This window comes from Puma concolor, chromosome E1 (genome assembly GCF_028749965.1).
Source record: "Puma concolor isolate L17-30 chromosome E1, mPumCon1.1.hap2, whole genome shotgun sequence".
Classification (NCBI taxonomy): domain Eukaryota; kingdom Metazoa; phylum Chordata; class Mammalia; order Carnivora; family Felidae; genus Puma; species Puma concolor.
Genome location: NC_141680.1, coordinates 52,717,085 through 52,861,263, shown reverse-complemented (window position 1 = coordinate 52,861,263; position 144,179 = coordinate 52,717,085). Strand labels below are relative to the sequence as shown.

Below are 144,179 nucleotides of genomic sequence, written 5' to 3'. Positions count from 1 at the left end.
ATTTCTCTGAATATTCAATTTCAGCTTGATGGTAATTTTTTTTTCAGCACTTTAAAATGTAATCTGTCGTCTCCCTTTTCCATTGTTCTGGTTGCAGAGATAACTGTTGGTTTTCCTATTTCTCTGTTGTTGGTAGATACTGTTACCCTGGCTGTTTTTAAAGATCTGTTTCTAGGGGCGCCTGGGTGGCTCAGTAGATTGAGCTCAGGTCACGATCTCGCAGTTGGCGGGTTTGAGCCACACATTGGGCTCGCTGCTGTCAACACAGAACCCACTTTGGATCTTCGGTCCCCCTCTCTCTGCCCCTGCCCCTGCCCCACTTGCGCTCTCTCTCGCTCTCTCTCTCTCTCTCTGTCAAAAAATAAACATGAAAAAAAACCTTAAAGATCTGTTTTTGGTTTTCAGCAGTTTTACTGCCACATGCCTCGGTGGTGTTTGTTTTACATTTATTCCACTTTGGTTTTACAAGTGCTTCTTGAATCTGTGGCTTGATGTCTTTCTTCTGTTTTAAATTTTTTTCAGCCATTTCTTTTCCAGTACTTTCCAGTATTGCTTCTGTCCTATTTTCTCATCCTTTAGTCTATTATTATTACATGTTACAACTTTTCATTTCATCCCATTTATTTTTTATGCTCTTTTCTGAATTTTTCATTGTTTTTTTCTCTCTCTGTGCTTCAGTCTAGATATTTTCTTACGACTTTTCTTGTCATTTACTAATTTTCTGTAGTTGGGCCTAATGTGATTAAACAATCCTATTGAAATATTTTTCACTTAACTTTTCCAGTTTTTGTCTTTCCACTTGGTTCTTTTGTATGGTTTTTAGTTCTTTGTCAGCATTGTCTTAGCAGCAGGATAGCATGGTTGTTTTACAATCTTCTCTTATGGTGTCAATATCTGTATGTCCTCCAGGTCCATTTCTGTCACCTGTCATTTCTGTTGGGTTTTTATCTTCTCTTGCTATTTCCTGTCTGGTTGTTTTTGACTGAGTGCTGTGTATTGCATATGAAAATTGTAGAGATTATTTGATGCTCTGGATGATGTGATCTTCCTCCAGAGAAGGTTTATTTTTGCTTCTGGCCTGCAGATCCTTCATCAGGTCAGGGTCTGCAGTGATTCAAAGCTGGGTTTTCAGATCCCTGTCTTTTGTCCTCCTTCAATCATTGCCACATCCTCTCTTGATACTTCTTCATTCCATTTTTCTTTTATTTAAAAAAATTTGTTAACGTTTATTTATTATTGGGAGACAGAGAGAAACAGAGCATGAGCATGGGAAGGGCAGAGAGAAGGGAAGACACAGAATCTGAGGCAGGCTCCAGGCTCCAAGCTGTCAGCACAGAGCCCTTCGTGGTGCTTGAACTCACAAAGCACAAGATCATGATCTGAGCCGAAGTCGGATGCTTAACCGACTGAGCCACCCAGGCGCCCCAATTTTTCTTTTATTTAAATTGAATTTCTCAAGTATTTAGTTAACCACTCCCATGCTGTTGGTTAGTTTCTAGGTTTTTGCTAATATTTTTACCATAGGAACCTTGTTAATACCCTTGGGAACAAATTTTTGTTTGTCTCTGTGTTTCAGTTACCTTAGAAAGTCCCAAAAGTGGGTCCACAGAAACCCTCCCCATAGAAAGTCCCAAAAGTGGGTCCACAGAAACCCTCCCCATAGAAAGTCCCAAAAGTGGGTCCACAGAAACCCTCCCAATGTTTTGTATATTCTTGAAATCTGTTAATATAGTTTTATTTTTATTACTTTTCTTGTAGCTCAAACAGTTGACTATAATAAGGAATTATTATCATATAACATTAAGCATTATGCTGTTAAATATGCTAATAACTTTAAATCTGCCATTAAACATTGATTTGTTTCAAGACTGCTCAAGTATTATGTATTATTTTGTATAGCTTAACAGAAATAAAAATCACATTTGAGTCTTCGTTTCTGAACTAGATTTGTCATTCGACATATATGAAGGTCAGATTACTGCATTACTTGGTCACAGTGGAACAGGAAAGAGTACTTTGATGAATATTCTTTGTGGACTATGCCCGCCTTCTGATGGTGAGAGTTTTCTGACTTAAAAAAACAACAATTCTTCCGTTTATTAGTGTTATTAACCAAGGTATCACAGTATAGTTATTTATCCTTGAAACATGTACCGATTGAATTTTTTTTTTTAATGATTTGGGACCAATCTCAGTATAAAGGTGCTTTACTATTACTTTTTGATTACACATTTTTTTCAATAGAAACTAAAAATGATTCAGTCATGTTTAATAAAAGTGATCTGATTTTGTACTCATAAGATATTTCATGTGTATTTTTCATTTTCAAGGAAGAATAAATCAGTAATTGAAAATTAAATGAGACCTACAGACATTTTAGATTATAGATATAGATATCTAAATGTGCAACAGTAATTCAAAAGGAAAGAATGATAGATGTCAAAACCATCTCCTAAAATACAATTATAAGAACAATACCTTAAACGTATAATTGTGACATGTGATTGCCCTATAGGTGAGAATTTAATATGGCAGCTCCATATTTCCACAATAACCAAATCTAGTGGCAATATAATAAATATTTTGCTTTAAGAAAGGCTGACTTTCCATGTATGGAATCTGCATTTTTTAAAATGTAGTTTAACTTTTGAAATTGGTTTAATTTTGTTGCTTATCCCTAATCGTGTCACTTTCTGATGACAGTAGTGATATCTCACATTTAATAAAAACTTACGATTTTTCTTCTAATTCTCCATGCATTATCACGGTGATTTAATAGTTCTGAAATTAAGTGGGATATATTGGTATTTAATTTATACAAGAGAAAAGCTGGAATTCAGATTGATTTTCTCAAGACCACACATCTAGTTAGGGGAACATTTTTAGTTTCTTTGTTCTCTCCTCTATTGATTAATGCCTGGAAATGAAGGAAAATTGCTCCTGGAATAGAAATATAAAAAATGCACCAGTATACCCCTGTTCAGCGTTAAGCTCTGGTTCCTTGCTCTTTTCACTATGTAATATCAACTGGAAATGAAGGAAAATGAGGTTAGAATATAAGGTGGAAGCAGGCCACCAATGGAATGGAAATGAAGGTGTGTTATGCCTTCCGAGTTTATATTAATTCATACCTTACATATTTATTACGTACAAGTAACTAAGTTGTTAGTATACATTAAAGCATATATACTTCTGAATACTTAATGTAGTTAGTATAAATTTAAATATATATTTTGCTTTTAGGATTTGCATCTATATATGGACACAGAGTCTCAGAAATAGACGAAATGTTTGAAGCAAGAAAAATGATTGGCATTTGTCCACAGTTAGATATACACTTTGATGTGTTGACAGTAGAAGAAAACTTATCCATTTTGGCTTCAATCAAAGGAATCCCAGCCAATAATGTAATACAAGAAGTATGTCATTCATATAGAAATTTTTACTTTATTCCTTGTAAATTAATAACCTTCTGTAATAACTGGTATAAAAAATGCTTGAAAATCTAAATAAAAACCTGTTCTGAGCCCATAAACAGAAATTCATTACAAAAAATTAGATGGAATTTGGAATAAATATTTTATTTTAGCACATGTAAAATGTCCTTGTTTCATTGAGAGGACACCAGCCTCTCAATATAGGTTTTTCTTTTCTTCCATCCTTTCCTTTCACACCTGCCTTTCTTCTTCCACCACACACACACACACACACACACACACACACACACACACACAGCCTTCAAACTGATCCTTGTACCACTACCCAGGTAGTCACAAAAGTAAAACAGACCTTTCAACCAGGAATCATTGTATATGAATACATGTCAAAATTAAATTCTGTACTAAAAGAACATTTTTAAACTTGATATTAAAATTGGGACATTTAAAAATTAATATTGATAATTATGTAAATGGTATAATTTTAAAAGTAACATTGTTCTCCCTTTATAGGTGCAGAAAGTTCTACTGGATTTAGACATGCAGGCTATCAAAGATAACCAAGCTAAAAAGTTAAGTGGTGGTCAGAAAAGAAAACTGTCTTTAGGAATTGCTGTTCTTGGGAATCCAAAGGTAGATAAGTATTAATGTATTGTACACAAATATAATGTATTGCATGTTTATATATAATAACATGTGTAAAGTGTCAGCGTACATGAAATATTATACATTATTATACATATAATTATAGTAATAAGGTTGTGAAACCAGAGTCATAAAGATAAAACATATTTACTACCGCGGTTACTTGTAGGAAGGGGAATGGAAAGGATGAACTATATGCAATGTTTTGTGTTTTTTAAAAAAGATCCGTAGAGGGGTGCCTGGATGGCTCAGTGGGTTAAGCATCCAACTTCAGCTCAGGTCATAATCTCACAGTCCGTGGATTTGAGCCCCGCATTGGGCTCTGTGCTGACAGTTCAGAGCCTATAGTCTGCTTCGGGTTCTGTATCGTCTTCTCTCTCTGCCCCTCCCCTGCTCACGCTGTATCTGTCTCTCTCTCAAAAATAAATAAATGTTAAAAAGAAAAAACTAGAAAATACGGCCAAAAAAATGACATTGATTAAATTTCACTGGTGGCTATATAACAGTATTGTTCTAATACTCTTTATAGTTTTCTATATGTTTATAACAGTTCATAATAAAAATTTAAAAGTAGAATAAAACCAAAGGAATTGTTCAGTTTTTCACTGTCCTGCTGATTTTATTTTTGTATATGTCTGTTCTTGTGCTGTTCTCTGTCCTGTAGAAATACAGTGCTTTGCACAGCTTTGCAAGCTGCAGCCAGGAGCCCCATTGGTCCCCACTATCCTGCCACATTTCCCCTTGCTGCTCTATAGCTTGGGAATGACTCTGGGTTCTGGTTTTATGTTAATTTATCTTTCTCCCAACCCCTCACCAATGTTTTGTTTTTTAGTTTATTTATCTCGTTGTTATTACACTTACGTCTTGTATCTTACTGATATTAGTTTTTTATATTGAAACAAGGAAAATATTCACTTGCCAAACTAATAATTTAAAAATTTATGCTAACTCATATATGAATGAAAAACCCAGATCTACTATACTTCTGATTGGAAATAATAATTTGAAATGGGAAAGCTTCTCAATGTCCACATAAATTTATATATTTTAGTTTTTCTGAGGATTCTCTGCCATTCCCCACTCTTTGTCGTACAGATACTATTGCTAGATGAACCAACAGCTGGAATGGATCCCTGTTCTCGTCATATTGTTTGGAATCTCCTGAAATACAGAAAATTTAATCGGGTGACAGTGTTTAGTACCCATTTCATGGATGAAGCTGACATTCTTGCTGGTGAGATTTTTACTTTATTTTTGTAGGATAAGGTCATGGGGCCAAAATAGGAGATGGACACAGAGATACAGAATCCTGAGGAATAAATAAAGAAGCTGTGTGTTCTTCGTAGCTGTGTGTTTTAAACTTTTTAAGAATTACATATTTTTATGCTGGAGAGTCCTGCAGATCATCTGAGATTCAGTAATTTGCTAGAAGAACTAATGGGACTCAGCATATAGTTATACTTATGAGTTATCACCCCAAAACTTACAGGATACAGAACAAAATCAGCAAAGTGAAAATGCACATGGGACAAGGAGGAAGCCAGACACAAGCTTCCAAAAATCCTTTCCCGGTGGAGTCACACAGAATATGCTTAATTTCTCTAGCAATGAGTTGTTAACAATTGATGTGAAATGTTGTCTACTAGGAAAGCTCATTAGAGACTCAGTGCCCAAGGTTTCTACTGGGTGCTGGTCATAGAGACCCCCTCCAAAATTCCAGTCTCCCAGAAGGAAGCAGACTGTCCAGCACAGTCTACATTGTAGATTTATTTTTTCACTATTATCTTTGTTTTTTCAAAAATGTTAAAAAACGATCCAACATAGTGACATTTTGTTTTTGTGGTTTTTACATTTGATTGTAAAGGAATTATGAACACACTTGCAATAGTAAGCCTCTTAGGAAGAGTCTGAGGTGTTTGGAGCAGTTTGAGGAAAGAGTCAGAACTGCCCGGATACAGTTTCTGGCTTTGTCACCTACTGGCTCTGTGAAACATGAACAAACTATGTATTTTCTCACTGCCTCAGTGTTCTCATTTGAAAACCAGGTAATGATAATCTGGTACCTTTCTAATAAGGTTGTTGTGATTATTTAATGATACTTAATGATCTTATTGGTGTCTCATGGTAATTCACAAAATATAAATGCCAATTATTAATGCTGTTACCGACTTAAAATTGAAATGCAGATTTCTGTTTGCAGACAGGAAAGCTGTCATATCACAAGGAATGTTGAAATGTGTTGGTTCTTCGATTTTTCTCAAAAGTAAATGGGGGATTGGCTACCGCCTAAGGTATCATTTATTCTTTATTGACTGTTTTCTATAATATTCTTGATCTACTGTTAATTTATTTCAGGTTTGCCATACTATTAATACTTTAGCCATTTTTTATGGCACTAGCTTTACTTAAAGCATTCAGAATTTACTTTTGGTTGTTTACTGAGTAATTATTTAGAAAAATTACGATTTTTGGTTTTTTCTAGCATGTACATAGACAGATATTGTGCCACAGAATCTCTTTCATCCCTGGTTAAACAACATATACCTGGAGCTACTTTATTACAACAGAATGATCAACAACTTGTGTATAGCTTGCCTTTTAAGGACATGGACAAATTTGCAGGTATTACTTTCAGTTTCCTGGTTGTTGAACCAGGATCTTGCATTGGGAACTGATTTTCTTGATTTACTTTGTTGTATACTTTTCTGTTTAATAATATTTACATGTTCCCAGGTAACTGAAGTTAATATACCATTTCTGCTTTACTTTGCTTTTGAAAATGAGAAACTACAAGCTAACATGGGATGTTTTTTCATTCTTTGGTTTTTTTTGAACAAACATCATGCGAGAAACTGTAACTAATATGTTAAGTAAATGTATTTGCTTTGTTGTCAAGAAACAGATCGCTCCATTTGCTTAGAGGCAAATGATGTAATTTGGGAATATGTAATTATGTAATTATACACAAACATACATGATTGTTTATATGTGTTCTCAAGTCCTTTTCCAGTTTTATGATTCCATAATGAATTACATGATAACATGGTAAAACCTTGAATTATTTTGATTGTGGCATTATTTTTCCGCTTTATAATGAGGAGCTCCAAACTCAATTTCCTTTATCTGTTTAGGATCTCTTAGTAACTAAAAGGATGTTACTGATGCAGATATGTTGTGCAGAATTCCCAAAACATTTACCTCATTTAGACAGAAATTTTCTGTATTAGTTTAGTTTTCTATATTATATTAACTAGAATAAAGTACATATTGCCGACTTAATGTACCCTGCCTATCATTCTGCCTGTGAAATATTTCTTACTAGATATATCTCTATATAAACAAACATTCCTTGGGGTCCTTAGCAATTTTTAACAACGTTAATGGAGTTCTGAGACCAAAAAGTTTGAGAACCACTATGCTAGTAAATTTAGTCATATCCCATTTTAAAAGGGATATCCTTTTAGGATATCCTTTTAGGATATCCTTTTAGGATATTTTAGAATAATTCATGATGATATGCTTAACTTCATAACGTTCTTTCTTTCTTTTTTTTTTTTAGGTTTATTTTCTGCTCTAGACACTCACTCAAATTTGGGTGTTATTTCTTATGGTGTCTCCATGACAACTTTGGAAGATGTGTTCTTAAAGCTAGAAGTTGAAGCAGAAATTGACCAAGCAGGTAGAAACAAAACTATAACAAAAAATTTTTGGCAGTGAACCAGGCAGATGGTGAACAAGACAAATAATCATATAAGCATGTGAAATATGTATTTGGGGGAAGAAAGAATAGATAAATAAGGTACATGAATAAGTAACAGATATTTACTGATAGTAATCAGAGTTATGAAAGAAATAATTGGGTGGTCTTGGGAGGCAGGTAGCTTAGATCGTATCTTCAGGGAGGACTGTGTCGAGATGATAAACTAAGACTTGGATGGCGAGAAAAACCCAAGTACATTTTATTGCAGAGCTTTCCAGGTAAAGGGAACCGCTACCACAGACTGTTAAGGAATGAGTTGGATGATTTTGATGACAGAGGAAAGGCCACTGTGGATGGAGTTTAGAGAGCCAAGCAGATTATAGGGGAGGGCCAGGAGCCAGATCATGTTTAGTCTTTGAATCTTTGAGTATCTGGAAAAGAAATTGGTTTGTTTCCTTAGTGTGGTGTGAAGCTATCGAGAGTTTTAAAGCAAAGGAGTGCTTTAAACATCTGGTTTGCATATTTAAAAATGCATTTTTTTTTTTAATTTTTTTTTTCAACATTTATTTATTTTAGGGACAGAGAGAGACAGAGCATGAACAGGGGAGGAGCAGAGAGAGAGGGAGACACAGAATTGGAAACAGGCTCCAGGCTCTGAGCCATCAGCCCAGAGCCTGATGCGGGGCTCGAACCCACTGACCGCGAGATCGTGACCTGGCTGAAGTCGGAGGCTTAACCGACTGCGCCACCCAGGCGCCCCTAAAAATGCATTTTAAGTTATAAATGATGAGTAGAAGCAGGAGGACCAGTTAGGAAACCGTTGTCTTCGTTGAAGTAGGATGGTCATGAAAACAGGGAAGCGCGGATAGACATGGGTCACATTCGTGGTGCTGGTGAGGTCTTGCTGATGGGCTAAGTGTCAGGTGTTGGGGAGAGGGAGGGATCAAGAATAATTGCTAAGCTGTTTGTTTGACAACTGGGAATGGAATTGCCATTTCCTGAGAGTGGGGGAGGAGCAGGTTTGTAGAAAGGAGAAATTTCGGCCTGGATTTTGGTTATATTATTAGACATCCAAGTGGAGGTGTAGAGCGGGCAGTTGGATTAACACATTTGGAGCTGAGTGAAGATGCTGGGGCTAAAGATGTAAATTCTGGAGTTAGAAGTAGATAGTGCCATAGGTTTTGCTGAAGTCACCCCGGGAGAGAGTGCAGACAAAAAGTGGAAGGGGGGGCCCTGAGGTTGGGCAGTGAAGGGCCAAAAAGAGCTGATGAAGAAGGACCCATCCTTGCTGTTCCTCTCTTCACAAAAGGAGACGTTAAAGCCCAGACAAAAATCACAAGGAAGTGATCACTTATTTATTGATTGCTGTGAAGAATAAGATGAGAACAGAAAAGATGGTTTTGGTAACAGAGAAGACAGTGAAGGATTTGATAGTATGGAAGCCAGTGGTGACCTTGACTGTGCCATTTCAGTGGTGGTAAAAGTCAAAGCTCGTTCTTTGCAGTTAAGGGTGAGGGTGTGAATTGAGGAAACTTTCTTACAATTGAAAATTAGCAAGGTGGTTGTGGTAGGTCGGGAGGGTGAAGGAAACGGGATGTTTCTCTTACATGTGGAGAAAGGAGAAAAGGCAGGTTTATGATGGGGACATGATATCAGATTGTAGCCAGAGAGAAAAAGTTCACATAGAAGTTTTAGATCTTATGTAGTTGGGGAAAGAACAAGGTCTCAAATTTGGGCATGCGTCCAGTTTGTTGAAATTGAGTAGAGATAAAGGTATGGGAATAGAAGAAATAGAGGAAGTCAGTGATCAGAATATAGAATGCATTATCAGTGAGTATGTTTGTAATACCTTGGATAATGGAAGAGAATTAGATGGAGAAGACACTTACAGCTGTGGGGCTAAATACTTTGAGGTATAGGAGGTAGTGGGTAGAAATGTTTGGGTAGCGGGAATAGAGATGAGAAGGCTGTATGCTGTGTAGGTGTTATTTAGCCTTATTCTGTAGCACTTTTAAGTCCATCATGCAGAATAAATTTACTTCTAATATCGACTTGCATTCAGTTTGGCCAATTTTAATGGTTTTATTTTTTAAAAGGTTAAAAATGCCAAATTCTGGGGGTGCCTGGGTGGTTCATTTGGTTAAGTGTCCAACTCTTGGTTTAGGCTCAGGCATGATCTTTTGGCTTTGTGGGTTTGAGCCCCTACATCGGGCTCTGTACTGGTAGTGGGGAGCCTGCTTGGAATTCTCTCTCTCCCTGTCTCTGCCCCTCCCCCACTCACACTAGGTCTCTCTCTCTCTCAAATAAACTTTTAATTAATTTATTTGTTTTCATTTTTAAAGTTTATTTATTTTGAGAGAGAGAGAGTACAAGCGGGGGAGGGCCAGAGAGAGAGGGAGAGAGAGAGAATCCCAAGATTCTCTGACAGCACAGAGCCCTATGTGGGGCTTGAACTCGCAAACGATGAGACCCTGACCTGAGCTGAAACCAAGAGTCGGACGCTTAACTGATTGAGCCACCCAGGGGCCCCTATTTTTATTATTATTTTTTTAATGTTTATTTATGTTTGAGAGACAGAGCACAAGTGGGAGAGGGGCAGAGAGAGAGGGAGATACAGAATCTGAAGCAGGTTTCAGGCTCTGAGCTGTCAGCAAGAACCTGATGTGGGGCTGGAAACCACAAACTGTGAGATCATGACCTGAGCCAAAGTCGGATGCTCAACCAACCGAACCTTCCAGGGCACCCCAAGATAAATAAACAAACTTAAAAAATATATGTAGCAAATTCTAGGGGTGCCTGGGTGGCTCAGTTGCTTGATTGTCCAACTTCAGCTTAGGTCCTGATCTCACGGTTCATGAATTTGAGCCCTGTGTCAGACTCTGCTGACAGCTCAGAGCCTGGAGCCTGCTTCAGATTCTCTTTCTCTCTCTGTCTATTCCTCCCCTGCTTGTGCACTCTCTCAAAAGTAAATAAATAACCAGAAAAATTTTTTTTAAAAATACATGTATCAAATTCTGTAGAAGGTAAATTGGTGCTTGCTGAATACCACAATTGTGATGTACAATATTTTAGCCCCAATTTTTAGTTTGATTTAGTCCATTGTATCAGTGAAAGAGAGGGATTAAACTGGGTTATCTTACTAAGTTATTCATCTAAACTGTTGAGTTGCTAAGGTCCCAGGATAACCAGGCTTGGTTCAATATTACTTTATGCATTATTCCATTCCACTCATAAAGTTTTTAATGTTTACTCATTTTTTATTTTTTAACATAAATCAAATAAATCCTTCCTTGTGGTTCTCATAATACTGAAACCAATTTTCACATCTTCATTTTTTATTTTTTGAAAATTGCATCACTTATATTTTTCCTGTTCTCGTTGATTATTTTTGTCTGTGTTTTGTCTCATGGAATCAGTTATATAGTATGTCTCTTTTGTGTCTGGCCTCTTTTACCTAAATTATGTTTGTAGGGTTTAAACTATTGTAGGTATATAATAGTTTATTCAGTTTCATTGTTTTTAGACTATTCTATTACAAGAATATTTCACAACTTATGTATTCATTCTCCTGTTGATAGACATTTGGGTTTTTCCCAGTTTATGACTATTCTGGATAGGTTGCTAGCTAAGAATATTCTTTTTTTTTTTTTTTTTTTTTGGTTTATTTATTTTGAGAGAGAGTGTGTACATGTGCATACCACATGCAGGCAGGGGAGGGGCAGAGAGAGAGAAAGGGAGAGAGAGAATCCCAGGCAGGCTCCACACTGTCAGCGTGGAGTCTGATGCGGGGCTTGAACTCACAAACCATGAGATCATGACCTGAGCTAGGATCAAGAGTTGGATGCTTAGTTGACTGAGCCACCCAGGTGCCCTGGTAAGAATATTCTTGTACATGTGTTTTGGTGGACCTTTGTACATATCTTTGTTGCATTTCTACCTAGTAGAGAATTTTCTGGGTCATAGTTTATGTGTGTGTTCAGCTTTTTTTTTTTTTTTTATTACGTTTCTTTATTTTTGAGAGGCAGAGAGAGAGCATGAGTGGGGGAGGGGCAGAGAGCAATGGAGACATGGAATCCGAAGCAGGCTCCAGGCTCTGAGCTGTCAGCCCAGAGCCTGATGCAAGGCTCAAACCCACGAATGGTGAGATCATGACCTGAGCCGAAGTCGGACGCTTAACCGACTGAGCCACCCAGGCACCCTGCCCCGCCCCGTGTGTGTTCAGTTTTAATATTGCCAAAGTATATGAGAGTTCCGTTTGTCTACATCACCACCAGATGTGTGCTTCTTTAAAATTTACATGTCTCTGAAAGATTTTCATCCTTTTAAGGAATATACCATAATTTTCTGGCTTTCTGTTTTGTTTTGGCAAATAGATTATAGTGTATTTACTCAGCAGCCACCAGAGGAGGAAGTGGATTCAAAATCTTTTGACGAAATGGAGCAGAGCTTACTTATTCTTTCCGAAGCGAAGGCTTCTCTAGTGAGCACCAGGAGCCTTTGGAAACAGCAGGTGTACACGGTAGCAAAGTTTCATTTGCTTACTTTGAAACGGGAAAGCAAATCAGCGAGATCAGTGTAAGTGCCATCACTTTTCTGCCTGATGAGTTGTTTTTTTAAGGATGCAAATTCCATTTGTCGTCTTCATTCTCTAAATGTAGATGTAGGTAAATCTATGTAGCTTCAAAGATTAAGACTGTAACTTCACAATGTCTGAGAAAAGAATCATGCATTTAGTAATTTGTTTGAATACCATTAGAGCTTTTACCCTTTTTTTAAATTAGCATTTTTGGCTCATCTAAATAATGAGGGACTGACATAATATTCTCTAATTGTGTAAATTTTGAATTGTTGTCACTGTATTTAAGTTTTATTTTGCAATTACATTTTTCACAATTGTTCTGTGTCTGTTACTACTATTTATAGCCGCTTTTTATAAACAACAGAAAGAGTAATTTTTATCTCTGTTTATGGGATGAAGAAACAAATATAAAGAAGGCTTTATAGCTTGTAGAACTGTGATCAAAACTTTTCAATTTTGCTTCACCTCTCTCAGGTTCCCATGGGTGCTAGACTTTCAATTATTGGGACATAAATTCAACACTTTCGTAGAATACACACCTATCTTGTTAGATCCGAAACAGCAGTAGAAGTATAATAAGCAAGAATAGAGTGTTATGTGCTTGAGATATGGTGAATTCATTTGCTTTCTTGACCTGATTTATTCCGTATCAAAGAAACGTCAGTCAAGTGTTTCATTTATTCCAGCCTCAGCGTTACTGAAAGAAAAATACTTATTTAAATCAGCATATTTCAGTTTATTTCACTGAACACTACCCACCTAAGATACTCCCTGAAAAACAGTAAAAGTCTTAGTTCAGACTGCCATAACAAAATCATATAGACTAGGTTGCTTCAACAACAGAAATTTATTTTGTCATGGTTTTAGAATGTGGAAATCAGATTGGGATACCAAACTGGTCCTGAGGGCACTCTTCCTGGTTTGCAGAGATGAGCCATTATCTTGCTCTGTGCTCACATGACTTTCTTTGTTAAGCACAGGAGAGAGACAGAGCAAGCTCTCTGCTCTTTCTTCCTACAAGGGCACTAATCCTATTTTGAGGGCCTTAGGCCCATGACCTCATCTAATCCTCATTACCTCCCAAAGGCCTTATCTCATCATGTTGGGAGTTAGAGAGTTGGGAGTTAGGAATTTCGGGGGAGGGTGACACAAACATTCAATTCCTAACAAATATGCATTTGACCATCTGTACATTTAGGAAATACTGTATCTTATATTTCCCCCCTTAAAGAGTTATTTATTAGCATATGAAAATGCTGGTATATGAAAAGAGCATATGAAACGAGGTTCCATGGTAAAGAATTGCTTCAGCTTTAGAGTTTCCAAATGCTGTTTAATCCTGATTTTTTTTTTTTTAACTTAAAATACCTATTAAATATTATAGAACTGGGATTCAGTGCAGTATGTTTTTGGAAATGCTGATTTAAGTATACTTACAACAATTTAAGAATGATTTTTTTTTTTTAATGTTTATTTGAGAGAGAGAGAGAGAGAGAGAGAGAGAGAGAGAGAGACGGAGCTTGAGCAAGGGAGGGGCAGAGAAAGAGGGAGACACAGAATCTGAAGTAGGCTCCAGGCTGAGCTGTCAGCACAGAGCCCAACGTGGGGCTTGAACTCATGAACTGCAAGATCATCGCCTGAGCTGAAGTTGGACTCTTAACTGACTGAGCCACCCAAGCACCCCAAAGAATGATTTTTTTTAAAAAATTACAGGTTTTCTAACGTACCTGGGTGGCTCAGTTGGTTAAGTGTCTGACTCCTGATTTCTGCTCAGGTCACCATCTCACAGCTCTGTAAGTTTGAGTCCCACACTGGGCTTTGTGCTGACAGTGTGAGGAGCGTGCTTGGGATTCTCTCTCCCTCTATGTCTGCTCCTCCCCTGCTTGCTCTCTCTGTCTTAGAAATAAATAAACATTAAAACAATAGGGCTTCTGAAAATTATAAACTGCTAAAATGTGATAGTTTAAGCAGTCTCTGCCCACTTGCTGTGACACCTATCACATATAATGTAGCAACATTTTGCAGGATAAGACAGAAGGATATCTGTTTTCCACATAGAAGGTCATTCTGAATAGGGTATAGAATTATGTACTTGACCAATAGCAAATAATGATCCTTATAACTGTATGGAGTATATCTTGTTTTGCCTGTAGAGGAACGGTGGGAGTTAATGTGGTATAGACGACATTTCAAAGATGGCAGTCATTCAAAGTTTCACTGTATTTTTGTTTCCTTCCCTGTATCTAAAATATTTTTGTATCGGGGCGCCTGGGTGGCTCAGTCGGTTGACCTGACTTCAGCTCAGGTCATGATCTCACAGTTCTTGAGTTCAAGCCCCGCGTCCGGCTCTGTGCTGACAGCTCAGAGCCTGGAGCCTGCTTCAGATTCTGTGTCTCCCTCTCTCTCTGCCCCTCCCCACTCATGCTCTGTCTCTCTCTGTCTCTGAAAAATGAATAAACCTTAAAATAAAAATAAAAATAAAATATTTTTGTATCATGTTTTCTAAAACATGTGGAGGGTAAATAGTTCAGATGTAGGGCAGGAGCTGTGATAGTCCCTTCAAGACAACAGAGATGTAATTGTGGCATAATGTTGGGTTCTTAAAAGTTAGAAGCACAAGTTTACATACCCTAGAAAAATTTCAGGATGGCTACGATGTTAGTTTTATAAGTTTTAATTTTGTCATTGAATATTGGCTTTCCATCCAGTATTGTCATGAGATCGTTTTGGAGAGTAGAATTCTCCTGAGTGCTATTTCTTTCAAGTTTTTTCTTTAATTTTCTTTTTTTTTTTTTTTTTAACATGAGTACTTTTAACTGTCATTTGAAGGAAGAGTTTTTTAAAATAGATTTCTATATTAATGTGCCCTGTGCTTGTTTTGTCTTTGTGCCTTTCAGGTTGCTTCTGCTTTTAATTTTTTTTGCAGTTCAGATTTTTATGTTTTTGGTGCATCGCTCTTTTAAAAATGCTGTGGTTCCCATCAAACTTGTTCCAGACCTATATTTCCTAAAACCTGGAGATAAACCTCATAAATACAAAACAGCTCTGCTTCTTCAAAATTCTACTGGTGAGAGTGTGTGAAGGTCTGTGAATGTGTGTTGGCTGGGGCCTGGGGTGGTGGGATATAGGTCAGAGATTGGGATTTTAGCAATAGATGTAAGGTAAAGGCATGGCCTGTCTTAAAACTGAACTAAAAGAAAAAAATCACTGATGCTGAGTAATACATTACAGAAGTGAAATTTTGGTTTAAATGTAGATTACGGTTTTTAAAACTAACCTTGTACTGTTTATGATAGTAAAATTTCATTTTTTAATGGTAGCTGCATATTCTCGAACAGTGTGTTTCCTATCATAGTTTATGACCAGCAAAATAAACTTCAGGAATTGAAACATCCTTTTTAGAAAGAGTTAACATTTATGCAGTTCTATATCTAAATAGAAATGTTTAAGCAGTTTTTCAAGGACTATCTGAAAAATCAGTTAGAATTAAGAAAAATTGCCTTAGATACAAATATTTATAATCAAATATATTAAATTGGTTGTGAGTATTTTTGGATTTGCTGATTATTCTTAATTACCTAGTTGTCAAATATGAAAAAACTAAAGAACCATGGCCTTGAGCAAGGCTCAATTCTGCTTTTTCAAAATGTTAAAACCTAGTACAAAATTTCATTCCTACATGATCAGTTGTTCCTACAAAATCTCCCATCTGCATGGGTCGTTTTTAGTCCCAAGGTTCTTGAAGAGTAAATCAAGGTTAGCTAACTGGCAGATTGACAGCAGAATAGGAGGCAGCTTTATTTGCTTACCTTGCTGAAATATGTGAGAAAGTTGCATTTGATGCGATCATTTACATAACTCACAAACTCTTTGGGGTTTAATATTTTCCAACACTTCACCTATATTCTAGTATCTCTCCTTTCTGATTCACTATTAATGGAAGAGCTTTGACCGTGTTAAGATAATCATCATAGTTAGGGATGACTATGAATTACTCTTAAAATCATCACTTTTAAAATGTGGCTCTCTTTTTATTATGTAATCTTTATTCCTTTGGAGGAAGAATGACAGAAAACTACTCTTGAATAGAAAATGTGATGTTACTTCTTTCATTAGAAGTTTTGTTTTGATTTTAATCTACATTTCATGATGTTAAAGTATAGTACTGCATGGAGCCTTATACTCTGATACACATTTTTTGTGTGTTTGGGAAATTGTGTATTTCAAATTTTTCTGCCTTGTGTTCATTCTCGATCTATAGAAATTCTAGTATTTTCAAAGTTTTGTCCCTTTTGTTATTTTCTAGTATTTCTAGAGTTGCATACATATGTACCCTATATTTTCCTAGGCTTTGTTGGTCCTAAACAAAGCCATGTTTCCTTTAGGAATCACTGGTGTCTGTGTCTATATTGGCTTGTATCCATGCTCCTTGCGAAGCTTTTTATATCACAGGTGATACAGTTCCTTCAGTTATAATGTAGCTCTCTTCTCAAGAGTATAGAGCCACAGAGGCAAACTGGAGATGAGAGGTCATTTAAGGCACTAGATAAAGCGTAAATGTTGTATCTTAAAAAGCTCCAATGAAAGCACTAAGAGCACCATTTTCTCTGACACTCAAGTTTGGTGCTGAGTCTGATCCACCTGCCATACTGTTTTCAGTTACTGATAGTGTTTTCCTTTGTTTGGTTTTGATTTCCCTCAAAGCCTCATTTGTCCTTTCTGGCTTTTGTGAAGATGTAGAGGAAACTGTTTCCATTCATCAGACCTGTTGGTGTAGATTTAAACCTCAGACAGGATTCACAGTCTTTCCCTTGGCTCCAGGCAATTTAAAGAATATAGATGGTGACCTGATTATGTGTTTTAATATTTTAAGACAGTTAAGGCATGTAAGACATGTATAAGGTGTGTCAGCTCAGAGCAGACAGAAATCCTCTAAAGAGTGATCTTACCTTACTCCATACCCTGCCTGTCTCTATCTTTCTGAGCCCAGTAGGTTATCTTGTTACATAAGATTGCCAGATAGATTTTAATTCTCAAAACGTAACCACATTTCATGTATTCTAGATACATTTTCAACGTTAATAGTAGCAGCTTCAGCTAAAATTTGTGCAGTTGCTGTGTGCCAGGTTCTGTTTTTAAGGCCTGTGTATATTGGTTTGGATTTGAATCCGGGCTGACTGGCTCCAGAGCCATTGTTCTTAATCATGCTTTATCTAATGAAGATGATTTTTTTTTTCAAAAAAGCTCTTTCCAATGTTATTAAAAGTCTGTGTCTGTTTCTCATTTAAACTGATTCTTTGTTATTTGCTTATTTTCTAACACCAGACTCCGATATCAGCGATGTTATTAGCTTTTTCACAAACCAGAACATAATGGTGACAATGTTTAATGACAGTGACTATGTGTCCGCTGCTCCCCATAGTGCAGCTTTAAATGTGATGTATTCAGAACAGGTAAGAGGAATGTGTGTGAATGAATACCTATTTGAAAGTTATAAAACATTAAGATATTTTCTCTAAAATTAATCATTTGCTTGGGGTGCCTGGGTGGCTCAGTCAGTTAAGTGTCTGACTTCAGCTCAGGTCATGATCTCACAGTTAACGAGTTCAAGCCCCATATTGGGCTCTGTGCTGACTGCTCAGAGCCTGGAGCCTGCTTTGGATTCTGTGTCTCCCTCTCTCTCTGCCCCTTCCCCGCTCATACTCTGTCTCTTTCTCAAAAATAAATAAAACATTAAGAAAAATTTTTTTAAATTAATCATTTGGTGGCTTGACCTCATTAGTTAGAAATTAGAATTTACTTTTGGAAATAGCTAGCTGTGTTTATCATGTGTTTATGACCTGCTGAATGACCAATTTATAAAACTACAAGTAATTTAATTTGTTTAAAACATCAAAATATTTATAGATTCCAAGCCAGGTTATCTTTATCTCTCTGTCTTTATTGAATATGATTTCTATAATTTGTTGGATCAACTTTAGTTAGTGAGGATTAGCTTAGTCTGTGAGAAAAGCTTGGTAGCAATATGTTTCATATAAAGTATGTCATAACTCTCTTTTTTTTTAATTTTAGGACTATGTTTTTACAGCTGTTTTCAACAGTACTATGGTTTGTTCTTTACCTGTATTGATGAATATTATTAGTAATTATTATCTTTACCATTTAAATGTGACTGAAAGCATCCAGGTTTGGAATACTCCATTCTTTCAAGTAAGCAAACTTAAAAAATTTGTGTGTGTGTGTGTGTGTGTAGTAAAAGCCAAGTGTTAATACAAATGAAATCTGTAGATGTTCATCATATGACAGTTCTTAGTCTTATTGAAACTTGGGGATGGTTTACATCTGGGTTTAGGACTGCCCAGTATTGGTTTGCTTCAGGCAAGGAAATTCTGTCTTGGTACTGATATTTTGTAAAGCATACGTATTTTTTGTATTCATCGTCGAAGAAAAATTAAGATAATTTACAAATGAACATTGTTCATCTAAAATCTCCTCCTGGGGTACTGAAAGAACCTTGAGAAGCCATCCATACAGTCATTTTCCCTCTGGATAGGACTGTTGGGTTATGAAAGTGAAAATTAACTTAAGTTTTCAGAAGAATAGTCAACATTGTTCTCTCGCCATTATGTTTTATTTTTCACATATTGAAAAATAAATGGACAAATACCTTTCTGTAATGCTTTCTGTAATGGCAGGTGTTTTTTTTTGTTTTTTTTTTTTTTTGCTTTCTATTGCTATACTTTTTTAAAGTAGCTTTATTGAGATATACTTCATATACTATGAATTAACTCATTTAAGTGTACAATTAAGTGGTTTTTATTATGTTCATAGAGTTCTGCACCCATCACCATGCCAGTTCTAGGTTTTATCTTCCTCCCGGCCCCCCAGGAAACCCTTGTTCCTGTTAGTTAATCACCCCCTTTCCCCCCCCCCGCCCATCCCTACTCCCAGCCAGCCACTAATCTACCTTGTGTTTCTGTGGCTGTATAATCTACACCTAAAACTTGTTTAGTTTGCTGTAATGTTTTGCCGTCTTGAAATCGAGATCACATTGAAGGTGAGTACCCTTCTTGGTATAGTTTTACTTAAACATCAGATTTGCATTTTTAGAAGATCACTGGCACCAGGGTGGAGAGCAGTTTCTCTGGGGTGAATGGTGGTGGCAAAAGGAAGGAAACTTAGATTTGATCAGAGATTGTTTTACTAAATAGTTCAGGTGAGAGGAGATGATGAGTGACTGAGTTAATGCAGTGGCTTAACAATAGCGATAGAATCAAAAAGATGTTAAAAGATCTGTCAAACTTCATCATTGTTGCGTTTGTGAGGTGAGGAAAAGAAGAGTCGTGTGTCTTACGGTTTTGGGTAATGTGGTGCATGGTGGTACTGTTCACCAGTTTTGAGAATACAGGCAGGAGAGAGTTTGGTTTTGTTTGGTGAACGGAGACGCCCATGTCAGTCTTGAGCGTACGGAGTTATTGGTGATCCTTGTGGCATTTGCCTGATGGGACATGTAGGAGGCATCTGGATGAATTAACCTGGAGAAATTTCTGGACCGGAAATAAATATTGGGAGTCACCAGTACATAGGTGATACTGAAATCACCAATTATGGATCATCCTCCGTGATTTTCTTTAATGTGAAATATTCCAGACCTGCAGAAAATAGGCATGTATCTACTACTCAAATGTTCCAAATGTTAATGCCTTGTTACACTTTTTTTAATTTAATAAAATTTTAAAGATACAATTGAAACTTCCAGTGTGCTCCTCCCTAATCTTGTTTCCTTCTCTTCTCCGTGAAGTAACCACAGCTCAAAATTTATAATTCCCGTGTATGTTTTTATGATGTTACTACATTGGTATGTATCCATGACTATTAAAAAAGATCTTGCAACTTATATTTTTCATCAAACACGGACATATAACCATACTGGTTTTTTTTGTTGTTTGTTTTTTTTGTTTGTTTTTTTTTTAAATTTTTTTTTTCAACATTTATTTATTTTTGGGACAGAGAGAGAGCATGAACGGGGGAGGGGCAGAGAGAGAGGGAGACACAGAATCGGAAGCAGGCTCCAGGCTCTGAGCCATCAGCCCAGGGCCCGACGCGGGGCTCGAACCCACGGACCGCGAGATCGTGACCTGGCTGAAGTCGGACGCTTAACCAACTGCGCCACCCAGGCGCCCCATCCATACTGTTTTTTAAAACCAGAAGGAAAGAACTGAGACTTTTAAAAAGCTCAGTTCATAGACAATAGTCTTGCTAGTGTTCCACATTTTTTCCCTTCCTTTGTCAGATTCTGTATGATTGAATACAAGTATATTCTTACTAATCTCCACTTACTGTACCATCTAGTTTATATATTTATTGGTTCCGTCTGGGTCTTCCACTATAAATTACCATAGTTTGGGACAAATTCTACAATGTCATATGACATGAATGAAAGAATTGGCTTTATTGCTAAAAACTGAGAAGGCCAGTGTTGACAAGATGCCTTCCGTTTCCACATCGTCCTGTAGGGAGGTGTGCCAGGGCCGGGGTGACTATTAGACGTAGTGTGGGTTCTCTCCTAGTGCAGAGGACCTTCCCTGTGCCACAGGTGTATCTTTCACAGAATACGGGTAAGAAAATGGCCTTGTGGAGGGCAGGGTGATACAGTAACTTGGTTCTGGGTGACTTACATTTGGGGCCCCAGCTGTCTACGTAGGTTGTCCGGAGAGGTTTGCCTTCCGTACTTGGCTCTTAGCTAGGAAGCATCGCGGCCTGTGGGAATTCTAGTCCTCCCTGCTGGGGAGAAGAAACTCCTGTTTCCAGGAGGCTGAGCTGGTTCCAAAGTACAGCTTTTTCCAACGGAAGAGGGCCCCGAGATCCCAGATGGCTCAGTCCTCACAACCAGTGAGTGCATCAGAAATCATTCTGACGTGGTCCTGTTCATTGCATAGGACTGCTGGTGGACATGTAAACTGCTCTTTCATGCACATTATGATTTTTAATTAAATGGGGAAGCTTAATTTAAATGCTGCATTATTCCCTGTTACAGATAAGAAAATGGAAGTACCATAATTTGCTCAGGATTCTATAGCTGCTTCCTAAGTAGCAAAGTTGGTCCTGTAAGTCGCTGCCTGTTAATAACTGCCACTCATTCCCTCACATAGGCTATGCCTAGCGTAGATATCCTAGTGTGTTTCTTCAGAGGGTTTGATAGTTTTTTAGAAAGTACTAAGATGACGTGAAGTAACTCTCACTTTCATTTCTTGTTCTGTGGTTGTCTTTCAGGAAATTACAGACATCGTTTTTAAAATCGAGCTGTATTTCCAAGCAGCTTTGCTTGGAATCATTGTGACTGCAATGCCACCTTACTTTGCCATGGAAAATGCAGAGAATCATAAGGTAATGATTGAGTTAAAATTACAGGTACAGTTTGTTAATAAGAAATCTCATATAAGAAAAATAACCTATTTTGCATGAGTGCAAGACCTCGTATTTCAGGAATAAGTAGATGGAGCGTCAACATCTTTGCTACAGTGATAGCAATAACAATCACTTATTACTTGAGTCCTTGTCACATGCTTCAAAAGTTACATCCGTTAATCCTTGCAACATTGTGATGTAAGTTTTATGTGTACCGGCCTTTTGTAAGTCAGGAAGTGATGGGAGTCATGTGCCATGTTCCGTGTTGCCTCATCTCCTCTTAGCAGTGGGTCCTTATGTTCTTATTAGTTCACTAAACGCCCTCTCCCCCCTTAACCTTTAATGGAATGTACTGAATGTCCAAGATACTTAACTTCGGTTAAATGAAAACAGTAAGTAGTGATTGTGATCACCAGAGCCTGGGGAGGATTGCTGTGTGTACCGAGGTGGTGTGGTACCCTTTCCTTTTCTCTCCTGTCCTCAGGCAAGTGGTGCCCTGTGCAGTCTCTATCCTTGCACCCTCCCAAGGTTGTCCCTCTTACCCCCGTAATCAAAATTCTCGTTCTCTCCATGTCTGCTCTTAGTTCGGTGGAGACGGGTTTGTCTTAATTTACCCAGTGTGACAAGTAATGAAGTTAAGCCTCATAGCACACAGTTCCATCTTTTAATAATTTTCTGTAAGGAAAAGTAATACATGAGTCTCAGGAGATATTTTAAAAACATATTCATTTTTTCTGTTATATATATTCATTGTGCTAATTTAGAAAATGTAGGAAGGTATAAGAAAATTTAAAAAATCCATAACCCCACACCACCCACATACAAAATTTCCTAGACAATTGCATTTTTCTCTTTTTTGTTTCAACTTAAAATGTTTTTTCTAATGCAAGTATTTATTTAGAGGTAATCGTCGATTCATATTAGGTGGTAAGAAATAATAAAACGAGATCCTGTGTACCCTACTCTCTTCACCTCAGTAATAGCATCTTGTCAGACTGTCGTATAACGGTAAGATCCCAGGACGTTGACACTGATACGGTCACGGTACAGAACAGTGCTGTCACCACAGAGATCCCTCCTATTGCCCTTTTCAAGCCCCCACACCCACCCCTTCCCTGACCTCTGGCAGCCACCAGTCTGTTCTCCCTTTCTGTAATTTCAGTATTTCAAGAATGTATATGTAGAATCACAACATGTTTTTGGGAGGGACTGGCCTTTTGACTCAGCATGATTCCTTGAAGATTTACTCAGTTTGTATGTACCACCAGTCCATTCTTTTTTATTTTTTGGTAGTATTCCATGGTGTGAATCTGAATTGTTTCCAGTTCTTTCCTATGGTGAATAAAACCGCTGTGAACATTTACATACAGGTTTTTGTGTGGATGTGAGTTTTCATTTCTCTGGGGTAAATGCCCTAGAGTGTCATACGGTGATTTCGTTTTCAGTTTTATAAGAAATTGCCAAACTGTTTTCCAGAGGGGATATACTGTTTTACATTCCCACCTGCATTATTTGAATGACAAAAAGCATGGATCATCCAAATAACTCTATTGGACTTGTTTATGTTTTCATACTTATTTTGGAGTTTATATTTTTGTTCTTATAATTCATTGAACACAAAAGTTGTCCATTTGTTTTTATCATTCCTCCTCTTCGTCTTTTTTTTTTTTTTTATGTTTATTTATTTTAAGAGAGAGAGAAAGAGAGAGCACGAGCAGGGGAGGGGTAAAGAGAGAGGGAGAGAGAGTCCCAAGCAGGCTCTGCACTCATACTCACAAATCATGAGATCATGACCTGAGCCGAAGGTAAGAGTCGGACGCTCAACCACCTGAGCCACCCAGGTGCCCCGGTTCCTCCTCTCCGTCTTAACTAAACTTTATATTCCGTGCTTCTGTTATCTCTAAGACCAGCCCTTTCATATAATACATTGTTATGAGTGTAAGGATTTACAGATGTCAAAAATTAACTGAATAAAATTGTTAGGTATTTGGATTTATAAAAGGTTTTCAAAATTTCAAATTAAATAATGAGAGGATGAGAGAGTTAGGGAAACTCAAATCATTTAAGTTTACTGTTTGTATATGTGAAAATGTAGTAATAACACCTTACTTTTTGCACTACATGGGAGTTTATAAAAGGCTTAAGTGCATTATCAATACAAAGCTTCCCACTAAAGCTGAAAGCCTTCTTTAAATCCAGAAGACACTTGGCAGTTTATTAGTGTTATCATGAAAGGTAATATTAGAAAATGAGAATCTGGGGCACCTGGGTGACTGAGTCGGTTAAGCGTCTGACTTCAGCTCAGGTCGTGATCTCATGGTTCGTGGGTTCAAGCCCCGGGTCGGGCTCTCTGTTGTCAGCATGGAGCCTGCTTTGGATCCTCTGTCTGTATCCCTCTCTTCCCCTGCCCTGCTTGTGCTCTCTGTCTCTCTCAAAATAAACAAATCAACTTAAAAAAAATTTTAAAAAGTAAATAATGAGAATCCATTTTCTGTTTAAACATATCTTTCCATCTATTTCCACAGATTTTTAAAAGCAACAGTGTTTTGGCTACTTACTGTTTGCGCAGCTATAATCCCCATGACATCATTTGCTTTATTTTGGTTTTGTGTTACTGGATTCTGATTCTGAAAACTGTTGTCGAAATTGCTACATCTGAGAAATAATGGGCCAGATTAAAGACTATAAAGGAATTTATATTTAGTTGTAGGAAGGCTTTTATTACCTAGAGACCTGGAATGTGACTTGTTTTGTTGATGTAAAATTAAGAGTTCTACAATAATTTGTTAGAGTTTTTTGTTTGTAACATGTTTGTAATTATAATCAGTTTTCCCTCTCCCCTCTTTTTTTTTTTGTAGATCAAAGCTTATACTCAACTTAAACTTTCAGGGCTTTTACCGTCTGCATATTGGATTGGACAAGCTATTGTTGATATCCCCATATTTTTTCTTGTTCTTATTTTGATGCTAGGAAGTTTATTTGCATTTCATTATGGATTATATTTTTATGCTATAAAGTTCCTATCTGTGGTAAGTTAACATCAGTTATACTCATGCTATTAATAAATGAAATGTTATTTTAAGAAACTTAAGTCTTTATAAACATGACAGGTGGTTAGTTGAGTAATTTGGATATTAATTTTGTTCATAGAAAATAGAACCAGTATTTGTTTTAATTATTGTGTATGATACTGATGATGCAATTTATATTACTATAAGTGATTTTTGAAAACCACAGCTTACTATTATTATAAAATAATTCCTTGAAACTAAGGTGGTCTTTTCTCTAGACTCCCTGCTAGGTGTGTAATCAGGAATAGTTAAACGGTCCCTCTTTCAAATGCCCTCCTTGTCTCTCTGCTTGAATATAATTTCACAAAGAAACTCTTTTATTCCACAATTTAAAATTCAGCTTAGGGGCGCCTGGGTGGCTCAGTTGGTTGAGCATCCGACTTCGGCTCAGGTCATGATCTCACAGTTCATGAGTTTGAGCCTCACATTGGGCTCTGTGCTGACAGCTCGGAGCCTGGAATCTGCTTCAGATTCTGTGTCTGCCTCTCTCTGCCGCCCTTCCTCCCCCCCCCCCCCCCCCCCCCCCGCTCAAGCTCTGTCTCTCTCTCACTCAAAAATAAATAAAACATTAAAAAAAAATTTTTTTTTAACTATTTGATATGACTGGTGTTTGAGATCATATGCACTGTTAGCTTTTCATATGTTTACATAAAAATACACATTTCTGTTTTACAGGTTTTTTGCCTTATTGGTTATGTTCCATCAGTCATTCTGTTTACCTATGTGACTTCTTTCACTTTCAAAAAAATTTTGAATACCAAAGAGTTTTGGTCATTTATTTATTCTGTGGTAAGTCATGTTTTGTATTATTTCACTTATTTGTATGACTGCACTTGTTTGAAAGTTGTGAACTGTTTCAAGATTTTACTCATAATGTTGCTGTGTCAGAATTTCCTGAGTACGGACTTAGCTAGCTAGCCTCCGGCATCTTTTCGCATATTTGTCTTGTGCGTCATCCATTCCACGAAGGGACGCGACCGAAAGCATGTAAGAGCTGTGTGGCAAGGATCCCAGCTGCACAGAGCTGGTCCCTGTGTACTGACGCCTCCTGGCCAAGTATCCTCTCAGGTTCCGTGTCTTATTAGAGGATTAAAGACATAGTAAATGCCGAGGCACACGCTTCCAAGTGAGTTTGTATGAAATTGCTAAACATTTTTTCACTTGTGTTCTCATTGTCTTTCTTTAGACAGCATTGGCTTGCATTGCAGTCACCGAAATCACGTTCTTTATGGGATACACAGTTACGGCTGTTCTCCATTACACCTTTTGTATGGCCATTCCAATCTATCCACTTCTAGGTTGTCTGATTTGTTTCATAAAGGTAGGTCTGTTAGGTGTTTTAATAATTGAAAAGCATAAATACTGCTTAATCTTTGAGATCTTAGTTCTTGTGCTGAATATAGTAAAAAAAAAAAAACAGTTTAGCTGCTATTTACTTGATTTGAATATTATTAAGCAGCAGTTTAAGTTTACTGTGAAATCTTTTCAAGCATGTCTTTAAGCTGTAAGTCTCAAAGGACAAGGAGTATGGTGTCCATTCCCTGTTCTTTGATTCCCAAAAAGATGGACATAAATTCTAAGTATGACCTGACTTCAGTCAGTATGTTTTGGGGGAGTTTGTCAAGGATTAAATAATGTATTGTACTATAAAGGGGTGAGAGAAAATAAAGTGTAAGAGACTTTTCTTTCAAAGAAAAAAATAAAAATTACTTTTATTAAACCTGGATAATTGGAAAAATTCCATGTGATTAGAAAAAAATTGGCAAATTACTGATTTAGGGATGATTGCTGACTAATTCTACTCACTAACCCCCCCCCCACTTTCTTTTTTGCTTCAGTGTAATATGTTTAATTTATACATCCCCAGATAGAAATATTTTTGGCATGGGGAGGATTGTAATCTAAGTAGAAAGCATAGCTGTTAATACTAATAGCTAACATAGAGAATACACGTCACCGAACAAAACGCATTTTAATCTAAATATTCCTACATGTTGCAGCTAAAAGAAAACTTACAACACTTCTAATGCCAAATGCGTGAGTTTTTCCCACATAAAGCAGTTCTAACACTTAACCACCTGGAGCTAATGCAGACTCGGGGCTGTGTTCAGGGTTAAGGACTCAGCCCCACAAGCTTGCCCCCCGTTTTTCAGATGCCAGATCCGAGTAGTGGGTCTGCAGGTTCTGATGTGGCTGCAAATCCAATGTTCCTGTGACCCCTTCACAGGTTCAGTAATTTGCCATAGTGGTTTATAGAAGTTAGGGAAACACTTTCTGTACTATTATCAGTTTATTATGGTGAATATACAAATGAATAATTAAGAGGTATGGGGGGTATAGTCCAGAAGGGTCCCAAGTACTGAAGCTTTAGTCCCCATGGAGTTTGGAGCTTGCCACCCTCCGAGGGTGTGGATGCATTCACCAGTCTGGAAGCTCTCCCAGCCCTGTGTTTATGGAGATTTTTATGGAGGTTTCATTACTGAGGCACAGTGAGTTGATCAGTCTTCAAGCCCCTCTCCCCTTGTGATCAGTGGATGAGTCTGAAAGTTCCCACCTTGTAATCACTTGGTTGGTTTCCCTGGAAACCAGCACCATCCTCCAAGTCACCTGAGTAGCAGAGACTCAGCTTGGGTTGAAAGGGGCTTATTTTAGATAACAAAAGATGTTCCCTTCACCTCTGTAAACCAGAAAATTCCCAGGGGGTTAAAAGCTCTGTCCTGGAACCAGGTCAAAGACCAAATACCATTATATCATCCTATCACAGCAGCACAAAAATTTTCAAAACTTTTTGTCTTAGATTTCTTGGAAGAATATTCGAAAAAATGAGGACACGTATAATCCATGGGATAGACTTTTGGTGGCAGTTATATCGGTAAGAAATACCAAAAATGTTGGGTTAACATGTTACCTTAAGAGCAGTTTGGTTGTATGTGTGTAACTCTCTTTTTAGTTTCTATCCCTTTGCATAACAGTGAAGGTACATCAGAGAGTCAACTGTGTCAGTTAACGGTAGTCAACGTACATTTCAGTGGTAATAGATTTACTGACTATGTCCATTTTAGTTTTTTGAATGTTTATTTATTTTTGAGAGAGAGAGCGCGCGCGCGCGAGCGTGAGTGGGGGCGGGGCAGAGAGACAGAGGGAGATGCAGAATCCGAAGCAGGCTCCAGGCTCCGAGCCGTCAGCACAGAGTCCGACGCGGGGCTCCAGGCCGTGGACCACGAGACCGTGACCTGAGCCAAAGTCGGACGCTTAACCGACTGAGCCACCCAGGCGCCCCTGAAAGTGTCCGTTGTAATATACTTGTCTCTTTCATGTTATTAATTTTATTTAATTATAATTCTGGCTTCTTCAGAAATGCAACCAACCTCTTTTCCTTTGATTATATTTTATGAAGCTGACAGCCAGTGAACTTTACAGAGGCAGAAAAATATGTGAAGGATTATTTTGCTAAAACTCTACCTTGAAATCTTAAAGTTTATTCTTAACTCATATGACGTGTGATTAATTATTGTGGTGATGGTAAGGAACCTGATGTGTGTGGTCTTGTTCTGTTGATCCAGGGAAACAAAAAGATTCAGTCACGAGCTGTTTTATGTTCTCCTTTCAGCCTTACCTGCAGTGCGTACTGTGGCTTTTCCTCTTACAGTACTACGAGAAAAAATACGGAGGCAGGTCGATACGAAAGGATCCCTTTTTCAGGTCAGTGATTTTTTTTTTTTAAGTTTTAATGTTTTTAGGGTATTTACATAGTGTATGATCTAGTTTTAGGTAATTTCCTTCACTCCCCCCAGAATCCTTATAGTCCTCACTGGCCCGTCTCCCACATGCCACCCAGCCACGTATAACCACAGTCCACTAATCTAGTTGTTGCAGATTTGCCAGTGCTCAGCGCTCGTATGAATGGAATTGTATGGGATCGTCTTTTCGTCTGGCTTTTTTTACTCCTACCGTAATGTTTTGAAGGTTCATCCAAGTTGAAGCGTGTAGCGGTACTTTGTTACAGTTTTCTTTTCTTAGTATTACGTTGTATGGAGATACCGCTCTTTACTTCTCTGTTCGTCAGTTGATGGACGTTTAAGTCGTTTCCACCTCTTGGCCATCATGAACAGTGCTGCTGTGAATGTCCTTGTTAACCACTGGCTACTCCCCACATCCACTGAGGACTTAGCATCTGGCTCTCCTTTCTCTTTATTCTTACTCCTTCTGTCGTCTCGGGGGAGAATCAGCGTCCGCAGAGAGAACCTTTGTAACATCCTCAGTTTCTGACTTTCTCCATGGGTCGGAGCCCTGCCATCACCGCGCTTCACCTCCTCTGTGTCCCATGCTCCCAGGAACACTTCATCTTCCCGGCCTTTTTGTTTTGTTAGGCTCACTGAACTTTTCTGCTGTGGTCTCTGCCCCTGAGTTTTTTCTGTTCCTCAGATGTTTCCGCTAATCGCCTTTTTCGCCTTTTCTCTGTTCGGCTTCATCCCTCTCACCCTCTTTCACCCTTTTTCAGCACCCTGTATTCCACTTCTGTATCTCTTTCACCCGTCCGCGAAAAATCATAACTTTTGGTAAGTCTAATTACAGGCTGGAGAAAATTGACATAAAAGTGCAGCTTGCTGACACCACGTTTATCCCATGTAGACTCAGCTTTGTTGTAACACGAGCTATCCCATTTTCTTCCTACCACTTTTCGATTGTTAGCCCAAGCCTTCTTTGCAGTCCTCAAATTCTCCAGTCCTTCTCACTTCATTTTCCACTTCTCAGTGGATGATCTTGCCGTCTCACTTAATTATAAATTATAAATTTTTACACACTTACATCACCTTTGCCTTTTCCTGGTCCCAGAGAGAGAAGTACCTCTCCTGTTATTCATGCCTTTGTTATTGTGTGTCCTTAAAGATGTTGCTCTGTCCAATTTATTTCCTCTTTCTGTGTCTTTCCCTTTTGGATCTAAATAGGGTTTTTGGGGGGAGGGGGCCAGTCACCTTTCTCCCATAAAACAAAGTAATAGAAATCAGAACTCACAAATCTCATTTAAACCTGTATCCCTCTAGCTCTTGTCCCCTGTCTGTTAACTTTCATAGCTGAGAAACTTCCACCTCCAGCTCCTCACCTCCCTTTCACTTCTTAACTCCTGTAATCTGGTTCTGTGCTTGATCCTCTGCTGATTCTGTTTTCAGCAAGGTAACTAATGACTTCCTCCGTGTATCATCAAGTAGGCTCCACTTACTCAGCTAATCTGCTGCTTTAGTATGATTGACTTCTTCCTCCTTTTGCTTTTCTCTTGTTCCTCTGTTTTCCATAATGCTAACTCCTGTTTCCCTCTTTACCTCTCTTATTCTTCAAAACTTCCTTGGAAGCACTTTTTTCCCTGCCTACCTTTCTGATGTTTCTATGAGTTCTGAATTCAGCCCTCCACGTCTGCTCTGCCCGGGTCATGTCATTTACAGCCAGGCTGTAAAATCTTCGAGGGATGGATACATCCTTTTTTTAGTTTCTTTATCTTTGTGTGAAATAGTGCCTGACACATACTGATCATAAATAATATTGTTGAAGAAATGAATGAGTGTAGACGACATCATCCAGACAGTTTCAGTGAGTGAAACTAGTTCTGTGACTTCACCTTTCAGAGAGAACCACTCATCTCATGTTGGTATATTTTTTCAGTCTTTTCTCCATGGAGTGCTGGAATGTCTTGCTATTTTAATTATTTGAAAAACCACTGTCTGTATGTGTTTAGGACCCTTTCAACAAAGTCCAAAAATAGGAAGTCTCCAGAACCACCAAACAATGAGGATGAAGATGAAGATGTCAAAGCTGAAAGACTGAAGGTCAAAGAGCTGATGAGTTGCCAGTGTTGTGAGGAGGTAATTCAGTCTGTATCGCCAAGTCTTACTAAATGTGCAGTGATCAGTTTCTCTTGTGTAGGAATTAACCTGAAGAATACTTTTCATATGAATCTATATGAAAAAAAGTCTTTGCTTTGAAAAAATACTTTTGTCTACTTACTTTTGAATAAGTCCATATTTTAGTCACAAATGGGTATTTACTTATATAATGCCCCTTATTAGCAACTATAGTTCTTATGATACGTGGACATGAATTGTGGACAGCTTGTCATTTCTTGATAAGTATCTGATACGTTATTCTTTTTTTAAATCCTATTTCCCTTATTAGAAACCAGCCATTATGGTCAGCTGTTTGCATAAAGAATATGACGACAAGAAAGATTTTCTTCTTACAAGAAAAGTAAAGAAAGTAGCAACTAAATATGTCTCTTTCTGTGTGAAAAAAGGTTGGTATTTGTTTTTTCTTTAGTAATTTTTCCAGAAGAGTAATTTCGATTTTTAGTCTGACTTACACGTAATGATTTTTCTTTCAATTTTTTTAGGAGAGATCTTGGGGCTACTGGGTCCAAACGGTGCGGGCAAAAGCACAATTATCAATATTCTGGTTGGTGACATTGAACCAACTTCAGGCCAGGTACGGTATATGAGGGTGTGGGAGATGCTGTGATTTACGTTTTTAATTACAGTAAGTTTCTTAATGACAGACTAGGATCTAATGTTTTCAGTAGTAATTTTTTAATATAACTTGATCAAATTATAATATTTTTGGTTATCTTTGAAAATAACGTAAAATTTTCACACATGCAGATACACGCACAGACGTTATTTTTGCTTTTATGATTATTACTTGCGTGGGGGATTTGTCCACCAATTTAGTGGAAGGCCATCTTACTAACTTCAGGAGATTTAGGAGCTAATATTGACCCTGCCATCAGTTAGCCTTTGATTGTAGCCTGTCACCACTTTGTGGAAACCACAACACTGTCTGATCCTGTCTTCTGCTCTGGCCCACTGATTTCCTGGAAAATGCCAGGCATACCCTTTTCTTTGGGTTTTTGCTCTAGCGGTTCCTTATATTGGGTATTCCTTACCCAGAAGAAATCCAAACAGTGAAATTTGCTTACCTCCATGGCTCAGAGGTCACCTTCCAGTGAGGTCCCTTGATCATCCTAGTTACAGTTGGAGTTTACCTTTTCAATCAAGCCGCATTCCTGCTTCTTTTTAATTTTTTTTTTACATTTATTTATTTTTGAGAGACAGAGACAGAGCACAAGTGGGGGAGGGTCAGAGAGAAAAGGAGACATAGAATCTGAAGCAGGCTCCAGGCTCTGAGCTCTCAGCACAGAGCCTGATGCGGAGCTCGAAGTCACAAACTGAAATCATGACCTGAGCTGAAGTCGGACGCATAACTGACTGAGTCACCCAGGGTACCCCATCAGTCAAGCTAATCGCCCCATTGGGCCCTGTCAGTGAACTCTGACTTAGCTATGTATGTCCTTTCGCCATCGGAAGGAATAAAAATTTGACTTACTATTACCTTGATTCTAGGAAGGAGTTTGAATTAATTTCACCTACCAATTCCTTTACAATGTAAATTAAGCAAAAAGTTATTTAAAATTGGTTTGTATTTCTGTAGGTATTTCTAGGAGATTATTCTTCAGACCCAACTGAAGATGATGATTCCATTAAGTATATGGGATACTGTCCTCAGATAAACCCACTGTGGCCAGACATTACATTGCAGGAACATTTTGAAATTTACGGAGCTGTAAAAGGAATGAGCACGAGTGACGTGAAAGAAATCATAAATCGGTAAAATCGGAAACTTTTTATTACCCAGAGAAAGGTGTACAGTTCACATTTTAAAAGTTTAATTTTTAAAGACATTTTTGTGGATCATACTTTTCATTGAAAATGGTCATTACTTTTTCATATATTCTTTACAGAATTATGATAGTTATGAAAATAAAAAGGTAATTTTTCTGTTTCTCATTACAGAATGAATGTGCCTATAAATGTCATGAAACTTATTTTAATTAGATTTTTCTTAATTTTTTTTTTTTCAACGTTTATTTATTTTTGGGACAGAGAGAGACAGAGCATGAACGGGGGAGGGGCAGAGAGAGAGGGAGACACAGAATCAGAAACAGGCTCCAGGCTCCGAGCCATCAGCCCAGAGCCTGACGCGAGCCTGACGTGGGGCTCGAACTCACGGACCGCGAGATCGTGACCTGGCTGAAGTCAGACGCTTAACCAACTGCGCCACCCAGGCGCCCCGATTTTTTTAATGTTTATTTTGAGAGAAAGCACATTCGTGCACAAATGGGGGAAGGCAGAGAGAGGGGGACAGAGGATCCAAGCGGGCTCAGTGCTGATAGCAGAGAGCTTGATGTGGGGCTTAAATTCACGAACTGTGAGATCGTGACCTGAGCCAAAGTTAGATGTTTAAGCAACTGAGCTACCTAGATGCCCCAAAACTTATTTTAAAGTGAACCTTTTTGTCAAGATAGTAATTTGTTTAAAATGATGTAAATTAGAGGTCTAATTATATAGTAAGCTTCAGCTGAGTGTTCTTTTTGTTTGTTTTTAATGTTTATCTGTGTTTGAGAGAGAGAACACGTGTGTGTGTGCATGCACATGAGTGGGGGAGGGCCAGAGAGCTAGGGAGAGAAAGAATCCCAAGCAGAGCCGGATGTGGGGCTTGATCCCACAAACTGTGAAATCATCACTTGAATCAAGAGCCAGATGCTCAACCTCCTGAGCCACTCAGGCACCCCTTCAACTGAGTGTTCTAGAAAAAAGACTGTGAATGATCACAAACAATGACTGATAATACACTCATTTTGTATTACCTATTTTGCAGGATAACGAATGCACTTGATTTAAAAGAACATCTTCAGAAAACTGTAAAGAAACTACCTGCAGGAATCAAGCGAAAGGTACTTTTATTGAACAACAGATATGTGTATGTTTTATTGATCAGTTTAGAGCCTGATACTGTCTTGATCAAATTTCTTATGTGAAGGCTTATTAGTCCTCCTCCCCCTCTTTCCTTTCTATCTAGTTGTGTTTTGCCCTGAGTATGCTGGGGAACCCTCCCATTACTCTGCTAGATGAACCATCTACGGGTATGGACCCTAAAGCCAAACAGCACATGTGGTGAGTATGACATTAGAGACACTCGGGACAGGGGCGTCTGGGTGGCTCGGTTGGTTGAGCATCCGACTTCAGCTCAGGTCATGATCTCACAGTTTGTGAGTTTGGCCCTGCGTTGGGCTCTGTGCTCAGAGCCTGGAGGCTGCTTCGGATTCTGTGTCTCCCTCTCTCTCTGCCCCTCCCCCATTCACGCTCTGTCTCTCTCTCTGCCTCTCAAAAATAAAGAAAACTAATAAAGACACTGGGGACGCATTATACTGTATCATACTTTGGAGTAAAAGAATATTATAATTAATGGTTTTGTGTTATTTATGTATACATATTCACACTGAGTTAAAATCCTATGCAAATGGCAAAATGATAATTAAAAATTGAATATTTTGATTTCTGGAGAATCCCATGAACTTTTAAACTTTATCATACTTCATACTTTCATGAAATGTTAGTAATATTTTATTTATTCCAGAACAAAAATGAATATATGGGTAATTATTCAAATAAAGAGTACTGCTTTCTGAATAGCCTTTAAAAGATTTTTTCCCTAGTCATTTAACATATAAATTATAATTCTCATAATAACATTGGCTTGAATTTATGTTGGAACTCTTAGGAATTCATGGTGCTAATTAGTTGGCCAACTTTTTGAGCCTAGATTTCCATGTCTATAAAATGTGAGGTTTGGTGTAGAGATGCATATTAAGTTTTCCCTATGATTCTATGACAATTTTTGTTAAAATGTGAAAAAGCATCAAATTTTATAATTTATTTTTTAATGCAGAGAAATATTTGAAATTATGGAGTTTCTGTTTATTTGTCAAACTTTCCAAAATAAAGGAAAATAAATTAGAAGAATCATAGTTGGGCAGTGTATATTAACTGCAGCAGTTGATGTTTGATAAATTCTAATTAACCAGAGAGTTGGATTTTCATTAGCATTCAGTTGCTTTTCTCTGTTTATTTTACTTATGTTTTATAGGCGAGCAATTCGAACTGCATTTAAAAACAAAAAGCGGGCTGCTATTCTGACCACTCATTATATGGAGGAAGCAGAGGCTGTCTGTGACCGAGTAGCTATCATGGTATCTGGGCAGTTACGGTAAATGTCTGAAGCGCATGCCATTTGGGTGGGGGGTAGATTTTGACTGTTTCAGAAACTTACAATAATAAATTTAAATGCCAAAAAAAGTATCCTTATTTGAGTTTTTGAATCAGTTAGCTTTCTATAGAATTACTTGAAAATATGTTGGTTTATTTCCAAAAAATGACTACTTTGCATATGTAATTGGCTTAATGATTCAGCAACTTGGAGTGTTATTTTTCATGCATGATATCTGTTATTTTAAAAGATTGCTAGGCATTGTATTGGGTTGTAACCCAAAGTATAAATAAATACACTTATAAAATATATTAAATAAATAAATACATTTATAATTCATGTTGATACTCCTATAAATAAGTGGCTGAATAAATGAATTAATGTGGGAGGAGAGCAAATTTTCCTTACAAAAAGATTCTAAACAGTATATGGAGATACTGCCCCCTCCAGGAAGCGGATCTCAGTCTTCCACCTCCCAAGAGTAACCAGTCTCTTCTAACGTACGGGAAGGGGATGGTGGTAACCACACAGTAGAGCAGTGTCGCGTGGCAATCATATACCCCTGATATGATGTGGTAAGAAAGGTACTCCTGCTCCTCGGCATTTTCTCCAAAAACCCATAACTCCTGTCTAATTCTGAGAAAAATAATCAGACTATTCCCAGTTGAGAGGCATTCTACCAAAACACCTGACCAATCTCAAAACTGTCAAAGGTGAAAAAGAAGGAAAGATTAAGAAAGTCACAGACCAGTGGGGTCTAAGAAGACATGATAACTAAGTGCAGTGTGTGTCCTGGATAGATCCTAGAACAGAAAAAAGGAGATGAGTGGAAAAACGGGTGAAATCCAAATAAAATCAAATATAAAGTTAATAGTAATATTAACCAATATTGGTTTCTTAATTTTGACAAATGTGCCATGGTAATACAAGATCATAATATTAAGGAAATTGAAACTGGATGAGGGGTGTATGGAGACTGTATTATATTTGCAACTTGTCTATAAATCTAAAAGTATTCCATTATAAACATTTAATTTAAATCATCCTTTAAGTGAGAAATCATACTTTGAAACTGTCAAGTCATCTTAAGTCCGAGTTTTCTTTTAAAAATAACTATAGGTGTATTGGGACCGTCCAGCATCTGAAGAGTAAATTTGGAAAAGGCTACTTTTTGGAAATTAAGTTAAAGGAATGGGTGGAAAACCTAGAAGTAGACCGCCTTCAAAGAGAAATTCAGTATATTTTCCCAAATGCAAGCCGTCAGGAGAGGTAAAGATTTTTAAAATTTGTTTGTTTGTTTTGTAGAGCAATAAATAATCATTAAAACTTGGCTATTGTATTAAGGATTAGGAAAAAAAAAAAGTCTGTTATTATCACCAGTAGTGAATTCATGCAGTGTGATGACTGCAGTTTTATATCTAATTTAGTATTAGATCTTGCAATTTTCAATAATATTTAAACTTTTTGAAGTTCTCATATCAGTGGTAATAAAAGAGTTGTTTTGCATGGAAATATTTTAAGATTTAAAACAGTGTTTATCTAAATATGCATCAAAATAAATCATTGGAGTTTGATTTTGCACTTTAAAGAGCTTGAACTTTAGAACATATTAGTCGTCATTTTTAAATTTTTCTATATTTTATCTGTTTCCAGTTTTTCTTCTATTTTGGCTTATAAGATTCCTAAGGAAGATGTTCCATCCCTTGCACAGTCTTTTTCTAAGCTGGAAGAAGGTAAGATTTGAAAAACATTGCAAGGTAGCTTTCAAATCATAAAAGAATTTTACTTACAAAGTTTGAAAATTGGGACTGCTTATTATAGAAGCCATTGTAAATAAAAAGATAACCCTTTCTTAGTTTAATCTAAGATGTAGGTAAATGCTAACACTGTAGAGGTTTGGTACATCAGCTATATCGTAGTGTAAATCTTTTACTGTTTTAGTCGACATCACTACAGTTTTTCACATTGCATCTGTGAGAAAGTTTAGCTTAATTAGCACTCAGTGGTTCATTCCAGAAGTGGGAGCATGGAGTTCACTGAATTCTCACTTTGTATCAGGCCTTAGAAGTAGCAATGGTAGCAAGGCTTCAGTGGCAACAGGAGACAGGAGAGGAAAATTCATAGCGTAGGAATGTGGACATTCCTAAAAGCTTTAATGAAGCTTGTTGAAACTTCGCATTTTTAAAAATAAGTGGTTGGTAGGAAGAAGCTATCCTGGTAGCAAGTGGAGAGAGGTGAACTCCTGGATGGGGCAGGTATTCGTGTACAGGTTGTTTTATGGAATGTATAAACTATGAAACCACCTCTGTACTGCTTGGGGAGAATTCCACGACAGGAATGAGTAAGAAAACCAGAAAATTTGATAGTAGATCAGATTGCAAGAGGACCTGAAATAACTATTAGAAAGTATATGGACATAGGAACAGTGACCAGAGTCTAGTTCACGAAGTTCAGAACAGGCTGTGATGGAAATTGGGGAACAAAAGGTTCCCAGGGCGCCCAGAGAGCAGGGCTCCAGAGCAGGCCTGAGAAAAGGCATAGTGAGGGAGAAGCCGCTTAGAAGAGGCAGGTGAGCGAGGCAGGTCACCTCGCAGGTGTGGTGCTTCGGGCTGTGGGCCAGCTGGGGGCCTGAGGACACCAGAGAGAAAAGGAACGTATTTTGGCAGCTTCAAATTTAAATGAGTTGATGACAGAAAAAAATTTTTTTAAACGGGTGGTTAACCACTTAGTAGTAACTGCCGTTTTTATTTTAAAATGTTAATCAGTAAAATATTATTTTCATATTTTAATAGCTAAACATACTTTTGCCATTGAAGAATATAGCTTTTCTCAAGCAACACTGGAACAGGTACTATAAAGTTAAATTTTTAAAAATTCTTTTATAGAAGAAAGTGTCTAATATCTAATTGTTTAGATTTATATTGGAGAGGGGGAGGGTACGTGTGAGCCAGAGATAAAATTATTACACGGTAGACCTAAACTGTATAATTTCAAAAAACTCCAGGTTCTCCATCTGCTTATTTTGAACAGCTCAATATTTTTTCTTCAGTGAAGAAAATGAGTGTTGTTGATGGTATTTCCTATATCTATAGTTACATTGCTTAAATATTTATAAATTATTTTTCATGACAGTGCCGTTTCCATATATTAATCAAAAATATCTATTAGTCCTCATAGCATTCATCTCTGTGGGTGATTAATGGAGGTTATTCTGCTTAAGTAATATACCAATATATCTCTTGATCTTGAATGGTTAATGTATTTGCATGTAGCCTTATACTGTTTCTGATTTCATTAAAAAATTCTTTGAGATGATTGTGATACAGAATACCATATTCATTTATTTACTTTCGTTTAGGTTTTTGTAGAACTCACTAAAGAACAAGAGGAAGAAGATAATAGTTGTGGAACTTTAAACAGCACACTGTGGTGGGAAAGAACACAGGAAGACAGAGTAGTATTTTGAACATGTATTGTTCAGTCTGCTTATTGAATTTATTTCTTGTTTACTTTATTCTTAACTTCGGTTTAAAGGTGTATTATTTGAATGGTGACTGAAGAACCATGGGAGCACTTGAGATTTTCCTGAGTTCCTTAATTGAAATGCTGTGGTTGTGTGCTTTGCTTTTCTTCAAATAAAACTTGTGTATAAATTATTGAAACTGCATGTTTGTACACGAAGTCTGTTGAACTGCAGTCTGTATGTGAGGTTGGATATTTACTTTTTTACCTTTCAAAAAACAGTGCTTCTAAATTTATGATTTAAAGAAATAGTGATAGAATAATTTTATTTGTAAGTTATCTTTATTTTTAAATTTATACTCTCTTTTTCTGTAAGTATATAGTATCCCAGTCTAAGTAAAAAACTAATGCATAAATGATTTACAAAAAAGAAGATACAAAGCAGAAGTTCCTTGCTTCTCCTTTTTAATTTCTAAAGAAACTTTGAGTGGAAGTTGGCATCCCAGGAAGCTAAGTAAACATTAGGCAGTCTCCACGCAGATAGAGGGGCCTTCCACTAGGTGGCACTCATCCACCATCTGAAGGAAATGAGACCTCGTTCTTTTAGGTGATGTTAGACATCGGGCTTCAGGTATTTGAATGCTTACAATAAAATTCCCAGTGGTTTTCGTTGTAATTAAAAGAAGGCTGTGTCTAGAATTTTATTATGTAATAGACTGATGCCAGTTAGAAACGACATCATCTGTACAGTTGGAAGAATCAGCCATACCTTTCCCTGCACCGCTCATGGCATATATAAATTTTCTGGTCAGCTTTCTCTCAAAGGGCACATTTTATTTTATTATAGAATAAAGTAATTTGTTGGGTAATCATTTTTGTTGGTAAACTTTATTATTTGAACCTTTATAGAGTTTTAAAGTGTATCTGTATCGATTTATTTAGTACCTCACCTCAGATTCTCCCACTTTGGTGGGAGATAAATAAACTTTGGGGGATTAAGTTAAGGATTAGAAGCAAACTATACATAATTTACTTTAATGAGAAACCAGAATTTCACTCTATCAGTTGAAGTAAGGTTATTGTCAATATAATCTTGGAAATACTTCCTTGTAGAACTCATGTGTGGACTTTAGGTATAATATAGTATAAATAATACTAGCTGATATTCTGTTTCAACCAGATGAATGGAAGTATTAACTTAAATACATTTAAAAAATGTATTGGGAGTATGATTATTGCATTACAGAGAATCTTAAAAATCAACAGCCATGACAGAAGAATTTGGTACTGAGTTACTTTAAATAGCCAGACCCTTTAATGAAATAATATTAATTATTTACTTAGGTAAACTTAATCAACTTTTAACACTCCTGTGTCATAAGACATCTGTGGTTTTAGGCTCTAGCAGCTGATTTAAAATAGTGTTCCTTTCTCAGCACAAGGTGCGTGACTGATACTTTACCTACTGTTTGGCTGTACACATTCCTAAAGATGCCTGCGTTTCAAGCTATCTCTGAGGTCTTGTCGCTGATCTCAATGGGCTGTCTCACGATCTCTGCTTGGATTTTACAACCCACGACGAAGTTATCTCTCCGCGTAAGATTTAGTCGGCACCAGCTTCTAGTGTTCTATCAGGAACTGACAGCCACTTGCCTCATAATACCAAGCGTTTGGATTCTTCACCTGAGGATCTCACTTTTGCATCTTTAGTAAAAGTTGTAACTTTTACTGAACTTTAGTCCTGCATGATGAATACAGCTCAACACACATTGGAAAGAAGATCTTTATTTTTGTGGATAATAAATAGCACGTTTCATTTTCTCAGCAAGTCATCGCTAAATGGTGCCGTAAATTTGGGGAGATACCTTTCGTTTCTAGTGTTGATATAAATACCCAGGGTCTTCTTTATTGGGGGTATGTTTTTGTAGCTACGTGTTGCCTGGAGCACTTCAACTCCATGCAAGAGACAGAACAATCTGCAGTTTGCCAGGACAGTCACTGAAAAGGTAGTTTCTTGGAACCTGACCCTACTGAGGAAAGCGTGTAATTTTAAGGAGTGTGGCCAACATAGAGCATTACCTCCTTCTGCACACTGATTTCGTCATGTTTGCTTCGCATCTGTGAATATGTGACTGATGGAAAGGAAAATGAGAGGTGAGGTTATGCTGAGTAGTTGTAATCAAGTTCTTATCTGTTACGTTTGTTCGGTTACTTTACTGTTGTGCGCTTGTAAGCATTTTCTCGAAAAGACACGAATTAATTTTTTACTTTTTACACAGAGTGAATATATTTTGGTTATGAATTAAATTATTTGTAGGAGTGTTTTCCCTTTTTCACAGTAGTAAAATCTTCCCTATTCAAAAGTATAATTTTTTTAAAGTTTTTATTTAAATTCCAGAAGTAGAATTTAACTAATATTTAGGAAAGCCAGGGCAAGTGGGGTGAAGAAAAGGAGACAGAAAGTTAAATAGGAAGTCTGTTTTTCTTTCTAGTGTACCGTTTGTGTTTTTGAACATTCTTAAATTACTGATCTAAATTTTTTTCCTATACCAATAACACATGCGCATAAATACATACGTTAGGCAAAATTTGGGTAAAACAGCATCACCTAGTTTATACTTTCCATCTACAATAAAATGTTAAAGTAAACCCTGGACTTCACTGAGTGACTCTGTTTACTGACTAATAAGGCAAACCTCTGTGTGCAGCTGTTAGGGACTAAACAGATGGTAGCAGTGAAAACATTACAATGAGTGTATTTTATGTTTCACTTTGTGGGCTCTTGATTTTTTTTTTTCCAGTTTTCAGTAGAGAACAACAAAAGCCGTAGGTTTTCTTTAACATTTTTCTTTTAAATGGGCACAAACTGCCTTAAGTCAGTACTTAAATTTTAATCGTTAAAATATTTTTAGAGTAATTTAATTCGACAGACATTTTAGTGACTGTCTTTCAAGCCAGTGGGTTCTTTGGATACAAGGATGACCATACATTTTGGCCCTGTAAGGTCATACAGTGCAGTAGAGGAAGATCAATACCCATATAATATAATAGCACAAATGCTTTGCTAGTGGTACTAACACTTTCATCGGAGCACAATTAAGTCTACTTAGGGTCAGTGTTGTCCTTGTTTTTATTGTTGTTCTGTTGGTCATACTTTTTATTCTGATTGTACTATGAATTTGATGAAACACTATACTGTATTTTCATATAATACCTAAGTAGGCATTAATTTTTGCAAAATAGGAATGCTTATCTAATGTATTTTTAATGTTGCTAATACCAACTTTTCATTTTCTCTCCTGAAAGAACGTGTTACATACAATGAAAGAATTTATTCTCAGGTGAATAATTTTTATATCAGCTATTCTTATAAGGTAAAAGTTTACTTATTTTTTATTCATGATGTGATATATGTAATTCTCAGTGCTACTCTTTAAGAAAAATAAATACTATCAATAATAAGCTTTAAGAACTGAAAATTTAAGATAACCTTTCATTTTGTATACTAAAATGGATTTTTTGTCATTTAGTGTTGATAAATGAATGAGCGACTCATTAAAAATGAAGGAAAAAAACTGGCACTAAAGTTGTTAGTAATTATTTTTTTAGTATCTGTTGGGAGTTTTCAAGTACAGAAGGAAGATTGACAGTTACTTGTGTTTTAATTCACATGCATATATTTTTTTAATGTTTGAGAGAGAGAGTGTGTATGTGAGCTGGGGAGGGGCAGAGAGAGAGAGAGAGGAAGAGAGAATCCCAAGCAGGCTCTGTGCTGTTAGTACAGAGCCTGACAGGCTCGAACTCACAAAACCTTGAGATCATGACCTGAGCTGAGATTAAGAGTTGGACGCTTAACCAATTGAGCCACCCAGGCGCCTCAGTTCACATTCATATTTTAAGTGTAAACTAGGTATTCTTGTAGATCTTTTTGTCTCAAACCTATTTTGTAAAAATACAAGGCAATCACTTTCACTTACGTTTTATTACATTGAACAGACTGAGTTATTCCCACATACTTGACACTACTTATGTATTTATCAGTTTCCTAAGAATTTTTGAATAACTTTGGTTCTCCCAAACACAGACAAGATTTTAAATGTAATGGACAACTTCTTCCCAAGAACCTAAGCTTGCAAATCGAATTAATCACCTTTTTTAAAATTAAGCAAATAAACTTAATTTCAAGCATCTTAAAAATGGACAATATACACAAAACTACATGATTAGGTTTGTTCCCCCACGTACATAAATAAATGCAGGATTCCAAAAAGTATCAACACAGTAACTTGTAATTTTTTTTTTCACCATCTCTACACATGTCTGCCCAAGGTTACACATTTACCAGTAAAAGGGTTGTCTCAGGGCACCAAAGTTCACCTCTTGATAACTTGAAATTAAGATGTGGATGCTGGTCAGGTTACTCATTTAATGATTGGAACGGATAACGGGCTATCCATTTAGAAGTCAACTAAATGCTGGTATGAGCATAAAATCTGGATCTACCTTCAAAGAGTAAGCCGGCAACTGTCCAGGTGGCCCTTCGTTTATGTTCAAGCTTTGACCTTGAGCTTTCAACTGTGCCCTAAGTTTCAGGTTTTTGCAACCCAATATTTTTCTCTAAGACAAGATGTCACTTAAGTTTTATCGTTAGTTTTCTCTGAAATTCATAATAGGATTTTTCTTTTTTTTTTTTTTTTTTTTAAGAGACTTTTTTTTTTAATTTTTTTTTTCAACGTTTATTTATTTTTGGGACAGAGAGAGACAGAGCATGAACGGGGGAGGGGCAGAGAGAGAGGGAGACACAGAATCGGAAACAGGCTCCAGGCTCTGAGCCATCAGCCCAGAGCCCGACGCGGGGCTCGAACTCACGGACCGCGAGATCGTGACCTGGCTGAAGTCGGACGCTTAACCGACTGCGCCACCCAGGCGCCCCCATAATAGGATTTTTCAAGTTCCATGTTGTGACTGTACTGTGCCCTTCTCAGAGACTAGCTAAATGAATCCCTCACTCAGGTTGCCATTTTATTTTCCCTTTTGGTTTGTAGTTCTTTACTAACAGGATGACATCATTATTTTGGATCCGTTTATCCAATTCTTACCTGTTAATATGAAGTCTTTCACATAGTTGTAAGAGAAGATACTGAATGCTAATTCTCTTGTTTATGTATTGGCTAGTAATGTTTTTTCACCAAACTATTCTTCCTGTGTAATTATTATGTAGTTGATATTTTCTTTTTGTTGACTACAACCGACAAGGTTAAGTCATAAAATTACTTGGCCAGATTGTGCTGGGCTTGCTGAGAGGAGAAAGGGGCAGTGCCACGCGGGAGCCATAGTACTTGGCCACATACACCCACAGGAGCTAGGAGAGAGCGTACATTGGATTGGATTCTGAGGATACTTGATGGAGTGGTGCTGAACGTAAAGTTAGATAAGAAAGACTACTTGGGAGCACTGTTGGGGCATGCAGCGTTTTTGACTCCCTGGCAAGAACCCCAGGAGGGGTGAACATGCTGCTAAGATAGCTCCTAGAAACGTTAAAAAAAAAGCAGTGGCCCATACGATATCACATATAAATGTTAAGAAGCTATGGGACGTGATGAAAAAGGAGTGAAAAGATTCAGAAAACTGGGCATGCTTGAGTAGGTTTACGAGACTGAAGAACATGGTAGAGGGTGAAACTGAAAGCAACAGGGAATGTGCTGGTGAGGGGCACACCAACGTTGTTCTGAAGTTAGTGGAGGCTGTCCTGGGAGCTGATGGTCGGCCAGCAGTCACGACACTACTGGGCACCCAGGTGGCAATATCATGGCAAGTGTACATGGTATCTATCCCCCTAGATCTCCAGAGGGATCTGTGGCCATTAATCCAGGTAACTACACTGGAAAAGGGGGAGTGCTCAAATATTTTAAGGTGTATTGGCCACAGGATAGAAGTTGACACAGGCCCAAAGCATCACGGCACCTGTGGCATAGTTGGGAGGCACTGGAGGGCCAAGTAATCAATAAAATCCTGGCCTAGATCCAGTTCATAGTCTCCTAATCTGTAGGTCCGTCTGGTGTTGATGTCTCTAGTCTCTGAATATATAATTGGAATAGGAGAGCTGGCATAACTCACACATTTCCTTGGCTTGGATAAGAACTATTCTAATGCGTAGTGTTTGTTTCCTAAGGCTACCATGACAAAGTGCCACAAATTGAGATGTTTAAAACAACGGAAATTTATTCTCAACAGTTCTGGAGGCCAGAAGTCCACATTCAAGGTGTTGGTGGGGTTGATTCTCACTCTCCCTCTCTCTCTGCCCCTCGCTCACTCGCACTCTCTCTCAAAAATAAGTAAAAAGTGAAATAAGCATTCAGAATTTGATACACTATCTGCAGACTTACTCTTAAGGTCTTTGTGCATATATGAAGTTTTCACTCCATGCTATTTTGAGTTAATCTTTGATTTTGATTATTTTGTGATTTTTCTTAGTACGTGTTAAGGTGTTTATCTGCTATTCTTAGCCTACTTCTTAATAAGTTCCCAGTTTAGGACTTTATTTTCGGGGGCCATCCCTATTTTCAGGCCTACATTATGAATATTAGGTGAACATAGAAATCTGTGAAGACAGAATGGCAGATCCTCATGTCAGTATAGCTTTGCTTACATTTTGAACTACAAGGTTAGAACTGTTAAAGTTCTATTTGACTTATGGCCATTAGAATCATATATATTGTTATATGTTGTATATATAAGATGCAAACCCAGGGTCTGGTCTTGACCCTCGTGCAGTTGAAGATAAAAAGCCTATCCAGCAGACCACTGAGAGAAAAAAGATGAGAACTGAGTTGTGTAAAAAGCCACCGAAAGTTTCTTGGTCATTTTAGTCTAACGGAAAGTGAATTTAGGTAACAATTTACAATTTAAACGCAGAGCTCTGAGCTGGGGAAGAATGAATCTCACGTTGGAAATGTGGCAATGCTGAGGGTTTTTTTAATTCAAAACCATTTTATCTCAAACTTTACAATTCAGGTCCAGTCCCCCACCCCCACCCCCATCCACTCCCTCCCTCCAGAGGCCATGAAACACAGTTTCTAATCCCGCCAGGTGTGCCTGCTGAGAGCAGCACAAAACAAGCTGCGAAATCCTGAACTGCTGAACCCCTCTGGCCGCCAGATGGCAGCAGGGGGCTGTGCCGAAGGGGAGTTTCCCCAGACCCAGTGCAATGGCCAAAGGACAGTCCAAGTTGGAGCCAGCAAGGCACTGGGAAGTCTGAGGCTGAACTCTACTGAGGCCAGTGGTCATCCCTGTGCTGGTTCCTTTGCAAAATAGTGAGGAGACCGCAGGACTCAAGATGTCTGAACAAAGAACAAGAAGTGAAAGGTGAGCTAGAGGACAGTCCTGGCCATTCGTCAAATGGAAGAAGGCAGAGCAGCCAAGGTTAGAAAGGACAGGAAGTGTGTGCTAGACAGAGACTGAGGCTGGATTGTAAAATCCCTCCTTTTGTTCCTTTTAAGGAGCCACAAAATACGAAGTTTTTCAGGTACTCTCCAGAAGGTGGACAAGGAATCCTATGTTCTCTCTTCTCTTGGAAGTAGATGTTATGGATAATTGGGAGGGAGATGGGCAGAGATGGTAAAAAGAAACTGCCAGAAAAGGTGTTTGGGGGTGTCATTGTTAATAAAGATACCCAGCCTCTAATCTGATTTTTACCTCTTATTTTGTTTCAAATAGTAAAATTCACGATAGTCACCTATTTGAAAAAATTAAGCTTATTTTTCCCCTCATATAAACAATTAAGAATTTCAATGATGATTCTCAGGTGGGAGAAAGCATCAGCATGAGTCAAAACTAAAGTGTCATATTATAGGAGAATTTTAAAAGTCAAACAACTCCTAGGGCATCTGGGTGGCTCAGTCGGTTAAGCGTCTGACTCTTGATTTCGGCTCAGGTCATGATCTCACGGTTCGTGGGTTCCAGCCCCACATCAGTCTCTGTGCTGGTGGCAGATCCTGCTTGGGATTCTCTCCCTCCCTCTCTCTCTACCCCTCCCCCACTCATGTTCTCTCTCTCTCTCTCTCTCTCTCTCTCTCTCTCTCTCTCTCTCCCCCCCCCCCCAGGATAAATAAATAAGCTTTAAAAAAAAAGCAAAACAACTCCTGCTGTTAGAAGAGACTTGATAGGTTAAGAACTAAGCTTTAGAATTACTAATTGCTAACATGTATTGTGGGCTTACTGTGCAGGGCACCATTCGGTTGTTCTGTGCATTTTTTGTATAGACCACTGGTTTTCTGCTCAGCCATGCCAGAATGTGCTGGGCAGTGCAAATTCTCAGGTCATCCTGGATCTACCGAATCAGAAACTCCAAGAGTGGGGTCCAGCCATCTGTGCAATTAAGCAAACTCTCCAGGTGATCCTGACACTTGCACAAGTTTGAGTGTGTATTCACGGGTATTGGATATTGTATTTAATCCTTGCAGCAACCCTAAGAAATAAGGATCTTTATTTTCACCCTCCCCTTTATAGCTGGAGAATCTGAGGCCAGAGGTGTTAAATGATTTTCCCAACAACACTGACTTTCTAAGTAGCACAGATGGGATTTGAATCCGGGCCGTGTGACTTCAGAAGTTGTGTTCCTGATGTCTTCCTTTCAGAGAGAATGGCGCTAAGCCTTTTGTAGGATCTGGCTTCTGCTCTAAGGCACTTACATTGAATGCACTGGTTAAAAGCAAGGTCTGAGAGGGACACCTGGATGGCTCAGTTGGTTAAGTGTCGGACACTTGATTTTGGCTCAGGTCACGATCTCATGATCGTGAGATCAAGCCCTGCATCTAGCTCAACACGGGGTGTGGAACCTGCTTGGGATTCTCTTCCTCTCTCTCTCCCTCTCTCTGTCCCTCCCCTGCTTGCCCACTCTCTCTCTCTTTCAAAGTAAAGAAATAAACAAAAATAAGTAAAGGCAATGTGTGTAATAGGTAGATCTCTCTGGATGTGCACACACCCCCCACACGCATGTGAGGGTGTGTGTTGCCAAAGGTGGCCGGTAGTGACTGAAGGTTTATTATTTGTCTTGTCTTCCTGCCAAGTCACTGGAGGATAACCCATCAAAAGTGGTCAGTTGTGAAAAAAGCATCGAGACATGGGATTTTGCCTTAGCTAAACAGTGGTTTTTCAAACTTAAATGGGTATCAGAATCACCTGATTTGAGAAGATCCTGAACTCAGTGAAGCCTGAGGGGTCTGCACAAAAGTTGTGAGTGGTCTAAGGAAGGAGGCAGTTCAGGAACAGACTTTGGAGGGTTGGGCACCTTTTCCTGAGGGGCTTCTGAAAATTAACCCTACCTGATTTCCACTCTAAAGCTATTTAGTCATTTACACTAGAAAAGACAAATCGGTGAAGAGTGCATCATTAGAAGATTGACTTCTTGTGGCAAAGGAGTTTTACATTCTGAGACGTGTCTTATGTTGGGAGAAGGAGGCTGCTACACAGCAGAATGCCCCGGACTGCCCTGATATTCAGCCACACACTTAGTGGTCAGTGATTAAAGTCAACATCTTCATTTCTTTTTAAATTCCTGCGTTGGCCCAAACACTAGGTTAGGAGTGTGGATCCAAGGTAAACAATAAAGTCTTGACTTAAAAGGGATTCTAGTATATTAGAAGATAACAGAGAAATAGATGGGTTGTATTGGTTATCTATTGCCGTGTAACAAATCACCCCAAAACTTAGCATCTTAAAATGTCATACATTCAACGACTCACAGTGTCTGTAGGCCAGGAGTCTGAGTGTAGCTTAGCTGTGTGCTTTTAAAATTAACGGCCAAACAAACAGGACAAAAGGCAATTTGGAGGAAAGGGAGACTGTAGAAGGAAATACGAGCTACAAGACTTAATTCAGCACCAGAAAAAGAAGCAGGGTGCTATAAAAGAGAACAGTCAGAGGATGAGCTTATATTAGAAACAAGTGGGTTTTATGCCAGGAATTCAACTTCAGAGAGTTGTAAAGATGGTTACAAAACCGATATTGTAAAACTCATTAGTAGCAGATAAATGTGTTGTTTAGAAAATTTTTTAAATTTATAGTTAGAATAAATAATAGTTCAGTGAAGTTCAAATTAACATAAAAAATTTATAGTGCTTCTGTACACAAGCAACAATTAAGTAGAAAATATATTTAAAAATAGATCCTATTAAGTTAGTAATGGAAATTCTATGCTATGGCCAAAAAAAAAAAATTTTTACAAAAGACATGAAAAGACATTTAAGGTAAAACATACACGTTTTACTGAAGGATGTAGAAGGGACCCAGATAAACAGTTTCATCATGTTGGGGAGGGGGGAATTCAACATGATGAAGAAGTTCTTTTAAAATTAAGCTGCAAATGCAAAAATCAGATATTCTTGGTGGAGGTGGTCATCGGAAGGATGTGATGACCAGTTGACCTGCTGGCTGGCCTCAGGCAATCAGAGGCTCTGCACACCCTCCTCTGTCCTTTGTATGTTCCTCCCCAAACTTTGTATGTTCCATCAGCTGCCCCCCTGCCCGAGCAGTCTTCAAGGATGCAGCCTTGAGAAAGCTATATGTTGAGACCCTCTGGAGGGTGTCCACATCAGAACCTCGTTAAGGCCTCTATATGAACGTTCAAGATTCTGGTAGCGGGTTCAGAGATCTGGTCTTGAGGCGCCCAGAACAAGCCTGGTAAGTAAGCTCTCTTCTTAATACTGCCTCCTGCCCATCTGGAGTGGCCTGCCTCTGTCTTCAGTCTCTCCTTGCCTTCCTTCTGTCCACCACACCAGTTTCAAATTTCACCTGGGAAGCTCCCAAGTTTGCAAACCAACAATTATTTCACATACGATTTTTCAAAATTTTAATAATTCATCTAGTGGAAGGTGTTTGAGGAGTTAGGGAAATGGGAACTTTCATATGGTGTCGGTTAAAAGCTGTATTTAAAAACTTTTGGATGTCAGGTTGATGATATCAATAAAGATAAAGCTGTACACACGTCATGACCAAGAAATCCCACATCCAGAGCAGTGTTCCTACATCTGAGATTTTACTTCTTTTTTTTTCTTAAGTAGTCCCATGCCCAATGTGGGGCTTGAACTCACAATCCTCGGATCAAGAGTCTGATGCTGTACCAGCTGAAACAGCCAGGTGCCCTCAGGACCTTATACTCTATTAGTAAAATGACTTTGTATCATGCGCTCTTAATGTATGTGTTTCAATTTAATTTTTTAAAGCCTTTTAAAAAAAAGTTTTAAGTTTATTTTTAAGAGAGAGAGAGTGAGTGGGGCAGGGGCAGAGAGAGCAGGGAAAGAGCATCTGAAGCAGGCTCTGTGCTGACAGCAGAGAGCCCGATGTGAGGCTCGAACTCACAAACTGTGAGATGATGACCTGAGCTGAAGGCAGATGCTTAACCGGCGGAGCCACCCAGGCGCTCTGTAAATTTAATTTTTTAAACTATCAACACTGTGTACATGTTTTATTGGGTTAATATTATTAAAATGTTCACAACAATAAACTACAAACTCCATAGGTTTAGATAAAGATGAAATCGTTCTTGTCAATTACGAATATGTGGTCACACTTTTTACCTTGTAATGTGGTATCTAAGAAACTCATACTTGAAGTGCAATGTTCCTATTTTTCACCTGTTTCTGCATTATTAAAAAATTTTGCAATACACGTTTTATGGCTTTTTGTTTTGTTTTTGCAGAAATCCTTTTAAGTCATATTGAGGCTAAACGGAGATAGTATAATGTGTAAAGCTATGTAATCGCCCAACCTTATGTGATTCAAATGCTGAGAAATGAATAGATAAATGGGTCACCATCAACACCTCAGCCTTGTAGGGCTTCCCCTCATATTTCAGAAACTTCGTGTAGGCTCCACGAGACATTTCTGATTTACAGCTATACTGATTAAAAGCACCATTTTCAATCCATATATCAAATATTAGTAAGTCAATATTTTTGGTGAAAAATAAATGCAAACAAGTTCTAATATTTTCTTACTTCACATTAATGCACTCTCTGGGATGTGCTCTCTGTACTCTGTTGACCATCACACAAGGAGGCAGGTGCCAGGAAGTCACAACAGCCTGTTTATAAGAATGAAAAACTATGCAGCCTCAATGACCAACGATAGGTAAGTTTTATTTGAAAAAAATTTTTAATGTTTGTTTATTTTTAAGAGAGTGAGACAGTGAGAAAGAGAGAGCGCACAAGCATGAGTAGGAGGGGCAGAGAGAGAGAGAGAGAGAGAGAGAGACAGAACCCCAAGCAGGCTCTATGCTGTCAGCGCAGAACCTGATGTGGGGCTTTGAACTCACAAACCGTGAGATCATGATCTGAGCTGAAATCAAGAGTCGGATACTTAACCAACTGAGCCACCCAGGTGCCCCACTAGGTAAGTTTTAAATTATTGTATTTTATTCATTTTTTTTTTAATTTAAAAAACTAGATCATCATGGATCAACATGGATATATAAAATAAAAGTAAAATCAAGTAAAAAGGCAAGTTGCAGAATGACGTATACAACATTATATTATTTTTGTAATTTAAAAACCCATAAAATAATGGCATATTCTGTTTAGAAATTCATATATAAGTCATAAAGCAGAAATGAGTGGGAAAAGATGTACTGGGCTGAAGGAACAGATTAAGATTAGGGAGTTTACTTTTTTTTTTTTTACAAAGGATACTTTAAATGTACATGTAATTTTTTTTCTTTAACTTAAACAGTTTTATTTTTTATTTTGTTTTAAAAAATAAATAAATAGGAGCGCCTGGATGGCTTAGTCAGTTAAGTGTCTGCCTCTTGATTTTGGCTCTGGTCGTGATTTCACAGTTCGTGGAACCGGTCCCTTGTTGGACTCTGTACTGACAGCATGGAGCCTGCTTGGGATTGATTCTCTCTCTCTCCATCTCTCTCTGCTCCTCCCCCCTCAAAAATAAATAAATAAACTTAAAAAACAATCAATCAATCAAGTAAACCAAATGTGACAAAATACTAACTTTTTAAGTTTGAGGAACATATATATGTATCTGGGATTTTGTTACATTCTGCTGTGTTATCCTATATGTTTAAGACATTTCATAATAAAGTAGAGGAGATAATAATGATGAAAGTAAAAACAATGAGTGAAAATAAAATAACAGTTTCCATCATTAAAACTAAAGCTGTTCTTTTTGAAAGGATCAAACAAGACGGGGGGGAAGATGGCGGCGTAGGAGGACGCTGGGCTCACGCCGTCCTGCGGGTCACTTGGATTCCACCTACACCTGCCTAAATAACCCAGAAAACCGCCAGAAGACTAGCAGAACGGAGTCTCCGGAGCCAAGCGCAGACGAGAGGCCCACGAAGAGGGTAGGAAGGGCGGAGAGGCGGTGCGCGCTCCACGGACTGGCGGGAGGGAGCCGGGGTGGAGGGGCGGCCCGCTGGCCAAGCAGAGCCCCCGAGTCTGGCTGGCAAAAGCGGAGGGGCCGGATGGAGTGTGTTCTGACAGTGAGTGGGACTTAACATCTGGAAACTTATAAGCTAACAGCTCTGCTCGGAGAACGGGAGGGCTGGAGGACAACGGGAGGGAGAGTTGTTGAGCCCTGGACGACAGAGCGCAGCTTGGTGGGAAACAAAGGCGCTCGCCAGCGCTATCTCCCTCGCCCATCCCCCAGCCAAGATCCCAAAGGAAACCAGTTCCTGCCAGGCAACTTGCTCGCACCCAACGCTGTGCTTCTGCGGATCCATCCCTCCGGCGGCGGGTCTGACTCCCTCCTGGTGCCAGAGGGCCCCTCCCGAAGCGGTTCTCCGAAGGAAAAGCAAGCTGAGCCTGCCCCTCCCGCCCCCGTGCATCTTGCCCATCCACTCCAGCTAATACGCCAGATCCCCAGCACCACAAGCCTGGCAGTGTGCAAGTAGCCCAGATGGGCCACGCCACCCCACAGTGAATCCCGCCCCTAGGAGAGGGGAAGAGAAGGCACACACCAGTGTGACTGTGGCCCCAGCGGTGGGCTGGGGGCAGACATCAGGTCTGACTGCGACCCCGCCCACCAACGCAAGTTATTCAAGACAGCACAGGGGAAGTGCCCTGCAGTTCTGCACCACTCCAGGGACTATCCAAAATGATGAAACAGAAGACTTCCCCTCAAAAAAAACCTCCAGGAAATAACGAAAGCTAACGAACTGATCAAAAACAATTTAAACAATATAACAGAAAGTGAATTTAGAATAATAGTCATAAAATTAATCGCTGGGCTTGAAAACAGTGTAAAGGACAGCAGAGAATCTATTGCTACAGAGATCAAGGGACTAAGGAACAGCCAGGAGGAGCTAAAAAATGCTATTAGTGAGCTGCAAAATAAAATGGAGACAACCACGGCTAGGATTGAAGAGGCAGAGGAGAGAATAGGTGAACTAGAAGATAAAATTATAGAAAAAGAAGAAGCTGAGAAAAAGAGAGATAAAAAAATCCAGGAGTATGAGGGGAAAATTAGAGAACTAAGTGATGCACTAAAGAGAAATAATCTATGCATAATTGGTATTCCAGAGGAGGAAGAGAGAGGGAAAGGTGCTGAAGGTGTACTTGAAGAAATAATAGCTGAGAACTTCCCTGATCTGGGGAAGGAAAAGGCATTGAAATCCAAGAGGCACAGAGAACTCCCTTCAGACATAACTTGAATTGATCTTCTGCACGACATATCATAGTGAAACTGGCAAAATACAAGGATAAAGAGAAAATTCTGAAAGCAGCTAGGGATAAACGTGCTCTAACATATAAAGGGAGACCTATAAGACTCATGACCAATCTCTCTACTGAAACTTGGCAGGCCAGAAAGGAATGGCAGGAGATCTTCAATGTGATGAACAGAAAAAATACGCAGCCGAGAATCCTTTATCCAGCAAGTCTGTCACTTACAATAGAAGTAGAGATAAAGGTCTTCCCAAACAAACAAAAACTGAAGGAATTCGTCACCACTAAACCAGCCCTACAAGAGATCCTAAGGGGGATCCTGTGAGACAAAGTACCAGAGACATCGCTACAAGCATGAAACCTACAGACATCACAATGACTCTAAACCCATATCTTTCTATAATAACACTGAATGTAATGGACTAAATGCGCCAACCAAAAGTCATAGGGTATCAGAATGGATTAAAAAACAAGACCCATCTATTTGCTGTCTACAAGAGACTCATTTTAGACCTGAGGACACCTTCAGATTGAGAGTGAGGGGATGGAGAACTATTTATCATGCCACTGGAAGTCAAAAGAAAGCTGGAGTAGCCATACTTGTATCAGACAAACTAGACTTTAAATTAAAGGCTGTAACAAGAGATGAAGGGCATTATATAATAATCACAGGGTCTATCCATCAGGAAGAGCTAACAATTATAAATGTCTGTGCGCCAAATACAGGAGCCCCCAAATATGTAAAACAATTACTCACAAGCATAAGCAACCTTATTGATAAGAATGTGGTAATTGCAGGGGACTTTAACACTCCACTTACAGAAATGGGTAGATCATCTAGACACACGGTCAATAAAGAAACAAGGGTCCTGAATGATACATTAGATCAGATGGACTTGACAGATATATTTAGAGCTCTGCATCCCAAAGCAACAGAATATACTTTCTTCTCGAGTGCACATGGAACATTCTCCAAGATAGATCACATACTGGGTCACAAAACAGCTCTTCATAAGTATACAAGAATTGAGATCATACCATGCATACTTTCAGACCACAATGCTATGAAGCTTGAAATCAACCACAGGAAAAAGTCTGGAAAACCTCCAAAAGCATGGAGGTTAAAGAACACCCTACTAAAGAATGAGTGGGTCAACCAGGCAATTAGAGAAGAAATTAAAAAATATATGGAAACAAACGAAAATGAAAATACAACAATCCAAACGCTTTGGGATGCAGCAAAGGCAGTCCTGAGAGGAAAATACATTGCAATCCAGACCTATCTCAAGAAACAAGAAAACTCCCAAATACAAAATCTAACAGCACACCTAAAGGAAATAGAAGCAGAACAGCAAAGACAGCCTAAACCCAGCAGAAGAAGAGAAGTAATAAAGATCAGAGCAGAAATAAACAATATAGAATCTAAAAAAAACCATAGAGCAGATCAACAAACCAAGAGTTGGTTTTTTGAAAAAATAAACAAAATTGATAAACCTCTAGCCAGGCTTCTCAAAAAGAAAAGGGAGATGACCCAAATAGATAAAATCATGAATGAAAATGGAATTATTACAACCAATCCCTCGGAGATACAAGCAATTACCAGGGAATACTATGAAAAATTATATGCCAACAAACTGGACAACCTGGAAGAAATGGACAAATTCCTAAACACCCACACTCTTCTAAAACTCAATCAGGAGGAAATAGAAAGCATGAACAGACCCATAACCAGCGAAGAAATTGAATCAGTTATCAAAAATCTCCCAATAAATAAGAGTCCAGGACCAGATGGCTTCCCAGGGGAGTTCTACCAGACGTTTAAAGCAGAGGTAATACCTATCCTTCTCAAGCTATTCCAAGAAATAGAAAGGGAAGGAAAACTTCCAGACTCATTCTATGAAGCCAGTATTACTTTGATTCCTAAACCAGACAGAGACCCAGTAAAAAAAGAGAACTACAGGCCAATATCCCTGATGAATATGGATGCACAAATTCTCAATAAGATACTAGCAAATCGAATTCAACAGCATATAAAAAGAATTATTCACCATGATCAAGTGGGATTCACTCCTGGGATGCAGGGCTGGTTCAACATTCGCAAATCAATCAACGTGATACATCACATTAAGAAAAGAAAAGATAAGAACCATATGATCCTGTCAATTGATGCAGAAAAGGCATTTGACAAAATTCAACAACGTTTTTTAATAAAAACCCTCAAGAAAGTCGGGATAGAAAGAACATACTTAAAGATCATAAAAGCCATTTATGAAAAGCCCACAGCTAACATGATCCTCAATGGGGAAAAACTGAGAGCTTTTTCCCTGAGATCAGGAACACGACAGGGATGTCCACTCTCACCGCTGTTGTTTAACATATGTTGGAATTGCTAGCATCAGCAATCAGACAACAAAAGGAAATCAAAGGCATCAAAATTGGCAAAGATGAAGTTAAGCTTTCGCTTTTTGCAGATGACATGATATTATACATGGAAAATCCAATAGACTCCACCAAAAGTCTGCTAGAACTGATACACGAATTTAGCAAAGTTGCAGGATACAAAATCAATGTACAGAAATCAGTTGAATTCTTATACACTAATAAGCAACAGAAAGACAAATAAAGAAACTGATCCCATTCACAATTGCACCAAGAAGCATAAAATACCTGGGGATAAATCTAACCAAAGATGTAAAAGATCTGTATGCTGAAAACTATAGAAAGCTTATGAAGGAAATTGAAGAAGATATAAAGAAATGGAAAAACATTCCGTGCTCATGGATTGGAAGAATAAATATTGTCAAAATGTCAATACTACCCAAAGCTATCTACACATTCAATGCAATCCCAATCAAAATTGCACCAGCATTCTTCTCGAAACTAGAACAAGCAATCCTAAAATTCATATGGAATTTTGGAAGCATGTGGCCCCGAATAGCCAAAGTAATTTTGAAGAAGAAGACCAAAGTAGAGGCATCACAATCCCAGACTTTAGCCTCTACTACAAAGCTGTAATCATCAAGACAGCATGGTATTGGCACAAAAACAGACACATAGACCAATGGAATAGAATAGAAACCCCAGAACTAGACCCACAAATGTATGGCCAACTAATCTTTGACAAAGCAGGAAAGAACATCCAATGGAAAAAAGACAGTCTCTTTAACAAATGGTGCTGGGAGAACTGGACAGCAACATGCAGAAGATTGAAACTAGACCACTTTCTCACACCATTCACAAAAATAAACTCAAAATGGATAAAGGACCTGAATGTGAGACAGGAAACCATCAAAACCCTAGAGGAGAAAGCAGGAAAAGACCTCTCTGACCTCAGCCGTAGCAATTTCTTACTTGACACATCCCCAAAGGCAGGGGAATTAAAAGCAAAAATGAACTACTGGGACCTTATGAAGAGAAAAAGCTTCTGCACAGCAAAGGAAACAACCAACAAAACTAAAAGGCAACCAACGGAATGGGAAAAGATATTTGCAAATGACATATCGGACAAAGGGCTAGTATCCAAAATCTATAAAGAGCTCACCAAACTCCACACCCGAAAAACAAATAACCCAGTGAAGAAATGGGCAGAAAACATGAATAGACACTTATCTAAAGAAGACATCCGGATGGCCAACAGGCACATGAAAAGATGCTCAATGTCGCTCCTCATCAGGGAAATACAAATCAAAACCACACTCAGATATCACCTCACGCCAGTCAGAGTGGCCAAAATGAACAAATCAGGAGACTATAGATGTGGAGAGGATGTGGAGAAACGGGAACCCTCTTGCACTGTTGGTGGGAATGCAAATTGGTGCAGCCACTCTGGAAAGCAGTGTGGAGGTTCCTCAAAAAATTAAAAATAGATCTACCCTATGACCCAGCAGTAGCACTGCTAGGAATTTACCCAAAGGATACAGGAGTACTGATGCATAGGGGCACTTGTACCCCAATGTTTATAGCAGCACTCTCAACAATAGCCAAATGATGGAAAGAGCCTAAATGTCCATCAACTGATGAATGGATAAAGAAATTGTGGTTTATATACACAATGGAGTACTACGTGGCAATGAGAAAGAATGAAATATGGCCCTTTGTAGCAACGTGGATGGAACTGGAGAGTGTGATGCTAAGTGAAATAAGCCATACAGAGAAAGACAGATACCATATGTTTTCACTCTTATGTGGATCCTGAGAAACTTAACAAAAACCCATGGAGGAGGGGAAGGAAAAAAAAAAAAGAGGTTAGAGTGGGAGAAAGCCAAAGCATAAGAGACTCTTAAAAACTGAGAACAAACTGAGGGTTGATGGGGGTGGGAGGGAGGGGAGGGTGGGTGATGGGTATTGAGGAGGGCACCTTTTGGGATGAGCACTGGGTGTTGTATGGAAACCAATCTGACAATAAATTTCATACATTGAAAAAAAAAAAGAAAAGAAGGAAAAGATCAAACAATAACAAGTCATATAATCCATATTAGGGAACAAGAGAGAAGGGAAATGAATTTTTTAAAGTATAGGTACTTTTCTAAAGAAATTTGAATGACTATTCCTTATGCAAGAAATAACCCTGGGATGCACAATGGAAATTAAAAACCTAAACATTGACCAACCCACAAAAGAAGACAATTCAAGAAGCTAGCTTTTGGTGTAACCATAAAAGATGAATCTGAGAAGACAGCCAGTTCATCTCTCCAGCTCTACAGTTCAGGAAAAGAACTAAATTCAAGACAAAAATAATGCCCTTCTTAGAGATATACATAAGCCCCTAAGTGCCAGTAGGGCTGGGTGATTAAATTGATACTGATGGGGAAGGAGTGAGAGAGATACCACAACAAATGTTAAAATTCTGGACTGTGTATCTAGTGAGAGACGAGAAGATCAAGGGAGCCAAGTATGTTAGGAAGATAAATCATAGACTTGAGTTTCCACGCGTTGAAATGAAATAGATCAAGTACAAGGAGGTCATGGGTAGAAACATAGATCTAAGATAAGGCTGAAAGGGTGGATATGTTTATTAAAGGAAAGGCCAAAACTTGAAGTACAGAGTGCCAAGGGACATAAATATATTGGGGACTGTTGGAAAAAGAGCAGTCAGCGAAGAAAACAGTACATTGTCTCACAGAGTTCCTAGCACAGAATCAACAGAGTCAAATGCTGCAGAAAAGTTAAAAAAAAAAAAACAAAAAAACAATGAGAGATTGTTATTGAATATAATGATGTCAAGATGTCAGAAGCCATTGGCAAGAGCTGATTTGAGAGCTGTTTCGTGGGAATGAATAGATGGCAAGGAAAACCGTAGAATGGCCATGAGAGGTAAACATTGAGGGGCTGTGTATCGCATACGTGGTTGTTATGGGTTAAATTGTATGCCTCCAAAAGATGCATTGAAGTCCCAACCCCTGTGAATATGATTGCATTTGGAAAATAGAGTCTTTGAGGGTGTAATTAATATCATGATGGAGTAGGGTGGGCACTTAATCCAGTATGACCGGACGCCATGTGTAAGAAATGGGGACAAAACAGACACAGGAAACCCCACGCGATAATGGAGGCAGGGAAGGTGTTAAATAGCAAAGCCAAGGGAACCACCAGGAGCTAGGAAGACGACACCTGATTTCAGACGTCCAGACTCTGGAACTGTGAAAGAATAAATTTCTGTTGTTTTAACGCACCCAGTTTGTGATACCTTGTTACAGTGCCCCGAGAAACTAATATCATGGGGATTTGGGCAGTGAATGTGAGATGAGCTAGTTTATGAAGTTTATATGATTAGGTAGCTTAAGAAAGGAGGCAGTGGAAAATATTTCCCTGTATTTAATTATCAGGGGTGTCTTAAAAAAGGAGGGAGGAGAGGGGCGCCTGGGTGTCTCAGTCAGTTAAGTGTCCGACTTCGGCTCAGGTCATGATCTCACGGTCTGTGAGTTCGAGCCCCGCATTGGGCTCTGTGCTGACAGCTCAGAGCGTGGAGCCTGTTTCAGATTCTGTGTCTCCCTCTCTCTCTGCCCCTTCCCTGTTCACGCTCTGTCTCTCTCTGTCTTAAAAATAAATAAACGTTAAAAAAAAAAAAAAAAAGGAGGGAGGAGAGAAGATAACTATGTTAGAAGTCATAAAATAAAGAGGGGGCTGGATTTTAGAGTAGGTTATAAGACTAGGTTGAGAGACTGTGCGGTGGGATTGAGTTTAGCAAAGACTGGCCCACTTTCCTCTGGGGCGTTCACAGGCAGTAGAGACAGTGAGAGGGAAGCTAGTATCCTGTGGTCTCTGAGTTTTCAGCAAAACGGTTAAGTTTACATACTGAAAAGGCTAAAGTGCAGAAGTAGGGCTGAGGACCCCAGGAGAGCAGGAAGACAAAGAAGTAGATGAAAAGATCCGTGAAGTGTGTGAAGAGGGCCGGGTTGATGTGTGGGCGCTTGCAAATCCAAGTTTGGAGGAATTGGGAGCTCAAAGAGGTACTACCCAAGCACGTATCAAGTGCAGAGGTTTGGAACAGAAAAGGTCCAGCCCCCATAATACATGTGGAACAGAGACCCAGGGATTTCATGTCACCTGCCAAGCTGATGAGTGACAGATTTGGAATGTAGGTCTCAGACTCCTAACCTTGTAAACACTTCACTGCACCTTATTTTATTTTATTTTATTTTATTTTATTTTATTTTATTTTATTTTATTTTATTTTATTTTCAAAATATGAAATTTATTGTCAAATTGGTTTCCATACAACACCCAGTGCTCATCCCAAAAGGTGCCCTCCTCAATACCCATCACCCACCCTCCCCTCCCTCCCACCCCCATCAACCCTCAGTTTGTTCTCAGTTTTTAAGAGTCTCTTATGCTTTGGCTGTCTCCCACTCTAACCTCTTTTTTTTTTTTTTTCCTTCCCCTCCTCCATGGGTTTTTGTTAAGTTTCTCAGGATCCACCTAAGAGTGAAAACATACGGTATCTTTCTCTGTATGGCTTATTTCACTTAGCATCACACTCTCCAGTTCCATCCACGTTGCTACAAAGGGCCATATTTCATTCTTTCTCATTGCCACGTAGTACTCCATTGTGTATATAAACCACAATTTCTTTATCCATTCATCAGTTGATGGACATTTAGGCTCTTTCCATCATTTGGCTATTGTTGAGAGTGCTGCTATAAACATTGGGGTACAAGTGCCCCTATGCATCAGCACCCCTGTATCCCTTGGGTAAATTCCTAGCAGTGCTATTGCTGGGTCACAGGGTAGGTCTATTTTTAATTTTCTGAGGAACCTCCACACTGCTTTCCAGAGTGGCTGCACCAATTTGCATTCCCACCAACAGTGCAAGAGGGTTCCCGTTTCTCCACATCCTCTCCACATCTATAGTCTCCTGATTTGTTCATTTTGGCCACTCTGACTGGCGTGAGGTGATATCTGAGTGTGGTTTTGATTTGTATTTCCCTGATGAGGAGCGACATTGAGCATCTTTTCATGTGCCTGTTGGCCATCTGGATGTCTTCTTTAGATAAGTGTCTATTCATGTTTTCTGCCCATTTCTTCACTGGGTTATTTGTTTTTCGGGTGTGGAGTTTGGTGAGCTCTTTATAGATTTTGGATACTAGCCCTTTGTCCGATATGTCATTTGCAAATATCTTTTCCCATTCCGTTGGTTGCCTTTTAGTTTTGTTGGTTGTTTCCTTTGCTGGGCAGAAGCTTTTTATCTTCATGAGGTCCCAGTAGTTCATTTTTGCTTTTAATTCCCTCGCCTTTGGGGATGTGTCAAGTAAGAAATTGCTACGGCTGAGGTCAGAGAGGTCTTTTCCTGCTTTCTCCTCTAGGGTTTTGATGGTTTCCTGTCTCACATTCAGGTCCTTTATCCATTTTGAGTTTATTTTTGTGAATCACTGCACCATATTTTAGATTAAAATCCCTAAAACTGTGGAAATAAATTATCTTTTAAACGGAGTTACTAAGAAGGCGTATGATAGTCTCAGCTTCACTGTTTTCTCTGTCCTTATTTTACATTTTTTTAAATGTTTATTTATTTTTGAGAGAGAGAGAGAGGCACAGTGTGAGTGGGGGAGGGTCAGAGAGGGAGGGAGACACAGAATCCGGAGCAGGCTCCAGGCTCCGAGCTGTCAGCACAGAGCCTGACATGGGGGCCCCAACTCACAAAGTGTGAGATCATGACCTGAGCCGAAGTCAGAGGCTTAACCAAATGAGCCGCCCAGGTGCCCCCTCTGTCCCTGTCTCTCATGAATGGTTATTAACTCCTGTATACATCCCAGGAAATGTATCGGTGACAGTAAAAAAGCATGGAATGAGATTTTCAGGATTGATAAACAAGGATTATTTACAATCTGAGAATGTCCAATTTATGTGCAGCTGGAAAAAAAAAGTAACTCAATCATTCAAGGTCCACCATCTTGCCTAAACTATTAAATTATGAAAACAGGTATTCGCTATCATTTCGATTAGCATAATTTTCGTAGTGGTAGTTGAGAGTGAGGGGCTGGGGTCCAAACCCTGCTGTAGACTCACATGTTGGCTCTGCCTGTATTTGAACATCTGCAAATAACTTCCACCCTTAAGCCCCACTTTTCAAATCTGTAAAATGGTTGTAAATGTAATACTTCATACTTCATAGGTTTACTTTCAATAGTAAATAAGGAAATTTACTATTCACATACTTTCTAGCACATAGGAAACCAGTCAGTGCAAGGGGCCATTTAGCTGAAGTGCAAAAGTTAAGTTTTAGGTGAAGACTCATCATGTGAATTATGCCGATTTCTGAGATGATCATCCCTCGTCTACCCTCCATCTGCCCAACTTCTATTCTTTTTAATCTGCTCTTTTTTTGACTTGGGTGTCTAATTTTCAATCCTTAAAAGCTCATAGAGACTAACTCAGCACCGTGGGCTTTTCTTCCTTTTAGAATCTGATCATTTTTTTTTTTTTTTTGTGAATGCCAGAAAGAACAATAAACAAATACCACGTGCCATGCTTAGCCAACCATCCATAACTACATACTCCCCACTGAGTAATTGGGCAAGAAACACATGGGAGGAAAAAAAAAAAACAACTTATCAAGTAAAAAACATTTGGCAGGATTTTTCCACATAGGCTGTGAACTGTTTTCAGAGGCCAAATGGAATAAAAACAGTTTTAAAACAGGCAAACATTTGCAGAAGAGCTTTTGAAGGATTCTTAGCTGTTCTTCTAGACAAAAAGAGAACAGTGAATCCGAGGTGCTTCTAAGCTCCTCACGCATTGTCCTGACAGTAAGTCAGATTACATTCCACTTTGCATAAGGTAAGTAAGGCGTAAAGTGTACATATAGCCAATGCCAAACATTTTGATTGACATTGTTAAAATTATTTTATTGTTCTGATATTTCTAAATTATTGTATGTTTTATATGGTAGACCTGATGAGTGATTTAATTTTTTAAACTCAGTTATATAGTGTTTTAGTATGATAGTAAAATGGAAGAGAGACTCAGAAGTGTGTACGAATATAATTAATTTTCAGGGGGTCAGCTTCATACGTCTCTGGTTAGCCTTTTGAGAATTTGCTGAGTTTTACTTCTTGGGAGTGTGTTGGCATTAGGACAGGTTATTTTTCCCCGTGGCTTCTTTTTTCTTTTAAAATGTCCTTGTGGGTAGCTTATTGAGCTATTCAAACAGAACCTCGAAGATAAATGTTTTGACTTAGAAACTTTCTCAAGTTAGAATTTATAGATTATTTTGATATTTATAGCTTTACCTTTTCTTTCATCAAAAAAAAAAAAAAAACAGAAACAGAGCAAGTTCTCTGAATGCTGTTATTATGTATAACATCAACATTTATTCAAATTAATTTAAACGACCAGAGTTCTGATACTGGCCAAATTCCAATCTCTGGAATTTCACATTGAAAATACAGAAGGATCCCTATTATACATCATGGTGATTACAAATCAATTACTTCAATAATATCCACTGACATGTTTTTGGTTTCCCTTTGTATTTGTCTTACATTCTTACTACATAAAAGAGGACTCATGAATTTAAGAGGAGAAATTAGCTCTTTGGGTTCTAAGAATGACTATCATTGTTATTCGACTTTGCTTTACTCAGTGGTTACCTAGATATTAAATAAGCATGCAAAAGTGTGCCATTCGATGTGCAGACTGCTGGTGGGCAATTCTCTGACCAAAAAAAAAAGAAAAGAAACGCAACCCCCCCCAAAAAAAAACACCAAAACTGGATATGGTTTTATTTATTCTTTTTTTTCTTTAAGTAAAGAGCAAAGTGTTTTTTGGATTCTAAACATCGCTAACATCCTATTCCCTGATATACTTTAGATTGTTGTAATGTTGAGATTTGGCAGAAAAAAGTTACTTTTGAGACAAGAGAGGAAAGATCTCCTATACTGCCACCATCATCACTCATTGCCATGAGAGCCTGGAGAGAAATACTTAACCGCTGACAAGATAATTTACGTTTGTTAATACTTAATACTTAAAAACAAACCAAAAACCTACTGAATGTTTTTCTGCAGAGCCAAATAAGGCATCAAGTTAATGCACTTGAAGCTATGTTTTCAAAGTGGTCAGAAGCTTTTCTGTAATTGGGGTTATTTGGGTCTTTTTTTTTTCCTTCTAGTTACTGCTGTGCAATATTTACTTCACCCTCTCTTTCCATGAACAGAAGAAAATGATTAAAAAAAAGATAAGCGTGTATCAACAAACTCAGGCCCTTTTATACAAGAATTTCCTTAAAAAATGGAGAATGAAAAAAGAGAGCTTATCGGTATGGGTCACAATGTCTATTTTCCCGTATTTAGTGAATGAAAACCATCATTTAGTATTATGCTGTTTGTGTTGCTTTTTTATGTTCACATTCCACAGGCTAGTTGATTTGGAGTTCTAAATAAAACATTTTACAAATATTGCAGAATAAGATATAAGATATATTACAGAAAAGGATAATACTTATGGTGAATTGATGAGATTTAACTGAAGGACTCAGATGATAGCTCCTGAAAAACAAAGTAACGTTTCATTTACTTTGATTTACTTCATTACTTTGATTTATGTTTCTGATTTACTTTGAGCCAACTTCAGTGTTAGGGGGAAAAAATGAAACAAGTTAGGCAAAATGAGATAGATTTTAAATGAGTAAACCATTGTACTCTACGGGGATGTTTGGATTAAGATTCTATTAATTAGGAGGGCTGAGCGAAAAAAATCTATGAGGAAAAATTAGGGAACTCTTTTGGGATCTTTTCAAGACTATGCTTTTTGTAAACACAGAGTGGTTTCAGGGAGCAGCCAGATCAGTCTCTGACTGTCAGTATCTTTGCATTCTGTTGAGTTCCTCGCATAAGGGCATAGACATTAGGGTGAAGACATTTGCTAAATGTTACCTTGAGATGTATCTGGGGCTGCCTTGGCCACGTTGAGGCTGTATTCTGTTTAAAAATAGCAAATAACATTTCACCGGGAGTTGGCAGAGTTCAGGTTGTTGTTTGCTTTCTCTGTGAGAGCTCTTGAAACAATTCAGTTCTAATATTTCAGCTGCTGTATCGATGAAGGGTACATTTTTGATAATCGCGTCACCAGAATTTTAAAGGCAACTTATCAAAAATGTTTTAAATTTCAAGATGTAGAAATAAAGCCACATCCTATCCTATTGACCCACGACCCAGAGTTGACGAGGGTTGACCTCTTGCCATCTTTGCCTTCTTTGTCTTTGTGTCTCTCCTCTTCAAGATATGGGGCGCCTGGATGGCTCAGTGGTTTGGGCTTCTGACTTCAGCTCAGGTCATATACTCTCACGGTCTGTGAGTTCGGGCCCTGCATTGAGCTCTGTGCTGACAGCTCGGAGCCTGGAGCCTGCTTCCGATTCTGTGTCTCCCTCTCTCTCTGTCCCTCCCCAGCTTGTGCTGTCTCTCTCTCTCTCTCAAAAAATAATAAATAAACATTTAAAAAATACTTCAGCTAGAACCTACAAGAATTAAAAACCTATTCTACATAACCACTAATACACTTCACAAAATTCACCAAAATTGCATATGATCATCTCAAGTTCAATTTTCTAAAATTTCCTGAAAAACTTTTACAGTTGGTTTCGATAAGCCAGGAATCAATAAGACCATCTCATACCTTGTTGAATATTCATGTTCTGCATCTATCTGATTGCTACGCATGCTGTCATTTAATTCATTCCTTTGCCTTCTACGTTTCTTTAAACAGAAAATTAGGTTGAAAGATGGGATTAGCTTCAGGTTGAACATTTTTGGCAGGAATATCTCATATGTGATGCTATGCACTTATATTGCATCACATATGAGGGCATACACTCAATAGTGGCTCACTACTGGGGATGCTGTGTTAGTGGGTTAAGATCAATGGGCGTGTTTGATATGATTTCAAAGTTGTGTATTTTTGAAATTGGTATTTGGAGAAGGCAAAAGTCGGAGAGAGAAATGAAACTCAATGCTCAATGATAGTACTTTCTGTCCTCAAATGTGTTTGCATGTTTCTTGATATCTGGACCACATCATAACTTGACTCGTTTTTTCTTTTGTGTACTGGAGGAATGGACAATAACATTGCTTCTTGGGCTATATTTTTGCATCTTTTCGGGACTCTTCAGAGCGACCCATCTTCCTGAACAGCCTCCTCATGTCCTGGGACGTGTGGATGAATTTAATGACTCTGATCTGGTGGTGGCATATACCCCAGTCACTAACATGACACAGAAGATAATCGATAAGATGTCTTCGGCTTCATTTATGAAAGGTGTGTTGCCCAATGTTTCATTATTATGCAATCTGCACATGTTTAACTTGAAGTTTATTGTGCAAATTGAGTTTATTTGCCTAGCCTATGGGTCAGTATTTCTCAACTGGGGCGAGGACCTTTATTCTATATGCCACGTGGGGGTTGGTGTAGGGTTACAGGTGAGGGTAGGTGGGTGAGAAGTGACATCGGCTTAACCTGGGGTTTTTCAAATCACACACACTCCCTTCAGCCCTCTCATCCTTGAAATCTGTGCTGTTGTGGGTCATCATTAGTATATGTTCTGTACTCCAAAAAGTAAGGTGGGAATAGGAAAACAAGTTTGAACCATATTCTAGATGATTTCGCTTTTTACCCCCGACCACTTTCTTCCGTTTTTTTTGTGATTCTTCATGGTAGCTTCTGGATCTCTGACTTCTGCCTGTCTCCCTTACCCACATCGGCCATGTGCTCTGACTGAACAGGGTCCATTCTACCCTGATCTGGTTTTCCATGTCTCCCCTATTTGGTCATTTACCACATCTCTTTTTAACTTGGGAAGCATTTCCAAAAGCCACAGGGATTAGTCTCCCCGCCTGCACAGTGTAGGCTCTTTGCTGCCTTTTTAAAAAATGTTCATTGACTTATTTTGAGACAGAGTATGTGAGTTGGGAGGGGCAAAGAGAGAGGGAGAGAGAGAGAGAATCCCAAGCAGACTCCCCCACTGTCACTGGGCTCGATCTCACAAGCTGCAAGATCATGACCTGAACCAAAATTCAGAGTCAGGCACTTAACTGACTGAGCCACCCAGGCGCCCAGCTCTCTGCTGCTTTTAGTCCTTGGAGTCTCATGGCCCAGTGGGTCCATCTATCCTTTTCTAATAGAAGCCCCCAATTCAGCTGTCGTGCCAGCCTGTTCCAGTCATAGCTCCTCTCATGACACCTCATTCTACATTTGTCTGACTTGTGCTGTTCAGCCCAAATACTCGTGTTTGGGCCTTGACATTATTTGTATACCTCTAGAGAAAAGCAGTGAAATTAGCATTGTCCTCATAAAAATTCCACAGCCTTGGGGTACCTTCCTGGGTGGCTCAGTCAGTTAAGCGTCCGACCTTGGCTCAGGTCATGATCTCATGGCTCATGAGTTCAAGCCCCGCGTCGGGCTCTGTGCCGACAGCTCAGAGCCTGGAACCTGTTTTGGACTCTGTGTCTCCCTCTCTCTCTGTCCCTCCCCTGCTCTCACTCTGTCTCTCTCTCTCAAAGGTAAATAAACATTAAAAAAAATTTTTTTTTTAATTTCACAGCCTTGCTTCATGTTTGGAAAGATGAGTTTTGAAAGATATAGCTACACTATGAAATTGAGTATGTTCTCCTCTTCATGCAGACATCATCCTGAGTGAGCTCTAAGTACTGTGTTAAAATTAGTAAAAATTTTAGAACATAATACACGAAAGTATAAAAAAGTATTTAAAAAGGAGATCATAAATTGGACATCAGAGGTTTCCAAAGCTTCCACTAGTAATGGATTAATTATCCACTTATTGGATGGATTACTTCTACAGATTATAAACCCATCCCTTATGAACGTTGTGAGCTTAATTTTTAAAAACTGTTCTTGACTCCAAAGAACCTGTAGGTGGACTGTAACTACTGGTTTTTAAAAGACATTATGTCATTTACCTCTTTTCACATATTTACAGAGTGTGAAACAATAGGAAAGACTTTCAGTAGCTACTTTGCACCTACTCAGGGATGGTATGTGACACCTAATAAACAATTACAACTTGGTTTTGTGTTCTCTAGTGACGAGCTGATATGATTCTTTATATTTTTTCATGTGTGGCAGGAAGAAAAACCATTGGGGTTGCTGATAAAGAAATGATGGATACGGTACTTTTAGAAAGCCATCATGAAATGGTGGGAATTGTGTTTAACGATACTTTTTCGTATCAGCTGAAGTTGAATTGGGCATATGGACTCTCAATTGCAGAAGAACACTCTGAATACTCAGGTAACTATAGAAGAATTATACAATCTGTTTTGCAACTTCATCAAATCCCCAGTTGGTAACGAATGATAAAAACATTGATCAAATAAAAAAAAAAAGTAATGTACTTTTTATTCCTGCACTTAGTGATCAGTCTTTCCTGTAGGAGGAGTCCAATGATTGTGGCCACCGTGCCCTAATACGCTTCTTTCTGCCAGTTTTGCAGAAATGCTTTAAACATGCTCTAGACTGTATATCCATGGGCTCTGAGCGGGCCTGTAGATATTTCACTCTAGAGCCAAAGTGAAAGGTCTTAATCCGCATGGATTGATGGCATTGCACAATGACGGCATGTTTTTGTCTTTCCTTCAAGAACACTGTTGGGATATGCATGATGACATTTTTTGTTACGTGACAAGATACTGGCAAAATGGGTTTGTGGCTTTTCAAACTGCGATTAATGCTGCAATTATAGAAGTAAGTGACAAACTTAAGTGATCTGCTTTATGTCTTCGGTATTTTCTATCTGCTTTATATCTTCAGTATATCTTCAGTATTTCCCTATCTTCTTCTGCCTCGCCCCCACACTCTTAGGGGATTGTTCTCTGCTTCTTATTCCCAGAGAAAAAGAAGCTGACGGATGGGAATATCCCCAACTTCCCGACGCAAAGCCTGTTCAACTACAGACCCGCTACTCACGACACCCATCCTTTTCCTTCGACCTCCTCTCTAATGTCTTTCCTCAATTCACAGGCTGAATCCTGTTCCTTCCAACATTATCAGGAAGGTTGCTCAATGGGTTTTCCCTTCTGTCTCCTCTTTCTTCAACTTCCCCCTTTCCTCTAGAGTCTTCTCTTTGGGATCTAAAATTATTAATTTCTCCACGTATTATCGGGACCTTTCCTTATTTCCTCCTCAGGCAAGTACTCTCTAGCTCCCTCCTCTTAACAGCTAAGTTTCTTGAAAGAGTTGTCTTCACATAGGCCCCACTCAACTCAGAATGACTTCTGTCTCACACCATACCACCCGAATGGCATTTTTTTAGGTTGGTAACAACTCCCATGTTGATTAATGGCTGACATTTTTCATCCCTTATCTTAATTGATCTTTTAACTAAATAACATAGCCTTTACCTGGTCTTCGTGTACTTTTCTAGCCCTTCCTTTTCAGTCTTCTTGCCAGTGTATCCAACTTCATACTCAGGCTTCCTTATATCTGTAGTTCCACACGGTTCTAACCTAGGCATCTTTCTCCAACCTCTGTCCTTTCTCTAAACAATGTTATTCATTTCCATAACTTTAATTACAGTTTACAGGCTGATTAAGTCGACTTGCAAACCAACAAACTTGTTCTAAATTTTTTTTAATGTTTATTTATTTTTGAGAGAGAGAGAGAAACACACAGAGAGAGAGAGGGAGACACAGAATCCGAAGCAGGCTCCAGGCTCTGAGCTGTCAGCACAGAGCCCGACGCGGGGCTCAAACCCACGAACCATGAGATCATGACCTGAGCTGAAGTCAGACATTTAACTGACTGAGCCACGCAGGTGCCCCATGAACTTGTTCTGTAAGGGGCCAGATCATAAATACTGTAGGCTCTGGGGCCCAACATTTACTATGGCACGTATTGAACTCGGCTGTTGTAATGTGAAAGCAGCCATAGACAATAGGGAAATGAGCATGGCTCCGTTCCAATAAAACTTTATCTACAAAACAAGTGGTGGACCAGATTTGGTCCACGGACCATAGTTGGCTAACCTCTGCTCTCGTTCTGTGTATCTGCTTACAGAATATCTCTACTTTGATGCTTCCTAAGCAATTCAGACTAGTATGTTCAAAGCTGAATATGAGTATTTTTCTCTTAATGTGGCTGAGCCTTTCAAAAGTCTTCCTATCTCAGTGAATGCCAAAGCTACCCACCTAGGTGACCAACTAGAAACTGGGCAATTATCAGAGACAATCTCCTCTGCCTCACCCATTACATCCAATCTGTCATCTAGCCCTGTTCATTCTAAGCTGAAACCCATGTACTTAACTCCACCACCAGCACTAGTCGAAGCCATTTTTTGGCTTTTGCTGTCTTTTATCTTTTATCACCTTTTGCCTGCCCTATGGGAGTAGTTTATTTCTTTGGCCCCATCTTCTTTCTCTCTCCCTCTTTTTCTCTCTCCCTCCCTCCCTGTCTCTTGCCATCAGCTTTGCTTCAAGGACCTGTCTCCTGTGCCTCCGACATTCTACACTCCTTTCCTTTGCACATGCTGTTTCCTCTGCCCAGATTTTCTTCTCTATCTTCAACTCTCCCCACGCCCCCCAGCTTTATTTAGGTAAGATCATTATATACATAAATGTCATTTGTTCAGGGAAGCCTTGCCTGTGTTTCATCTCACAGCACACTCTGCTTCTCTGTTAAGGCAATTGTTCAATTATCATCAAACAATTGATTGTGCAGTGAGTTATCTGAGATCTCCCCTTCCTTCTCGGCGCCCCCCCCCCCCCCATGAAATATAAAGCTTCATGAGAGTGAGGAGTGTTCCTGTGGATCCCTGCTATCACTCCATCACCGATCATAGTATACTATCATAGCATGATAGACATCCAAGCAACGTCTAAAACAGCTCTTAGAAGTAATGTCAACTAATCCCAAATGTCATCAAGACTGTTCTCATGATATTCATAGTTCACCATATCTTAAACAATGGAAATATGCAAATACTGAAGATGGAAAGAAAGAAAATGTGTATGGTTTTCTAATATATTTTTCTTTTTTGCTAATGTATCTTTCTATAGTTAAGGTAATGCATCTGTTTAACATCCCAATTTAGCTCACGACAAATCATTCTGTGATGGAGACGCTGACATCAGTTACTGGAATAAATATGCGGATGCCATCCTTCATTTCTAAGGGAGAAGTTATAAATACATGGTTTATCTTTATTTGTATAGTTTATTTCTCCCCTTTTGTATACTCTACATCATTAAATGTTACAAAGGAAAGAAAGAAGTGTAAGAAGCTAATGGCAGTGATGGGTCTCCGGGAGTCAGCATTCTGGTGAGTTATGTTGCTTCTTTGCCTGTGTATCACCCCTTAAAAAAAACAGAGAAACCCATTAGGTTATAAAAGAAAGTTAGATGCAGTCAGGAATTTTTCTTGTGTGCATTCAATTAAGTAATTCGCTCAGTTCTATTGCATTTTAAGATGCTGGCAGTTGAAAATAAGTAAGGACTGTGCTTATGTTTCCCAGAGTTGAAGAATAGGAAATAGGGTGCTTGTTAATAATTAGCTATTGCCAGAAAAATGCCGTATAACGAAACACCCTAAGGGGCGCCTGGGTGGCTCAGTCGGTTAAGTGTCCAACTTCAGCTCAGGTCGCGATCTTGCATTTTGTGAGTTCAAGCCCCACGTCAGACTCCATAAGTGCAGAGCCTGCCTGGGATACTCTCTCCTTCTCTCTCTGCCCCTCCCCAGCACAAGCGTGTGCACTCTCTGTCAAAGTAAATACATAAACTAAAAAAAAGCACCCCAAAACCCAGTAACCTCAAACACCAATCATTCATTCCTTTCATTTGTCTGTGGCATGGCTGGAGGCTGGCAGGTCTCGTCTGGGCCTGGCTGGGTGTGGATCCACATTTAGGTCTCACCCAAGTCTGCCCACGTGCCTCTCAACCTCCATGGGTCAGCAGTATAGCGACATACTCTCCTCTAATCGCAAAAGTGCAAGAGAGCAAATCTCACTGCACACGCACATTTCAGGCTCCTGCTCGAGTCATATTTGATAAGATTCCATCCATCAAAGCAAGTCATGTGGACAAATCCAAAGTCAAGAGGCAAAGAAGTATATTCTGCCCACTCCAAAACCAAAACAGGCCAAATAGCCAAGCCCAAGATCAGTGATACAGGTAATTCTATCCCTTCATGGAAGTGAAACAGGGAAGAAGGGAGTGAAAAATTTGAACAGCAAACTAATTTACCACAATGTTATTAAAACCAATTCATATAGGTGGTCAATAAAGATATTCTTTGGGTGGGACAAAGGATTAGATGAGACAATATGTTTAAAGTACTTAGCACAGGAGCACCTGGGTGGCTCAGTCGGTTAAGTGTTCGACTTTGGCTCAGGTAGTGATAGCACAGTTTGTTCGTTCGAGCCCCGTGTCAGGCTCTGTGCTGATAGCTCACAGCCTGGAGCTTCAGATTCTGTGTCTCCCTCTCTCTCTGTCCCTCCCCCCATTCATGCTCTGTCTCTCTCTCTCTCTCTCCCCAAAATAAACATTAGAAAAAAGCTTTAAAAGGGGCGCCTGGGTGGCTCAGTTGGTTGAGCGTCCGACTTTGGCTCAGGTCATGATCTTGCGGTTTGTGAGTTCAAGCCCCACGTCAGGCTCTGTGCTATCAGCACAGAACCTGCTTTGGATCCTCTGTCCCACTCTCTCTCTCTCTCTGCCCCTACCCCACTTGCACTCTCTCTCTGTCTCTCTCCTTCTCAAAAAATGAATAAACATTAAAAAAATTAAAAAAATAATTAAGTACCTAGCACAGACAGTGTTGGCGCTTATAAGGCACAAGGCGCATACTAAAATGACTCTGTCTGTCTCCATTTATCTATTGACCCTTTTCCCATACACTTTGAGATAGCATATAATACAGTCATAGCAGCCAACATTGAACTTAACATATTCCAGGGATCACTCACAGTTCATAGTGCTAAGATCCTTATTCACAAATAAGAAGACCAAGGCACAGAAAGGTAAGATTTTTACCTAAGAAAAATCCCTTCTTTTAACCACTATGCTACATAAGTCAAAAAGATTAATAAAAGGAAATTAGTGACAAGGTGATATTTTTCCCTTGATAGAAAAAGCTGTTAGTGAAATGTGCCAACAGAAATGCATATCATATTGTCTTTAGTGTTTTTGAAAAAAGAAAAAGAAAAACGTTACGTATGGATCCAACTTTCTAAGTGCCTCAAATGGAGAAAAAACACAGCAGAAGGTTTTCCTGATATAGAACTGTCCAGGTTAGCAGGATTTACATTGGCTAGAGATTTTTAAAAATTGGCTACTCTTGTGTGCTATTGGGGAGAATGTTTGTGAATATGCTCTTCACCCTGGTTCTCAAAGACAAGGAAAAGAGATTTTTAAAATGAAATATTATGAATTAAAAAGTATGGCTTTGACAATCTAACTTCCAAGAGAATACCATTACCAAATGCAGGCATCCCAGTTATTGGAGTAAAACTGATTTATTTCTTATAAAGTCCCCACATTCTTGTATATTTTACACTCTTACGTTTTCTCCCTGATTACACACAAAGTTTGCTATAATCTACTTAACCCAAATAAGGCTCAAGAATGCAGATTTTTCAAAATATGTGCAGAAATTTCAAAGGATCTCCAGAGTAATTTCTTCTATAAAACATTGTGAATAGATCATGAGAATTATTTACAGCACTCTCTTTATAACCATACATATCTGTTATATGAAATTCTAGCAATTTCAGTTCTATGAGCCATAATTATCTTAACAATTAAGAGAATTGGTTTAAATAATACATGAATTATGATTAGCTCCTATTGGGACTAATTTTTTTTAAGAGGGTAGAACAGGGAAACAAAGGGATAAAACAAATGATTGAAAACAGAATTTTTTGCTTGATTTTTTTCCTTTATTAGATAATAATTAGCTGTTCCCCTAACATTCTTCAAAGATGACTGATTTTTTAAATACCGTTAAAAACTCATGGATCTGAATATGCCTAATAGGATTCAAGCCACTGTAATTATTATTCTTATTGAACCCTAAATTGTCCCATCTTTGGCCAAAGAGAGTCAAAGGTTAGTTTCAGATTCTTTTTGACAAGATTCCAAATGGATTTTTAAAATAATAAATTTCTTGCTACTTTGTGTGGCAAGATTTCTTTTAGTTGGCAAAAGTATGTCAAGAACATTGCATACTGGGGGCGCCTGGGTGGCTCAGTCAGTTAAGCGGCCGACATCGGTTCAGGTCATGATCTCATGGTCCGTGAGTTCGAGCCCTGCGTCGGGCTCTGTCCTGACAGCTCAGAGCCTGGAGCCTGTTTCAGACTCTGTGTCTCCCTCTCTCTGACCCTCCCCCGTTCATGCTCTGTCTCTCTCTGTCTCAAAAATAAACGTTAAAAAAAAAAAAAAAGAACATTGCATACTAGAAATGTTTTTTGGATATTTATTGGATTGGTCATTGTTTCTAGCCTTTGTCAACAGAAGAGATAGAATAATGATATGTATTCTACATTTTCATATAGAATAACACACACACACAATTAAAGATAAATGTCTTATGAATTCATACTGATAATTACAAGTCAAATATAGTTGAAAAGCATTTACTTAACCTCTCCTGTATTTCTACTAGGTCTCCTTTCCTTTGCACTGAGACATACAGAGAAGGTGAGAATTAGAATATCCCTAATTATTCATTTGTTTTATCCAGAAATATACATATAATGGGTCTAACCATACGAATAGTATTACTTCAATACACTAACTGAAAACAAAGTACTGTTTTCCAACAGTCTCTCCCAATCTCCCCCAATTGTTTATAGTTTATGCATCTATACTGACAGAATACAAAACACACTTTCTCCTTTTAAAACATCGTTTAGGGGTGCCTGGGTGGCTCAGTCGGTTGAGCGTCTGACTTTGGCTCGGGTCATGATCTCGCGGTCTGTGAGTTCGAGCCCCACGTCGGGCTCTGTGCTGACAGCTCAGAGCTTGGAGCCTGCTTCGGATTCTGTGTCTCCCTCTCTCTCTGCCCCTCCCCTGCTCATGCTCTGTCTCTCTCTGTCTCAAAAATAAATAAAAACATTAAAAAATAAATAAAACATCGTGTAGTCTTAGTTCTACAAGTAACTACAATTTTTTCTAATTAAACATTTCATTTGGAGTGGATTCATACTCAGTTTTTTCCAATTTTATTGTAGAGAGAGAGAGAGAGAGAGTGAGCAGGAGAGAGAGAGAGAGAGAGAGAGAGAGAGAGAGAGAGAATCTTAAGCAGTCTCCATGCTCAGCTCGGAGCCTGATGGGAGGCTCAGTCCCATGACCCTGAGATCATGACCTGAGCAGAAATCAAGAGTCAGACACTCAATTGACTGAGTCACCCAGGTGCCCCGATTCATACAAAGTTTTAAAGAAATTTGTAATGTATATTTATTTTTGAGAGAGGGGGAGAGGGGCAGAGAGAGACAGAAACACAGAATCTGAAGCAGGCTCCAGGCTCTGAGCTGTCAGCACAGAGCCCGACACGGGGCTCAAACTCATAAACCGTGAGATCATGACCTGAGCTGAAGTCAGACACTTAACCAACTGAGCCACCCAAGTGCCCCCATACTCAGTTTTAAGAAACACATTGCATGTCCTCTTTACCCAGTTTCCCCTAAGGATAACATCTTGCAAAACTATCGTATCATATCATAATACAGTTAAATTATGGACATTGATATAGTTAAGATACAGAACAGTTCCATTGTTCCATTATTATAGCCACATTCAACTCTCTTCCTTATCCCCCAACCCCTAACCCCTGCTAACCACTAATCTGTTCACCATTTCTATAATTTTGACATTTCAAGAATGCTGCATAAATGGAATCACATGGTTCATCACCTTTTGGGGCTTTTTTTCCACCCACTAAGTCCAATTTCCAAGTCCAATTTCCAAGCACTTCATCCAAGTTTGTATTTATCAATGGTTCGCTCCTTTTTCTTGCCGAGGACTATTCCATTGTAGCAATATCTCTGTTTGGCCATACCTCTGTGTAGCTGTTCAACCTTTGAAAAAGAGAGGAGTTGTTTCTGGTTTGGGAGTATTACAAATAAAGCTGCTATGAACCTTGATGTCCAGCTATTTATATGAACATAAGTTTTCATTTCTCTGAGGTAAATGCCCGGTGGTATGATTTCTGGCTTGCGTGGTAATTTAGTTTTATAAGAAACTGCCAAACTGGTTTCCAGAGTGGATATACCATGTTATATTCCCACTCGTGATTTATAAATGACAAAAGCAAGTATTATAGGAAATAATTGTATTTGAGTTGGTTCATGCTTTTATACATGTATTGGAATTTACATACGTCTAATATTCTTTTTTTTTTTAAATTTTTTTTTTCAACGTTTATTTATTTTTGGGACAGAGAGAGACAGAGCATGAACGGGGGAGGGGCAGAGAGAGAGGGAGACACAGAATCGGAAACAGGCTCCAGGCTCTGAGCCATCAGCCCAGAGCCTGACGCGGGGCTCGAACTCACGGACCGCAAGATCGTGACCTGGCTGAAGTCGGACGCTTAACCGACTGCGCCACCCAGGCGCCCCAACATACGTCTAATATTCTTATTAACTCATTGAACGTAATATTGTCCATTGTCTCTCATTTCTTTTCTTTTTAACTAATCGTCATGTTTCACGTTCTCTTTACCCCAATCTATGACCAGCTCTTTAAAAAAAAAATACTCTTAACTATTAGGAGTAGATGTTTCCATGTATGAAGATTTACCCTGTCTTCAAAACTTAATTGAGTAAGATTGTTAGGTGTTTAGTCTTATAAAAGATTTTTAAAATTTCAAAGCAAGTAACGAGAGCATGAGAGGAAGACTATGATCTTGTTTATTGAGATATAATTGATATTTAATATTATATTAGTTTCATGTGCAAAACATAATGATTCAATGTTTGTATATATTGTGAAATGATCACCACAGTATGTCTAGTTACCATCTATCCCCCACACAGGTTTACAATCTCTTTCTTGTGATGAGAACTTTAAAGATCCACTCACTTAGCAACTTTCAAGTAGATAATAGCATGTTACCAACTATAGTCACTAAGCTGTGTATTACAGTCCCACGACTTACTTTGTAACTTGTCCGTCCTTTTTGGTCACCTTCACCCATCTCGCCTGCTCCCCACCCCCACCTCTGGCAACCACCAATCTGTTCTCTCTGTATCTATGAGTTTGTTTTTTGTTATGTGTGTGTTTTTTCTTTTAGATTCTACATATAAGTGAGACTATGTAAGATTTCTCTTTCTCTGTCTGACTTACTTTACTTAACATAATGCCCTCAAGGTCCATCCATGCTGTCGCAAATGGCAAGATTTCCTTCTTCTTTCTGGCTGAATAATATTCTGTTGTGCGTATCTCTGTATGTCTATATAGATATCTCTCTTATCTATCACATTTTTTTGTCCTTTCATCCATTGATGGACACTTAGGCTTCCGCATCTTGGCTATTGTAAATAATGCTGCAATAAATGGGGGTGCAGATCTCTTTTTGAGTTAGGGTTTTAATTTCCTTCAGATAAGTACCCAGAACTAGAATTGCTAGATCATTTGGTAGTTCTGTTGTTAGTTTTTTGAGGAACTTCCTTGCCGGGAAAGCTATGATCATTTTTTTTCCCTCAGATTGTATTTAATATTAAGTCATGTTCTTTATATGCTTTGGATATTTTTTTAAAATATAAGTTATTATCAAGTTGGCTGACATACAGTATATACAGTGTGCTCTTGGTTTGGGGGGTAGATTCCCATGATTCATCGCTTACATACAACACCCAGTGCTCATCCCAACAAGCACCCTCCTCAATGCCCATCGCCCATTTTCTCCTCTCCCTTACCACCCATCAACCCTTAGTTTGTTCTCTGTATTTAAGAGTCTCTTATGGTTTGCCTTCCTCTCTGTTTGAAGCTATTTTTTTCCCCTTCCCTTTCCCCATGGTCTTCTGTTAAGTTTCTCAAGTTCCACATATGAGTGAAAACATGATATCTGTCTTTCTCTGACTGACATATTTACTCAGCCATAATACCCTCCAGTTCCCTCCACGTTGTTGCAAATGGCAGGATTTCATTCTTTCTCATTGCCAAATAGTATTCCATTGTATACATAAACCACATCTTCTTTATCCATTCATCCGTTGATGGACATTTGAGCTCTTTCCATAATTTGGCTATTGTTGAAAGCGCTGCTATAAACATTGGGGTCCATGTGCCCCCTATGTGCCCGTATGGATTAGCACTCCTGTATCCTTTGGATAAAAGTCTATAATCATTCAAGCTTACCTTTTGTATACATGAAAATGCTATTCACCAGTGATAGTAACAACTTAATTTATGTACTACACAAGATTATAAAAAAGGATTTCAAATACATTATTTATACAAAGTGCTGAAAGGTCTACGTAAATATAAAAGGTACTTGGCAGTTTATTAGTATTTCATGAAAGGTCAGTTTTCAAAAGCAAGAGCTATTTTCGTGTTTAAACATACCTTTCCATTTTTTCCCACAAATTTTCACAAACAACCATGCTTTGGCTACGGTGATATAGGATCACCATTGTACAGCGCTAACGCCCATGAGACCTTTTGCCTTATTTTAGTTCTGTGCTTCCTAGGTGCACTGTGGTCTTCTAATTCGTAAAAGCAATGTGCTGACTGGTTAATGTCAAAAGTCACAGGAGGACAAAAGAAAATGAATAAAAAATGAGCTTTACTTAAATCTGAGAGATTTCGATTAAACATTAAGAAAAGTTTTATACCAAAAGGAAGTTTAGTATAAGGAAGTTTAAATGTGAGATTAATGTATTTCCATTTCATATTTCTTTAGTCACTTGACTGCAAGAATCAGATTATACATCGTTACATGAATGTTTAAATTCGTTCAACAGTTGGGAAGTAATTATAATAACAGCGAAGCTTAAGGGTTCATGCACAGTATCTTGTTTAATCCTCGAACTGCCCTTATGAGGCAGCTTCCATGTTTCACTCCCTTTCATAGATGAGGGTGAGAAAGGAAAAGTCACTTGCCCATAATCACATGGTTAGAGAGTGCACAACCACAGTTTTGGAGTGAATTTGACCTTGGTGTGTTTGCTCTCAGAACTTGAACTCACAACCACTGTGCATGTTCTATTGCCTCTTCAAACATTTGTATGTGCGTGATATTCTGAATTAACAACTTGTTTCTACCGTAGGCTCTCCTGGGGATTAATGTATGCAGGCTTCGTATTTATCCTGTCCATTGCTATGGCTCTGATCATAACACTGAGCAAAACTGTAGTGATTGTTGGCTTCCTGGTGATCGTCACACTCTTTGTCCTATATGGCCTGTCCTTGGTGAGTGGACAACACGTATCTCTTTACCTGCTTCACGTCTCAGATATGTGAACAAATGACGTTTCTTCAGGATGTTGGTATGGCATAGTCACTAATTTGATATCATGTTTTCTATATGTTTTGAGAGAGTTTGTTGACAATGGGAGCAACTGATTAATCGAAATGATTCCCAAAGGGAAAAAAAATACCAATTGGCACTCTTCTTTCTTCCTTCAGATAGCATTGGCTTTCCTCCTGAGCGTGTTGATAAAGAAACCTGTCCTTACCAGTTTGGTCGGGTTTCTCTTCACTACATTTTGGGGATGTCTGGGATTCACTGTATTGTACAGACAACTTCCTTCATCTCTGGGATGGATCTTAAGTCTTTTTAGCCCCTTTGCCTTCACTGCCGGAATGGCTCAGGTAAAGAACACAATGATTTTACGGTTTTACTTATTAGATTTTCAAAATTGAAGAGTTTGGTACTTCATGAAACTTAGTACTTCATGAAACTTCATGAAACTTTGGTACTTCATGAAACTTCTATTTCAAGAAGTTCTGCTGTATTCTGTTGTCAGTTCTCATCAAAGTAATAAACAAGGCACATGGATCATTTGTAAAATCCTAGAAAATATAGAGTAGAAAAATCATTGCCTGGTATCCGACCACGCAGTTTTACTGATTTGTGTCCCCATTTAAATTTTTTTAAATGTTTTTATTTATTTTTGAGAGAGAGAGCTAGTGAGGGAGGGGCAGAGAGAGAGGGAGACAGAGAATCCCAAGCAGGCTCCTCACTGTCAGCACAGAGCCCGTCGCAGGGCTCAAACTCACCAACTGTGAGATCATGACCTGAGCCGAAGTCGGGCGCTCAACTGACTAAGCCACGCAGAGGCCCCTGATTTGTGTGCCCATTTTAAAGAGGCAGTTAAGTGTGGAGGTTATGAGTAATAATGAGTAATAAGTGGAGACCGAGTGCAGGAATCAGGCTCAGCCCTGCCCACGTACCAGCTGGGTAACCTTGCTTTCCGTAGCCTCCCTTTCTTCATCTGTAGAATGAGGATGTGAGTAGAAGTCACCTTTATACATGGGGGTAAATATGAGGGCTGAGCATGCTATTGTACACGCATAATGCTAGAGCAGTCCCTGACACATGCTGTGGGAATGCGAGCTATTATCTTTATTATCTTTAAAATTAGTCTCTTCGAGTCTTCAATACTTATTTGATCCTATAATGTTTCCACAATATCTTATCCTCAGCATTTTTATATTTCCTTTAAATGTCTTCTAATTTCACTGCCCACTCTGAGTTTCTCTTCCTAGAATATGGTGGTTTTGTCCACTTCTCTAAATCTCCTTCTTCAAACCTTCTGTGATAATCAATTAGTCCGTTAAGTTTCTATTCTTCAGTTGCTTTACTTTCTTCTATAGCATTTCCCACTCTTGTGACAATTTTATTTGTAAAAAGCAATACTACTAAAAAGTTCACTGTGCGTGTTTGAAAAAAAAGGCTATTAAGATATGAATTATATTTGTCTAGGAAGCACCATTTAATTAAAAAAACCTCTAGCTTTATGGGTTCATCTAACTGTTATTTTATTCTTTTTAATGTCAGATTTCACGCATGGATTATTACCTGATGGGTGTTACTTTTCCTGATCCCTCTGGAGAGTCACACGTAATGATGGTTACTTTCTTCATTTTGGCACTTGATGCTCTTCTCTATCTGATACTAATGTTATATTTTGAGCGAGCTTTGCCTGGTAAGTAATATTGTGGTTAAAGCTGAATTTAAAGCAATTCTGCTTCTTGTAAGGCAATGTCTTAATATTTGTCTACTTGTAATTTAAGAAGCCTTTCTGATGGCAGAGAAAAGGAAAAAGTTTCAAAAGAATAGCATCTCCTCGTTTTCATCCCACTATTTAATGGTCTGACCAGAATTGCTTGGTTAAAACATTTTGGTTAAAAATAACTTGTATTTGTTTTGGGTTTTATTTTTTATAAAGGTAGGTGTGTGTGTGTGTGTGTGTGTGTGTGTGTGTGTGTGTGTGTGTGTTGTAGGTGGGAAAGAGAAAGAAATAACTATAACAGCTATTGATTATGATGATGCTTTTTAGTGCTTGAATTGAACTAATGGACGATAAGATAGTTCATTAAACAACTCTTGCTAATATTTGGCTCTAGGAAACTTGTTCTTCTGCATCTCAAGAATACGAAGGAAAAAACACAGTTAAATAAAGTTAATGGATGACCTCTTCTTTTCCTTCTTTTTATGACCTTTTTAATGTTTATGTTTAATGTTTCTTTATTCTCGAGAGAAAGACAGAGCACGAGCAGGGGAGAGGCAGAGAGAGAGAGGGAGACACAGAATCTTCAGGCTCCAGGCTCTGAGCTGTCCGCGCAGAGCCTGACATGAGGCTTGAACTCACGAACTATGAGATCATGACCTGAGCCGAAGTCGGACACTTAACCGACTGAGCCACCCAGTCAGTTTGATTTTGTTTTAATGTTTATTTATTTTTGAAAGAGAGAAAGAGAGAGAGAGCATGAGCAGGGGAGGGGCAGAGAAAGAGACACACACAGAATCTGAACAGGCTCCAGGCTCTGAGCTGTCAGCACAGACCCTGATGTGGGGCTTGAACTCACTGAAGCTGGAGATGATGACCAGAGCCGAAATCAGATACTCAACTGACTGAACCACCCAGGGACACCTCTTTTTATGATCTTTTACAATCAGGCTAATGAGAATGCTTTTAATGGTGTTACAAAAATTAGTAAAATAAACTCTACAAATGACTTTTAAATTATTATCAAATTATTACCAAATTCCTACATAGAATGCATATATAATCCCAGGAACTAATATACTTCTATCCCCTTTTGCCCACATAAAATCCACAAACTGTAGTCATCCATAATTCCTTCTCATGTGTCAGAGTATGAATAGGTCTGTCCTTTTCAAACCCTATTATTATTTTTTTTTAAGTTTTTTTATTCATTTATTTAGGGAGAGAGAGAGAGTGCCCAAGCAGGGGAGGGGCAGAGAGAGAGGAAGAGAGAATCCCAAGCAGGCTACACACTGTCAGCGCTGAGCCTGATGTGGGGCTCGAACTCACCAACTGTGAGATCATGAGCTGAGATGAAACCAAGAGCCAGAGCCTTAACTGACTGAGCCACCCAGGTGCCCCTCAAACCCTATTATTTTGGTGTCTTTCTTTCCCTCGTTTCTAATCCAGGTATTCTATTTTTAAAATATTTATAGTTTCCTTTCAGACTTTTGTTTCCTGTTCTTCATCTCTGCTACACTATTATTTTAGGATTTTATCCCCTATGCCTTTTATTCGTGCCATTAGTATAATTTCATTTTAAAATTTCATCATCTATCATTTTGAAACACTGTATTTCTTATGCATTCAGCAAATTGCCTTCGAAATTATTTGGCAAAATTACCCTTGTAAATAAACAAGTTCTTAAAATTAAATGAGATTTCTTCTTTGAACAAAAAGTAGCATATAGTATATGGAACCCCTGAAAACCAAGGTAATATGTGTCCTTGCCTTGTGCAGGTCACAGTCAAAAATTGGCTGCTTCTAGTGTCAGAATAATTGGAAGGGCACCTGGGTGGCTCAGTCGGTTAAGCATCCGACTTCAGCTCTGGTCATGATCTCACGGTTCATGGGTTTGAACCCCACATAGGGGCTCTGTGCTGATAGCTTGGAGCCTGCTTCGATTCTGGGTCTCCCTCTCTCTCTGCCCCTTTCCTGCTCATACTGTCTCTCTCTCAAAAATAAACATTTAAAGAAAAGAGTAATTAGAAAAATTTACTGTCATTTCAAGCCTGCAAAATGGACCTTGAACTCCCAGATCTGCTCTCCTGATGTCTGCACTCATGGCAGTGGTTTTAAAAATTCCTTTTTGCGGAACTCTTCAAAGTGTACCCAGCTAAACTGGGGCTAGGCTCTTCTCCATTTTCTCATCATCTTTTCTCCTTTGGAATTTCTTATTTTCTCCTTTTCCCATTGTTTATCGAGTCAATTTGTGTTTAGCCTGCCAGGCCCAGGAGCCTCATAGATAAAGTCGGAACTCTGTCTTGTGAATCCAGGGAGACATCGTTGTTAATGCTCTGAAGTTAATTATCCCCTGTCACAACTCTGTGCCGTATTACCTATTTGTCCTCAATTTTTGTGTTTTTTCTACATTTAAAATAATTTTGGGGGTGCCTGGGTGGTTCAGTTGGTTAAGCATCTGACTCTTCGGCTCAGGTCAGGATCTCAAGGTTCGTGGGTTCGAGGCCTTCCTAGGGCTCTGTGCTGACAGTGTGGAGCCTGCTTGAGATTCTCTCTCTCCCTCTCTCTCTCTGCCCCTCTCCTGTTCATGCTCTCTCTCTCTGAAAATAAAGAAACTTAAAAAAATACTTTTTTCTCTGATATTTCCATCTAGAATTTAATTTGTATTTTAATAGGTAAATATCTACTTTTTTCTTATTAAGTTCTCTATGCATTCATAATTAGCTTACTTTTCTTTTCAGGCACTCCCCTAGCCTCCATCTTCCACTACGGGAAGGCACAATAAGTAGGATTTATGTCCAGGAAAATGGAATTCAATTTTTTCCCCTTTCCTATGTATTAATATAACCAGAAATTTTTAGCAGTCAGTATTTAGTTCAGCATTTGGAACAGGCCTCACATCTTAGAGAATGCCAGAACAGTGGTCGGGAGAGGTTCTATGACTGGTCCAAGAACAGAGTTAGCAGGACTTGGATTAAAACTTTGAAATTGACTGAACACCCCCCTTTGATTTTTTGGTTTTGCTTGGTGTTTGGTTTTGTTTTACCAAGGATTCAATATTCATTATGTTTATTGTTTACTTCCTGTCTTTTGTGTCTAGAATGTAAATCCTCTGAGGAAAAACAATGTTTGCTTTTCATTACGCTGGTATCTCCAAGCGTCTAGAGTAGTCTTTGTCACATAGTAGGTGCTCAATAAATTTCTGGTGAAATAAATAAATGCATATGTTTGTCTTCCTATTTTAACTTTCTTCAGGATAAACAATGTGTTTTTCCATCTAGAGACCACCTCATGCATAAGAAGTTCTCAATAAACATAAGATGAAGGAATACGGGAATGTCCTCTTTTTTTTTCCCTCAGCTTCAAATGAAAAACCTATTTCCTCTTTTCCTTCTTCTCCTTCTCCCCACCCCCCCCTTCCGCTTCTCCTCAGCCTCTTCCTCTACCTCCTCCTCCTCTTCCTCCTTTTTTTGCCCCATAAATTTGATTCAATCTCACTTCCCTTTGTTTGGGTACTCTATGTTTCCTTTACTCCAAATTTCTATCAACATCTTTCAAACCCACGCTTTGAGAGTAGGTTATATTTAAATGTTTTTACACTTATACTTCTTTTCCTATGCCCAAATTTCCCGTGAAATCGAAACGAATGAGATATCAGGTTTCATCTGTGTACCTGTTTAACACATAACTGCTTATTAAAATTTATGTGGGTCAGCAGTCTTTCACAGTTAGCGCTGGAAACGCTTCTGTAAATTAGTAAGTAAATGTAGCGTAGGAGGCGTGATAGGAGGGGATAACACAAGGTTCTCTGATAGGGTAAGCCCTAAAGTTGGTGGGTCACGAAAAGGTTGGAGGAAAGAATTTCAGTTGCGCTTCAAGGATGAGAAAGTTTACCTGGTGGACAAGAGCGCACAAAATTTTGTGGAGCCTAAAGGAAGAGTATGTGTACCCGGCAATGGGAGACAGCCGTAGCGGAGGGGAAATTAAAAATCGTTAGGTAGAGGGGCGCCTGGGTGGCGCAGTCGGTTAAGCGTCCGACTTCAGCCAGGTCACGATCTCGCGGTCCGTGAGTTCGAGCCCCGCGTCAGGCTCTGGGCTGATGGCTCAGAGCCTGGAGCCTGTTTCCGATTCTGTGTCTCCCTCTCTCTCTGCCCCTCCCCCGTTCATGCTCTGTCTCTCTCTGTCCCCAAAATAAATAAACGTCGAAAAAAAAATTTAAAAAAAAAATAAAAATAAAAAAAAATAAAAATCGTTAGGTAGAGCCAGTGCATAGATTGGCTGTGAGATGTGGTTTTAGGGTAGGGATTAATAACCAGCTAACAAGAAATTGGAAGGGAGATTTTCTCCAAGTACACATGTCTGTGCACAGCTATACACGGGGCAATATGACACGGAAAGATCCCGAAGATGCTGAGGTTAACCTCCGAGGAAGTCCCTCTGTAGGTGTCTGTTCCTGCCACCTCAAGAGGTTCCGTGCAGAATTTGGGATTTGGTTCTCCAGAGCAGTGCCGGTATTGGTGGTCGTGCCTGACCATGTTTTCTCTTGTTTTTGCTGAAATGAGAAATCATGCGAAACTTATTTTTGTCCCTTAATTCTTCCTTTGGAAGTTGTCTTCCACGTGGTGAGATTATAGCCTTTAAATATCCATATTTTTGCAGTGAAAATAGGTTTTTCTCTTTTGCAGTGGCGATCATAGCAAGATAGAAGGTTTGTAACTGTCCTTAATGAATGCAATATATTTACTTAAAAAAATATTGTTTGCCCAGGAAATCCAAGAGCCTTAGAACCTCTGGTGCAGGAAATAGATTGATCTAATTTCTGTAGGACCTTTCACTGATAAGATTTGTGTTTTAGGAAGATCACTCTGGCAGCTGTGTGGAGAATGGGCTCAAAGCACGTGGACATCGTAATAATCTGTGTTAGAGAGAGGGGGGGACCAAAAGGGAGACCAGTGTAATATAGACGGGAGGACAGACTCAGGAGATGCTTAGGAGAGAGAAACAATCTGATGTGGTAGTTAATGCTATATGAGCTGGAGGAAGTGAGAAAGGGAGGAGATCAGGGTGGCTCTTGTTTCTGGTCTTGGCTACTGGGGGAGTGGAGAGAATGCCACTTAACTAGGACAGCAAAGCAGGAGTACACAAAATTCATGCAACTACGGAGGTATTCCTTTTAAATGCCATAATTTCTATGAATAACATGAACTTATTTCTCAGTTTTGGTTCCCCGCATCTTGAAAATGTTTCCTTTGCTTTTCCACAGTATAATTTCCCTTTCTGGCTGCTTCTGCTCTAGATGTTTCTACATATTTTCACTCTTGAGCATTTCTGCTTTCCCACATTATATCTCTAGAACCACAGCACGTGATCCTTTTCATTTCTCTTTTTGAGGACGTTCAAGTTTCTAGAGGTACCTTCCCCATATATTTTTCTGTATGTCTCCAACATTGTCTGTTTTCACACTTCTAGAAGTTGTGTCTTGTATCTGCTCCCCCCTAGCTTTTCTTTCCAGTGGTAGGTGCTCAAGTTTATCCCCTTACATTTGCCTCTAGTAATAGCTTGTCGTGTAACATGATGTGAAGATTCTCTGCTGTTTAAATTATCCTGTAGTCTCTGAGAAATCTATTACATTTCCTCCTTCTATCACGAATAAGTTCCCATTTTGTGGCGACATCATTAAAATGCCATCTCATTTTATTTACTTCGAATCTTTAGATCCAGAGCTGAAATTCGTATTAATTATTGCTCTATTCTCCTTTCTTACCATTAAAATGTAAGTCCATTTGAATGTCCAACAATTTTTAGTCAATTATACATAAAATCCATTTTGCCTTGGAATGATATGAACCGCCTTGATGAAAATCCTTGTGTAATTTCATGAGGCCATTAAAAACTTTAAGGATTCTCTTTCTGGTTGAGAAAAAATTTTTTTTTCTATAAAATAAAATAAATGAAACATTTTGCTTTGTATTTCTTTCATTTTCCTCATAGGTTTTTAATATTTCCCATCTTTCCACTTCTTATCCCTTAATTTTAATTTTCTTCCTCTTTACCATTTTCCTATATGCCAGCAAGCATCCAGCCTTTTGTCTCCCTCTCTGTTCTTTTTTTTTTTTTTAACGTTTTATTTATTTTTGAGACAGAGAGAGACAGAGCATGAACGGGGGAGGGGCAGAGAGAGAGGGAGACACAGAATCGGAAGCAGGCTCCAGGCTCTGAGCCGTCAGCCCAGAGCCCGACGCGGGGCTCGAACTCACGGACCGCGAGATCGTGACCTGAGCCGAAGTCGGACGCTTAACCGACTGAGCCACCGAGGCGCCCCTACCTCTCTGTTCTTAATAACTATTTTTTCTGTTTTGTTTTATTCTTCAGGCTTTGAAAAGATTGGCTTTGGATTTATAGTGACTGATATACTCATTATTTTCAATGTTCATTTTTCTATGTTATAAAAATACTTCTTCATATACTATGGCAGGAATCAGTTTACACAACTTCTCTTTATAAACATCCAAGTGTCTGGAAATCCCGAGAATGAGGAAGTCCTTGATGTTTCATACGATTTCCAACAGCTACCACTTTATCTTCTTTGACAAGCTTTTTTATTTTGATGAACCAGAGCTGAGACTTCATCAAAGGCCAAAACACTGTCGTAACTTAAAATCCTTATAACACTTTAGGGGTGCCTGGGTGGCTCAGTTGGTTAAGCAGCCAACTTCGGCTCAGGTCATGATCTCACTGTTCATGGGTTCGAGCCCCGTGTTGGACTATGTGCTGACAGCCCAGAGCCTGGAGCCTGCTTCGGATTCTGTCTCCCTCTCTCTCTGCCCCTCCTCTGCTTGTGCTCTGTCTCTCTCTGCCTCTCAAAAGTGAATAAATGTTTTTAAAAAAATTTTTTTAAGCCCGGAAAAAATAAATTATTAATGTATAGAAAAAACTGGCATCAGGCTTCACTAGGACAAATGTCTTTCTTTACTGATGTAGATGATTGATTCAGTGTATAACAATATGTGCCTTGATTGATCAGATGAAGGTGGCCACCCGTGTTCACCACTGTTTTTCCTAAAGTCTTCATTTTGGTCCCAACATCGAAACACTCATCATGAAGTCTTTGAGGATGAAATCAATCCCGAGCATTACCCTGATGACTCTTTTGAACCGGTGCCTCTGGAGTTCCATGGAAAAGAAGCCATAAGGTAACTAACCAATTATGTACACTTATAGGTAAAATTGTAATGAACTAAGGTAGAAGGGACCAACCACAGGTCAAATGTTAAAGATGATGTGCTTTTGAAAGTTCCATTCTTTCAGGTATTTCTGCCATCATTCTAAATTTCTTTCATTCATCGTTTTATTTATTTATTTTTTTTTTTTTTAAATTTTTTTTTTTTTTTCAACGTTTATTTATTTTTGGGACAGAGAGAGACAGAGCATGAACGGGGGAGGGGCAGAGAGAGAGGGAGACACAGAATCGGAAACAGGCTCCAGGCTCTGAGCCATCAGCCCAGAGCCCGACGCGGGGCTCGAACTCACGGACCGTGAGATCGTGACCTGGCTGAAGTCGGACGCTTAACCGACTGCGCCACCCAGGCGCCCCTCATTCATCGTTTTAAAAGGAAGTACTGGGGCTCCTGGGTGGCTCAGTTGGCTGAGCGTCTGACTCTTGATTTTAGCTCAGGTCATGATTTCACTGTGGTGAGATCGAGCCCCGTGTCGGGTTCTGCACTGGGCGTGGGGCTGCTTGGGATTTCTCCCTCCCTCTCTCTCTGCCCCCCTCTCTCTCATTCTTTTTCTCTAAATAAATAAATAGTTAAATAAAAATAGAATTTTGCTGCTGATAGTGTCAGCAGCAAAATTCAGCAGCCCTAGTTATTTTCTTATTTTCTGTCTTCTACTTTCTATCCCCACCATTTACAATCTCCTCTCTGCATTGTCTTCTAATACACTCACATTGTGGTAAGTATTTATGCACGTATATAGTGCATATAATACACACATGTTTCAAACTTGGATTATCTGCCTTTAGAGAGTGTACAGATTGTGGTTTTGAAGTCAAAGATTTCTTCATGATTTCGGAGCTTGGTAACTTTTTGCTAAACTATGTGAGATCTCTGAACCTCATTTTCTTCGTTTCTCAGAAAAGTGTAATGTAATTCAGCAGGATAATGACTTCTTCTCGAGGGATTTAAAGAAGCAGTGAGATAATTAAATATGCCTGTTACGTAATAGGAATCGGATACATATTAGTTTTGTATCTTTATCCACATGGGTGCAGTTGATTGAAAGGGCATAGAAATAACAAATGATGCAGAGGGAAACATTAGTAAAGGTTTTCAGGGAAACCCAGGAAGATGCATAGACAATGACTTCCTGATTCCTAATTTCATCATGTTTTAGTGCCTGCTTTTCTAGGTGTTTGCTTCTTTGATTAAAGGAGATTACTGAGAAATACTCCTAAAAAACATTCCATTCTTGTGAGGTTATTTTTTTAAAAGTGTTGGCTGAGAAGAAAATGGAGCATAGTGATTACAACGTGGTCCGTGGATTTAAACCACCCAGTTTGAATCCTGGCTTTGCCGCTTGCTAACTGTGTGATCCCAGCTAAATTACTTAACTGGTCTGTGCCTCAGTTTCTGTATCTTAAAAATGGGCATAACACTGGTAGAAAGTTTGCTATGAAGAGTAAATGAGCTACCATGTGTAAAGATTTTAGAATAGTGCCTGGCCCAAAATAGGCATTCAATGACTGTTTGCTATTAGGAATATCCAAAAGAAATTCAGTCAGATATGCTCGCATCAGTTCACTTATTTTGAAACAGTTAGGTCAACGGTGACTGGCAAATATATATCTTGGAGGAGGGGACATGAACAGGGAGACGACAGAGAAAGGAGAAAACTAAACCTGACATGGAAACATCAGGAAGAAAACCCTCTACTTCCTGGAGCTGGAACATCTCAAATTCTGCCGTTGCTAGTCGTCTTTTCAGCCGGTGCACCTGTGTGAAAACGTATATAGCTATTTCAGGTTATCATGTCCCTTACCATGAGCTTCCAGGAGCTGTGTTGACACCAGAAATTTTACCTGGATTAACAAGTTAAATTAGGGCTGAGTTCCATCAGTCAGGCCAGAAGCTCATCTTTCAGCAACGTGGTTCAGTAAATGCTCAGAACCCTAACCCTGACTTATATTCATCCAGGGAGCAACGGAGACGGGTATGGTTGTGTGGTCATTCACTTCTCCTAAGTGGATGCCGCCAGCAATTCTATCCCGTGGTCTGAGATCCAGTTTGGCATTAATACTCTGACATGAACTGAACTCCCGGGGACATACGAGAGCTCTAGCCTGTCTAAACCTGCACTCTCCTGTCGTCTACCTTGACAGCTCCTCCTTCTATACTTGGTAGCCCAACGTGCCTCAAACCAGCCCCTCTGATCGTTCGGGGTCAGACTGTTTCTGCTGGCAAATTAGTTACTTCATTCATTTACTCATCATCCATTAAGCCCACTGCCAGATCTAGGATTCAAAGAGTAATGACGGCCGTCAACCTCAGGACAGGCAGAGCCCAGGGGAAAGCAGGCAGTTATATAGATAATTAGTAAAAAGAGTAGTAGAGACGACTGCAGAGAATAACCCAGCAGAGAGAAGGATCATTCAGCCCAGCCTAAGGGCGGTGGGAAAGGTCAGAAGGAGATAACTATTGAGGTGAGCCTTAAGGGAAGAAAAGGTCTTGGTCACAGAAATTGTGGTGGGGCATGTGAAGGTTCTTCCAACCAGGGAGTATGATGTGAGCAACATAGCACAGCAAGAAACAATGTGTGTGTGTGTGTGTGTGTGTGTGTGTGTGTGTGTGTGAAGAATGACAAGAAAATGACATTTCAGAGCTCAAAGCACAAGGCTAGAAGAAGGAGAAGTAAATCGTGAGAGGTATGGGCCAAATCAGATCACATAGGGTTTTGTCTGCCAAATTAAGAAGGACAGGCTGTCCTGTATAGTGTGGGGAATCACCAAGTAATTTTAGGGAGGCAAATTGGACAACCGGACCTTTGTTCGACAGCTTTATGGATTGGATTTGAAGGCAACACAGCTGGAGAAGTGGAAACAGGTCAGAGGTTGTCGGTCTGGGGTTGGTCAGGAAAAGGAGTTGCTGGAAATACCGTGTAAGTAAAGGGGTTTGGTATGGGGATGAAGAATTCAAAAAAGTACTAAAGATAGAAGAGGAAGATGCGAGAAAGTTGTAGCCAGAAAGTCAGGGGCATAGCCGCTGAGGACCTTATCCTGATGTGTGGAAATGGGTGGGTTTCGACAAGTTTGCTGGTAAACTGCTGTGAATGGGGGGATTCTCTGGACAAATGCCCACCAGTTTTCTTAACCTGCGGCAGCAAAACGGGGTTTGTCAAGAAGTCTGAGCAGCTGCTACAAATCTGGAGTCTGCCCATATGTCTGCCCCCATGACCTTCAGGGAACAATGGCCTGTCTTCACTTGCCCAAGGTCTCTTAAGTCCAATACAGAGAAGGATTTCTGAGAAATGTAGTCCCTGGTGTGCCCTCTGCATTGGAGACAAAGGTCTAGGCTGAGGCGAATGGATAACTGACCATCAAGTTCGGAGGTCGAGGTGAGAGACGGCAAAAATCTGGACTCGAAGGTCACGGACAAGTGACAAAGGAATAAATTCAAATAAATTCATAAAGTTACATTCATAAATCCATAAGGTTAAATTATAATAATTGTGTGGGCCACAGGTGGAGGTAAGAAAGGTAAAGAAAGAATCATGGACGTTTCTTAGCCATTTAGTTCGTATTCCTGGGTGGATGCTGAAAACACCAAATGACATAGAGAACTGAAGTGGGGGTGGTTTAGAGGGAAAAAATAATATACGCTGTGTGGTTTTGAGGTGAGGAGATACAGCAAAAAGCTGTACCTTTGAGGGGCGCCTGGGTGGCTCAGTCGGTTAAGTGGCCGACTTCGGCTCAGGTCATGATCTCGCGGTCCATGAGTTCGAGCCCCGCTTCGGGCTCTGTGCTGACTGCTCAGAGCCTGGAGCCTGTTTCAGATTCTGTGTCTCCCTCTCTCTCTGCCTGTCCCGTGTTCATGCTCTGTCTCTCTCTGTCTCAGAAATAAATAAGTGTTAAAAAAAATTTTTTTTTAATAAAAAAAAAAAGCTGTACCTTTGAGACTTTGAAGACAGGCATAACGACACAAATCTTGGGATCATTAGAATCTAAGTAAGAGTTGAAGCAGTGAGAGTGGGTAATATTGTATAGCAGAGATTTGAGAATAAGAAAAATAGTGGAATAGTGTGGAATCCAGTTTAAGGAATCCATAAAGTATGCTGAGCAGAAAAGTAAGAGAATGATATGAAAATCAAGAAGGTAGAAGCCAAAGAAATAAAGCCTTGAAAGAAGAAAGGAGAAAGTAGATACTTAATACAGCATCTCTTTTTTTTTAACGTTTATTTTATTTTTGAGCGAGAGCGTGTGAGAGCAGGGTAGGGGCAGAGAGAGGGAGACAGAGGATCCGATCCAAAGCAGGCTCCATGCTGTAGCTCAGAGCCCCACGCGGGGCTCGAACTCATGAACCGTGAGATCATGACCTGAGCCAAAGTCAGACGTTTAATTGACTGAGCCACCCAGGTGCTCCATTAATACAGCATGCATTCAACAATGACTGGAAAATGTCGGTTGGATTCAGTAGAATGTCATTGGTGTCTTTGCTGAGGATAGTTTCAATGGAGTTGTAGGGTCAGAAGCTATGTTGCTTTAGGTTGGGAGTAAATGTGAGATACAGAAATGGAAATAGAGAGTCGAGACTATATTTTGATAAATGTGCCCGTGAAGGAGATGAACAGTTAACTAATAGCTGGAGAGGGGTGCAGGACTGAGGGAAAGTCTCTCCCGCCTCCTCCCTTCCTATCTTATTCCTCTTCTTCTTTCCTTCCTTTCTAACAATAGTGGCTTTTTCTTCATTTGCAAACTGAGGGCAACACCTGGAGTACATGAAATGCCCAGTTTGATAAGGGTATGAGCAGGTCCGGGCAAAGCTTTTGGGGGGCGGTATGAGCTTTTACCACTGCCCTCCTTGGATCCCATTACGAAGGCAACACCCTACCTTGTGAGGTTCAGGTGCAATTGCAAACTATAGTATTGGCAGTTAACATAATCTATGTTATCCAAAAATGTACTTACCTCAAAGTTGCTTAATCTTCTTTCAGAATCAGAAATATTAGAAAAGAATACGATGGAAAGCCTGAAAACGTAGAAGCATTGCAAGGTAAAGAGAAAAACTTCATTATTTTGATGATTTTTTTTTAATTTTTTTTTTTTTTACATTTATTTATTTTTGAGAAACAGAGTGAGACAAAGCGTGAGCGGGGCAGGGGCAGAGAGAGAAAGAGACACAGAATCTGAACCAGGCTCCAGGCTCTGAGCAAGCGGTCAGCACAGAGCCTGATGCGGGGCTCGAACCTGTAGACTGTGAGATCATGACCTGAGCCGAAGTCGGACGCTCAACCGACTGAGCCACCCAGGCGCCCGATGATGTTTTTAATGAAAATAATTTTTTTTTTTTTGCTTCCTGAAAATACAAATAGTCATAGTACAAAATCAGAGGATGAATATAGATAAAAAGAAAAATTTTTAAAAACCACATTTCTGCTATGAGGGATAGTCCTCGATAATATATTTACATATAGTATTTTAAAAAACAGGACTGGGGGCGCCTGGGTGGCGCAGTCGGTTAAGCGTCCGACTTCAGCCAGGTCACGATCTCGCGGTCCATGAGTTCGAGCCCCGCGTCAGGCTCTGGGCTGATGGCTCAGAGCCTGGAGCCTGTTTCCGATTCTGTGTCTCCCTCTCTCTCTGCCCCTCCCCCGTTCATGCTCTGTCTCTCTCTGTCGCAAAAATAATAAATAAACGTTGAAAAAAAAATTAAAAAAAAAAATAAAAAAACAGGACTGTACTAATTATGCTGGATTTTTTTCATTTTATTTAAATTCAAGTTAGTTAACATACAGTGTAATAATGATGTCAGGAGTAGAATTTAGTGGCTCATCAGTTACATATAACACCCTGTGCTCATCCCAACAGGTGCCCTCCTTAATGCCCATCACCCATTTAGCCCATATCCCCAGCCCCCTCCCCTCCAGCAACCCTCACTTTGTTCTCTGTATTTAAGAGTCTCTTACGGTTTGTCTCCCTCTGTTTTTACATTATTTTTCCTGCCCTTCCCCATGTTCATCTGTTTTGTTTCTTAAATTCCACATATGAGTGAAATCATATGATATTTATCTTTCTCTGATTGACTTATTTTGCTTAGCATAATACCCTCCAGTTCCATGCACATAGTTGCAAATGGCAAGATTTCATTCTTTTTGACTGCCGAGTAATACTCCATTGTGTGTGTGTGTGTGTGTGTGTGTGTGTGTGTGTGTGTGTGTGTGTATATATATATATATATATATATATATATATATATATATATACACACCACATCTTTATCCATTCATCCATCGATGGACATTTGGGCTCTTTCCATAATTTGGCTATTGTCGATGGTGCTGCTCTAAACATTGGGGTGCATGTGCCCCTTTGAATCAACATTCTTGCATCCTTTGGATAAATACCTAGTAGTACAATTGCTGGGTCGTAGGGTAGTTCTATTGTTAACTTTTTGAGGAACCTCCACACTGTTCTCGAGCGGCTGCGCCCGTTTGTGTTCCCACCACTTAGGCAAGTTTATAATCTGTGACTTAGATTTGTCAAACAGAGCTTGAAGTATCACCAGCATTGTTTTTACTTTCAGAGAACTTTCCATCATCTGTTTTGGGCAGCGGTTTGCCTGGTTTTTATATTCTCTGACAATAGAATTCCATCTGTTGTCAATCTTTAGAGAATCTCTAAAAGTTCTAGGATGCTAATGGACCTCTATTGTTTCTCCATGGAGTCAGATAATTTTTCAAATATTAAAGAAAAACACGATCAAGTCCTAAGCACTCATATAAAAAAAAAATGCCTGTGACATGTCCTGGGTCCCAGCAGACCCCCTCTAGAGGCCACATCCATACTTTTGTCATACGGAACAGAACAGTGACCAGTGCCTGGGGAAACTTTACAATCCTCTCCTCAACTGGTCCACCCTCCCTCTAAATATCGAATAAATACCCCTTTCCTCTATATCTGGCCCTTCTGTCTCCGCTCTGGGAGCCTCTGTGAGAATGTTCTTCCACACCGCTTTCCTTTACCCAGGAAGCAAATACTCTCTTTACTCTGCTTTATTCCTGGTAGCAAAGGCAATTCTTTAACATCAAATTGATATATTCATTGACACTCAAAGGATTTGGGCAGGGAGAAAGGCAGACATTTATTTCTCAGTCTTGATCCAATTTCTCCAGAGAAATTAAGGTTTTTTTCTTCATAAATAGACACAACTAAATACGTCATCTTACAGGGGGCATCTCCGAATACCAGTGAAATGAAGTGCTAAGATACATTTGACTCTTGTGACTTTTTTAAGGTTCATTCCATCTGAATATGGTCCAAAGGCTACTTTTCACCTTTTATCCTAAAACAGGCATATTTCTTGACATATATGAAGGACAAGTGACCGCAATCCTTGGACATAACGGCTCTGGTAAATCGACACTGCTGAACATTCTTAGTGGGTTGTCTGTTCCTACGAAAGGTAAGGAAATAGTTTCACAAGCGGCTGATTAAGCAGGCTGTTTACACAGTTGCGTAATTTAGAATAGGAAATATTTATTTCATATTTATATAAATTCATGAGAAAGCTTGTATCTCCGCTCTGCTATTGTTTGCTGTTCCCTGTATTCTTGGCATTGCCATAGACCCTGATATTTATGTGGAGAATAATCTGAATTTCTGAAATTAAATAATCTGAAATTAAATGTATTAATTATACAATTATAAAATGTGAGGTTTCTTCAACTAGTATCCCATATTATCACTCTTCACAGAGTTACTATCCTGGTGGTGAATAAAATTTCTAGGGGTGCCTGGGTGGCTCAGTTAAGCATTTGACTTTGGCTCACGTCATGATCTCACGGTTCATGAGTTCGAGCCCCACATCAGGCACTGTGCTGACATCTCAGAGCCTGGAGCCTGCTTCAGATTCTGTGTCTCCCTCTCTCTCTGCCCCGCCCCTGCTCACTCTCTGTCTCTGTCTCTCTCTCTGTCTCTCAAAATAAACATTAAAATAAAATGAAATAAAATAAAATTTCTATTTTAGGATCAGCCACTATTTATAATACCCAACTCTCTGAAATAACGAACATGGAAGAAACTAGAATGAACATTGGATTTTGTCCACAATTCAATATTCAATTTGACTTTCTGACTGTGAGAGAAAACCTCAGGCTATTTGCTAAAATAAAAGGGATTCAGTCCAAGGAAGTGGAACAAGAGGTAGGTGAACATATTCGAATTGGTGGCTTTGAAAATACTTTACTTTGCTCTTGACCATATTTTTAGAATTTTTTTATGTTTATTTATTTTTGAGAGAGACAGAGATAGCACGAGCGGGGTTGGAACAGAGAGAGAGGGAGACACAGAATCCGAAGCAAGCTCCAGGCTCTGAGCCATCAGCACAGAGCCCGACGCGGGGCTTGAACCCACAAACCGTGATATCATGACCTGAGCCAAAGTCGGTCGCCCAACTGGCTGAGCCACCCAGGCGTCCCTCGTGACCATATTTTTTTTAACTATTACTTTATTTTTTCATAAATAAAGTTGATGAAGTTCTTAGAATAGATTTCTCCTAATTATTAGAAAAACTGAAGTAAAATATTTTGTATTATGTAGATGGGTTTTTTTTTTGATAGGTGAAAAGAGTCATAATGGAATTGGACATACAAAACACTCAAGACGTTATTGCTAAAAAATTGACTGGTGGACAAAAGAGAAAACTGACACTTGGGATTGCCCTTTTAGGAGATCCTCAGGTAAGAGGGAAAAAATTTTTTTTGAAATTAATTTGTACTGAAGGATATCAAGCTATCATTAAAGTCTAAACTCTACCAAATATGAGAGGAAATTTGTGATAGGGGGCCATACAAGCCTCTGGGGAATCCCGTGGAAGGCTGTATTTGAATCTAGGAATTATATGGGTTTCCATGCAACTTTCTGAAGGTCCTCACTTGGAACTGAAAGATACTTTCATACTCTTCCTCGTCTGTAGGTTTTGCTGCTGGATGAGCCAACTACTGGACTGGATCCTTTTTCAAAGCACCAAGTTTGGAACCTCCTCAAGGAGCGGAAAACAAACCGTGTGATCCTTTTTAGTACCCAGATTATGGATGAGGCTGACATCTTGGCTGGTGATTCTTGGCTTCTTTCTTCTAACTAGTTATTTAAGGACTTAACATGAGAGATATTGTCTATAGTCTTTTTTTTTTTTTTTAAAGAGAATCTTGCTTAAAGTCCATGTGAGTAATGACATTCTAAAGATGCACTTTGCTTCAGAGGAATGCTGAGCTCCCCATGAGTTCTTAGTATATGTGTTGCTGAAGCAAGCACTCCCCCTGAGTTCTTAGACCCGTGCTTGATGTATCTTCTTGTCTGTACCTTTTTTCACTGTCTACATTAATCACAAGTACATTTAAAATTTTTTGAAACTCCAATATTAACTTTCATAGAGTTTTTTGTTATTGGGTAGAAAAAATTTTCGCTGGGAAAACTTTCTAAATTTACAAGCCTTCGTTGCCTTCTTAAGAGGATCTTTGTTTCACTAATCGAGGGTACGAAGATGCAATATTGGAGAATGTTCTGCCTAGGACATAGTGGCAGGTGGAGGACTAGTTTCAGTGAGCCAGAAAAGGGTATGGAAGAAGAATCTGGAACAAATTAAGTCAGAAACGACACCGTGAAAAGAAGAGAAAGTTTACTGTCTGACGTGCAGTACGATCCTATACTAAGTTTCCTTAAAATATACTTGACTTCCATGTCCACTACTTCCTGCCTCAATAAAGCTATGAAACAAGCCATCCCCAAACTTAGTGTCTTGAGTCAATAAGCATTTATTTAGTGCATAAGTTGGAGAGTTGGCAATTTAGGGTGGGGTCGCTTAGAGAGATTTTCCCATCTGTGACTGGGTTCACTTACTTATGTCTGGTAGTTGAATGGCCATTGGCAAGGCCCGTTGGATAACCTAAGGTGACTTAGGTGACAGCCCCACTCTAGATGTATTTCATCTTCCAGCAGACTACCCCAGGCATTCTCATGGCAGGGACTGAGGCTCTAGAGACCAAGTCCCAGTGCATAAGCCCATTTCAAGCCTCTATTGGCCAAAGTAGGCTAACACGGCATTGGCCAAAGAAAATTGCATGGTGGAGGCAGATATCAAGGGGTAGAGCAGATCTCCTTGATCATGGTGAGAGAACACTGCAAAGTTACATAGTAAAGTATGTGCACGAAGGGAGAGTTGAAGATTGGGCCTCCTTGTAATGTTTTATGCCATTGGATAACCTGTGAGGGACACAGTGAATTTCTGAGTCCTGCTTCAAAGTAGGCATGGGGATGAGAAATGGTGCTGTACCCAGAAGCTCAGTCATATGAGACTACATTCATACTGAAAAACCCATTCAGTGTGTTGGTCTCCAGAGCAGAGAATATACCCATATAAGGAATTCACATAATTTATTCTTTCTTTCTTTCTACTCAGATAGGAAAGTGTTTCTGTCTAATGGGAAGTTGAAATGTGCAGGGTCATCTTTGTTTCTGAAGCAAAAATGGGGTATTGGATATCATTTAAGGTAATGTATTCTGGGAGTAACTTTAAAAAAATTTTTTTTAATGTTTATTTATCTTTGAGCGACAGAGAGACAGAGTACAAGCAGGGGAAGGGCAGAGAGAGAGGGAGACATAGAATCCAAAGCAGGCTCTAGGCTCTGAGCTGTCAGCACAGAGCCTGACGTGGGGCTCCAACTCATGAACCGTGAGATCATGATCTGAGTCAAAGTCGGACACTTAACCGACTGAGTCACCCAGGCGCCCATGGAGTAGCTCTTTAATATGACTGTCGATACAAGGGGTGGCATTTCATATAATCCTCTAGAGGTATAAGAAAACCAACCTAATATTTGGTGGAAATTGATTTACAATAAACAGTACAATGTATCTCCCTGATTGACATGTTCCTTGTTGGTTGTTTCTTGGTTTTAAACATGCAGATTTCCAAATGCTTATATATCTTTCAATAAAACATTTCTTGGCTAATATATAAAAATTTATAATTATGTTTTCAAAAAGCAAGTAATTTAAAAAAATTTTTAGTTTATTTTTTGAGAGAGAGAGAGAGAGAGTGGGAGAGACATAGTGTGGGAGGAGTGGGGGTGGAGGAGGAGGTGTGGAGAGAGAATCCCATACAGGCTCTGCACTCTCAGTGCAAAGCTCTATGTGGGGCTCAAACTCACAAACCATGAGATCATTACCTGAGCGAAAATCAAGAATCAGATGCATAACCAACTGAGCCACCCAGGCGCCGCCCCCCCCACCCCCCCACCGCCCAGAAAAAGCAAGTGATTTTTAATGAAACAATTGGCCCTGAAGGTCTGAAATTGTGTTCCAAGACATCTTTATGAGTCAGAATCAACTTTGATGTCAGAATACCACGTGGGATAATTTAGAAAGCACAGCATATCAACAAGCAAGTTATTAGCATGAATAGAAGCCATTTGCTACAAAAAAAGCAATTATTTATTAAAGACCCTATTAATTTTTTAATGATCCAGAAGTAATGTTTCATGTACTTTACATCCTATCATGATTTTATATTACATATCTCAATATATATTTTATTTATTTATATATAATATGTAAATACATATATATGTGTATATATATATATACACACATATATATATATTTACATATATATATACACACATATGTATTTACATATATATATATATATATATATATATATATATATATATATATACACACACACACATATGTATTTACATACCAGCCTGCTGTCTATCTATCCATATCATATGTATACTGAAATTTCAACTTACTTTGGTTACATTTCAGGAAGTTGGCTGGGGGTTTGGGATTGACATGTAATACCTGTATTTTTTCCCATTTAAAATAATTCCAACAAGGCTACCATTTAGCACTTGGAAGTAGAATATCTGATTTCTGGGAACCTGATTCCTGAAGTTAGCAGGAGACGCCTGTAATATATTCAAATTATTGAATGGAAAACTGTCTTGTGATGAGCCATGGTGTTGGAGAAGAATTCAAAAGACTTCTGCTTCTTTTGTAACCTTAGTTTACGCAGGAATGAAATGTGTAATCTGGAGAGAATCACATCCCTCATCAGGCGGCACGTCCCTGATGCCAAGTTAAGAGCAGAAAGTGAAGAAAAACTTGTGTATCTTTTGCCCTTGGAAAGAACAAACAAGTTTCCAGGTAACTTACTATATGGTCGCAGAGACTACAGCTAAGTGTCCATGCATTCTGTCTCCTGTCAGTTGGATTTGAAAGCTTATACCCATGAAAATATTTATTCCTAAGAGCTCTGCCTCCTGTTTTCAACATAATGAAGTGTGTTATCAGATACATGGTTTTCATGTGAGATCAACTAAAATTTCCATGAATGTATTTCACTGAGAAACCCAGATTTGCTCTCTTTGTCAGCATTCAATGAAGCTTTGAAATATCTCTTTTCTGAAAGAGCAAAAACTTTTCATTTCTGTTAGAGACACAGATTAAATAAGGCCTTACTATTTTTTTTTATTTAAAAAAAATTTTTTAACCTTTATTAATTTTTGGCAGACAAAAAGAGACAGTGTGAGTGGGGGAGAAGCAGAGAGAGAGAGAGGGAGACAGAATCTGAAGCAGGCTCCAGGCTCTGAGCTGTCAGCACAGAGCCCAGCTCGGGGCTTGAACTCACGAATCACGAGATCATGACCTGAGCCAAAGTCAGATGCCTAACCGACGAGGCCACCCCGGAGCCGCTTGATGACTTTTTTTTTTTTTTTTCAATGTTTTTTTTTATTTATTTTTGGGACAGAGAGAGACAGAGCATGAACGGGGGAGGGGCAGAGAGAGAGGGAGACACAGAATCGGAAACAGGCTCCAGGCTCTGAGCCATCAGCCCAGAGCCCGACGCGGGGCTCGAACTCACGGACCGCGAGATCATGACCTGGCCGAAGTCGGACGCTTAACCGACTGCGCCACCCAGGCGCCCCGATGACTTTTTAAGTAGACATACATACTCACACATGGCCATGGTGATACAAGAAATGTTAAAGCTTCTGAAATAAAAAAGAGATTTAAAATAATAAAATTGATTTGAAGGACCAGAGAACATGGGGATGTTCTTATTGGTTTATTGTGGCAGCTTTAATTTGAAAATGCTTTTAGATTTATCTATTCTGAGTGATCTTTAGGATTTCAGTGTATTTATCAGCAATTTTAATTGCATTAATTTATTACTTTCTTCTTTTTAGATCTTTACAGGGATCTTGAAAAGTGTTCTAATCAGGGCATAATGAATTATGATGTTTCCATGACAACTCTGAATGAAGTCTTCTTGAATCTAGAAGGCAAATCAACAATTGATGAGCCAGGTATAATAATGCGTGTCTAGCAGAAAATTAAGAAAGAAAAAAACAGAAAATGACCATGTATTGTCATATTTGTAGATTTTTATGTGGAATTCTGCCTAGAATGTTATTAGGTATAAAATAGAGTTGCCTGCTTTTAAAAGAATCATAGTTATTTTATTTTTATTTAAATTTTTGTAGTGTTTATTTATTTTTGAGACAGAGAGAGAGAGCACATTCGAGCAAGTGGGGGAGGAGCAGAGAGAGAAGGGGACAGAGGATCCAAAGCGGGCTCCACACTGACAGCAGAGAGCCCGATGCAGGGCTCGAACTCATGAACCACGCGATCATGACCTGAGCCAAAGTCAGACGCTTAACTGACTAAGCCACCCAGGCGCCCCTAAAAGTATTGTAATTATTTTATATCTAACATTATCAGACCTGGTGCTGGGTAATTACTTTGTAACATTTGTCTCCCTCTTATGGCAGTAACACTCACATCCCTTTGCAATGCCCACTTGTCCTTTATCATCAATAGCTTCCTACTAATGTCATGAGTCCTGGCTTTGTCTCTTACCTGCCATTCTCTATAAAAATGTACTCTTACTTAGCTCGTAAAGTAATTCTCATTAATGTATTAACAACAGGTAACTTGATAAGATGATATGTTCCCTTAGTTCGGTTTGTAATAATAATCATTAGAGGCATTTCGGGGCTAACTGTGTGCCAGCCATTGTGCTCAGCTGTTGGATTATGTTGTTCCTGATTCCCATCATAACTGTGTTATGCAGGGAGAACACTAAGATTTGGAGAAGTTGAGTGATTAGCCAAGACATAACAGCCGCCACAAGGCATATGTGGGATTTGAACAAGAGGTCTTTCATGGACTTTCTATTCCTTAAAACCAGTATCTTGAAATAGTCACTGGGGTGTCAGTCATCAGTAATTCTGTGGAGGAGCTCCAGATGACAGAGCAGACCTTTTAGAAACTCAGTTACATACATTTATCCTCGTGTTTTCACATAAAAATCGCTCTGCAAAAATCCCTTGGTAATACGCTGCTATTGGTTTGAAAGAATAAATGCTTCCCAAGAAGCCTAACTCAGTCTCAAAAGTTAATATACTCACTCATTGGAATTGGATCTATTATATTTGTCTGAAGGACACATTTTCAATGTAAGAGTTATGGATATCAGTAGCTTAACTTACTAAAAGTACTGTTTCAAAACATTCTGGTGTCGTTTTCAAAGTTTCTAAAGAGAAAGTACAAATAGCGTAGCCCATTATAATGGTTTACTACATGGCTACAGATGTTGGCATTTGGAAACAGGAGAAAGTCAATGAGACAAGGGATTCTGGAACTGAGTCTGAAATGCAACAGGCTCCTTGCTCTCTTCCTGGATTGAGAAAGGCCATCAGTACCAGAACTCTCTGGAGACGACAGGTGTGTGCAATGGCAAGGCTTCGCTTCTTAAAGTTAAGGCATGAGAGGAAACTTCTTTTGTCCTTGTAAGTATCAGATGGCTTTCTTTTTGTTGAGTCTACTTTATTTATTTATTTTGAGAGCGAGAGAGAACAAACGGGAGGGACAGAGACCGAGGCAGAGAGAGAATCCCAAGCAGGCTCTATCTACACTGTTAGCAGAGATCTTGATGCGGGGCTCAAACTCACAAACCGTGAGATCATGACCTGAGCCGAAATCAAGAGTCAGACACCGAACCAACTGAGCTGCCCAGGCGCCCCAGTATCAGACTACTTTAAATCTCTCTAGTGAATATGAGCAGAAAAGTTCAAACATGAAGAAAACAAGTCTATTAATTTCTTCATGTGTTTAATAAATGTTTTTCCAGTGCTTATAGTACTATCCTACAGAAATGAGTACAACTGAAAAGGCCTTTAGACTTATATCATGTGGGGAGGAAAAATACTAACTAAATAATTACACAATAAATATGTTAATCATTTATTATGTCACAAATCCTTATTGAGGCTTGTTATGTGCTAGGCATTGTTTTAGGTGCTATGGTGTTTACCTTCTGGCTGGGAGGAAAAGATAACAAATAACAAATATAGAAACTAAATAAATTATATGGTAGGTGACACAAAATAGAGTAAAGGGATGGGAAGGGCTGGTGGGAGTTAGGGGTTCGTTATAGTTCTAAATAAGGTGATCAGTGTTGGCCTCTTTGAAATGGTCACATTTGAGCCAAGACTGGAAAACGTGAAGGGATTAGTAAATAGGAGGGAGAGAACCCCAGTTTAGAGCAGAAAGCATCAATCGTATTTGGTAAAAAGGGAAGTCATGAAAGGTTTTAAGGCGAGAAGATCTGAAAATAGATAACTCTTTCGAGGTGCTTGGCCATGGAGGGAAGTAGAAAGATAGGTAATAGCTGAAGAGAGATTGAAGTCGGGAAGTTTCTTTTTTTTTTCTTTGTTGTTGCCTCCCCCACCCCCTTAATCAATGGGAGACATTAGAAAATGCTTCAGCCATGGTAAGAATATGCCAATAGGATGAAAACAATGAAAGATGGGCTAACAAAGCAAGGTGTCAGGGCGGGTGGCAAAGGTCTGGGTTCAGAGCAGTATTGAGAAGAACTGAGCTTTGGTTGTGAGCAGAGATAACATCTATTACAGCAGAAGGACAGACTGAGGGGATGGAAATGTTTTCTGTCCTTGGAGGGGAGGTGATAAGATCAGCGAGAGTTTGGACTTCATTTTTCCCCTGTGAAGGGAGAAGGTGGTAGAGCCTGAGGTCTGATGCGAAAGAAGTCGTTGCAAAGAGTGGACTCACCAAGTTTAATTAGAGAAACAAAAGGATTACTTGAGAGATTTCCAACTGGTAGTTTGAGCTGGAAGAATGCATTCTAGGACCTGAAAACTGTGCATTAAATATGGCATCTAGTTTCATGAAAATTAAAGTATACACAAAACAACAGCTGATGCAAGTTAAAATGGTACTTGAAATTGTACACATTGCAAGTTTGAGGGCAGTGTGAAATAAGGCTTCTTTCCCTTTAAAACTATGCAGATAGGCTGTTAGAGGCTCCCGATATCCCATCCAATGTTTTCCCTGTTGTCCTGATCAACCAGCGAACCCACCAGAGGAACCCACTTGGATTTCACCTTCTCTTTTGATGCTCTTATTATCCTTGGAAATCTTGCAGTGTGATGTGATTTATGAAAAATTTTGAGCCCTCTTTCAGATTAACGTCATTGTCATTTTATGTAACTAACCGCCATATTTGTATGTTGAATTTCCAAAAGTTGGCATTTCTATGGCATGTTTTGTGACTTAAATAGTTGGAGGGAAGATGTTTTAGACTTGCATTTTAATTTTCTTTTACTTAGGTTACTATTACTTGGTATTCCTTTAATCCCTACCATTTTTGTGAAGATAGTGGTTGCATTATCTCATTCCACTCATTGTCGGGAGCTCTCATCCAGTATGTATTTTCTTTCTCTGGAACAACCCTCACAGACTCCTCTTACCAGTCTATTGGTCATCAACAATACAGGTGAGAAATAGGGATTAAATCTACTCTTGGTTTGTATCATCAAAGATCTTTTGAAACACAAACCCGAGCAGCAAAAAAGACCTATATTAAAAATAGCTTGAGAGGCACGGGGGAGAAGCGGTGTGTGTGTCCAGAGCTTGCTTTGTTTTCAAATTAAGGAAATTGATAACATGTTTTCAAACCAAGAAAAGTAATGGACATAATGGATAATATCAAATTACCTTCATCTCATGAAGATGTCTTGAACGGGTCCCTCGTACAGTAAATATCACTGCAGAGTTGGCCACATACAACAGGTTAGATAATGAGTAGGACCGATTTGTATCATCAGTAGAACAAGCCTAGCTTAGGAGGTTTGTATTTTGTGTATAGTATTTGTAGCTACAAACATTACAGACATCTGGCAGAGTTTATAAAAATTGCTAATAAAAAGTTTTATTTCTGTGAGAATTGCAAATCTAGCCCTCAGGAATAAATCCTTTTCCCTTCATAAAAGTACAAAATCCGCGAACATATTTCTGAAAGGAGTCTGTTGCACTCAAGACAGTAGACCACATTTCATTGTCCCAGCATCGGAATTAATCTCAGGATATTCTCAGAGAGTGAAGGTCCTTATCATGTTATCCTGGGCATTCCTTAACATGAGGAGACATCTTTGCTATTTTAAAGCTTAGACGTTGGTTTCCTTGATGTTATTCTGCCTTCCTTCGTTGATTACATTAGGATCAAATATTGAAGACTTTATGCAGGCACTGAAGCGTCAGGATATACTTCTGGAAGTAGATGATTTTAGAAATAGAAATGGCTCCGATGATCCTTCCTACAATGGAGCCATCATAGTGTCTGGTGACCGGAAGGTATGTTTGCATCCACGTACTGTTGAATCATGAATGGGGTCTTGCCACCTTCTAATACTTGAGATCTATAGAGAAGCAACTCAACTCTTGAGTCCTTGTTGAGTTAAAGTATGAAATTGTAATCCTTTAAAGAGCACACGTTTCTATCTCTTAAAGGGATCATCTTTTATTCGTGATTTGTTTTTTATTTTTTAAAGTTTATTTATTTTGAGAGGACGGGGGGAGGGCCACAGAGAGGGAGAGCAAGAAAATTCCCAAGTAGTCTCCACATTGTCCGCACAGAGTCCTATGTGGGGCTTGAACTCATTCACTGCGGGATCATGACCTGAGCCAAAACCAAGAGTCAGAAGCTTAACCAGCTGAGCTACCCAGGCACCGTTATTAATGATTTTATTTGTTATAAAAGCAATGCATGTTTTGCAACAGCATGGATAGATCTTGAGGGCATTAGGCTAAGTGAAACAAAACAGATAGAGAAAGGCCAATACTACGTGGTATCACTTATAAGTAGAAAAAAAAAGTCAAACTCCTAGAAGCAGAAAGTAGAAAAGTGGTTGCCAGGGGCTAAGGGTGGGGAAAATAGGGATAGGCTGGTAAAAGCGTATAAGCTTTCAGCTATAAGATAAATAAGTCTTGGGGCGCTTCAGTGGCTCAGTCAGTTGGGCGTCCGACTTCGACTTCCGCTCAGGTCATGATCTCACGTTTCGTGGGTTCCAGCCCCGCGTCAGGCTCTGTGCTGACAGCTCAGAGCCTGGAGCCTGCTTCAGATTCTGTGTCTCCCTCTCTCTCTGCCCCTCTCCCACTTGTACTCTGTCTCTCTCTCTCTCTCAAAAATAAATGAACATAAAAAAAAGATAAATAAGGTTTGAAGACCTAATGTGTAATGTGGAAACTATAGTTGATAACACTGTAAGGTATAATTGTAATTTGCTGAGTGGAACTTAAATGTTCATATATATTATATATAAGTGTTCATACATATAATATATATGCACACACATATACATTTGAGGTGATGGAAATGTTAACTAGATGGGAGGAATCTTTTCACAATATATATGTATGTCAAATCATTATGAACTACGTTTTAAGTAGATTAAAATGTTGTTTGTCAATTACACCTCCATAAAGCAGAAAAAAAGCAACTCAGTTTTAATAGGGAAATTAAAACATTACTGGGATATGTAATGCAGAAGGGAAAATTCTCTAAATAATTTCATTTCTTTATTTTCCCATATTATATTTCTAACTGTTGTTTGGTAAATGTCTTCTACACACTTTTCCTTTATAAAAATACATTATTTTTAGAACAATCTCATATTCTAAGACATATTTCCTAAATTGGAATTGTATTAGAGGGCCCTGAAACTCTTTCTGTCACATAAAATATAAATCGTTGACATCCTTTCATGTTAGTGAATGTTCATCTATTTCATTTACAGAATAAGTCATTTGGATTACCAAAATAATGCATTCTTACAACAATTCAAAAAGATTGAAGTGTCAAAGAAAAACTAATAGTCTCCTTCTCACCCTAATTCCACCCTGGTCCTTTATAAGTTGTACAGAAAGTATGATTGCTTTAAGAATTTAAAACTTATATTTGTGTGTCTTTTTTTTTTTTTTAAGGATTACAGATTTTCAGTTGTGTGTAATACCAAGAGAATGACTTGTTTTCCTGTTCTTATGGGAATTGTTAGCAATGCGCTTCTTGGAATTTTTAACTTTACCGAACTTATTAAAACAGAGAGAAGCACATTTCCTTTTGTAAGTACAGTATTCACTTATACAAGAGACTATTTAATGAGGGATAAAGGGGGAGAACTCTATAGCTTACCACCTGAGTTTGAGTCCTGTTTCTGCTATTTATTAGGAACTTTCTTAGCCATTCCTTGCTTTACTGTCTTCATCTATAAAATGGGGAATATAATTGTATCTACTATATATAGTTATTGTGAGGATTAAATCCGTTTCCTCAGTGCCTAGAACAGAAGCCTGACCTTTTTCATTCATTCTACAAATATTTCTTGAGTGTCTACCTGATACTTAGAGACTCGTTTTATCACTGGCCTCATCCTTCCAGTCTAACATCTTATCTAATCGGGGTGTTTGGGTGGCTCAGGTGTTTGGGTGGCTCAGGTGTTTGAACGTCTGACTCTTGATTTCTGCCCAGGTCATGATCTCATGGTTCGTGGGGTCGAACCTGCATCGTGCTGTCGGCACGGAGCCTGCTTGGGATGCTCTGTCTCCCTCTCTCTCTGCTGCTCCCCTGCTTGCATGAGTGCTCTCTCAAACTAAATAAATGCATTGAAAAAAATAAAATAAAATCTTGTCTATTCAAAATTATCCACAGCTCCCCAAGACATAGAACATTAAAAGAGCCAAGATCCAAAGACACTGAAAACTGTAAAATAATAGAGAAAAATAATAGGTCTGTTAAAGAATCTGTCTTTAATAACTCTTCACACTTAACTAGGTACCTAATACATAGTTTCTAAAATCAGTGAATGAATGGACTTGCTTAGAAATCTAGAACACTTACAAAGCTTCAAATGCAAATCCTTAATCTTACATCACTTCTCCGTAGGGGAGTTTATTGAGTATGTGATATACATTGATTAAAGCAAGTGTAGAAAGTATCCACCACATCCACCCTCAGCCCCCAATCCTGTGGTATCTCACTGGGGTCCAGGCTTCCTCCACCAGGCATGCCTCCTCCTGGGTCCTCCCTCCCCCCAACACCACAGTGCCGCCTCCTAGAATGCTTCCACCTGGGATACCCCCCAGCCATGCCCCCACCACCTGTGCCTCCTGGAGCTGGAGGACTTGGCCCACCATCAGCAGGAACCCCAGGGGCTGGACATCCTGGGCATGGACACTCACGTCCTCACCCATTCCCACCAGGTGGGATGCCCCATCCAAGGGTGTCTCAGATGCAGCCAGCCCACCGTGGTCTTTATGGCTTAGGACACCCCCATGCTGGGCCCCCAGGCTCTGGGGGCGGGGGACAGCCACCATCCCGATGGCCACCTGGAGTGCCTCATCCCGGACCTATTCCAAAGGGCATGCCCCCTCGAGGGCCTCCGTTTGGATCTCCCATGGGTCACCCAGGTCCTATGCCCCCACCTGGGATGCGTGGACCTACTCCAGTGATACCTCCTCGTGGATATACTGAGCCTCCGTAACCCCCACCCAGTGGCTACCAGTGGGGGCCCCTCCCTCCATCCAGACCCACCCCCCGGCCTCCAGTTCCCCCTGGTGGCCCACTTCAAGGCCCTCTTCCTCAGTGATTTCTCATTCTCTTGCCTCCTGTTCTATTTTCCCGATATTTTTTCAATTACTTGGACCAGTCACAGTTGCTGTAGCTCCCTAGAGCTAAGGCACTAATCCCTCTTAGGCCATTTTTTTTTTTAATGTAATTTTTTTTTCACAGGAGGTTTTATTTGTTTTTAAGTGTATTTATTTATTTGTGGGGGGGGGCGGGGAGAGCAAGAACAAGTGGGGGAGGGGCAGAGAGAGAATCCCAAGCAAGCTCCTCGCTGCCAGCACAGAGCCCAGTGTGGGGCTTGAACTCACCAAGCATTGGTCCTAAGTGTTTTGCAAATGCACAGAGAAAATAAAACTAAACTCCTTGTTTAAGGGGGGGAAATGTGGAGAGTAAATAGACGGATAGATCACACTGAAATTTATGAGAATATACAATCCAACTCTAAAATTATGATTATTTAACAGTTCTGTGGTGTTTTCTCTATCATTTTATTTTATTTATTTTTTTTGAAGTTTACTTACTTATTTTAAGAGAGAGAGAGAGCACAAGCATAGCCCATGATTCCTGGCTTGAACTCATGAACCATGAGATCATGACCTGAGCCACATCAAGAGTTGGATGCTCAACTGACTGAGCCACCCAGGCGCCCCATTTTTTCTCTTTCGTTTTAAATTCTGAAGTGTCCTTTTGGGTCTTGGCTCTTTTCTGTTTTGTGTCTTATGAGATACAGTGCAGTTTTTGATTATATACGATTTTAATAACTGTCCTCAGCCTTCAAGTAATTCCTAACAGGTGTGTTTAATTATTGTAGATAAAAAAGGGAAAAATGGTGGAAATTGGGTGAATGTTTACAAGTATATGCATAGTGGTTGTAGAGAATGAAATTTTTATAGTAAGAAATTAATATAATGGCACCTCTAGTTTTTTTTGCCTATGAAATAAGGCCGTTTCTGTACTCTTTTTTTCTTTTTTCCCAGTCCATTGTTATAACAGTAATACATTACCCTGTCTGGAAAACAACTTAGATTTATAGTAAGACCCTTCCATGCCTTAAAGATTAATTTAAATATTTCTAGAGGGGCGCCTGGGTGGCGCAGTCGGTTAAGCGTCCGACTTCAGCCAGGTCACGATCTCGCGGTCCGTGAGTTCGAGCCCCGCGTCGGGCTCTGGGCTGATGGCTCCGAACCTGGAGCCTGTTTCCGATTCTGTGTCTCCCTCTCTCTCTAACCCCTCCCCCGTTCATGCTCTGTCTCTCTCTGTCCCAAAAATAAATAAACGTTGAAAAAATAAATAAATAAATAAATAAATAAATAAATAAATATTTCTAGATGTCCAAAAGTGTTTTACGCAGGAAAGATTTGCCCTCCTCTAATTATATTTCGCAGGTAGGGACAAGAACAGCTTCAAGTTCAAGAGTTTTAGAGGCTATTATCTATAATTCATCTACTTGGAAGTAGGGAACCGGAATAAGCAGTCTCTCTGCTTCAGAGACTATCAGTGCAGCTCCAAAGAGTATATGTCTTTGCTTAACAATTACTAGATGTAAATATGAAAAAGAACCTGCTCACAATCTCTGGATACATGCCTATGAATTCAGATTTTGAATTTCTGTTGATATCGTGCAGTTCCTGGGAATGGAGCCTGCTATTTAGGGTAGCAAAACATGGCCACTTCTGCCTGTGTTTGCTTGTTTTTTTTTTTTTTTTTTTAATGTTTATTTAGTTTTGAGAGAGAGCACGAATGAGGGAGAGGCAGAGAGAGAGGAGGACAGAGGATCGGAAGAAGCGGGCTCTGCGCTGACAGCAGACAGCCCAGCAGTCATAAACTGTGAGATCACGACCCGAGCCAAAGTCAGACACTTAACTGACTGAGCCACCCAGGTACCCCTGTCTGTGTTTGCTTCTTAAATTAGGTATATGCTTCCATTCTGAAGTTCTCACTATGTCATATCTTACGACTATGTTTGATTGCATGATATGTAACAATTTCAATAGCTTACAGGTGTGTTTTGAACTTCCAGAATGGCGTCTTAGTGGAATTTGGTTTTGTGAATGGGCCTTTATTTTTGCTGGTCCTTGCAAACTGCCTTTCTCCTTACATTGGCATGAGCAGCCTCAGCGATCGCAAAGTAAGAGGGGGTGTGGGAGGGGAGGAGGACAAAGATGATTTTCTCTGACTTCAAAAATCAGAATTTCACTGCTGTATACACACAGGATAGTTCTTCAAGAAAAATGTGTCTACACATAAATTATGTCGTTGTTCTAGTCTCATTATAGATTCTGTCAAATGGTTAATCACAATGTCAAAGGAGTCAGAAAATTCACTATTCAACACCATGAAATTGCCTCACCTTTAAGGGAACCCTACTGAATCAACTCTAGAGGTGAAAGTGTGGTGCTTCTTGACTGTGTGTTGTTATTTCACAGTTCCAAAAGGAATGTGTGTGTTTTTTTTAAATAGAGCGTCCAATGTAAGATACACCATGTTTCTGAACTTTTAACAACACTTTTGTAAATCAAGCTTTAAAATTTTATGTTATCATCATTTTCATTTATCTAAGAGTAAATTTATCAAAGAGTAAATCAATTCTACAAATAATCCAGACTTTTCCTGTTGAGCCAATGGCTGTATATTCCCATATTGGACATCAGATACTTAGAGACATGCCCTTCTGCAGTCACAGTGACACGGTGTTTCTCTGGGACGGTATTAGTTGCCTGAGGCCTGATTACCTAGACCTGGGTTAGAAAGTTACTGAAGCTCAGATTCACTATATAAAATAATACAGACAAAAAAAATTACAACATGCTATTTCTAAAATGTATTAAAAGTTTGTATTTTCGCATAAACAAAATACCTTTTCGACCCAACATTTCAAACCCTTCTGTATCCCTTCTGTTTCTTTATCAGCAAAAAACTCAGTCTCAGTTATGGATTTCAGGCCTGTGTCCTTCGGCATACTGGATTGGACAGGCTCTTGTGGACATTCCATTATACTGCTCAATTCTTCTTTCGGTGTATTTAATTAACTGCCTCATGGTTTTGGAAGTCAGATTCCCACTGGTGCTCATGTTTGCTCTTGTAAGTGATCATTTTTTTCACCAGGCCAAAATATAATAGAAACAAACATTCACTTCCATTAGCGTTGTATCGTTAACGAAAGGCGTGTGTGAGAAAATGGCCTTACACAGCCTTATGATCTCATTATCTCCCTGTTCCCCGTCCCATACGTGACCTGCCATCTCTAATCTTGCCACTAAATATATTGTTTGTAGGTGGTTTGCATAGTTGGTTGTGCAGCTTCTCTTATATTCTTCACGTATGTGATTTCATTCATCTTTCTCAAGAGAAGAAAAAATAATGGCCTTTGGTGTCTCGGGTTTCTTATTGTAAGTATCTATGCATACATATGCACATTTATATTAAATTTTTTTAAAGCTTATTTTTAAGAATTCAAAGTTAAGTATAAATACTTAAAAATTTTTAAATGTTTATTTACTTTTGACTGAGAGAGAGAGAGAGAGAATGACTGGGGGAGGGGCAGACAGAGAGGGAGACACAGAATGTGAAGCAGGCTCCAGGCTCTAAGCTGTCAGCACAGAGCCCAATGTGGGGCTCGAAGTCACAAACCATGAGATCATGACCTGAGCCAAAGTGAGGTGCCCAACCAACTGAGCCATGCAGGCACCCCTAAATACATTACTTAGAAGAGAATGGAATCACTTCTTTTGTACCTCCATTACTGTTGGACTGTGTTCATGGTTTCAGTATTTCTTGTTCATTTTCTCTCTCCTATTTCCATCTGTTCTTTGAGGTTTCTCTTTTATATCTCTGTTTCTTTGGAGAGAACCAAAATATCTGTAGAAACCCTGGCAGGGCTCACCTGAAAGACTAGATCACTTGGGACAGTCCCCTCATTTTACTGAGTGGGAAGAACTTAAAAGAATCACACCTGAACCCAAGCCTCTCAACTCAGTGTAGTTTTTCTCCTGAATAATTCTACTTACTAAAAAAAAAAAAAAAAAAAGTGTGATAGGTGACCATATTGACTAGTAATGTAATCAAACAAATAAACATGGAAAAGTTTGATTAATAAATAAAAACATTTATTACATTAGGCACTCTGCTGTATTCCCTTCCCTATGCCTTGTTGACATCTTGAGCAGATATCATAGCTTTCTGACCATTTCAGATAGTAAAATAGCTCATTAAGATTCACTTAAAAGGCCAGCCAAGTCCAAATCATAGCTTTAATCTCAAAAGCTCCATCCCCAACCCCACTTCAGGCATGCCCTTAGTTTGGGGACCAGTGGTGAGAAAGGGAGCAGGGTCTACCCTTTTAATTTTTCTATTTGCTTCTGGGTTTCCCCTTCTCCTGTATGTGGGGACAGGGCAGAGGGTTTAGGGTAAAGAGAGCCAACATCTTACTTCTTTGGGGCTGGTACAGTCACAGTGGCTGGTCTTTGTGGGTAATATCCAAAGGTTTGGATTTAGTGTGGACGGGAATGTCACAAATACAGCCAGTTGGAGAATTCAGTATGCCGGCAGAGATCGTAAAGGCTATTGAATTGCTTCTTAGTCTCTAAGTATCCTCCTTGCAGTACCCAATCATATCATTCATTGGGTCGATTTTATAAGTGCTTGTGCTACAATAGTCAAATGCCGTAACGAGGTAACGCCTCCTTAACTATTGGAATTAGTCCTTGATCTGTTTGGTTTTTCTCCCCTTATTCATCCCAATATAAAGGTAGGGTTGTCTGTTTCATCCTCTCATTTAATCAGTTTTTGCTTTATATATTTTGAGACTACAGGTGACCCTTGAACAACATGGGAGTTAGGGGAACCAGCCCTCTGCATGGTCGCGATTATGCGTGTAACTTTTGACAGTAACTTTTGACTCCCCCCCAGATGTATACTTGTGTGTGTGTGTGTGTGTGTGTGTGTGTCTAAATTTCCTCTTATTAGGACAATAGTTACATTGGATTAGGGCCCACCTCCATGACGTCTTTAATCTTAATGACCTCTTTAAGGACCCCATCTCCAAATACAATCATGTTCTACTGGGCTTAGAACTTCAATATGTGAATTTGAGGGGACAAAACTCAGCCCATAATATCCTTGATTTTCTTTTCCCCATGCCAAACTTAATGGAGCCTAAAGTTAATCAATATCCTAATTACTTCCAACACTGTATTTTGGAGACTTTATGATCAATAATTGCTCACCCTACTTACATGATATTCTCTAGTGTTTGGTTCTCTCATTTTTAATCTCATAAATAAACATCATTATTTTAAGAAGTTAAAAAATATTTGTAGACACTTTTTGTTGACCATTTGTCCACCATTCACACATGTAACTTTGTCTTTTTATTCTCATTAGAGCCATTTTTCACTCTCATTCTTAAAAGTTAATTTTACTGCATATAAACTTCTTGGCTGACAATTATTTTCTCTTATCACCTAAATTCACTAACCTCTTGCTGACCTTTTTGCTATTGAGATGTATTGCTGTCTGCCATTCCTTTGTAGAGGATTCGTCTTCGACTACTTTTAAGGTCTTTGACTTTCGCACCTTTAATTTCATTACATTGTTTCTAGGTGTGGATTTCTTTGTATTTAACATTTTTTTCAAATGAATTTTGCCATCTGAATCTGTGAATTCATTTGTCAGTTCCAGGAATTTCTCTGCCAGCACCTCTTTAAATATTACCTCTCTTAAGAAAGTGCGAATAAAATATTTATTTTTTGCTCCCTGGACTCTACTGAGATAGTATTAGTGTTATTCTCAGTCTGTTCTCCACATCTCTTAGCATTTTGCTCAAACTTTCTATGTCCATGTCCTTGCTGCATTCTGGGAAATGCTTCAGACTCTCCTTCCAATTCACTTATTTTTTGATTCAGCTATTTCTGAGTTACGCTTAATCTTTGATCAACTTATTAAAATTTCAACTTTGTTTTCTAAAACGATTTGGCTCTATTTCAGATATGTCCAGCGGTTTCTCATGATCTCTTGTTACTTGCTTTTGTGTTCTTTATTCCACACTTGATTTACTTATACATTTAATTAAAATAATATTTGTACTTGTTCTTTGACAATGATAACAGTCTTCAAATAGTTATAATCTGTTGTTGGTTGTCCCCCCCCCAAACTCCATCCCCCCCAGCCACTTGTGGCTGGCTGCTTTGTATATTTGAATGTTTATTTATTTATTTATTTATTTATTTATTTATTTATTTATTTTAGCTGGGTGCACATATTTAGTTGACCTTTAAGTATGGAACTCTCAAGATCTTATACTGGGGATATTTTCATCCTAGAAGAATTTTCAATTACTTTTGCAAGAAGTACAGTGTAGAGCCCATGTAGGGCATTCACCATCTTAGAGCGTCATGCCTTAATATGGGGGTTGCAAGGAATACCCCTAAAGAGGGTTATTTATTCTATACTTATTCTATCGAGGGTATTTGGAGGGAAGGACCTCTCAATCCCTGAACTGGAATGCACATTTGTTCCCTGGTCGCTCAGATGTAGTGTTTACTTAATAGTCCAAGTTAGGTTGCAGACTTTGTGTTTCCTGTCAAAGAATTCTCTCGCTTTTTTCCCCGAGACTAGCAGTGTATTTAAAGGACATGTGTTTTAGATGGCACGGGTAAGGTCTTTCAGGATATCTATTCTTCTATATTTCTACAGGTAGAAGTCCACAGCTAACTTTTAAAACTTCAGTTTTTGGGGCGCCTGGGTGGCTCAGTCGGTTAAGTGGCCGACTTCGGCTCAGGTCATGATCTCGCGGTCTGTGAGTTCAAGCCCCGCGTCTGGCTCTGTGCTGACAGCTCAGAGCCTGGAGCCTGTTTCCGATTCTGTGTCTCCCTCTCGCTGACCCTCCCCTGTTCATGCTCTGTCTCTCTCTGTCTCAAAAATAAATAAAAACGTTAAAAAAAAATTTAAAAAAAACTTCAGTTTTTTACAGCAGTGAATATAGAATCCAGTTTATAGCAGATGGAAGAATAAATATAGAATGGGGAAGTAGAAATAGGAAGTGTTTTACAACTCCTTTAAATGTAATGTTGTTGGTATTGTTTGCCAGAGGAAAGATCCAATGAAAGGATTCTTTTTATTTTTCTGATGTTTGGGACAAGATAGATGAGGTAATTAGTGCATTAAGGGAATAAGAGAAGAGAGGTAGGGTTGTCAAAGATAAGTTATTTAATTGCATTTTTAGAATTAGAAGGTTTAACTTCAGTTTTTTATAACTGAAGATATATTGCTGCATACTTTGTTACAGCAGAACCTTTATTACTTATAAATGGCATGAACAGTAAATCTTCAAGGAGATTCTGATACAAGGTTATAAAATAAACTAGTGAACCTGTTTCTGTTGATATTGCTTTTTCCTCCAGAAAATGTTTCTGGTGCTTGTGGAGGAAACATTATTTATATGCGTTTTTGTTCTATCATCTGTTTCATATGTATCATGGCAGCCGAAGTCATGTCCACTGACTTGATGTAAGGCCGGTTATCTTCCTATAAAAGTATAGCGGTTAAGAGTTTGGGCTCTAGAGCCAGACAGCCCCCGGTTTGAATCCTTGACCTAGCACTGAATAGCTGTAAGACGCTGGGCAAGTCAATTCATTTATCTGACCCTCGGAAAATATATATAATAACCATAATACTTTAAAGGGTTAGGACTGACTGTTTCAAAGCACATTGACCATCACAGTGCTAGTCAACTGCTCATCAAAGTCCTTGGTAAACAGTAAATGCTCAGTAACAGCTTCTAGCCTCTTCTTGTCTTTCACCCTCTTTTATTCCTACAACTGTAGTAACTACAATACCACTCCACAAAGTGATCTGCATAAATTGAACCCTTAATGTGTATCTTTTTTGGGACTCCTCGGTGGCCCAGGTGGTTGAGCATCCGACTTTGGCTCAGGTCACATCTTGCTCACATATCTTGTGCTGACAGCTCGGAGCCTGGAACCTGTTTCGGATTCTGTGTCTCCCTCTCTCTCTGCCCTTCCCCTGCTTGGGTTCCGTCTCTCTCTCTCAAAAATAAATAAACATTTAAAAATTTTTTTAATATGTATCTTTTTTGATTATTTGATGAATAAAAACATAAAGATAGAAATCCTCCTGCCTTTCCAATATTCATTCATTCATTCATTCATTCATTGATATTTATTGCATTTCTCTGTTACAAAGTGCCAGACACTTTGCTCGAGCAAAACAATCTTTGCAATCAGAGGACTTATAAGGAATATGTAAAAGAAAGTGATTCTTATTCAAACCAAACCAAATCCTTCTTCAGAATGCCCCATGGATCTGTGGCGAAAGGAGAACTTGATCCAGGTAGTCCACTTAGGAAACCACCAAAGTAGTCTGACTTGGGAATATGGGCTGCCATGTATGGTGCTGTCCATATTATTTTTCTCTGAGGATTTTGTTTTGAGTATACTTGACACAAAACGTTACATTGGTTTCAGGTGAACAACATAGTGAGTCCACAAGTTAACGCGTTATGCTATGCTCTCAAGGGTAGCTACCCTCTGTCACCATACATCGCTATTACCTTACCATTGACTATATTTCTTCTGCTGTGCCTTTTATCCCCTTGACTTATTCATTCCTCCCAGGATGTTTTCAACCTTTCACTATTCCTACCTTAGTGTCAAAATGGATAATTCTCATATCTTTCCTATTGCTTACATATGGCAATAAATACCTCAACGTTTATTTTGTCCTTTTCTCTTTTAAGATTCCAAGTCATATCATTAGTTAATTCTAAATTATACGTTGGTGCTAAAAGCATATGAGGATTTTTGGTGATGAACAGGGTAAATAATGTAATATCCCTTTCTTTTATTGTTACTCTCTATCCATATCAGATAGTGCAAAATCTTCTAGATATTTAAAAGATATTTATCTTTTAGATATTATAAACTTGTGTTTCAGTTGTAATGATAGTTTCTTGCTTCCTAAAGAGGAAAACCTAGCAATATTGCTATATATAAAGTGAAAATGAGAATATCTCCTAGGAAAACAGATTATTCATTTAAAAAGCTTAAAATATTATGTACGACTGAGAAAATTAAAATACCTATGGATATTTTTCTTCTAGATTTCAATATTTTTACTCATCATCCAATCATCAGCCAAACCTGAAGACCCCAGTTTAATTCTATGCATGATTTCAATACCTTTCTACACTTTAATTAGATTTTTCATACTTTTTATGGAGGTAAGCAATATTACCTACTGTGTGACTGGCCTTAACCATGTAGCCCATTAATGAAATCTTTGCCCAGTGTTGAAACAAGTATAAAATTTAGGAGTTATTCGATGCTGGTAAGTTCTGAAACTAAGATTGCAAAACTGAATAAAGTTGATGACTGTGCTTGAGTCCCTTTTCCTAAATATCAGATCACATGGGAGATGTGACATATTGCGCTCTTTGATTGCATGCCACTTAGTGTCAATAAATTGCTTTGGAGATGTGATTGGTAAGGGAAGGAAATCATGTTGCTACAAAGCACTTCTGGGGGAAACCAAGCACTGCTGAGAATTTGGGGGCAACTGTTGATAAATGTCATCTACATCACAGTTCTGGACTTTATCACTCCCACTATAAAGAAATTTGCAAGTGCACTCCTTTTGTTTTTAATGTTTGTTTATTTATTCTGAGAGAGAGAGAGAGAGAGAGAAAGCACATGCACACATGAATGGGGGAGGGGCAGAGAGAGAAGGGGAGAGAGAGAATCCCAAGCAGGCTCCCAACATGGGGCTCAATCCCACAAACCATAAGGTCATGACCTGAGCCGAAATCAAGAGTCAAACACTTAACCAACTGAAACACCCAGGCGCCCTGTGCAAGCACACTTCTTAATGAGCACCATGTGATGTATGAAACTATTGAATCACTGTATTGTACTCCTGAAACTAATATAACACTGTCTGTTAACTAACTCAAATTAAAATAAAAACTTAGGGGCACCTGGGTGGCTCAGTTGGTTAAGTGCCCAGCCCTTGATTTCAGCTCAGGTCATGATCTCACACTTTGAGATGGACCCCACATTAGGCTCTGTGCTGGCAGCGTGGATCCTGCTTGGGATTCTCTCTCCCTCTCTCTCTACCCCTCCACCATGGTACATGTGTATGCTCTCTCTCTCTCTCTCTCTCTAAATAAATATAAATAAACATTTAATAAAATAGAATAAAATAAAAACTTAAATAAAAAATTTAAAAATCATTAATGCTAAATACTATTTTTTTTAATTTTTTTTTACCATTTATTTATGTTTTTGAGACAGAGAGAGACAGAGCATGAACGGGGGAGGGTCAGAGAGAGAGGGAGACACAGAAGCTGAAACAGGCTCCAGGCTCTGAGCTGTGGGCACAGAGCCCGATGTGAGGCTCGAACTCACAAACCATGAGTTCATGACCTGAGCTGGAGTGGGATGTGCAACCGACTGAGCCACCCAGGCGCCCCATTAAATAGTATTTTTATTTTTTTTAAATTTTTTTTTTCAACGTTTATTTATTTTTGGGACAGAGAGAGACAGAGCATGAACGGGGGAGGGGCAGAGAGAGAGGGAGACACAGAATCGGAAACAGGCTCCAGGCTCTGAGCCATCAGCCCAGAGCCTGACGCGGGGCTCGAACTCACGGACCGCGAGATCGTGACCTGGCTGAAGTCGGACGCTTAACCGACTGCGCCACCCAGGCGCCCCTAAATAGTATTTTTAATAGGAGGCAGCTAAAAAATATTCATCTGAAGAACAAATCAGAATTGCAAAACTATAGTCAAGGGTATTTTATTATAAAATATCTATTATAAAAAGATTGAAATAATGTTTGCTCTTAGAAGGTAATATATGTATTCTGCCAAGCCCAGGATCTCACATAGTGTGGACACTCACTAAATGGTAGTAATTTTTAAAATATCCCTTTTAGCATTTATTGGCAGAAAAAATATTCGATTCTTCTGAGAACATTCACTTTTAGTAAAAAGAATAATGAGAATTATATATTCCCTCTCGTTTACCTATCTTATGGAACTGAGGGAAATGCAAAACTAAATGTGGTGCTTGGGGCGCCTGGGTGGCTCAGTCGGTTGAGCGTCCGGCTTCGGCTCAGGTCATGATCTCACGGTTGGTGAGTTCGAGCCCCACGTCGAGCCCCACGTGGAGCCCCACGTCGGGCCCTGTGCTGACAGCTCAGAGCCTGGAGCCTGCTGTGGATTCTGTGTGTCTCTCTCTCTCTGCCCCTCCCTTGCTCATGCTCTTCCCTATCTCTCCAAAGTAAATAAACATTAAAAAAAAAAAATTAAAAAAAAAACAAAAACTAAATGTGGTGCTTAACTTCAATAATTATCTTATTCTAAGACTTAACACATCTATTTCTAGGTATTTTACAATTGTGAAAAAAATACCTATTTCTAGGTATTTTACAGTTGTGAAAAGTCGTATTCTAAGACTTAACACGTCTATTTCTAGCTATTTTGCAAAACAGCTCCCGCTATTTGGGGTTTAACATTCTGATCAGTGCCGGCTGGCTTTTAGAAGGAGGTGAGGATAATGATGACAGAACTGTAACCAGGAAGAACACTGCAAGGCCTCTCAGTACTGAGAATGTTCATAGATGTTAGCATACATCGAACAAAATATGTAATATTTATGTGTCAAAAATAAAATCAGTCTAGATGAAAAAATAGAAGAAGAAATCTGCCAATCCCTACCACATACAATTGGAAGGCAGAAGGTGTTGGAGATTACAACCAAGGAAGGATGTCAGCTCATCAACAGACTTTAGTAACAGAGAACAAATTCAAGTTCAACGTTTGCATATTTAGTGCACAAATTTTATATGCATCAAGCAGAGGAAACTTCATTTAACTCTTGTGTTTCTTCAACAGGTATTTTATGTGTATGTGAGAAACTCGGAAAGTGTGAATGATGAAATAAAGGAAGGCAATCAGAGCATTCTCTTAACAATCTTAATAGTAAGAAAAATTTTCTACCTGAATGTGTATTGCCTAGGATTCGTAACTGTGTAATACACCTAGTCTTATTTAAATAACGGCAAATTTAAGTATCCTAAAAATACTCGCTCTTACTATATTCTATTATATTCTACATTCAAATATAATGACAGTAAAACATAAAGATATTTTTCTATATGGAATCAATGACAGTATAATATACACCAGAAATACTAAAGGCTTGGTTGCTGTTCAGAAATACTAAAGGCTTGGTTGCTGTTATTTTTTTTTAAATTTTTTAGTGTTTATTTATTTTTGAGAGAGAGAGAGAGAGAGAGAGAGAGAGCACAAATGGGGGAGGGGCAGAAAGGGAGGGATGCAAAGAATCCGAAGCAGGCTCCAGGCTCTGAGCTGTCAGCACAAAGCCCAACCCGAGGCTCAGACTCACGAACCGTGAGATCATGACCTGAGCCGAAGCTGGACTGTTAACCAACTGAGCCACCCAGGCACCCCAGCTTGGTTGCTATTCTTATACATTATTGACATGATATGTATCCAAAGACAATTTGGATTGCCTGTGGTGATTTATAAAGAATGCTATATGGCCAAAAATCATTTAAGTATGGATGAAAAAATAAACTAATTTGAATAATGAAAAAGAAAGGTGAAAAATTAAGTGGAATTTTATACTGGGAAAAGATACTGAGATAGAATATAAGTGTTATTTCTGTGCATATGGTAACTGAGACAGAAAAGGGAAACAAAATGGATTACAGACCTCTTTTTTCTCTTTAATGGCAGAAGAATAGTTTCTTGAGGGAGAAAGTTTCCCAAGTTTTTATAAATTTATAAAATTATATCCATTTCCACATGAGTCTTTGTATATTGAACGTGTATCTTTCCTATTTTCTAAATATATGCAGAGATGTTACATATTCAATTATTTTTTAATTGACCACTAACAAATCCTAAAGTTATACAGTTGTTTGGTTAAGACATATATTCATTAAAATGTGCAGCTCTGGGTGACACAACACAGAAACCCTGGGACCTAATGCTGTTACTGGCAGGCATCCTTCCATTGTTTATGATTTTACTTGGAAACATCTTAGTACTTAACGATGAAGCATTCTATTAACTGTGTAAAGTATTACTCGATCCCTAGTTTACTAGAGGTTTTAGTCTTTGTTTGCTTATGTATTTATCAAGAATGAATCTTGAATCTTGTCAAAGGTTGTGTGTATCAAGAATAATCAAATAGTTTTACTAAATCTATTAAGATAATTAATGGATTTTATTTCATATTTCATATTTAAGAAATCTGTCCCTCTCTTAGGTTACTTAAAATTCTTTGATGTTGTCCTCTAAAAGACTTATATTTTCTTACCCATTTATGTCTTCAGTCACTCACACTTGATTTTATTTCTGTGTTGTGAGGGAAGGGTCCTATTTCATTTCTGTCTTTAAAGATACTCGGTTGTCCAGAACTATTTATTGAAAAGCCTGTGCCATTCCATTGATATTCAGGGACGCCTCTGTTCATATATAAAATGCCCATGTATACAGGGTCTGTTTCTGGGATATCTATTCCAATTTGTATGCTTCTGCCAAATTCTTTGGATAGCTACTAGTTTGTAGTGCTTTTAACTAAATTCCAGGCTTGGGGGCCTGAGTGGCTCAGTTGGTTGAGCATCTGATTCTTGATTTCGGCTCAGGTCGTGATCCCAGGGTCGTGGGATCGAGCCCTGCATTGAGCCCTGCATCAGGTTCCACACGGAGCAGGGAGCCTGCTTAAGAGTCTCTCTCTCCCTCTGCCCCTCTCCCCGGCTCATGCTCTTGCTCTCTAAAGTAAATAAAAATAAAGATTAATTAATTAGTTAATTAATTCCAGGCTTGAGGTGTTTTGGACCATTCAGATGATGTGAATTTGGGCTACAAATATGTGTAAAAGCTGGCTTCTCATTCTGTTTCACTCCCCGTGGTTGACACTCAAGGCAATTATCTTACAAACCTCCTGGGTGTTCTTCATGTCCTTCCCTAAGAGTAAAACCCTTTGAGACCCGTGCTTTATTAGTGAAAAGACCACCTATTCTACTCCTTGCTTGGAAGAAAACTCTAGAGTTGTGTACTTTCTCCTGTCTTCTTCTCCTGGACGTGCCATGAAATCTGAAGTTTGAAAACTAACTCCAGGAGCAGAGATGCTTTGATGTCAAGCCTACCCCCTACATCCACTGAGATCGGGCTTAAAAAGCCCTTACTATCTTTTTTCTTTTAATTGATTATTTTTGAGAGAGATGGTGAGCTGGGGAGGGGCAGAGAGAGGGGGAATCCCAAGCAGGCTCTGCAGTGTCGATGCAGAGCCCAAAGTGGGGCTTGAACTCATGAAACCCTGAGATCATGACCTGAGCCAAAACAAAGAGTCTGATGCTTCACAGACTGAGTCACCCAGGGAGCCCAAAAGTTCTTATATCTTTAAAAAAATGTCCCTACTATCTCGTCAGCTTTTCTGTGTGTGTGTGTGTGTGTGTGTGTGTGTGTGTGTGTGTGTGTGTTTTAATTTAATGCAGGACTTTTAGGGTTTTTCCTGCTCCCCTATTGGAAGGGTTGGTTTGGATAAACTCCTGTCCGAAGTATTTTGTAAGATTTTTGTCAAATTTGTAAGAAAATGATCAAATCTTCCATAAGGAAAGGCAAATATTGTTCACTGAATCTGAATCCCATGATGATGCTAATTCTAATGTTCCTTCTTTACTTTTTAGCCATACCTTCAGAGTATCATTTTCCTTTTTGTCATAAGGTGTCTAGAAATGAAGTATGGACAAAAAACAATGAGGAAAGACCCAGTCTTCAGGTCAGGAGAACATTTCTTAACATCTGAGTATAATTTAAATATTTAATGTTGGTGACAGTACATTTAACATCAATTTATTATGATAGATGTACTAGTTAGTTCTTAGCAGGGCAAACTGGACATCGTTATTCTGGGGAAAAAATAAAAACCAAACCAACCCCAAACCACATTAGATTGAATGCAGGCATGCATAATTTCTAAGTCCTGGGTCTTAACAGATTTTAGGCAAGTTGAGTTTTGTTTGTTCCGTGCCTGTCTCTTAGCAGTGGGGAAGCACCAAAGTTTGTTTTTCTCCTGCCAAGAGCAAGTATCAGTCCCCGAAGAGGAGACGTGAGAATGAGCTGGTGCGTTCAGTATGTGGGTGGACCATTTTGGAAAGAGAAGAGAAGCCAGTTCTGGTGATCACTGATGATGTAATGTGAGCACAATGTGGATGAGGCAGACGGGAAACACTGATGAGTGTGCATCTGAGGGAATTTAGAGAGCCCGTTGACAGATGGAATAGAAGGTCTTAAAGACAATAATCAAAGAAAATATTTCAAGGGACTTGGCTACCTACAGAAGGAATCTTGTTGGTGGTAAATCACTTTTTTTTCTCTTAAAGCCAAGGATAGTCATTTAAGTATAGAGGCTTACGTATGTTCTCTTGATAAGGTGGTACAGCTAGAATCGAATGGTACGTTATTTCATTTTCTCTGTAGGATCTCCTCAAGAAGTAGGGAAAATCATCCAAACCCAGAAGAGCCAGAAGAAGAAGATGAGAATGTCCAAGCTGAAAGAGCGAGAACAGCAAATGCACTCACTACTCTGAACCCGGATGAGGTGACAAGTGTCTTGACCCTTCACAAAACTCTGAGCTCGGTAGCTTGTCCTGGAGAGCTGAACTCCTGGTTTTTCTTTTCGCAGCTTGGTTTTGTTTCTGTGACATTGCATGTGTATGTCATATTTAAATTGCATCTTTTGCAGTACGCATCTTATCATGACTCCTCTAGTTTTCTCTTCTTCGGTTTTTTGTGGGTCTTCACCGGCCACGTCTTCATGCGTCACTGCAATTCAACACATTCTCCGATATTTTTATCAACCTTAACAAAAGTTCGCATCTTCTGCAAGACTTGCAGTTTCATTTTGCCTCATCTCGAATTGTGACATTAGTAACGGTAATCAGCAGGTGAATTTACACCTAGTTCATTTCAATAAGAAATGAACCAGAGGGGCGCCTGGGTGGCTCAGTCGGTTAAGCGACCAACTTCATTCAGCTCAGGTCCTGATCTCACAGCTAGTGAGTTCAAACCCCGCATAGGGCTCTGTGCTGACAGCGCAGAGCCTGGAGCCTGCTTCGGTTTCTGTGCCTCCCTCTCTCTCTGCCCCTCCCCTGCTCACGCTCTGTCTTTCTCTGTCTCAAAAATAAATAAACAAAAAAAATTTTTTAAAAGAAATAAACTAGAAATTAGTGCCAAGGGCATAACGCAAACATGAATTTGATTAGGAATTGGTTTTCTCCGTGGTTGATAAAGTAATCTTCATTCATGAACATACATTTAGGCATTTCATTTGAAAGAAAGAGGCTGAATTATCACTGTCACAAAATCTGGTTAGATTCATAGCCTAGGGCATGAAAGATAAAACATGAATGCACAAAATATCTGAAATTTAATGGGAAAATCATGCTTTGTCATGTTTTCCAGAAACCACTCGTAGTGGCAAGCTGTTTACACAAGGAATATAAAGAGAAAAAGGAACATTGCTTTTCAACAAGAAAGAGGAAAATAGCCATTAGAAACATCTCATTCTGCGTTAACAAAGGTTTGGATAATGTTCCCTTTATTAGAATGTTCCTTATTATTTAGGTTTGGGGCTATGAAAAGGGGGAAAATTTCCATTCTTTGAGACTGTTCACCTATCTTGGTTAACAGATAATTATAAAGATACTTGACATGTTGGCAGAGAAACAATTTCTGTTTCAAAATCATGTCCCAGTTCAAATGGTGAGAAACCCCATCTTGGATCAGGAAGACCAAACCATTCTACTATAAATCCAAAGTCTTTCCATTCACACTGCAATATAGAAAATTACAAGGGGGTTGTTGGAAGATGTTCTTTTGTTTCGAAATATTACTAAGCTAAGTGAATTTAGGCTGGTCAAACTTTGAAGTACAAATCATATCGTCAATGACGACTGTGTCTTCCAGGTGAAGTGTTGGGGTTGCTGGGACACAATGGAGCCGGTAAAAGCACTTCTATTAAAATGGTAACAGGAGACACAAAGCCAACTGCAGGAACGGTACGTGACAAGCTCATTGCCAGGGGAAATTTCATTTGCAGTGTCAATATCGTCCTCATATTGTTCTTTCAGCAGATCAAATGATTTTTTAGAAAATGAATAAATAGATGATTTATTATAATTATATATAACTATATTTAATTATAATTAATTATTTATTTATAATTATAATTATATTATAAATTTTTATAATTTATTTTTTATATTATATTATATATTATTTATATTATATTATATATATTTATATTATATTATATATATTATATTATATCATTATATATTATATATAATATATATAATATATATTATATTATATCATTATATATTATATATAATGATATATTATATTATATTATATATTATTTATAATAAATTATAAATTTATTATAATTTATAATTATTTATTAATTAATTATTAATTAATATATTAATATATAATAATATATTATATATTTTATTATATTAATATAATATAATATATTAATATATTATATATAATATATTAATATTTATAATATTTAATATAATATAATATATATTCCATTATATATAATATATAATGCTATAATATATAATATATAATGGAATATATATTTAATATAATATATATGTAATATAATATAATATATTCCTTTACTTATAATATATAATGCTATAATATATATAATATATAATGGAATATATATTTAATATATGTATTATAATATATATTATAGAATATATAATTTATTATATATAATACACAATGTAATATATAATATAATATATAATATGCATAATGTAATATATAATATTATAATTTATTATATATAATATACAATGTAATATATAATATATAAGGTAGTATATATAATATATCTAGTATAATATGATATATATTCCATTATATATAATATATAATGCTATAATATATATCATATAATGCATTATATATTTAATATAATATATGTAATATAATATCATATATATTCCATTATATATATTATAGCATTATATATATTATATATAATGGAATATATATAATGGAATATGTATCTAATCTAATCTAATCTAATATAATATATATTCCATTATATATATTCCATTATATATATAATACATATAATGATACAATATATATAATTATATATATATATATATATATATATATATCATTCATCTGTCCTTTCTTCTTTACCCATTCATCTATCAATGGATACTTGGATTGCTTCCACATCTTGGCTATTGTCCATAATGCTGCAATAAACATGGAGGGAGGTGTATATCTTTTTGAATTAGTATTATTGTTTTCTTTGGTTAAATACCCAGTAGTGGAATTACTGGATCATATGATAATTCTGTTTTTCATTTTTTGAGGAGCCACTTTTATCTCCTTCAGTAGAGGGAGGATTGGAGCCAAAGCTGGATGCGGATCTGACTTTCCTTGTTCGATGCAGGTGGTTTTAGAAGGCTACAGAACATCTCCAAGGCAACCGGAAGATGACACCGTCAAGTTCTTGGGGTACTGTCCTCAGGAGAACTCACTGTGGCCCGGTCTTACGGGGAAAGACCACCTGGAGCTGTACGCAGCAGTGAAAGGAATGAGCAAACAGGAGGCTGCTCTGAGTACTTCTCGGTACAGAAGGAAGCTTTGTGGAGGGAAGACGGGAGGAACATGTCATTTCCTGATTAAATATGGAAAGGAGATCATAAACAAGATCTTTTAATTTTCACGCAAATTAAAACGACTGAAAATCTGAATAAGAACCAAATCATAAGTTTATGCATTTGTGATGATGTTAATGGTCCTTCAGCCTACTGTTTTCAGGTGGATGGTGCTAAGGTTTTCTATATCGTTGGTGTAGGTAGGAACATGTGCCTTGTGTATAAATCAGTGTCGGGTTTTTTTTTGTCAGATTGGTGGAAGCTTTCAAGCTCCAGGAACAACTTAAAGTGCCCGTGAAGGACTTAGCCCAAGAAGTAAAGAGGAAGGTAGGTGGGGGGCTGAGTGTTACTCTACACACCCCACGGGTCGGTGCCAGACACGCTGTTCCTCTCCTTCTCGTTCCAGCTGTGCTTTGCACTGAGCGTCCTGGGAGACCCATCGGTGGTGCTTCTGGATGAGCCATCCACAGGGGTGGACCCCGAGGGGCAACAGCAAATGTGGTGAGGGACATCAGATTACGTAGTATGAGTCTGGAGTTAATATTCTTTCTACATTTGCTCTATTTATCTTTGATGCTCACATCGTCTATTATTTAATTCAGTGAAACTTAATGTAGTATTCAAAATTCCCCATGGAAGGAAAACTAGACACGTTAAGAATCGAATAGAATCTTGAATGTCTTCACTTGGATTTTCTTTTTCTTACTCTTCTTCCTCTGCCTGTTTTTTCTTTTATTTTTCAGTTGTTGAAAATCCTCCAATGTGATGTTTCTCTGTACTCCAGCTTTTTTAAACAAACATTGTTTTACTCACTATTTCCCAACTTTTCATGCTATGAAGCCAATGAATGTTGTAATATAATTACATAATGCAGTACAATTTTTATTCTTTCTCTCCAGAGCAAAGATTTTTTTTTCTTGTGGCTGAATACGGAATTTTCTATTTAGTCTTCCTATTTCTTTCTGTTCATCTATTTTCCCAAATTAGTTTTTCTTCTTTTAAAATTTATTTATTTACTTACTTACTTACTTACTTTATTTATTTATTTATTTATTTATTTATTTATTTATTTATTTATGTATTTAAATTTAAATCCAAGTTAGTTAATATACTCTGTAGTAATCTTGGCTGCAGGAGTAGAACCCAGTGATTCGTCTCTTACATATCCAAGTTACTTTCTAAATGTGAACAATCCCATCCTTTATCTGTAGGCAGGCAATTCAGACCATTGTTAAAAACACAGAGAAGGGTGTTCTCCTGACCACCCACTCCATGGCGGAGGCTGAGGCTGTGTGTGACCGCGTGGCCATCATGGTGTCCGGAAAACTGAGGTGGGTACCCATCCTTGACCACACTCGGCCCCCAAGTTCCTCAGGGAGAATTGCAGTTCACTGTGACAGCTTGTATTCTTCAGCTCCTTGATCTATGATCGAATATCTTTTGATCTATGATCGAATATCTACCTCTGCATTTGCAGTTGAGGAAGAAATTAAAAGATAAGTGTTTTGTTTTTTTTTTTCCTTCAACTCTTTTTTTTTGTCTTCCCTGGATTAGGTGTATTGGTTCCATTCAAAATCTGAAAAGCAAGTTTGGTAAAGATTATATTCTAGAAGTAAAAATAAAGGACCCCATTCAGGTGGAACCTGTCCACACGGAGATTCTGAAGCTTTTTCCGCAGGCTGCTCGGCAGGAAAGGTAAAGGATGTTTTTGGCTCGGGTGGCAAGTGTATAGGTTTTCCACTACACATAATTTAGTCTAGAATGAGTCTGGAGAGGAAGAGAAAGGCAGAGCTGGCTTGTTTGTTACAAAACAAGTTGTTTGGAGGTCACTTGGATATATAGAAAAAAGAGCAATTGAAAAGCTATTTTCAGTGGATGTTTCATATCTCAGAAAAGGTGGATGGGGTGTGTGTGTGCGTGTGCGTGTGTGTGTGTGTGTGTGTGTGTGTGCATATGCATGGATGTGTAAATTATGCAATGGTTTGAAAAATAGGAACAGAGAATGGACTAAACCATGAATTTAATGTTTTTTAATAGACAATAAAAATTATGTGTCAACCTATGTAGCATTTTACTGAATATAAAATTGTGTCTAGAGCTCCAATAACACACACATACATATTCTTGAGAAAGATTGAGTCAATCCTAAATTAATTGATTATAGGACATTTAATCCTCCCTATGGTTCTTTGAAATTTGTGTGTGGTCAGCTATGAGTTACAAGCAAGGATAACCAAACCCACGTGAATAGCAGAATGAAGCGGAGTTGAATTGAAAGATGTACAGGGTTGGGGTGCCTGGGTGGCTCAGTCAATTGAGCATCTGACTCTTGATTTCAGCTCAGGTCATGATCCCATGGTTCATAGGATAGAGCCCTGCAGTGGGCTCTGTACTGACAGCCAGAGGTCTGCTTAGGATTCTATCTCTCCCTCTCTCTCTGCCCCTCTCCTTCTGGCACTCTCTCCTTATCTCTCAAGATAAATAAATAAGCATTAAAAAAAGAAAGATTTACAGGGTTTTTTAAATATATTTATTCTGTTAATTTTTTAAAAATAATACTTACTGAATACCTACTATATGCTGGAGACCATGTATCGAGTAGTCAATAAATAGAGAAGATTCTTATGGTGCTTACCATCTTTGGGGGACGAGGATATTAAGCAAATGAAGATACAAAGAAATAAGGAAATGACATTAAGGTAGGACTTTAAAACTGAGCAGAGTTTGGCTGCTGAAGAATGGGGAGAAGAGAACACAGAATGTGTAAAGAACTTAAGTCAAGAATGAACTTTATACCTGCAGAGTGAGGGAAAAAGCTCATATCGTTGATGTGTAAAGGGTGGCATCTCCAAGTGGAGATGCCAAAATGCTGAGATGTAGCCCTGTGGCTCAGAAGAAAAGTGAAAGGTCATTGAGAGATTTGGTCTGGCAATCATCAATGATGGGCATTTTTACTATATAGAAGACCATTAAGTTAGGAGAATGGGTGAAGTCAACAGGGGACATAGAAAAGGGAGAAGGTCTAGGATGAAACACCAGGAACTCTCTGTGTTGAGATTGGATTGAGGAAGAAAAGCTGGTGGGGAAACTACCACCACCACCACAACAGCTATTATGACAAATTATTAAAGTGTGTCTAAAACAGCACTATCTTACCAAATTTCTGCAATGATGGAAATGCCCATATCTGTGCTGTCCAAAATGGTAGCCAATACCCATATGTGGCTATGGAGCACTTCACACATGGCTAGTGTGACCAAGGGATTGAATTTTACACATTATTTATTTTAATTAATTTAAATTTAAAAAATCCTTGATGTTTATTTATTTTTGAGAGAGGGAGAGACAGAGTGTGAGCAGGGGAGGGGCAGAGAGAGAGAGGGAGACAGAGAATCTGAAGCAGGCTCCAGGCTCTGAACCGTCAGCACAGAGCCCGATGTGGGGCTCATGAACTGTGAGATCACAACCTGATCCGAAATCAGAGGTTCAACCAACTGAGCCACCCAGGCACCTCAATTTAAATTTAAATACTACATGTGGCTAGTAGCTAAGATATTAAATAGAACAGGTCTAGAAAGTTAGAAAGAAAGTCACAGATATTGGTTGTTTAAGAAGCTGAGAGAGAGTGTGTGTTAGTTTTAAGGAGGATGTCTACAACTGCATTTAATGCTTTTGAGAAGTCTAAAAAATAAGAACTAAAGAATGTTCACTGGATTGTACCACATGGAGGTCATGGACGAACTTATTTGGGAAAGGGGAAGCTGGAGGTCAAGAAAAAAAGTTTTTTAATAGGAGATAGTTTGGCGGGTTTCAATATTATAAGAGAGATTGGAAATTAAATGCAGGGGGGAAAGTTTTATGAAAAGTTTCCAGGGAGCATGTTCAGGTATTGGCATTAATACGGTAAGAAAGATGGCACAGGCTGAGTATGAAAGATTCTTTATCAGAGATATTTTTCAGTATTTATCTTGAACATTAAATTTAGAGCAACCAGATTTTGGTTGTGACCAGATTTTTATGACTAAAAATAAGTTATTTGGCTCAGATTCATGCACTATCAAATTAAACTACTTAGACTTTTACTCAAAGAAAACTTTGAAAATTTATTTTGGCCATCAATTTCTCCCCACTGTTATAACACTGTGATAAGTGGGACTCTTTTCTTCCCTCAGATATTCCTCCATGATGGCATATAAACTACCTGTGGAAGCCGTTCGCCCTCTGTCTCAGGCCTTTTTCAAATTAGAGGCAGGTAAGTTTAGACATACTTAGACTTTATCGTGCGTATTTTTACATGGAATATATACTATATGAGTTCAAGTGGAAAGATCATATAATCAGCCAAAACTTAGACAACCTCCACTGGACTAGTCTTACAAACCCTGACGGAAATGCAGTGGTGGCTCTAGAATCAGGTTTACTCCCCCTGATTTTTCCTCTGCTAACAAGGTAACTCAGCTGCCGGGAAGCCAGAATGTTCTCTCCTGGTTCCATTGCATAGTATTGGAGGATAATTATCAACATGTCCCAGAGAATACTGAGGGAACCTTCTTGCATCTCCATGTTTAGCATAGTCAGAGGGGTAGGGAGCAAGAATGTGGAGACAACGAGAGGAGGCTCAAATGAAGGTCCGAGAAGGACAGTACACAGGGCTGCGATGTGACAAGTTAGGATCAGTGGGGGGAAGGGGGGGAGGGGTTGAACTGGTTCTAGAGACACTGACTAGAGGTCACACTGGCTATTGATGAGGCCTTGACGTGTAGAAATATGGGATTCACTCAAATGGTACCTGCATGCAGGGTACTCCTCCGTAGATTCTTATAAATATAGAGACCCAACAATACCCAACAGTCGATTTGGAGTCCAATAATACATATGTAGGAATCAAAAGGCAAAATACCAAAATAGGACGCGAGGAGCTCTTCGAAGAAAAAGTCTGTGGCAATTTATGTATTCATGCATTACTCTTCTTTGTTGGGTCATATCGACATTTTTCTTTAAGTTAACCTTCCAAAAAATTTAATGACTTGGCCTGTATCTTCAAGTGTCTCATGGACCTGAGGTTACTGCTTATATTGTGTACTTTGAAAACACTTTTGGTGAAAAACATGTAAGCCACTGATGTCAGTCCCTTTGAAATGCAGTGAAACAGACCTTCGACCTGGAAGAATACAGCCTCTCTCAGGCTACCTTGGAACAGGTGAGCTTTCTTTAAACCAGGGAGCATCATCCGGGAGCCTTTGTGTGAAACTCTGTGTGTATCCATCTTGCAGAAACACCCTGACATGTGTGTTTCCTTATTTATTTTCTCCCACTTAGGTATTCTTAGAACTCTCTAAAGAACAGGAGCTGGGAAATCTTGATGATGAAGTTGATACAACAGTTAGATGGAAACTCCTCCCACAAGAAGAGCCTTAAAACCCCGAGTCTCCTAATGTTAGGTTTTAGGTCCTACTACATTATTAGTTTCCAGAATTCTAGAACGATCTGCCATATTACCACAGGCAACAAACAAACAAACAAAAACATTCAGTAGTTTAAACAACCAATAATGATTAAGAATTTAAATGGCTTTCAACATTCTAGAATGGAGGGGAGAAGCAAAGATAGGGAAAGATTGGGGCGCCTGGGTGGCGCAGTCGGTTGAGCGTCCGACTTCAGCCAGGTCACGATCTCGCGATCCGTGAGTTCGAGCCCCGCGTCGGGCTCTGGGCTGATGGCTCGGAGCCTGGAGCCTGTTTCCGATTCTGTGTCTCCCTCTCTCTCTGCCCCTCCCCCGTTCATGCTCTGTCTCTCTCTGTCCCAAAAATAAATAAACGTTGAAAAAAAAATTTTTTTTTTAAATAATAAAAAAAATAAAAAAAATAAAAAAAAAAAAAGATAGGGAAAGATAGTGAGTGTAACATAATCAGACATTATACTAATCACTAGTAAGACCTATTTTGTGCTCAATATTAATTCAAAAATCATAATGTTAGTCCACTTTTTTATTATTTCCAATAAGGCTGGATGCTGAACACATTTTATGAATAAAACATTGTATTTTTGAACCTGAACTTTAAATATATCAGCTCTTTTTAAAGCATTATTTACTCAGATACCAACTTAATGTAATATTGACCATAAGATGATCTAATAAGTTGGTGGATAAAATGACACAGTATAACCTTTAGATATAATTAAATTTTCTGATTATAACATAAGGATATGTTCATGTAAGGATATATAGAAATTATATCGACGAAGATAATAGTAATCTATAGTAAAACACCAGCATAAATATTTTAGCTACCTATCATCAATGCTCTTTTCATGAGTACCTTCTCAAAGTTGACATCAGTGGGCATGGTGATTTCCTATGTTTTTCCACTTCACGGTTCATGAACATTTCCCATATCATTGTAATGCCTTTGGGTTATGAAATGGCTGCATTGGATTCCTTTGATGTACTATCATGGTTTTACTTAACTTTTTTTACTATTATCTGACATTTTTGATTACATGCTAGTTTATCTTTTATAAATAAAGCTGTGACGAACTTCTCTTCAGTCTTCTCTTATTACAGTCTTGGGTAAGTAGTTCCAATATCAACAAATAGCTCTCTGCTCTATGAAATCTGGGTAACTTTGTTCTCTGACCAACAGAAAAGTTCAGTACCTATCCTAAGCTTCTGAAACCCCCACAGGACCTTTTAATGTCGCGTTCATCCCTGACTCTGACTTCCTTCATCTGCTGAATTCCTGTTGTCTGGTCTGTGGTTTGTGTCAGTTCCTTAACCTTCACCTTGGCCTTGACTTAAAGGTAGAACTTGGCCCCTTACCTTGATTCCTACAAACAGCCATTCCACGGGTCATTTATAAAAGAGGCACATCCTCCTACCTTGTAGGAGTGCCTAAAATTAAATTAGAATGCATACAAATTTGACATTTTTTCTGTAATGTTCTAGTTTTCTTAAAACGGAAATTCCATTCAATTCATTGCATCATTAAAACCAACAAAGAAATATATTTATGATTTCAGTAGATGAGTCATTTTCTATCCCTAGATTACCACACCTCTTCAGTTGCTTTAGTTCAATGGTTCTCAACTGGGGGCAGTCACCCCTGTCCCCCCCACCACACACACACACACACACACACACACACACACACACACACACAGGGGACAATTGGCATTATTTGGAGTTGTTTTTGATGATCTCAACAGGGGGTTGCTACTGGCATCCAGGGGATAGAGGCTAGGGATGCTGCTAAACATCCTACAATCCACAGGACGGCTTTCCACGAAAAAGAATTATCCAGCTCAAAATGTCACTAGTGCCCATACTGAGACTCTAATTCTGCCTAACCCTGTGAGCTAATCCTCTAGGTCTGATTATTCACCACCCGGCATCTGAGACTGTCTCACGTCCCTATGTCATCTGTGATCCTCCAGGGAATTTTTTTTTTGTATGAGTCTTTTCTTCCAGGTCCTAATGGCTCATCCAGAGAAAAAGGTGGTACTTTCGGGTTTGCTTCATATCTGGGATGGATTATCACAATTGGTCAAAAAGAGAAGCTTGGTAAAAAAATAACACCTTCCACTTTCTACCCATGTCCTTACTCTGGTCAAACAGTGATTTGCTTTGACCAAAAAGGATACAGCAAGGTTCTGTGATGTCTTCTGATGCACCTGTTTGGCAGTGGGTGCTGCTAGCTATCAGATGAAAGTACTTCCTCTAACAAACCTTCTTTAGCTGCTTTGAATAGGCAGGCATTCTGGACTTTAACTTTGTAAATTTCCTGCTTCTATAGGTGAAAATCATTCAAGTGTAGTATGTTTCATTCCTTAAAGTTTTGCTTTGCAGTCATTGCTCGTAACTTCAACTTCTCTGGCCACATGCTGTGACTACCAGGAAAACATAGTTTTGGAATGGGTAGGACCTCTCAATGCTTTCCAGCCATAGTGTCTTAACTAATCACAAAAGGTCCACATTGTTGGTGATTTCCTATTGCACAAAGCCTCGTTCCTGGTAGTGATTTCTGTATTCCTTGGATTTTCCAGCTTGTAAGAAATGGAATCACGTACCTTAATCCAGGTAATGAGGGGCTTGTTGTAGTCCCGGCCTATCCAAGAAGAAAGAGAGTTCTGAAAGAGACAGCTTGAAGGTTACTGTGGATTCAAGACAACCACAGGACTCTTTAGAAGAGTGTATTGTATTAGCTAAGCCAGAAAAATACATATAAGAGTGGAGACTGTGGATTTTACTCTACCCATGATACTCAGCTTCTTGCTCAGCTCTGCCTTTCCTGATATATGGGCTTCTTCCCCCAGTTAGTTTTCTCAACTACTTCTGCGTACTTAAAGCTGTGGCTTACCTCTATCTTTAACTTATCCCATGGCCTCCATTGTCCTTCCTACCTCATTGCCTTTCTCTGTGCATCTGTTTAACTTCGTCTGTATTGCCCGGCTCCATTTCTGAAGAATCAAAGCTTGTGATTGGCTTTGTCTCTATTTGAGCTGAGCTGTTTATAACCAACAACACATAGGCTGAATGTGCTATCGTCTGGCACACATGATACAAATTATGGTCAACTTTACATTAAGAACAGCCTGGGCCCTCATCCCTCAGGAAGGCAGTTTTCAAGAAGCAGCAAGAAGCTGGTAAGTACGATGCTTGGCACATTCCATAAAACTGATAGAGTTTAACCCATACACAGAATTCATGTCTTTTAACACAGATTCTCCTCACATTGAAAATGCCTTGGAAGATCTGGCAGGATTACTCTGGATTAGGTTAAAAATACCAATGGTTACTGGGCACCTGGGTGGCTCAGTCGGTTGAGCACCAGACTCCTGATTTTGGCTCAGGTCATGATCCCAGGGTTGTGGGATCAAGCCCTGTGTTGGGCTCTGCGCTGAGTGTGGAGTCTGCTTAAGATTCTCTCTCTCTCCCTCCCACCCTTCCCCCTCCCCCACTTGGGCACTCTCTCTCAAATAATAATAATTTTAAAAATACCAATGATTGCAAGTAACACAAACGGGCATTTATTGCCCAGAAATTTTCCATGTTTCCATTCACTTGATCTTTTAAAAATATGGTAAAATAGGGGCCCCTGGGTGGCTCAGCTGGCTAAGCATTTGACTCCTGACTTTGGCTCAGATCATGATCTCACACTTTGTGAGTTCAAGCCCTGCATTGGACTCTGCACTGACAATGCAGAGCCTACTTGGGATTCAATCTCTCTCTCTCTCTCTCTCTCTCTCTCTCTCTCTCTGCCCCTCCTGCACACTCTCTCTCCCCCTCTCAAAGTAAATAAACTTAAAAAAAAAATGCTGTAAAGTAAATATATGTAAACACATGTATAACATAAAATTTGCTTGAAATAAACTAGATACAAATATTGTATGAGTATGAACACTTATATGAAATATCTACAGTAGGAAAATTCATGGAAACCGAAAGTAGATTAGAGGTCGTCAGGAGCTGAGAGAGAGGGTGAATGAAGGATATTGTGTAATAGTTATAAATTCCTGTTTAGGGTAATGAAAAAGTTTCAGAATTAGATAGTAATGATGGTTGCAAAGTATTATGAATGCAATTAATGTCACTGAATTTTATATTTCAAAATGGTTAAAATGGCAAGTTCAATCCATTTAATTTTTAAAAGTATAATTTAAGGGGTGCCTGGGTGGCTCAGTCGGTTAAGCGTCCGACTTCAGCTCAGTTCATGATCTTGCAGTCCATGAGTTCGAGCCCCACCTCGGGCCCTGTGCTGACAGTTCAGAGCCTGGAGCCTGGAGCCTGCTTCGGATTCTGTGTCTCCCTCTCTCTCTGCCCCTCCCCCGCTCATGTTCTGTCTCTCTCACTCTGAAATGAATAAATGTTAAAAAAAATTTTTTTAAGTATAATTTAAAGTAATTTTCACATAGTACCTGTTATTTGAAAGAAAATCATACTATGTTTACATGTCTAGAATATAAAAGATTTTTCCAGCTAGGCTAATACATTCTTGTATCATTCACGCATATTCACACCACAGGTAATATTATACCTACTGTTTCGTATTTGTCTTATTTAATAACATACTATGAGCATCAGACTTTCCCAGTTTATTATATATTTATGTCATTTGTTTGCAGTCTATGTATTATTTTAATGTTTGAATGTACCAAAAAAGTTATAGTTGAAAAATCAATGGAGAGATACATAGATGGGGGCACCTGGGTGGTTCAGTCCGTTAAGCATCTGACTTCGGCTCAGGTCACAATCTCACAGTTTGAGGGTTTGAGCCCCGGTTCGGGCTCTGTGCTGACAGCTCACAGCTGGAGCCGGCTTCAGAGTCTCTCTCTCTCTCTCTCTGTGTCCCTCCCCTGCTCGCGCTCTGTCTCTCCCTGTCTCTTAAAAATAAATAAAGTTAGGGAAAAAAAAGTAACTTTGGACTTTGCTCCTGGACTGGTGCAAGAGGCATACAGGCTGGCCTTTTCAGATCTAGAATAATTGTGCTGTCATATTAATGAAAAGATTAAGAATAACCTCCATCATTAGGAAACTGTGGCCAAGAACCTACCTTGAAGACGATGTTAAATGAAATAGGAGAGGACATCATTGTAACAAATGGGCTAATAAATAACTTGGAATTGGCAACTCCATGTCAAGAACAAACTGACAGTTCGCGGAAGGGGCTCTGTGAATCCCCTGAAGAAGATTATAAAGATGTGGAACATCTCAAAAAAAAAAAAAAAAAAAAAAAAAAAAAAAAGGCGTCCCCATTTGCCTCAAGTAACATACCTAGAGCTGTATTAACAGATCAAATCTTGACCATGAAGAAACAAAGTTGAGACACCTACAGCCACAAAGAAGCCCCCAAATGAACAAAGGAACGAAAACAGGAAGATTAAAGAAATGCCATGAGTAGCTCCTGATGAGTTCAGCGGTACTCCTAAGTATATGAAATCTCACTTAACCGACTGTTAAATGCATGATGTTCTTAAAGAAATCAACAAGGCAGCTGCCAGTAAACACAAGATGCTACACCAACCCCCAAAATCTATGAGTTCTGTGGCCATAAATCGACCACAGATTTATTGACGAAGAAACAAAAGATACCAAAGGTCATTATTTTATAGCGGAAGCTGACATAAAGGAGTCCATAACTTTGAAAGCTTACCCAAGGGTTAATGTGATACTGAATATTTGACAAAATTGCCAGAGGCTATCGGAGATTGAGGGGGCGACTTTACCCATTATGTTATAACCTAAGACCCTTGTGAACTTTGGAATGGGCCAACAGTAGGGTTTCTGTTGAGAGGCTATTCCTATAATTTTTTTTTTCAAAGTTTATTTATTTATTTTTGGAGAGAGAGAGAGAGAGAGAGAGAGATCGGGGGAGGGGCAGAGAGAGTGAGTGAGAGGGAGAATCCCGAACAATCCTGATCTGGTAGCACAGAGCCTGGTGTGGGGTTCTCTATAATTTCTTTATATAAATATTCTCTTGAGTGGTTTAATTTTTTTTTCTTGTTTCTTCTCAAAATAAAACATTTTGGAATGAAATGTGTACATTTAAACATTTGCTTCATTTCGGAAAATATTTAACCACCTACCATATGAGCCTTTGCGGTAAATACAGAATGCAACTAAAAAAAAACGTTCATGTCTAGCTTTTGTGTTTAGCGGACAATGCTGCAGACCCCATAAGGGAGGTACAGATGTAGTAACGGAAGGAAAAGGTCAAGAAAATAAGGTCAAGGATACTCAGGCCCTTTGGAATTAAAGGTCACTAGTGTCTAAATTCCATCAACGGCATTTCGGTCTACAGGCAAACTTCCTAGAAACTGGAATTGGGGCCAGTTTATTCATCTAATTATTGTACATTCCCTTTTGACATTAGGGTAGACCTTACATGAAACGCGTTCAGTGTAAACGAGTCGGTAAACCTCTATCTATAATGAAATTGTACTAAAAGTGTCCTGAGACGGAAAAAGATAACATCTGTGAGCAGGTTGGTAGTGGTGGTGGGCATGGAAAATGAGTGCTTGGATTATAAGAATTCAACCATGTTTCTCCTCTGCATGTGGGGACACTGGTCCATGTCTGCACCATCTACTCTGCAGGTTTATCTCAAGAGCAGAGAGGGGAAAAAAAAAAAAAAGCGTCTCACCAGGCCCCGTGGCCTGGTTAACACTGTCAATGTGACGATCACACAGTACGTTAGGGGCACCACATGCACAAAAGGTTACAAAAAAGGTAACATTGACCGAATCAGTTGCCACGAGGGTCCACCAACAACCCACCACTGTGCTACACGATCTAGACCCCTAAATACGCACCGTTAGTGGAAAACATCATCAGTCAGATGAGAAGAATTGGACTTCGGAACAGACTGAACCTTAGTAGAATCATCAGCGAAGTTTTCTAAAGACAGAAACACAGCGAACTTCAGAAACAGGAAGACCTTAAAATACTATTTCGGATTTTGCTTTAGTTACATTTGGGAGTGCTTGCTGAGCTTCTGACTTTCCTTTTTCTAAGGACAGCTTTATCTCTTTTTGGCAGCTCCTGGGGAGATGGGGGTGCCTCTAGCAGCTGCAGCTACATCATGGGATTCCAAACTAGCGATTACAACAGATGAGCCAGAGCAATACCAAATCCAGCCAGGGACCATTTGAGTTCCGTCCCAGAGGTCTGAGCAAGAACAGACATGGCTGGCACCTGGCGCCTCTCTATGGAGAGGTCCACAAACTCTTGGTGCTGAGATTTTGTTCTAGAGTAATGCTGGTCTCATCCCAATAGTGGATTCTAGCCACTCTGCCCACAAAATGGGTATTTGTATGTGTATTGGGTACACGTACACAATGGGTACTTTTGTGTACACAATGGTTATTTCTTCACAAAGCAAATGATCAACATAGAGAAACTAATAAGAAGAAAACATGCAAAAGGAGAAGAAATGGAAAGCTAAAATTACTGGGGTGCCTGGGTGGCTCACTCGCTTAAGTGTCTGACTCTTGATCTCAGCTCAGGTCATGATCTCATGCTTCATGAGTTTGAGCTCCGCATTGGGCTCTGTGCTGATAGGGCAGAGCCTGCTTGGGATTCTCTGTCTCCCCCTCTCTCTGCCTTTCCTCTAGTTCTCTCTCTCTCTCTCTCTGTCTCAAAAATCAATAAATAAACTTAAAAAAAAAAAAAAAAAAGAAACCTAAAAGTACTGCTGTAGCTAAAATTCCAGAGAACTTGTAGTTCAAGTTTACTTGAAAGTTTTCTTTACTTAGAAAATGAATCATGAACTACATATGTTTTTGTTTTGTTTTGTTTTTGTGTGTGTGTTTACCTCAATAAAGCTTTGTTATCATCTTAGACAGCCAAGCTACCCCAAGTTCACAACCTTTCAGGACACACTGATTCAGCTCTCTGCCATGGATTTGAAAGTATAATCTGGGAGCTAATGGACCAAATAAAGTTGGCAAGAAAGAAGAGGCATCTACCATCTCCTCTTAGGAAGCTAGAGCCTTTCAAGAGAAAGGCTTACGTTGGCCAATAGCCACTCCCATGTATATACCATCAAGGCCTGATCCTCTCACCCTTCATCATAATTGCCTGGAAAAACCCCAATCTTGGTTTTATTTATTTTTTTTTTTAAATTTTTTTTTTTCAACATTTATTTATTTTTGGACAGAGAGAGACAGAGCATGAACGGGGGAGGGGCAGAGAGAGAGGGAGACACAGAATCGGAAACAGGCTCCAGGCTCCGAGCCATCAGCCCAGAGCCTGACGCGGGGCTCGAACTCCCGGACCGCGAGATCGTGACCTGGCTGAAGTCGGACGCTTAACCGACTGCGCCACCCAGGCGCCCCCCCAATCTTGGTTTTAAACCTGTATTAGGGAGACGAACATTGGTGGAGAGTACACAGGAACAAAATAACTAGTCTCACTTTAAATGAATGGCTACAACCTGTCTTCGAGCGGAGCCTTAGTTCTACCTGGCAACTGCACTTCATCCCCCTAATCTGTTCACTCTTGAACTGGGTTGGAGGACTAATTAACCTACTTGTCATGTCTTCTTGCTTCTCAGACTCTGACATCTCTCTCTCTCTCCCCGCTCTTACTTTCAGCAGAAGACCTTGCTTCCCACTTGACTCTTGACGTGTAAACAATTAGAAGAGTGTTTTCACAAGCTTTTGCAATCTCAGCAACCAACCAGGTTTCAATGTACCCCATATACTCTTTCTTCTCATTACTGTGAATGAACAACATTCCTACATAAGGCCAGTATTCGCACCTGTCCACGTGATGCCATCGTCATCCCCCTCCCCTGCTTATGAACACACTGTCAAATGCCTGCCCCTTGCCCGCATTATCTGTAAGATCATGGCCCGTAAGGACCGCTTCTTAAATGAAATGGGAGGATTTCTCGTGACCAAGAGTTGAGAAGGACAGTAATCCCGATAACTTTAGGCTCCCACAGCAAACTCTGAGAAAACCAATGGCATAGTACCCATGTGAAAATCACCAGCATTCTCTGCTCCTGTGCCAATCTGTCTCTGTTCTTAACTAGCAATTAAAGCTCTGCAACATTATAGACACCTCTAAGATTCCATTAACAGAGACTGAAGAAATGTATAGGTTGGTGGGAGGTCTGCCTCTTCTTCCACAAAATATTGTGTACAGTCAGTAGATAATTAGTACTGGCAACTTATTTATAAACACTTCTGAGACTCAACTCTTGCTGTTTTCTTAAAATTGTCTTATTTTTTTAATGTTTATTTTCTTTATTTTTAAGAGAGAGAAGGAGAGTGAGTGGGACGGGGCAGAGAGAGGGAGAGACGGAGAGAGGATGCCAAACAGACTCTGTGCTGACACCAATGTAGGGCTGGATCTCAAGATCATGAGATCATGACCTGAGATGACATCAAGAATTGGACACTTAAACAACTGAGCTACCCAGGTGCCCCCAAATAATCTTATTTTTAATGGAAGTACATCTTTTAGTTCAGCCAATTCTCGCTGAGATCTTTATTCCATGCACATTTAGCTGAGTATAGACTTTGAGGCTGACCATTCATATTCTCTCAGCACTTTGACAACATTATTCCATTGTTTTATGGCATCCTTTGGCTAACTGTTGATCTTTAACTGATAACTTGTCTTTTCTACTTTATTGTTTTTGAGTATTTCTTTCTCTCCATTTTCTTTCATGTTTTGAAAGCTCACTGCAAAATAGTTGTTGGATTTTTGTTTTTAACTCTTCACAGGACACATTATGGTTTTTTTTAAATCTGAGGGCTCATATCATCAATTCTGGAAAGTGTTCATCCATCTTCTCTCCTATTTATTCTCTTTCTTTTCCTTATTATAAAATGCCTATTAGACATGTCTTTCATGTCTTTTAATTTGTTTTCAGTATTTTTCCATCTTGTTCTGTCTTTGCACTAAACTTTATAAAATTTCTTCAGATATATTTCTGGTTTATGAATTGCCTCCTCAGCCGTGCCTGATCTGATATAAAACTTATCCATTATGTTTTTAATCTTAACTTTTATTAATCCTTTTAAATATCTATAAGTTCTAATGGGCTGTTTTCCTATTAGTCTTCCTTGTCATTGCTTCCTATTTTAACTATCTCACATTTCTTTTTTAATACTTTAAATATATATTTTATAGACTCTGTCATAATTTTTATTATCTTCAGTTATTATGGTTGTTAATAGTAACCCCCTCCCCCCTTTTTTTCTGGCCTGCTGATTCTCTTTCATGGTGGACTTTTGATTATGGGCTTAGCTGCTAGGAGGAACCTTTCTTTAACGATACTGGTTTGTGCCCTGAATCCTGGACATATCTCTATAGAATTATTTGCATCTTCTCTGTGGGGCTCCAGATTTATAGTAATAGTAAGAGGAGGAGGAGGAGGAGGAGGAAGGATAGGAGGAGGAGCATTATCAGAAACAAGTAACATTTTTTGAGTTTTTATGATTTTCCAAGCATTGTTTTATGAACTTTACTTGTACTAATAAATTTAATCTCTACAGTAACTATACATACACACACACATACATACATACACGCATACATACATATCCTGTTATTATCTCCATTTTAAGGGGGGAGGGAAGGTTAAATACCTTGTGAAAAGTCACATAGCTGACACGTGGTAGAGCCAGAATTCAAACCCAAGTTTGGCTTCAGAATGCAACTAACTACTATGACATTTGTTATATTCTAGACATATTACCATACAGGAAGAATAAATTAAGATTCTCTCCCCCCATTTCCTATATCTGGCATGTCCTACATGTTTGGGTTTTTCATTTTCTATGGAGTATATATATTTTTTAACCCAGAGATGGGGCTAAGCATACACATCCTTGCTCTTCCTCGGGGTAATAGGTGGTTTTGCTAATTTCTGTTTATTTCTAGCACTGAGCAGTCCTGTGAAGCTTCTGGATTCATGCAGAGATATGAAATCCAGCTTTGTAAACCATATATATATATATATATATATATATATATATATATATATATATAATGTATATATTTTACCCACCATTTCAATATAGCCAGAGTTTGGGTAC

The 144,179-nt window shown here is 38.8% G+C and overlaps 2 protein-coding genes and 1 pseudogene across 7 annotated transcripts in view; all 3 read left to right on the top strand.

The window, feature by feature from the left end:
* Positions 1-41,980, top strand: part of ABCA5 (ATP binding cassette subfamily A member 5) — an 80,634-nt gene extending 38,654 nt beyond the window's left edge. For 2 of the 3 annotated variants that reach the window (XM_086687876.1, XM_086687879.1), the window contains exons 12-39: positions 1,946-2,056; positions 3,244-3,419; positions 3,951-4,070; positions 5,178-5,316; positions 6,283-6,373; positions 6,565-6,704; positions 7,642-7,761; positions 12,156-12,357; positions 15,259-15,428; positions 17,687-17,814; positions 18,434-18,571; positions 21,635-21,748; positions 24,628-24,798; positions 25,516-25,629; positions 26,027-26,161; positions 27,638-27,712; positions 28,451-28,542; positions 30,572-30,698; positions 31,009-31,126; positions 31,223-31,314; positions 32,317-32,492; positions 33,544-33,619; positions 33,745-33,839; positions 34,813-34,932; positions 36,052-36,201; positions 36,586-36,665; positions 37,725-37,780; positions 38,291-41,980. In XM_086687876.1, coding sequence (XP_086544002.1) covers positions 1,946-2,056; positions 3,244-3,419; positions 3,951-4,070; positions 5,178-5,316; positions 6,283-6,373; positions 6,565-6,704; positions 7,642-7,761; positions 12,156-12,357; positions 15,259-15,428; positions 17,687-17,814; positions 18,434-18,571; positions 21,635-21,748; positions 24,628-24,798; positions 25,516-25,629; positions 26,027-26,161; positions 27,638-27,712; positions 28,451-28,542; positions 30,572-30,698; positions 31,009-31,126; positions 31,223-31,314; positions 32,317-32,492; positions 33,544-33,619; positions 33,745-33,839; positions 34,813-34,932; positions 36,052-36,201; positions 36,586-36,665; positions 37,725-37,780; positions 38,291-38,398 — 3,434 coding nt within the window. In that variant the 3' untranslated portion in view covers positions 38,399-41,980. The remainder of the gene's footprint in view (positions 1-1,945; positions 2,057-3,243; positions 3,420-3,950; positions 4,071-5,177; positions 5,317-6,282; positions 6,374-6,564; positions 6,705-7,641; positions 7,762-12,155; positions 12,358-15,258; positions 15,429-17,686; positions 17,815-18,433; positions 18,572-21,634; positions 21,749-24,627; positions 24,799-25,515; positions 25,630-26,026; positions 26,162-27,637; positions 27,713-28,450; positions 28,543-30,571; positions 30,699-31,008; positions 31,127-31,222; positions 31,315-32,316; positions 32,493-33,543; positions 33,620-33,744; positions 33,840-34,812; positions 34,933-36,051; positions 36,202-36,585; positions 36,666-37,724; positions 37,781-38,290) is intronic. The other variant, XM_086687878.1, reaches the window with a different exon arrangement.
* A 20,134-nt stretch (positions 41,981-62,114) lies between these two features.
* ABCA10 (ATP binding cassette subfamily A member 10) lies at positions 62,115-133,243 on the top strand. 4 transcript variants are annotated; one of them, XM_086687874.1, is made up of 39 exons: positions 62,115-62,342; positions 63,676-63,822; positions 65,612-65,816; positions 67,641-67,805; positions 68,155-68,258; positions 70,603-70,829; positions 78,772-78,913; positions 79,130-79,315; positions 80,505-80,652; positions 87,701-87,869; positions 92,884-92,942; positions 95,241-95,351; positions 95,916-96,091; positions 96,508-96,627; positions 96,864-97,002; positions 98,346-98,436; positions 99,960-100,099; positions 101,143-101,262; positions 102,549-102,747; positions 104,587-104,753; positions 105,477-105,610; positions 107,240-107,377; positions 110,899-111,006; positions 111,789-111,959; positions 112,154-112,267; positions 117,997-118,116; positions 120,790-120,876; positions 123,615-123,706; positions 124,408-124,528; positions 125,392-125,509; positions 125,896-125,987; positions 127,424-127,602; positions 127,883-127,958; positions 128,038-128,132; positions 128,843-128,962; positions 129,186-129,326; positions 131,804-131,883; positions 132,776-132,831; positions 132,951-133,243. In XM_086687874.1, the coding sequence occupies exons 2-39, from the start codon at positions 63,727-63,729 to the stop codon at positions 133,047-133,049; spliced, it is 4,905 nt and encodes a 1,634-aa protein (XP_086544000.1). In that variant the 5' UTR covers positions 62,115-62,342; positions 63,676-63,726; the 3' UTR covers positions 133,050-133,243. The 4 variants fall into 4 exon arrangements, 3 of the variants coding, with proteins under 3 accessions (XP_086544000.1, XP_086543999.1, XP_086544001.1); XM_086687873.1 differs by having other exon boundaries at positions 124,408-124,567; XM_086687875.1 differs by lacking the exon at positions 62,115-62,342 and having other exon boundaries at positions 63,682-63,822; positions 65,671-65,816; positions 124,408-124,567.
* A 1,862-nt stretch (positions 133,244-135,105) lies between these two features.
* LOC147574499 (SKA complex subunit 1 pseudogene) lies at positions 135,106-141,227 on the top strand (annotated as a pseudogene).
* The last annotated feature ends 2,952 nt before the right edge of the window (positions 141,228-144,179 follow it).

What these genes read in the sequence shown, in the direction of transcription:
- ABCA10 (XM_086687873.1), top strand. Translation starts at nt 63,727, where the DNA reads ATGATTAAAAAAAAGATAAGCGTGTATCAACAAACTCAGGCCCTTTTA. An exon ending in AAACGTAGAAGCATTGCAAG is followed by an intron (nt 92,943 to 95,240) that starts GTAAAGAGAAAA and finishes ATCCTAAAACAG; the next exon opens with GCATATTTCTTGACATATAT. An exon ending in AGGAAAGACCCAGTCTTCAG is followed by an intron (nt 123,707 to 124,407) that starts GTCAGGAGAACA and finishes TTTTCTCTGTAG; the next exon opens with GATCTCCTCAAGAAGTAGGG.